This window comes from Lissotriton helveticus, chromosome 8 (assembly GCF_964261635.1).
Source record: "Lissotriton helveticus chromosome 8, aLisHel1.1, whole genome shotgun sequence".
In the NCBI taxonomy this organism is placed as follows: domain Eukaryota; kingdom Metazoa; phylum Chordata; class Amphibia; order Caudata; family Salamandridae; genus Lissotriton; species Lissotriton helveticus.
In genome coordinates this window covers 716,488,431-716,632,609 of record NC_136069.1, presented here as the reverse complement: position 1 = coordinate 716,632,609, position 144,179 = coordinate 716,488,431, and positions in this window count along the sequence as shown.

The following is a 144,179-nucleotide window of genomic DNA, read 5'->3' as shown; positions in this document are numbered from 1 at the left end:
CAGCATGTGGATGAGACTTTGTATGGGGTGCAGCTTGTCCTGCTTGTCCTGCTTGCTCGGTTTCAATTCCCCCCTCTTGGTACATCTGGGATGTAGCTGAATAGTCCCAGACTAGCTTCCTGGCTGTGCTGGCAGGGTTTACTTTATCCTTAACCTTAGATCGCCTTTTTTGTTGTGTATTCCCCTGGCCAGATAATGAGCCTAAGTCTGAGTCTGAGTCTGTGTCCTCCAGTGAGCCCTCTTCACTAGACATCAATGACTCTGAATCTTCGTTCAAGGAGTAAAAGCAGTCCCCTTCTGTTGAGCCTGCCCCCCCTTTCATACTCAGCCCGACCTGAGTCTAACTGCAACGTGCTCACAGTACCTTTTGCCATGTTCAGATCACTGCCCTCCACAAGCGTTGTAGAACCTCCATTACTCCTGGGCTGCTCTCCGCGCCTTTCAACCTGCTGCTCCGTCTCCCCGCTCACGAGACTCTTGGCAGCACTCTTGGCAGCGCTCCCAGTTGGCGTGATCTCACTGCTTTGCCCAGCAACTGAAACCTCAGCGTCCTCGCGATGAACTCCAGCGTCGCTCTCTTCCGCGTTCAACGTGTTCTCGGCTCCTGCTGAAGTTGGTGCCTGCCCTTTGCTAGAGAAAGCCTTGTTCAAGGTGGGTTGCCGGAGTGTCAGATCTCTGGGCTTGGCAACATCTTTACTTCCCTTCTGTGTGTGGGTTTTCTGAGCACGATCGCCCGTTCCTTTAATCGGATTGCTTAGCGCGCCTTTGCCGCCTGGATTTACGGTGCTACCGCCGGGGCCGTAACCTGCTTGTTGCTCGGCAAGTTTTTTTGATGATGTCGCTGGAGGCCTCCTTGCTCCCCCCGTGGACCGGAGAAGAGCGCTTGCCGGTTGTAAGGGCTTGCTATTGTCCATAACGCCCTCGGCAGGAGCCTTAGCATCTTTAGTGTCTTGACTGTCTTCAGCCGGTTTAGGTCCTCGAGGCACCATCCTCGCTTGTCTCGATGTCGGCTTTGCCAGCAGCGCCACAATCCTCGTGCAGCCAAATTTAATGAGTGCAAACAATGTCTCTACTGGGTGCAGGATCCACCACTCAGAGCCCAACTCCTGTTGCCTCTCGATCGCACTAAAATCCTGGTGCAATAGGGTCCCCCCGCATCCTTCTCAATGCATCTTGCTACATTGGGTCAGGAGGAGGGAAGCCTGCGACTAGGTGCTATGGACCACTCGCTACCATCTTGCCCTGATAGAACACGAGTGGGTTAGTCCGTGTTCATGTAAGACCTCTGGGTGCCGGGTCCTAGCAGTGCTCGTCTCGCCTCGGTGAGACCTGGCACCCAGAGGTCTTACATGAACACGGACTAACCCGCTCGTGTTCTATCAATTTGTATCGCAACCGTCCCCACCCGTGTTCTTCCCTTAACCCGTACACCGGGTCGGAATTTTCACCGGTTCTACGTTTACACACTCTCTCGTAACAGCCCTGAAGAGTCACAGGCTTTGACCTGGTGATGAAACACGTGTCGGCTGGCGTTGTTTTTTTCTTCTAAAGAATATCATCTACATAAACAACTGACTTTGAACTACCGGTGTCCACTTTTTTATGAGTACCTTCACTGTATCTATACTGTTTATTCTATACGTGTGCCCAGTTCCCATTGTATTTGTTGCAGTGTTAAGAGCCTCGCCCTTAACCCCTTCCATGCTCATGACGAGCTCAGCTCGTCATGCAGCACAGGGCTCGTGTGCTCATGACGAGCTGAGCTCGTCATGACCACACCCGTTTTTATTGCTGTCCAGCACAGCACGGGAAACTCTCTAGCAGCAATGCGGTTAACTCACACAGAGGTTCAGGGTCTTTCTCTGTACTGGCAGCACCGTTGACATATTTGTTTTCATAATTACTACCACTCATTTTCTTATTTACCTGCTTTAGCGCCATTGCCCTGCTCACCTCCAAAACTCCTCGCCGAAGCCTACATCTTTTAGTAAAGTTGGTTTTAATATTCTGTGTTTGAAAATACCACTTTTAGAAAGTAGGGGCCAGATGTAGGTAGGCCAATACCGGTCGGTAACGGCCGAAAATCTGTATTTTCGTCCGTTACCGGTATTGAGCAATTGGGATGTAGTACAGTGAAAATCGTCAGAATCGGTAAATTTACCGAATCGGTAAAGTTACCAAATCGGTAAAATACCGAATCGGAGTAATTATGAATCGGTAAATTTACCGAATCGCAACGGTTTGCGATTCGGCAAATTTACTGAATCGGTAAATTTACCGATTCGGTAAAGTTACCGATTCGGTAAAATACCGAATCGGTAAATAAGAATTGGTAAAAAGGAAGATTGAGATGTAGGGAAGCTCTTAAATACAGAATTTGCTTGAAATTCGGTATTTAAGAGTCGGTATTTACCATGGATTGAAATCAGGTGGTAACCAGGTGCAACCTATAAAAATGGACCCAAAATGCAATTCTACTTCCACAATGGCGGCATTTTATGTCATTGCAAGCCGGCTACGGCTACAGGAGGAAGGAGAGAGGGAATGGCAGAGAGAGGAGCAGGTCTACAGACAGAGGATCACCCTGTTCATGCTCACAGAGGCAGAGATACTCCAGAGGTACAGGTTGGCCCCAGACACCATCACGGAACTCATCAGGGACCTCCACCCACTGTTGGAGCATACTACCCCAAGGGCACACGCTATTCCACCCCACGTGCAGGTGCTGTGCAGCCTACACCTGCTAGCATCTGGGAGCTACCAGAGTGTGGTAGCTGCGGTAGGTGGGGTGACCCAGAGCAGCCTGTCAAGGTTTTTCCACAAATCCCTTGACGCCATGTTACAAAGGATGGAGCATTATATATCTTTTCCTGCAACCCATGCTGAACTGGTCCAAACAAAATCAGACTTTTACCAGATAGCACGATTCCCCAATATAATTGGCTGCATTGATGGCACGCACATTCCCATTTGTCCCCCTGCTGCCGCAGAATACATCTACAGGAATAGGAAGTCAATGCACACCATCAATGTGCAGGTGATTTGCAATGCAAAGTGCGCTATCACTGACCTTGTTGCAAAATTCCCTGGGAGTACGCACAACTCCTATATATTTCAAAACAGCAGCATCTATGCACGGCTGACTGCAGGGGAATTTGGAGAAGGATACCTCCTAGGTGAGACACAGTGTGCGACCCCCATAACACCTATTGCAGTAAGAAGTACAAGTATGCATGTGAGTAATGTATTCCCATTTCATTTCAGGCGACAGTGCATATGCCCTCCGCTCCTTCATACTCACCCCTTACCTCCACCCCTCAACACCCAGCCAAAGGAGATACAACCGGGCCCACAAGAGCACAAGGAATGTCGTTGAGCGTACCTTTGGTATCTAGAAAATCAGGTTCAGATGCTTGCACAAGAGCGGAGGTGCAAGGCAGTATACCCCATCACCTGCTGTAAGATCATTGCTGCGTGTGCAATGTTGCACAACCTTGCTGTGAAGAAGGGTACTGAGGTGGAGTTGTCAGACTATGAGGATCATGACGATGACATTGCTGTGCCAGAAACACAACCTGCTGGAGTGTCAACACCAAGTGATGGCAGATACAGACGTGAGGAGATTACACGCAACTATTTCTGAGTAAGTAATGAGACACAGACAGGTTGTGAATGAGAAGAACGTAATTTAATGTTGCCACAACGTTCATGCACTGAAGTGCAACAAAATAAACATTATAAACGTGGGGACTGTATGTCCCGGGGTACTTCACCAACACCGGCAATGTCACTTGTGCCCGCGCTTCCCTGAGCCACTGGGATGTTGGTCGCTGCTTTCCGCATGGCCTGCAGCCTCAGCTGGGCGCCGGCTCAACTACAGTGCTTGCCAAGCTGCTGCGGCTACTGCTGTTGTCTGCCTCTGCCACATCCAGGGCAGGATTCTGTGCAGTATGTGAAATGATCATAGCCTCTAGGGCACTAGTGATCCTGGCCATGCCCCTGGTGACCTCGGACGTGTTCTGTGTCAGGCTCTCCTGCATAATAATGCCTCTACGGCATAGCTGGGATGTGGCAGTGTCCAGACGATTAATGGCCGTATTGTGGACACAGGCATCCCTGCGCCTTGTGTGTTCCAGGCTGTCCAGTTTTGAGCAGAGCTGGGTGATGGAGTTGCTCATTTGCTGCATTCCTGCTGCAATGTCTGCATTTGTTTTTGCTACCTCCCTATTAGATTCAACAATGTCTCTGATGCCCTTCCCCATGTCTCCTATTTGTTCATTTAGGACTCGAAATTGGCGATGGCAGGCCTGAATGGATTTTCCCTGCATCCGTTGTATGCGTACCATGCTCCCCTCCAGCCCACGGAACACAGTGCCATCTCCAGTTCCACCTGCACTGCTGGGTCTGCGTTGCCTTCTGCGCGAGGTGAATGGCTCATTGGTGGACTGCTTGCAGCAGGACTCACATGTACAGTGGCTTGAGCCTCACCCTCTGCTGCCTCCATTACTGGCAGTGGGGCCACGACTCGCCTCCTGGCTGGTGAGGTTGCAGGTGCAGACAGGAACAGTGATGGGGAGGTTTCTGGTGAGAAAACCAATGGAGGGGATTGTGAAAGGTGTGGGGAGTGCGGAAACTCGGGGGTCTGTACTGTCTCATCTTCATGGGAGATGGCAGTCGTGGCTTTTTCCTCCTGCGAGGCTTGTACTTGGCTTGGCCCTGCCTCCTCACTCTCCTCCCTCGCTGGTGCAGTCCCTTCTGTTGCTGTGGGTCGACTGCCTGATGTTGCCCCTAGGTATAAATAAGCGTATGTCAACAGAGTGCTACTGTGTCACAGTCACTACAATAAATGCTTTACACATTTTACTTTCATTTTTCTGCATTACTTTTAGTGCCTTGCTGATGTCTGTGCAGTTACACATGGTCTTACATTAGCTGACTACATTTCCCATAATGCATTGCTCCTGTATAGTGCTAGCAGTACTGGACTGGGGTTGGCCTGTCCACAAAGGGTAAAGGGAAGCAGGTTGTTATGGGGTGTCATGCTGTGCATGCATCTTACCTTTTCTTGTAGCTCTGGCTGAGCTGTCCACATCTCCAAGTCCCACAACACTGTCTGGCTCGATGGTTGAGGCCACCAACTCCTCCAGGTCAGTCAGGAGCGGCGCTGGGTTCCTGCCTCCACCGGTGACACCAGCCTGCTTATGTATGTCTGACATCTTTTTGGTGAGGCTCCTGATGTCATAAAAGCGTTTCTTCAGATCCTCAATATTCCTGCTTGTGACTCCCACTGCATTGACTTTTTCTGCAATTGCAAGCCACATTTTACGTTTGGCAGACTCAGGTACAGTGAGGGAGTGCCTGCCAAATAGTTGCTTGTGGACTCTCACAACCTCCTCCACCAGTACCTGCAGCTCCATGCTGCTGAACTTAATTTTTCTTTTCCTCTCTGCCTTGTGACTCTCACTGCTGCTTGCCATTTTTCTTGTGGTAAACTCCCAACAAAACTCTCCCTGCTGCTCTGTGTCTCTGCTCAGCTCTGACTACCTCTCCAGAACCTTCTAATGAGTTGCAGCTGCCTGGGTAGCCACTTCCTGGTAGGGAGGGGGAGGGTGGTAGCACCTGATTGGCTGTTTTCATTAGTTTCACTTTTGCTTGCTTTCCGATTCGGAATTTACCGATTTGGTATTTACCGATTCGGTATTTCCAATGCATTCCTATGGGCCTTTTGGCCCATAGGGATGAATGGGAATTACCGATTCGGTAAATACCGATTCGGCAAATACCGATTCGGTAAATTCCGAAAGTCCGATACCGATTTTTACTGATTCGGTAAAAAATACCGATTTTTTCCCTACATCTCATTTACCGATTCTTGAATACCGAATCGGTAAAATTCGGTATTTAAGAATCGGTAAATGACATTTACCTACATCTGGCCCTAGGTATTTTCTTGCCTAACTATCCAGGCCTGCCTCTGCTGGGTTGTGTATTTCTTGTCTGGGTTTGTGAGCGACAGGGCTGGGGGATTCCAGGAGACAGGCTGGGGCAGCCCGGTGGTGAATAGAGAGATCTGCATCAAGATGGGAGGGAGGAATTGCACCTGGGACCTGAATAGGGCTGGGCCTTCCCTCTACAATGCTGGATCCACCCCCTGTGGCTTGTCTGATGTCCCTACCCTGCACTGTGAAAGGAGAGGAGGAATCATGTCAACAGAGTCCCCCAGAGCTGTATCTTCCTCCCCTGTGCTGGCTCCACCTCCTGTGGGGCGGCTGATGTCTCTGCCCTGCACAGTGAAAGGAAGAAGAGAGTCATGTAAACAAAGTGCTCAGCAACTGGTTTGTACTAGGCTGAGGCCTCTCTGCCTTCAGAGAACAAAGGATTTTGGGGTATAAATATTGGGATCCTGATCCCAAGAAATTAGATCACTTCTGGACAAGAAACCTTTCTGCCAAGGAGAAGAACCAAGGAAGCTGCAGGAGTTTGGACTGCCCCTCTGCCAGTGTGCTGGTTGCTGGTTTGGCCTGCAGTGGTTGCTTCATTGCCAAGGGAAAGGAGAAGGAACTTTGTAAGGACTTTCATCTACAGAATATTCTCCTTGGGCTTGAACTGTGCTTGCCTCTTGCTGAAGTCTCAGGGACAAAACACTTCACCTCCAGCTCCCTCCTGAATTTCCTTGCTGGGAATTCTGACTCCAGTCACTTGCGTGCCGCTGGGAGCTGGAAGCACGACGCATCGAGAAGAAGCGTGTCGCTGCCGCAGCTGAAAACCTCGCAACGCCAGAGAAGCGAGCCTTCGTCGCATCTCCCTGGAAGCATGTGTTCATCGCAGCAGCCCTGCTGTCGCATCACCGGAGAAGCGTGACGCCATCGTGAGAGTCGCCATCGCATCGCCGGAGAAGCGTGTCGCAGGGCCTGTCGCGGCTCCAAAGTACAGAGTCGTCGCAAGGCTTCCAGGGCGTCATCGCATCTTCATCGCATCGCCGCATCAAGGGCGCCATCTTCTCGCATCGCAACCGGATCATCACATCACATCGAGGCGCCATCTTGCGCACCGCAACGGGCCCGCAAGCCGAGAATCTATGCATCACCTTCACTCCGGTAAGGCTCACGACGAGTCCCCTACTCTGCGCAAGCATTGAGGAAGGACGCAACCGTTCCCCCGGATCACCGAACCGACGCATCTCACCTTTTGTGAACCTTTTGTTTACTTTGCGTTACGCATCCAGGTACTTTGCTGAGAAGTTTGTCGCATTTACCAACAACTTGAACTAAGCAACTTTAACCATCTTTTAAGTAACCTTAAGTGTAGTATTGTGGATTTTCGTCTTTTGTGGTCTTGTGTTTAAGTCTATATAAAGCATGCTTATTTTTTATAAAACCTATTTTGTGTCCATCTGTAGTGTTTTCACTGTATTCCTGTATATATTCACAAATGCTTAACACACTGCCTCTGAGATAAGCCTGTCTGCTCGTGCCAACCTACCAAGGGAGTAAGCAGGGGTTATTAAAGAGTGTAATCCCCTTATCCTGACTTAGAAGTAAGGGTCCCTATTTGGACAAAGGTGAATACCATTGCCAATTAGAGACCCCCAGATCTAACAATATCCATTTCTTATGAGGGTCCAAGGCAAGAAAGTTGAGGACTTCCTTCTCTGTTATTAAGTAAAACACGCCTCTGAGACTGGTAATTGCATTATTGGCAGGGACTAATACACTATTCCACCACAGTACCCAACATTGAATGAACTCCAGTGGTCGATGGCATCCCTATGAATTTATAATCTAACAACAATAGTGGGTGGTATGAGGATCCGCAATAGAGGTCTCCCCGAACCTTTGGGACCTTGGTGTTCTGATGCACAGATCCAGGGAATTTACCCACCAAGTGCATGCAGATTTAGAAACCTGACCAACAGGTCAATATATGCATCTTATAACGTGACCAGGAGCCAATTGGAGCCCAGAGTTTCGTTCCTGTCTAAATCGTACGGCCTAGAAAACTTCCCCTACATTGATTTGCACATCAAGGGATTCACTCTGTTTGCAAGCGGTTTAAACAATGATCTTGTAGCAGAAATGTGACTGTCTGGTATCACGGATACAGTGATGTACTAATAATAGTACTGCACCATGTTTCTTATTCAGGACCTGAATGCAACCTCCCTTCCCCCATGGCAGCTGTATGTAGGCATGAGGTGGCTATGTGAGCCAATGGTGCAGTGTAAATAGATAGGCGTGTATGCTGTGAGTATCCTACTAGGACATTCCACACTTGCAGCTAGGTCTGGTGTGTAGATCATAGAATAAGAGTGTTGCCTATCCTGCTGCTTTGAAACACGCCACACATCTCATACCATACATCACATCAGACATGTTTACAGAGCTGTTAAGGTTTTGGAGCCTACAGAAGGAGCAAAGGGAAGGAAATATCTATCAATATTATGGTAAGCAAACCACTTAAAATCACCACCCCATAGAGTAGCTCACTGCCTGATAATTACTAATCTATGGAGTAACTCAGCAGAGAGTAGATATTTGTCAGGAATAAAGGATCTCGATGCAGGTGCCCGTAATATGTATTCCTGTATCAAAACATTAGATTACTGCCATTCAAACAAAATTCCAGTTTGATTCAGATCAACATTCTCTTTGCTGAACAGATGTGTCCACAATCTTTTATCTAGCTTCTCAAGAAGTCAAACTCTGCTTTTTAATACTTGCAACATAAGAGAATCTTGAAGAATTCTAGTTGGTCAAGTCATGCCCTAACAATCCATATAATGAAATTAAATGAACATGTGACTATAATAGCATATGATTTGATATGTTAGATAATATGTGTTAGACCTGACACCTTTGGCGTGGTTTTTCTCCCACCTTTTTGCCTCTGACTCATGTATTTTTGATGCTGTGCTGGATTTCGTTTTTGCTGGTTTAGATGTTTTGGACACTCTGCCACTGCTGATCAGTGCCAGAGTGTAAGTGCTACCTCTGTAAATTGTCATATTGATTGAATCTACCTGATTGGCATATTTGTATCACCACAAAGTCCCTAGTAAAGTGCACTGTGTGTGCCAGGGATGGTGATGACAGATGCTACTAGTGGGCCTGCAGCGCAGATTGCGCCACCCACATGAGTAGCCCTAAAAAGGTGACTCAGGCCTGTCAGCGCAGGGCCTGCGTGCAGTCAGTGACTGCCATGTCTCCCTGGCCAGTGTCCCCACTGGCTGGGCCTAACCCTTCCCTGTCTGTGCACCTCAGTCACCCCTATGGAAGGCTCAAGGTAGCCCCTGGGCAGGGTGCAGTGTATGGATAAGGTAGAGCATGTACTAGTGCAGGTCACATGCTCTGGTAGTGGGCAGCAGCCATTTTGTGCGCTCACTGCTGTAAGGATATCTTGCTCCATAGAATAACATGAGGGAGGCTGGTCCCAATGGATACCAGCCTATCTCCCCATAGGAACAAGATGGGACATGAGTGAAAGATATCCCTGAACTCAGAATTTAATAACACATCTTTTAGTGAAGGTTGTTTTTGAATCCTGTGTTGGAGAATAGCACTTTTAGAAAGTGGCTGTTCTCTTGTCTAAACCTTTCTGTGTGCCTGGGTTTGTGGAATGCCTGTCTGGTCTGGGTGTGACAGGGGGGCTGCAGAGCCCCCGTAGGAGAGGGTCGGAGCCATCCCGGGGATGAAAGGGCACATCTGCTGCCAGGGAGGTGGGAGGAGATAGCGCCTGACCGTGCCGGGCTGTGCTTGCCTGCCCACCATGCTGGCTCTCCCTCCTGCCGGCCAACTGACACCTCTGACCCTGAAGCTGACAAGAAGAAGAAAACCAGAAACACCCCAGTGCTCCGCAACCCCCAGAAATGGTTTAGACCGGGCCCAGGGCCCCCTTGCACAAAGACTTCAAAGGACTTCAAAGACATTGAGGGGTATAAGGAAAGGACCCCTGACTACAGAAGTTTAGATTCTGAAATTCTGCAATCAAGGAGGAACCTCTGCTGGAAGCAGGACTGCTGGAGAACTAAAGGAAGATTTCCTTGCTGTGTGCTCTAAGGGCTGACCTGTTCTGCCGTGCAACTGAAAGCTGAGGAGGAGAAAGGGACTTTGCTGTGTGCTGTGACCCTACCTGCTTGAAACTGCCAAGACTTTGCTGTGTGCTGTGTCTATAAACTTGAATCTCCAAGGGCCTGAGAAGAGCTGGCCCCCTGTCTGCAACCCAGGGACATAAAGGTTGCCCAAGGACTGCAAGACTCTGCTGTGCCCCCTGAAGCTGCTGTGTGGTGAGGAAATCGTGAAACCCTGTGGTTTGCCTGCTGCTCTCTAATCTGCTTGAGAGCGCCGCGCTGACCCAGCCTGCTGCGTGGCCAAGATCGACGTGTTCATCGACACGTGTGTGGTGCAGACCGGAGACTTGTGGGCCTCCCCAGCGCAATGAGCGCTGAAAAACAATTGCTGGCCGTGTCACCGTCGCAGCCCGGGGTCAGTAACCCCCGTGGAAGTGCCCCGTATCTTTCCAGTGTTTGCGTTCTGAAGATCGAGCCCGCCGCGCTCTGATTGGGTGAGAGAGCCGAGCCCCCTCACCAGAGCCGCGACGGGATTGGTTGGTGGAGCAGAGCGTCATCAGCGAGGCCGCGCTGCCATTGGTTGGCGGCCTCGCGTTCAGAGGGGCTCGTCAGGAGAGCTGCGACGGGATTGGCTGCCTTGACTGAAGCCCCCGAGGAGCCGAGGAATCGCCGTGATCACCGCCGGGACCGGGGAAGACTGACCGGACCTCGCCGAGGGATTCTGCAGAGTGCTCCCGCCCCCGGCCTGCCGTCTCTGCTCCCCGCTGCTCCCTGGAGGACCGAGAGTGGGCGGAGAGCGTCCTGAGATCGGCCGGGCTGGAGCGCGAGTACGCATTGACCGGCGAGGCACGCCTGGGAGCCTGAAGCGATACCAAGCGAGGGGAAGGGAGTCCCCCTCCCCCCAGCATTCCGGTGAGGCGCGCTTGAAGCGCTTAGAGTCCCTGACGCCAGGGGCTGACTGTCGTGGCAATTTAAGACGCTGGCATTGTTTTCCTTGCTCGTTTTTGAGAGCACATTTTCTTGAAATAAGTCAGTCGTGATTATTTTGAACCCTGTTTCACAAGAGACCTGAGACTATTGTTTTAAATAACAAGAACTTCCTGAAACTATCTGCAACCATTAAGATTAAGTGCAACAGTTCTAAAAGAAGTGATTATCGTGCAACTGCTTTTATTTTACTTGCTGAAACTAGATAAAGATATATATTTTTATAAAATATACTTACCTGTGTGGTCTCAGTTTGTGGTGGATTGGGGATTATTGTTGTGTTAAGTGCAAATGTTATCCACATTGCCTCTGTTTAGCCTAGACTGCTCGTGCCAAGCTACCTAGAGGGTGAGCAGGGGTTATCTCAGAGGGTTATTCCTTCGCCCTGACTAGAAGCAAGGGTCCCTATTTGGTCTAAGGTACCTACCTCTGCCAACTAGAGACCCCCGGTTCTAACATTGTTGGACAGCGGTGCGGATTTTGAACTAATAATTGCACTTGACCTGCAGTGATTTCTTGTACATCACTAGTCTAGTTAGCAGCACAGGTTGCGCAAGATTTTTTTCTTTTTGGTGAAACCTTGTAGTTGAAAAGGTTAGGAAGCATCATGTCTCGGAAAGCGGCAAGCGTGAATGGAGAAGTGGAAGTGGAATTTGAAATCCAGGAGTTGTTCACCTATAACAAGGAGCAACTGGGAAAATTCTGCAAACGGCTTGAATGCCCAGTAAGGGGCAGCGCAAACAAGGAAGAGCTAAGGAAAGCTCTGAGGGCCTGGTGGGAGGCCAAACATGGTGATCCAGAAGCTACTACTGGAGAGGGAGGCACACAGGAGAATGCGTTTGTGTCCAGTGAATTGCCAGTGGGGAAGCCAGCGTCTAGGACCGGCAGCAACCACTCCGGTAGGATTATGTCTCCAGAGGAAGTGGAGGAGAATCAGAGAGCTAGGGCCCATGAGATTGAGCTTTTTAAGCTCAGAGCGCAAGCAGATGAGAAGAGACTGCGCCTTGAAGCTGAGAAAGAGGCGCAGGAGAGAGAGGCGCAGGAGAGAAGAAATATTCTCGCTTTGGAGGAGAAGAAACTCCAATTGGCTCATGAGTTGAGCATGAAGGAGCTGGACATTAAATTCAGAAAGGCGGAGTCCAGTTCTAATGGTGGCAGTGCACAACCAGTACAGGCGGGTAAGGTATACACAGCAAAGGATCTGGTACAGAATTATCAGAGGGGTGAGGATATATATGCGTGGTTCAGAGTGTATGAACTTGCCTTAAGGATGAATGAAGTGCCTGAGAAGAATTGGGGGGCAGGATTGTGGAAGCATTTTGAGGCCTCTGGGAGGGATGTTTTGGCACCCTTAGAAGCAGCCGATGCTTTATCCTACCCCGCTATGAAGGAGGCTTTGTGCCTCAGGTATGGGCTCACTTCAGAACAGTACCGCCAGAAGTTTAGGAACTTCAAGAAGCTTGATTCAAGTACGTGGGTGGAGTGTGTGAATATGTACACGCGTGCACTGGAAGGTTGGATAAAGGGCAGCAAAGTTACTGATTATGTGGGGTTGTGTCACTTGATTAGTTGGGAGCACTTAAGTAGTTTATGTGTTCCAGAGCTGCGCCAGCATCTTTTGGATAGTAAGTTAACTGACCCCAGTGAGCTTGCTAAAGAGGCGGACCGCTGGACTAGCACCAGGGTCCACAAGGGGGTGGTAAGTACCCCAGCCAAAGGTGGACAGGGTCCCCCGCAGAAGAGTGGGGGGGACCCGGGTAATCAAAAGGAGTCTTCTAAAGGGCCCCAAAATGGTTCCCAGGAGAAGGTGTCTCAACCCCCCAAGCCTAGGAAGTCCTGTCCCCATAAGGGCACGCAGGACAAAAGGACCCCACTTACTTGCTATTCATGTAGGGAGGTGGGGCACATTGCTCCCAAATGTCCAAAGAAGAAATCAGCACCCACTGGTGCTCCAGCTCCAGATCCGGCGTTAGCCAGTGTAGCTTTGGGAGGGGATTTGATTTCTAGTGAGGAGAAGGGGTTAGCATTGATGACCCTTGTCTCTCTAGGAGACCAGGAGATGGCCCAGGAAACTTTGCTGCCCCAAAACACTAAGAAATACGGGCAGAAGGTGACCATCAATGGACAGAAATAGAGGCTCTGAGAGACACAGGGGCCAGCGTAACATCTGTCAGGTGTCGGTGGATGTCTGAAGAGCAAATTGTTCCCAAGGTACTCCAGCCTGTGGTGGCATCTGACAGTTCAGTGCGCTACTGCAAGTTGGCAAATGTTCCATTTGAATGGGGAGGAGTCTCCGGTATTTTGGAAATTGTTGTAAGTGATGCCTTGCCTGTAGATTGTCTATTAGGTAATGACCTGGAGAGCTCCCCGTGGAAAGAGGTGGAGCACAGGACTCACTTGGAGATGTTGGGTTTGCCTGCGTGGATCTGTGTTTCCACTCGTGCAATGACAGCCAGAGAGGGCGGTCTAGCGGAACTGGAGCCTGGAACAATGCCCCAGGAACCTGCCAAGAGAGGAAGGGGTAGAGGGCGCGGGAAACCGGCCCCCACTGTTCCCACGGTCCAGGAGGAAGCAGACCCAGAGGGGGATGCCCTGGAACCTACAGGGGAGCAGGTGGCCGAACTGGGGAAATTGCCGGAGCTGTCCCAGTGGCAGCAAGAGGGTGGTCCCTCCAGGGAGGAATTCTGCCAGGCTCAGAAGGAGTGCCCTTCTCTCATTGGTGTGCGGCAGCAGGCTGCAGACAAGGCAGCAGGCCTGGGGTCCAAGGAGCATTTGATCTACTGGGAGGATGACTTACTTTATAGTGAGCCTAAGTTCGCTGAGCCCGGTGCAGCCCGAGTGCTGGTAGTACCGGAGCGCTTCAGGAACTTCCTACTGGGTCTGGCTCAGGACGTGCCTCTCGCAGGACATCTGGGGCAAGACAAGACCTATCACAGGCTTGTCACCCATTTCTACTGGCCCCAGATGAAGAAGCACGTCTCTGCCTTCTGTAAATCTTGCCAAACTTGTCAGGCCAGTGGCAAGAGCGGAGGGAAGTGCGTGGCACCCCTCCAACCCTTTCCTGTGGTGAGCACCCCTTTTGAGCGGGTGGGCATTGACATCGTGGGGCCCCTGGACCCCAAGACAGCCCTAGGCAACAGGTTTATCCTGGTCTTGGTGGACCATGCCACTCGGTACCCGGAAGCCATCCCGCTGAGGACAGTCACAGCCCCAGTGGTTGGCCGTGCCCTGATGGGAATCTTTTCCCGGGTGGGATTTTCCAGGGAGGTGGTCTCAGACAGAGGGACAAACTTCATTTCTAGGTATATGAAGTCCCTGTGGAGTGAGTGTGGGGTGACATACAAATTCACCACTCCTTACCACCCTCAAGGAAATGGGTTGGTTGAGAGATTCAACCGCACATTGAAGGGCATGATTATGGGCCTGGAAGAGCCCATGAGGCGGAAATGGGACGTCTTGTTACCATGCCTGTTGTTTGCCTACAGGGAGGTGCCTCAGAAATCACTAGGGTTCAGCCCCTTTGAGTTGCTGTATGGCCACCCTGTCAGAGGGCCTCTTACTCTGGTGAAGGAGGGGTGGGAGAAATCCCGTGGGAAAACCCCTCAGGATGTGTTCAGCTATGTGCTGGTCATTCGCAACCAGACCAAGCGCTTCAGGAAGCTCGCTCAAGAGAACCTGGAGGCTAGCCAGGAGGAAATGAAGAGGTGGTATGACCAGAACACTTCTCTGGTTGAGTTCCACCCTGGTCAGAAAGTGTGGGTGATGGCGCCAGTGGAGCCTTGTGCGCTCCGTGACAAGTGGTCTGGGCCATAAGAGGTGGTGGAGCGCAAGAGCGAGGTTACCTATTTGGTTAACCTGAAGACTCCCAGGCAGCCCCTGAGAGTGCTACATGTGAACCGCCTCAAGCCCCACTTTGAGAGGACTGAAGTGACTATGCTCATGGCTACAGATGCTGGAGGGGAGGAGGATAGTGATCCTCTCCCTCCCTAACCTCCTGGCAGTCAAGGAGCAAGATGGGTCAGTAGATGGTGTGGTCCTCTCCCCCACCCTGACCCCAGAGCAGCAGGAGGACTGTCGCCAAGTCTTGGGCCAGTTCGCCCCCTGTTCTCCCTGACCCCAGGTGTCACCAAATGGTGAGTCCACGATGTGGACACTGGGGACAGTCTGCCTGTGAAACAGAAGTTTTACAGAGTGGCTGACAAGGTCAGAGCTAGCATCAAGGAAGAAGTTTCCAAGATGTTGGCGCTAGGGGTTATTGAGCCCTCCAGCAGCCCCTGGGCTAGCCCAGTGGTCTTAGTGCCTAAGAAAGCTGCTACCCCCGGTGGCACCCCCAGAACTTCGGTTCTGCATGGACTACCGTGGGCTCAATGCGGTCACCAAGACTGACGCGCACCCCATCCCCAGAGCTGATGAGCTGGTGGATCGGTTGGGAGCTGCCCAGTACCTGAGCACTTTTGATTTGACTTCAGGGTACTGGCAGATTGCCTTAACCGAGGGGGCCAAGGAGAGGTCAGCATTTTCAACGCCAGAGGGGCACTTCCAATTCCGTGTCATGCCTTTCGGGTTGAAAAATGCCCCCGCCATATTTCAGAGAGTGGTCAACCAGGTACTGGCAGGGCTGGAGCAATTCAGCGCAGCCTACCTGGATGACATTGCTGTGTTCAGCTCCACTTGGGAGGAACACCTGCAACACCTCACTGAAGTGTTGAAGGCTCTGCAGAAGGCAGGCCTCACTATCAAGGCCAGTAAATGCCAGATAGGGCAGGGATCTGTGGTGTACTTGGGACACCAGGTGGGGAGCGGCCAGGTGGCGCCCCTACAGGCAAAGATTGATACCATTCTGGCTTGGGAGCCCCCCAAGACTCAGACTGAGGTGAGAGCCTTTTTAGGTCTCACCGGGTATTACAGACGGTTTGTCAAAGGTAATGGCATTGGCACTATTGTGGCCCCTTTGACAGAGCTGACATCTAGAAATCAGCCCAGGAAAGTGAATTGGACTGAGGCCTGTCAAACTGCTTTTGACACCCTCAAAACTGCCATGTGCACAGCACCGGTGCTTAAGGCACCTGACTTTTCCAGTGAGTTCATTGTGCAAACTGACGCTTCAGAGCAAGGCGTGGGAGCAGTACTCTCACAGATTAATGATGAGGGCGGAGACCAACCAGTGGCTTTCATTAGCCGGAGGCTAATCCCCAGGGAACAGAAATGGAGTGCCATTGAAAGAGAAGCTTTCGCTGTGGTCTGGGCTCTGAAGAAGCTGAGGCCCTACCTGTTTGGGACTCACTTCCGTGTTCAGACCGACCACAGGCCCCTCAGATGGCTAATGCAGATGAGGGGTGAGAATCCAAAGTTGCTGAGGTGGTCCATTTCCCTACAGGGGATGGACTTTACGGTGGAGCACCGCCCTGGTACAGAACACGCCAATGCTGACGGTCTGTCCAGATTCTTCCGCCTTAGTGATGAGGACTCCCAAGAGGTTGGGTAGCTCTCCCCACTTTCAGCTGGAGGGGACACGTGTTAGACCTGACACCTTTGGCGTGGTTTTTCCCCCATCTTTTTGCCTCTGACTCATGTATTTTTGATGCTGTGCTGGATTTCGTTATTGCTGGTTTAGATGTTTTGGACACTCTGCCACTGCTGATCAGTGCCAGAGTGTAAGTGCTACCTCTGTAAATTGTCATATTGATTGAATCTACCTGATTGGCATATTTGTATCACCACGAAGTCCCTAGTAAAGTGCACTGTGTGTGCCAGGGCTGGTGATGACAGATGCTACTAGTGGGCCTGCAGCGCAGATTGCGCCACCCACATGAGTAGCCCTAAAAAGGTGACTCAAGCCTGCCAGCGCAGGGTCTGCGTGCAGTCAGTGCCTGCCATGTCTCCCTAGCCAGTGTCCCCACTGGCTGGGCCTAACCCTTCCCTGTCTGTGCACCTCAGTCACCCCTATGGAAGGCTCAAGGTACCCCCCTGTACAGGGTGCAGTGTATGGATAAGGTAGAGCATGTACTAGTGCAGGTCACATGCTCTGGTAGTGGGCAGCAGCCATTTTGTGCGCTCACTGCTGTAAGGATATCTTGCTCCATAGAATAACATGGGGGAGGCTGGTCCCAATGGATACCAGCCTATCTCCCCATAGGAACAAGATGGGACATGAGTGAAAGATATCCCTGAACTCAGAATTTAATAACACATCTTTTAGTGAAGGTTGTTTTTGAATCCTGTGTTGGAGAATAGCACTTTTAGAAAGTGGCTGTTCTCTTGTCTAAACCTTTTTGTGTGCCTGGGTTTGTGGAATGCCTGTCTGGTCTGGGTGTGACAGGGGGGGGCTGCAGAGCCCCCGGAGGAGAGGGTCGGAGCCATCCCGGGGATGAAAGGGTACATCTGCTGCCAGGGAGGTGGGAGGAGATAGCGCCTGACCGTGCCGGGCTGTGCTTGCCTACCCACCATGCTGGCTCTCCCTCCTGCCTGCCAACTGACACCTCTGACCCTGAAGCTGACAAGAAGAAGAAAACCAGAAACACCTCAGTGCTCCGCAACCCCCAGAACTGGTTTAGACTGGGCCCAGGGCCCCCTTGCACAAAGACTTCAAAGGACTTCAAAGACATTGAGGGGTATAAGGAAAGGACCCCTGACTACAGAAGTTTAGATTCTGAAATTCTGCAATCAAGGAGGAACCTCTGCTGGAAGCAGGACTGCTGGAAAACTAAAGGAAGATTGCCTTGCTGTGTGCTCTAAGGGCTGACCTGTTCTGCCGTGCAACTGAAAGCTGAGGAGGAGAAAGGGACTTTGCTGTGTGCTGTGGCCGTACCTGCTTGAAACTGCCAAGACTTTGCTGTGTGCTGTGTCTATAAACTTGAATCTCCAAGGGCCTGAGAAGAGCTGGCCCCTGTCTGCTACCCAGGGACATAAAGGTTGCCCAAGGACTGCAAGACTGTGCTGTGCCCCCTGAAGCTGCTGTGTGGCGAGGAGATCGTGAAACCCTGTGGTTTGCCTGCTTAGCGCACGGGCTGCTCTCTAATCTGCTTGAGAGCGCCGCGCTGACCAAGCCTGCTGCGTGGCCAAGATCGACGTGTTCATCGACACGTGTGTGGTGCAGACCGGAGACTTGTGGGCCTCCCCAGCGCAAGGAGCGCTGAAAAACAATTGCTGGCCGTGTCACCGTCGCAGCCCGGGGTCAGTAACCCCCGTGGAAGTGCCCCGTATCTTTCCGGTGTTTGCGTTCTGAAGATCGAGCCCGCCGCGCTCTGATTGGGTGAGAGAGCCGAGCCTCCTCACCAGAGCCGCAACGGGATTGGTTGGTGGAGCGGAGCGTCATCAGCGAGGCCTCGCTGCCATTGGTTGGCGGCCTCGCGTTCAGAGGGGCTCGTCAGGAGAGCCGCGACGGGATTGGCTGCCTTGACTGAAGCCGCCGAGGAGCCAAGGAATCGCCGTGATCACCGCCGGGACCGGGGAAGACTGACCGGACCTCGCCGAGGGATTCTGCAGAGTGCTCCCGCCCCCGGCCTGCCGTCTCTGCTCCCCGCTGCTCCCTGGAGGACCGAGAGCGGGCGGAGAGCGTCCTGAGATCGGCCGGGCTGGAGCGCGAGTGCGCATTGACCGGCGAGGCACGCCTGGGAGCCTGAAGCGATACCAAGCGAGGGGAAGGGAGTCCCCCTCCCCCCAGCATTCCGGTGAGGCGCGCTTGAAGCGCTTAGAGTCCCTGACGCCAGGGGCTGACTGTCGTGGCAATTTAAGACGCTGGCATTGTTTTACTTGCTCGTTTTTGAGAGCACATTTTCTTGAAATAAGTCAGTCGTGATTATTTTGAACCCTGATTCACAAGAGACCTGAGACTATTGTTTTAAATAACAAGAACTTCCTGAAACTATCTGCAACCATTAAGATTAAGTGCAACAGTTCTAAAAGAAGTGATTATCGTGCAACTGCTTTTATTTTACTTGCTGAAACTAGATAAAGATATATATTTTTATAAAATATACTTACCTGTGTGGTCTCAGTTTGTGGTGGATTGGGGATTATTGTTGTGTTAAGTGCAAATGTTATCCACATTGCCTCTGTTTAGCCTAGACTGCTCGTGCCAAGCTACTTAGAGGGTGAGCAGGGGTTATCTCAGAGGGTTATTCCTTCACCCTGACTAGAAGCAAGGGTCCCTATTTGGTCTAAGGTACCTACCTCTGCCAACTAGAGACCCCCGGTTCTAACAATATGATATATGATTTAGCTAGTAACTAATTTTGCATATGGTCAGGTGGTTTTCTTACCAGGTTTAAGTTTTGATGTAGGAACAGTTTAATGACCAGCAAAATTAATTCTGTACATAAGATCCCACGGCTGCTACTTCCTATCTATGTGGCTACCAAATGAAGGAATTTGTTGGAAAGATTTTGCAGAGGCTTTTTACAGTTTTAGGCATCTCAATGGGAGATTGGTGCAGGCTTGACCAACCTTCTTCTCTTGGAGTGCTGGATGAGCAAATTCAAATCTAGATCATACTATAGGGAATGTTGAATTTTGTTTTACCGCTGCATTGATTATAGCATAGACATTATGAATAAACAAGATAACTGTCTTTGAATGGCTATCATACCTTCTGCCTCTGCCCAGCCACCAGAACGAAGCAATATTTTGCCACATCATCAGGAAATAAGATACTTGCCAAAGTTGCCTTAAACATCTCAGTAGGATTGTCAATAATGTACAGCTGTGCAAGTCATTTGTATGAATGCATCTATCCGAAATCAACTGTGTGTGCTATATTTGAGGGTTTTTGTTCAGAGCTGTGGTTGATAGCCCCGAGATGATCCCCTGCAGAACTAGATTGAAACAAGAGGCCCCATCGTTGGTGGTAGGATTTTGATGTCAGTAATTAGAGGAATGTTATCAAGTATTTGCTGCAACATATACAAATCTCCCAAAACTGGTTGCTGGTGGCTAGATGCCAGAAGACTATATGATTCAGCCTACACTTCAAATGCTCACCAACAAACTACATTGTGGCTCCTTTTGTCTTTGCATTTACATAACATGGTATATCACTGACAAGGAGATGAGGTGCATAAACAGACTGGTCACACACTACATCATGAGTGAGTGCTGAGGTGGAAGTGTTAACTTACAGTGTGACATTTGTAGAAATTGATGGGTCTGGTACGTTAGTGACCAGAATTGTGCTCTTACCTTTTTATATAGGACATTGCATCAAGGCATGTGAAGGTACCAAGAGGAGTGAGAGTTGGAATACTTGCAATTTATTGAATCCACCCATGAGTGATAGAGGAGCAGTCACAGCATGCACTGAATACAAGCAGTCATGGCAGATGCTCCTTATGTTTCTTCAGGAGTGACTGGTAAGTGGCCCACAAACATACATTGTATAGAGCAAGTCAGTATAAATGATCTGAGTTCATCCAGGATTTTGCACATTAGAAATGCAGTCGTAGCAAGGCTCTTGAGTTGCGACAAAGGAGTGACCTACAGGAGTGCCGTGGATTGAGGCAGCAAGGATAATGGGCCTGCAGTGTACCTCCAGGAGTGATAGAGGAGTGACTCATGGTAATACTCTGCTTACAGGCAGAGTGAATGCTGTAGCAGGCCCTTTGAGGAGTGATTGGAGAGCAAACCATGGGAATGCATTGGAGACAGTTAGCGATTGTAAATAAAGAGTCTGCCCAGGAGTGTTGAAGAGTGTCTCGCAAGCATGCTGTCATTATGATGCTTCTTGGTCCATCATGCGATTCTTAGATGGGCACTTTGGTTACAGGCATCCAACCCCCACGGGCACTGTCAGAACTGCAGACCCCCCGAGAATGATTCTATACACACAGAAAACCTAATGTAGCACATAAACAAATAAAAGAGACTGTGAATTTCTATCACACTGATGAAATTAGCATTCACCTCTTTGGATTCCATCAAGAATAGAGGGAGTGAAACCAAAGAAATACCAGTATTGAGTGTATGAAACCCACCCAGGGATAGAAGAGGTAGAGCAGAACCAGTACCACCCAAAAGTGGAGAAGTTAAAACCCAAGTCGATAGCCAGGTGCCTTGGTAGATTGTCTAACTTCTACTTCCCAGTAGGAAGGAAGCACAATCCAAGTAAAATATTAGAGACCTCTTTAGAGAGTCTATTCTGTACCAAATAGCAGTGGTAGAGGCACATCCTCAGTTTCTGCATAATAGGGCAGTTCAAACCAGTGCAAGGGACTAACTTTAGTGACTGAACCAAAGGTCCTTCAAGAGCAGCATGATTTGCTTGAGTAGCTTTTGATTGCTTTTTCTATGTTGAGAACCTGCCATATCAGCTTGTGTTTGTTGAATGTAACATCCTATTTAGCAGCTCAATGCAAAGAAGCTGTCAATTCTGTGAGGAAAAAAGTTTGAAGCCAGGAATAAACTTGAGTTTCCCATAAAACAGCAGCAGATACATCACTTCAGACTTCATAGCTACTTCTTTGCACTGTAGAATGATCTTCGTTGTTTTTGGTCCATGTGGGTGTAATGCGAGTACATCATCCATGCAACGTTCTCACGTTTCAGGAGACTGCCCAATATGGTCATTTGTAAAATATGGTCATGATATCTGGGATTCAGATGACGTGCTGTGATGGTGCAAGGTGGAGAGGTGGAGAGGTGGGACAGGGCTGTGAAAAGCTTAGGAAGGCCCTTCAGGGTGACTCCCCCAAAAAAGCAGTTTTCACAGAAGAGCTCCTTACGCAGCTCTTCTGCCAGTTGTGGATATCCCACTACTTTGATGTTGTTGCATCTAGAACGGCCTTTATTCTGGTGTAGAATGAATTTTCTTTGCCCAGCACTGGCAACTATTCTCCTCATTCAACACAGACACTTCCATGATTGCTATTTGTTGTGAGACCTTGCATGGGTGCAGTAGGTGTGATGAGTTTACCAAAGGATTTAGCTGATCTATTTTAGCTGATATAACTTATGTGATCGGGTGTTGAGATTGATTAGAGTCAAACTCAAAAGAGGCTAACTTGCTCCAGAGCCTATAGCTGGTTGATGTCAGTGTTGTGGTAGCAGTCTTTTTTTGAGGGAATGTTTAGTTTGAAAGGCATTATGTGGTGGCCACTCCATATGGTAGGTTCATACCTTGTGTTCAAGATAAGTGACTGAGGGCTGAGAAGCGGAGAGCTTCCAGGTATCCTGTAATTGTTCCGAGTGGTGGGAGCGAAGGTTTGTTGAGCCCGATGTTCAGGTCATTCCGAATACAGAAGTTTATATATCTTAGGAAGAGGTCTGAGATGGTGCCCAGGAAGACCTCTGTGGAAGCTCCATTGTTTGGCGGCAGGCAGTACATAAATAGGAAAGCAAAGAAAGTAGGGATGGGTGTCCATTGGACCAAGTGGGATTCACAATATTTCAAGAGTATATTTTCCATATTTGTAGTTTATAGTGATTGAAAAGTACTGCTAAACTTCTACCAACCTTCCCATGGATGTAGGATGAATGGGTTCAATATCCTAGTGTGATTACATGTGAGCTACTGGTGAGATGTCAACAAGGCAGATTTGGTTGTGAAGAGTAGGTCTGGCTTCAATTTCGATATTAGAACATGTTGTGGTCGTTCTTGTTGTTGAATGTGCATTGATCAGCAGGCAGTGCAGAGGTAAGAGGAGGTTGAGTTTGGTAAGGGAATGGGTTAGAAGGTGGTACAGCGGGTAGGGTGAGGGGGGTTGTATGGTAATAAAGAGATGGAGAGTTGGGTGCTAAGACAAAAAGAAGAGGCAATTGAACATTGAATGGGTTTGAGTAAGTGTTCTTCCACCTCCTCGAAGAGGTTAAGTCTTTAACCAGGTTAGTGGCTGCAGCCGAGGGTGTAGGTGGAGATGTTTATTTACCCTGCAAAGGGGTGTGAGGTGAGATAGCAGGTATAATAGGGATAGGCTGTTCGGAATAGGTTGTTTGAAGCCGTGTGGATCTGGAAGGGGGAATGTGCCTTGGGGACAGCTTCCCCTGCGTGAATCAAGGGTGATTAGGGGTGGGCCACTGATCCACGGTTTGTGACAGCAGTTATAGTCATAAACATTTGCTTTATCTATTGCTATTTGCAAAATGGATGACGCTCCTTTCACGCCCAGCCTAATTTGCAATTCAGAAAATTTTGCAAAACCCCTTTTGCGAGGCAAAATGACTGTTCCAACTCATAAGTGGGGCTTTTCCCAAAGCAACGCACGATGCTGCTGCTACAATGCCTGTGCTTTTTGTGATTCACATGTTCTTCTACCATAAAAGTGTTTTGTTCAGGAGGCCCGAATTTCCTAATTCACCATGACAGCCCCTGGAGCATTGTTGAATGTGAAGAAGAACTGATTTGGTCTGTATGAATTGTAATTTCATCCAATCGTATTCCTGCTTGTGCTTTTTTTAGCTACACAGGCACACATGTTCTTGTCTGCATTTCAAGGCTGCCAAATTCTCTATTCCAGAACTAATATCGAAAAGTAATGCAAACTGAATACACAGCACATGCGGTAAAGTAACCCGGAGAGGTGTGCCCTTCATGGCATCTTATGCTAGGCTCCCTGTACACATATAGACTTTATTCAATGGTTTTTATAATGACATTTATTCTTCGTCAGTCGCAAGAATTAACAATGTTGTGGAAACCGTGCACAGCAAAGCAATTGTGCCTTCGTGCAACACTGGCATGCCGAGCTTGACATGTCTGAGGAGTGTCGGCACCTTCAGTACTAACCGAGAGTTCATGGTGTTAAATTATATGTCATAATTTAAACTGTAGAAATAATTGAACTCCTAATTCAAAAACCTTAGAAGCCTCTTACTTTTCTTTGCACGCGGCTGCAGGAACCCAGCTGTATAGCATTTCTGGGTTCTACAATAAAACCGAGAGACATTATCTACTCTTTGAAGCAAATAAGTGCTACCCCAGAATGTTGATTACATTTCTGAAATAGCTATTTGTAGATCCGTTTTGGGTGAATAAACCATTGTCAGGCACTGGATAAGGAACAAAGAAGTGGGTGGATAATCAGCGTCAGGTGTTTAGCTGTCAAGAATTTTGCTGTCAAGAATTATTGCTGTGAGAATAGCAGCTGGTCGGACAAAATATACAGCTGTTTTTCTGCCTTATTTGTAATTTGAGACTTGAAGCAAATTTCCGCTCACGTGTAGTATTTATGATTCGTGCCACTGCTCTTCGTGATCTGTGTTGACTGGTACCAGCTGCGCGGTTCTTCTTCAACTGTCAAGGGTCTTCCGCCCACGTGCTGTACCAGGTCATAGAAATGTGAAAACAGATCAACCTGGGATTCCCGTGGCTGCACTCTTCTGTGTTCTGTTCTTTCTTTCTCGAGCCTCAGTCAGCCATACCTCCTGCCACCCCTATTTATAATTGGCAAGGCCAGAGTGGTGATGTGGTGCACGTGACAAAGCAAACTAGCAACTTTGGTTGAGCAAATGTTGTTCAGGATGAGGCAGGGAAATATTATTTTTTATTTTGGACCTATTAGGAGTTGTGATCTAAACATTTATTAATATTTCAGCACTGTCCGAAGATATGGAATGTTCCGGTGAGCAGTGGTGGCTGATGACCCAAAGTGGTTGTGAAAAATACGTTTCACATTCTAGTGAGCAAGTCTGGCTTCTCGAAGTTCGGTTGGGGGTGTAGGGATCTGCCTGTGAGAATATTTCGAAGAAATTGGGTCTAATAGTGCATTTTAAAGCACAATGTTGTCATACTTTTGTTCAAATCCATTGGCATCAGTCCTTAAATATTAAAGCCCTTTCATGATGCACAAAACCAATGAAACCTCATGCTACCAAGGAGTTGACTCCATTGTTTTCCATTGTGCTAGGGACAAAATGTAGTCATGGGTGCCCCCTATTTGCCATGGGTTCACACTTATGGCAACAATGTTATACAATATGCCTGTGTCAGAATTTTTCCATTGATGCCGTCCACAAATAGGACTGACCCTTATGTTAAAAAGAATCTCTAGTTTGTCATGGTCAGCATTTTGTCATGTTTGCCTTCCTCCCAGATCTAAGGGTTGTCCTATTTACCAAGAAGTACATATAATGTGAAAATGCCAGAATTTTACCATGATTGCCCCATAAACCAATAATTACCTCTAGTTTGCCAGAGTCAGCAGTTTGCCATGGAGATTCCATATGCAAAATATGACCTCCAGGCCCCAGTACCAAGTATTGCCTGTAGTCTGCTTACAGGTTCATGACAATTGTATCCCACACAGTGACTATCAATCCCTCCCCACCCTTTAGTTGGCCCTGCGTGATAACATCCAATTCTGCCTTGGCCCATTTCAGAATCTCCCCTAGCAGGATCTTCACAGCAGGGTCCACAGTAGACTTCCAGGACATCGCTATCTGTCATTTGAAAAGTACCAGTGCTAAGTCAATGAACCTATGCCTGAGGTTGTCCCCCTTGGTCCTTGAGCGCATACCCAACAGGTAGATCTCCTGTGTCGGCGGACCTATGTGGCCTATTATGCCATCTATGATTGTCGTGACCTCCAAACATGCCTGTGACAGCCCCACACAGTCCCACACCATGAGTATGAAGCCTGCATCTGGCACACAGCACCGCGGTGCATTAGGAGGATGGTCCCAGGAACATCCTTCAAATACAATGTGGTGTCAGGTAAGTCTGATGTAAATAATTTCATTGAGTATATCAGAATTGGGGGTGTTCCTGGACATTTAACCAAAAGCTTCCCCAGCATTTTATAATCTAATTTCAGCAACAAGAGGGATCAATACATTCGGACAGTAAGTGGTTGAAAACTGGCTGTGGAGTACCACTATAAGGGCCTTCCTTTAGAAATACATGGATCTAGCAGCAGAGGCGACCCCATGTGCCCTGCAAGGGGTGTGGTAATAGCCCTCAAATGTGACATTGACTTCAGTCTGGGAAGAAAGGATAGTTCGCTCATTGTTCTGAATGGCCCACATCGTGGAATGGAGTATTTCCACCTTTAACACCAGCAATCTACCGGCCCATTCCCCCTGCCCACGTTGGCAGGCTAGGTACTTCCTATAGACCAGGGCTGTCAGCCTCCCAGTCAGTTCTGTGTGCAACTGCCCAAGCTTGTGAAGTTGTTGCACCCTGTCTGGACTAGATTTGCAGCCTTGCGCAGGAATTCCTCAGCCTCTGAGAGCTCCCTGTGGAGCGTCTGCTTGACCCATCACTTTATGGCGATGCAATGTTCACTCATGACCACTGTGAAAGCTTCCCATTTTACAGCCTTTTTGTGGTGGATCCCTCTTAGTCAGAAAAGTACTGCATGATGTGATTGGCTATTACATCGTGATATGGCGTTTCCCGCAACACGTCCTTCCGGAGTCTCAAGTCAACATTGGGGCTTAGATCCACGGTCTGCCCTGCTGTATGTTGAGCCACAAGGGCACTGATCAGATATGGAACAGGGTAGGTATGTCGCTCTGAAGGTGCGGGCACACATCTCCAGCCTGAGGAATACATTCAGACAGGTGTGAACATCGTACACTGGTGAATAGAAAGAGTACTCCCTGTACTTTGGGTGGAGCAGTCTCCATATTTCATGCACTATCCCTCTCTCCATCCTCCTGTGAAAGCCTTTCGTAAGCCTGTCGCATGAGGCTCCTTCCGCTGGTGGAATGGATTTGTTCAGGTCTATAAGCTGTACACAATTATAATCACCACCCCCCAACAAGAGACAGATCTCCTGAAGGGGTTCTCATTATACATATAGGGTGATCTGAGCCAGGAAGTCCGAGTGCTGTACATTTGGGGCCCAAATTGTTACAAGTGATAGGGGGTCCTGATGCCCTTCCAATATTATATACAGGCCCTCTGGATCAACCCTGTGGGACCGCTTAATGTAGGGAACCGGTGGACTATCCATATCAACACTCCCTGGCCCTAGGGAGAGTACACCATACCCAGCACTCTTCCCCTCCATTTTTTCTGTAGCTAGTGCAGCTCTGTGGCCACTAGATGTGTTTCCTGCAAGCAAGCAATCTTTATGTGGTGATGTCTAAGAAAAGCATACAAAGCATGCCTACTCCTACATGTAGCCATGCTCCGAATCTTCCAGGTCAGAAAACTATATCCTGGAGATGTCATGTGTGTGAAGTCTTCCCTGTTCCTCACACACAACAATTCTCCACTCCTCGCTGTATTTGCATTATGAGTCCAGCGAGTGTGCCCTCCAGCGCTACTCCTGATACTTATCCCTGTGCAACAAGAAACTCAATCATGACTGAAACAAGAACGCCCCCAACAACCCCATCTCGGCTGGGTACCCACTAGCTATCCCAGCCAAAATGTCCCCCCAAGTCAAATGCAATTTTGTAAATGTAGAGTAATGGATATGTCCCATAAGGTTGATGTGGGAGCATGGATCTTTCTCCATTGTGAGCCAGCCCTGCTGGTTCCTACTTCGCAGTGGCCACCCACCTCCCCAAAGCCCCCCATCTCACCTCATGCCTGTATCAAGTCCAGCAACATAAATGGCTCACCAGCATCCAAATTGGGTCCACTATGCCACCTGAGTTAGGCAAAAGCATCTATCAATCAGGGGATGGATGGTAGATGGCCTCAACTCTCCTTACCAATGCAGCACTCAACCTTGCAGTGCCAGTCTCTGAATCTGAGCCATGGTCTGAAAACAGAACTGTAAATGGATTTTTGCAATGACGCAACACATCCGCCACCACCTGGGCCCTCTCCCTAGCAGCCTGCACAGGGGATGTGCCCCCACCCTACTTCCGGTTGTGCCTCTGTCTTGATGTTCCAAGTGTCCAGGTCACATCTTGGGGTGCCGTTTTTGGCAAGAGCTGCACACCCTTTCCTCACAGCCATATCCATGCCTCTTCTGGGGTTTGGAAGAAATGTGTTTTCTCCTCTTCCACCACACGAAGGGTAGCGGGAAAGAGGAGAGCATATTTCAGGTTCTTCTGGAGTAGGTGCTGCTTAACCACAGTATATGCGTTCCATCGCAGTTGAACCTCCAACGTGTAGCCAGGGTACACGGCACTGTGATGGCGGAGCCCTTGTGGGACCATGGTCCTTTCAAACTAAAGAGCTGCCATATAGGAGAAGGTCTCTGTAGTCCAGTATATGCACAATTTTTGGTCTCGGGCCACTCCTGGCAGTGGAGGTCTCCCCGGGACAGTGTGTGCCCACTTAAGAGAGAATAGTTTCAGCACCCTCCCCAGAAGGACTGTATGCAGCTGCCAGTGTTCTAGGAAAAATTCAATTTTTGGTCCCTTCACTTGCTCTGGGAATCCCATGAGTCTTTCTATGATAGACGCACAATTAGGATATCGCCAAGGATACGATACCGAACTTGGCCTCTAATGAGGACTAAGGGCATGACTTAGATATCAGCGGATGCGTTACTCTGGAGACGGATATCCTGTCTGTCGAAATATAAACCCCATAATATCCTGTGGGATTTAGATTTCATCGGACGGGATATCCATCACCGTTGTGACGAAGTAACCCATCCACAGATATCTAAATCAGGCCCTTAGTGTCATGAATGACGGACACAATTTTATTAGATTTCTCAGAGCGTTTCTCCAGGGTAGCCTCTAGTGAGGTCAGTGGGGTACCACCCTGTGATGATGTCCCTAGGTAGTCCATGATGCCTTTGCTCAGAATCCTTGGGTGGTTGGGCCCTCTGGCCTTTACAATCCTGTGCAACAAGGAGAAGCCTCCAGATGGGAGGCACAGCTCTCTAGACCCATAGAGGACATCCCCCAGTGCCCAACTGTGGAAGCCCAGTCGCAGCAGTGCCCCGTCATGTGCAACAGCACTGCCCTCTATGAAGCTGTGTAATAATGTCAATCACTCAAAGGCATCCAGTGATCCACGGCCTGATCAGGCCCACACCCCGGTAGCAACTCCAAGGGCCCCAGGCACAATGTCTCAGGTGGTGCAGGCTTTGCCCCAACAGAGTGGAAATTCCAATGGCAGTCCCTCCTCAGAAGTGTTACAGTGATCTGGTAGTGCATGGAAAGAAATGCTCCATGGTCTCCCACGGTCATGGTCTACCAGGCGTCCATCATACGACCTTCTGCAGTAGGGCAGGCTCGGCCACTGCTCAGGTGCCTTACAGTCACAGCAGAGCACATAGAGGGCCCTCTACCATCAACCCCAGCTCCAGAGTGTGGATGCCGTCAGTCATGGAGTGCCCTCACTCTGGCAGGTACGCGATCACACGCTGCAACGTATGGCGACCCAGCCACAGGGGAGCTAATCAGGCAAGGGCCACCTCCAACAGCTCCACTCTCTGCCCAGGAGGTGCTTCGAGACTGAAGGGGCTCCATGGCCCCACTGCCCCCAATCCAGGAAGGAGACACCGTCGGCCTTGGACCCCTTGTGTCTGTCTTTTCACCCAGGGGAAAGTGCATGCGTGTCCTGCAGTGGCCGGTGACCCCACCCTTTGTAGCCAAGCAAGGCCAGGTCACGGTCATGAGCTCTGCTCCAAGCCCAAAAGGCATTGGGTGAGCTGGAGGAAGGCGTGGGGCCTGGGAACTGGGAACTGAGGGAAAACTAGATGATCTGTGTAAGATGGTGCAGGATCAACGAGGGCATCAGGTTAGTGCACTAACCGGGCACTTCTAGTTTTGCTATTCCCTTTTTCTTCAAGGAAAACTAAACATTTGAGTTCAATAAGAAAGCCTTGGCTAAAGGAAATAGGACAAGGTGTGTGAAGTAACACAAGGTTAAGTACAGATTAAGATTTCAGAATCACCTGAGCAGAGGTTAAAAGCTACACAATCAGGTTTGAGTGCAGGGTTCTGTGCTCTAGGGCACTTTACATGGACTTGAATTCCTTATAGCAACTCTCATTTCGTATGTTTCATTGAGGACTGGCACTTTAGGCTGACTGTAAAGTATTCATGTATGGTTGTCTGAAATTCATGTGTTGTTGATGCTGAGTACTTATCCTGACTGAAGCCGTTTACCTTTCCACTAGAACTAGATGCATCCTGGTCAGAAGGATTAACACTCACCTGCCATTTGGTTCACCGGAGCTCCAAGGACACCCGAACCATCATGCTATTTCTGTCTCTCTCTCCACCCCCTTCACCAGTATCTCTTCTGAAACAAAGAATCAACCTCATGGGAAAGTGTTGAGGATCTTTGTTTCCACTGAAGTCCTGGGTAGTCATGTGAGTAGAGCTTGGAGCGACACTCACTTTTACACACACACACACACACGTACACGCATGCACACATACACACACACACACATACACACACACCCTCACACATGCACATACACACAAGCACACTCACACAGGCCCCAGCTTCCACTTACCTGAACTGGTCTTCTGACCAGTCTAAGGCCCTTTATGTCCTGGACTTGTGCCTGGAGGTCTCGCTTTATTTCTTGCGCTCCATCTCTCTCTCTCTCTTGCTCTCACTCTTTGTTGCTCCTTACTTTACCCCTCCTTCCTTTACTCTCTCATTTTTCATTGCCTGTTTGTTCGCTCTTTCTTTTACTCTCTCTCTCACTCTTTGTTGCCTGATTGCCTTTTGCCTGTTTTTCCTTTTACTCGAAGCCAGCAACCACACCACCATTAAAGGCACCCTCGCATACCAACCCCCAGACCACACACTCCGTTCAGCAAGCTCCTCACTGACTTCATCACCCCCAACACACAACAGCAGCTCAAATGACTTCATTCTACTCGAGGACCTCCACTTCCCCACTGAACCTAACCCTACTGCTGTACTCGAGAGCCTCAACAACCTCAGACTCACTCACTTGTCCAAGGCCCTACCCACAATGCAGGACATTGCCCGATCCCGCTCTTCACAGCCAACAACAAGGTTAAATTCAGCCACCTCTCCCCACTTACATGGACTGACCACTCCATCATTCAGTTCTACATCAATGCACCTCAACTTCCCACACTGAAGCCAACTAGAGACTCCAGGCACATCTGGAAGGAGATAGCAGAAGCAGACTGGACCAACACCCTCAGAGCTAACCAACCAGACCACATCAGAGACCTGCAGACCAACCTAAAATCCTTCAACAACTGGATCACAAGCTGCACAGACACCCTAGACCCTCTGTAGAACATCAGACAATCAAGAAACAACATACAAGCCAGTTGGTACACTGAAGACCTAAGAAACTCTGCTGGAGAAAAGATGGAAAAGTAGCTGGGACCCCAACTCAAGGAACACCTACAAATCCATGCTTAGAAAATGTCAACCCAAATCAAAGAGGCCAGGAATGCAGCCCTTTCAGTTAGACTAGAAAGCAACTCCAACAACTGCAAAGAGCCCTTCAACATCATCAAAGAGTTCTCCAACCCTTCAGCAGCCACCAGCTCCATCACTCCTTCACAGGACCTCTGCAAGAACCTCTCCAACTTCTTTCACAACAAAATTCTCAGGATCTACAACAACTTCAAACCCCAACACATGACACAAGACATCATCAACCAGCTGCCCACCCCAAGTTTGACCATCAGCTGACAAACTGCAGCCCCCTTACCCTAGTCAACAACGCCAAAATTATGAAAGCAATCCGCTCAGACGCCGCCACCTACCCATGCCACCACCACATCTCCAACCTAGGTGGAAGCCTGATCAGCTTCAGCTCAACACCATCATCAACACCTCCATTCATAGCAGAACTTTCCCAGACAACTGGAAAAATGCAGAGGTCATAGCTCTCCTGAATAAACCTTCAGCAGACTATTGTATGGTTCATACTATTTCAGAAAGACTGCACGTTTAGCCAACATAAGCATCAAAACTATATCAGAATATGTTAACCTAAATCCTGGCTAGCTCACAGTGCGCCATATGGACTTCTAAACCTTATTTGGTGTTGGATGGTGTCTACAACCTTAGAACATGACAACTCTAACTCCCCGTGGAAATCGTGGAAACAGATTCAACCCTTTCATTAATAACTCAGGCACGCCCAAAAGGGAAACACAGGAAATACTCAATATGGCATTTCAAACATTTTTTGAAGCAATAAGATTCTTGTTTAAAATAAGTATTCTGCAAAAATTTATAGAATGGAGCAAAACAATGTTATCAGCATAACAAGAATGTTGAACAGGATGAATAATTCAACCATCGTGCCTTTGCATTAGATTATATGCATACATATAAATGCACTTCTACCTAGCGCTGCCTATCCTATAAAGCATAGGGTGGGCGGATCTGTCAGAATGCCCTAGAGTGGTCTAACTTCCCATTTATAAGAGGGTATGTGTCATCTGGGAGCCAGTCTTTGGTGTAGAGAATGCCACCGTCCTTCTCAAGATGGCAATGTGATTCTGCTGGGCTGGAATTCTGGAATGGGGTGAACTCAACAGTGCCAGCGGAATGTTCCTCACACAAAACAGAGGACCAGGAGAGTTTATATATCGTAAACTTTACCCATACTCTATGCAGGAGTTCCAGTGTGGCTGTTATTGTTTATTGTACTCCTGCAGAGCTGTAGCTAAACAGACAACAACAAACAACAGCATTTTGCGCAGTGAACTTAGTCCTTATACAGAATGTTCAAGGGCCAGATAATATGCCTATAAAGAAGTGTAAGTGTAAGCAAAATCAGTTTTTGAGAACATTATCCCATACTTGTGCACAAACAAATGTGTGTTAAAATTTATTGTTTAAAAAAGATGTCAACTTTTATAGTGAATGTGTAAAATGGTGGTGTTTAGTGCCCGGGCCTATGTTACCACACAACAACCCTGATCAGCTCCATCCTCAACATCATCATCAGCGCCTATTTTCTTAGCAAAACCATCCCCGATAACTGGAAACACACAGAGGTCACAGGTCTCCTGAAGAAACCTTTGTCAACCCGGAAGAGCTCAGCAAATTCAGACCCATATCGCTCCGGCCCTTCCCATCCAAAGTCATTAAGAAATCAATAAACATGCAACTCCCCAACCACCTAGAACAGCTCCATCTCCTAGGCATCACTCCATCAGGGTTTCGCAGCAACCACAGCACAGAAACCACCCTCATCGCAGCAACTGATGACATCCGGACCATCATGAGCAAAGAGGAAACTCCAGCTCTCATCCTGCTCAACCTCTCAGTGGCCATTTACAACGTCTCCCATGGCACTCTTATCTCGATACTCCACAACTCTGCAACACAAGGTCCTGGCCTGATATGGCTTGCCTCCTTCCTGTCAGACAGAACCCAATGAGTCAGACTCCCACCGTACACCTCGTAACCCAAGAACCTCATCCGCGGAGTCCCTCAAGGGTCATTGCTGAGCCCTTCCCTGGTCAACGTCTACATGGCACCACTCGCTCATGTCATGAGATCCCATGGAATCAACATTGTCTCCTACACAAACTACACTCAATTATCCTCTTCCATCACAGACAACAGCCACACCACCAGGACCAACTTCACAACTACATGTAAGCATGGCAAACTGGATGAAACAGAACTTTCTAAAACTCAAAACTGATCAAACAGAAGTCCTGATTTTGAGGAAGAAGAGCTCTCCGTGGGACTACTCCTGGCTGCCAACTAAACTGAGACCCAGGCCAACACCACCAGACCATGCCATAAACCTCTGAATCACTTTGAATGACAAACTCATGATGTCCAACCAGGGGAACAACATCATCTTTTCCTTCTTCCTCATCCTTCGTATATTACAGAAGATATTTAAATGGCTCCCACCAAACACCAGATGCACGGTCACCCAGCCCTCATTACCAGCAGTCTGGAGAACAGCTACTCACTCTACACCACTATCATGAACCAAATCCTATAAAGACTCCAGGCTACCAAGAATAACTCCACCAGATTCATCCTTGACATCCCTCGCAAGGCACACATTGCGCCTCATCTCACAGAACCACACTGGTTACTCATCCAGAAGTGTTAAAATTCAAACTGCTCATGCACACCTAAAAATCCCTCCACAATGCCAGACCTGCCTACCTCAATCACCACCTTAACTTCCGCCAGCCAACAAGGCAACTTCACAAAGCCACACTCTGCTTTGCTAAGATACAACACATCCACAGAAGAAAACAGGAGGATGCTGTTTTTCCTACTTCACCACCAAAACCTGAACAACCGTTCCCATCACATCTGGACCTCCCCATCTCTACTCGGGTTCTACAAGAAACTGGCTGTTCAATTAGGAGCTCCAATCGGCCTACACATCTGCTGTAATGCCTGGATGCTTCCTCGGTTGATACGTGCACTATACAAATCCTCATAACAAAATAGAACCCCCTTTGTACATACACAGACACGCAGAAATGCTCAAATGTACACATGAGCCTCTCACAGACACATTGTCACCCACATGCATGCACACATTTATCAGCGAATGCTTTTACTAACATAGTTGCCCGTGCAGGTCATGTTTGGGCTCCTGCTGCTCTGTTTACCGTCAGGAAGCCACAAAGCCCCTTCCTCCTTCAACCCGCACTGACGCATGAACTTGAAACCTCTAATCTGTGCAGTCACAGGTCCAGAGTTCATTCTCTGATTTTTCATCCCACCCTTTCCCAACTCTTGACGAGTTAGAAAAGGATGAAGTGACAGGCTGATTGGTGAGTTGCCCCTGGCTCTGCAGGGCTTAAGCCTAAATCACCCTGAGCTATATTTATAAGTGACGCTTAAACACATCACAGATGGGAAGGCATTGATACATTCCAGGCACCTGAGGCCAGGGTTAGGTCTTCACCTGCCCTCGACAATCTCTCTGATGTCTAGTGCAGTGCCTTTATGCGCCAGCGTTAGCCATCAGATTGAGTCACTGGCCACATCAGGCTACTGCGGAATGGGAAATAGGCAACTTTTTATTATAATAATCATTAATATTCCGTTATTAATATTAATATATTGAACCCAGCCTATCTCTATTTAGAAAGTCCCCCCCCCATGCTTGGTCAATATCTAGGTCAGGGGTCTCCAATCTTTTCTGTAATAAGAGCTACTTAAGTTCAATGAAAAAGGAAAATCATCATGAGCTACTATTATAAGTGTTATAATAATGAACTTAGCAGACAAGATTACATTAGTTGCCATCATATACAACATGCAAAAACAATTGATGGACGGAATGTTGCACAATGGCAAAACATTCACCCCCAGTCACAGATCTGGGTTTAATCCATCGTTATTTTGCTCACCACACCACCCCAGTTCAGACATGGCCATATGCAAATCAGTCTTGACCCTGTGCCTCATGGGAACAGTCCAGACCGAACTGCCAAGCCATGTCTTCCCTGGACCGGAATCAAGCATCCTAGGACCGGTTTCTGGCTATCAGCCATCATCAGCCAGGATAGCTTGATTCCAGTGGCATGGAGAGCACGGGACTCACATCTGAGCATACCCATCCCACTCGGGGTGACAAATGCAAAAACAACAATTGATGAATGGAATGTTGCACAATGGCAAAACATTCACCCCCAGTCACAGATCTGGGTATAATCCATCGTTATTTTGCTCACCACACCACCCCAGTTCAGACATGGCCATATGCAAATCAGTCTTGACCCTGTGCCTCATGGGAACAGTCCAGCCCGAACTGCCAAGCCATGTCTTCCCTGGACCAGATGTATGACATGACAACGCGGGCTTTTACCCCGCGCTGCCATTACGAGGCTGCTTTTACAACGCAAGTCGTTACAACGACTTGCATTGTAGGTGCTGGATAGTGGAATAGTTTAATTTTCTATTCCAACTCCAGCCCACGTTACAGTAGGGAAGGTGAAGAAATAGAAAATTAAACTATTCCTTTTCCAACAGCGCCCTCCAGCGCAAGTCGTTGTACCGACTTGCGTTGTAAAAGCAGCGTCGTAATGGCAGCACGGGGTAATGCCCGTGTTGTGAGGGCTGCTTACCCCTGGACAGGAATCAAGCATCCTAGGACCGGTTTCTGGCAATCAGCCGTCATCAGCCAGGGTAGCTTGATTCCAGTGGCATGGAGAGCACAGGACTCACATCTGAGCATACCCGTCCCACTTGGGGTGGCTTGGTGAGCAAAATAACGGTGGATTAAACCCAGATCTGTGACTGGGGGTGAATGCTTTGCCATTGTGCAACATTCCTTCCATCATCTTGTGTGTTTTGCTGTTCACCCTATTTGGGAAGGGTATGCCCAGACGTGGGTCCCTTGCTCACTACGCCACTGGAGTCAAGCTATCCTGGCTGAAGACGGCTGATAGCCAGAAACCGGTCCTAGGTGCTTGATTCCGGTCCAGGGAAGACATGGCTTGGCAGTTCGGCCTGGACTGCTCCCATGAGGCACATGGTCAAGACTGATTTGCTTATAGCCATGTCTGAATTGGGGTAGCTTGGTGAGCAAAATAACGCAGGATTAAACCCAGATCTGTGACTGGGGGTGAATGTTTTGCCATTGTGCAACATTCCGTCCATAATCTTGTGTATTTTACTGTTCACCCTATTTGGGAAGGGTATGCCCAGACATGGGTCCCTTGCTCACTACGCCACTGGAGTCAAGCTATCCTGGCGGAAGACGGCTGATTGCCAGAAACCGGTCCTAGGATGCTTGATTCCGGGCCAGGGAAGGCATGGCTTGGGAGTTTGGTCTAGACTGTTCCCATGAGGCACAGGGTCAAGACTGATTTGCATATGGCCATGTCTGAACTTTGGTGGCTTGGTGAGCAAAATAACACGTGATTAAACCCAGATCTGTGACTGGGGGTGAATGTTTTGCCATTGTGCAACATTCCATCCATCATCTTGTGTGTTTTGCTGTTCACCCTATTTGGGAAGGGTATGCCCAGACATGGGTCCCTTGCTCACTACGCCACTGAAGTCAAGCTATCCTGGCTGAAGGCGGCTGATAGCCAGAAACTGGTCCTAGGATGCTTGATTCTGGTCCAGGGAAGACATGGCTTGGCTGGCAGTTCGGTCTGGACTGTTCCCATGAGGCCCAGGGTCAAGACTGATTTTCATATGGCCATGTCTGAACTGGGGTGGCTTGGTGAGCAAAATAACGATGGATTAAACCCAGATCTGTGAATGGGGGTGAATGTTTTGCCCATTGTGCAACATTCCATTCATCAATTGTTGTTTTTGCATTTGTCACCCCGAGTGGGATGGGTATGCTCAGACGTGAGTCCCGTGCTCTCCATGCCACTGGAATCAAGCTATCCTGGCTGATGATGGCTGATAGCCAGAAACCGGTCCTAGGATGCTTGATACCGGTCCAGGGAAGACAACGCTTGGCAGTTCGGTCTAGACTGTTCCCATGAGGCACAGGGTCAAGACTGATTTGCTTATGGCCATGTCTGAACTGGGGTAGCTTGGTGAGCAAAATAACGATGGATTAAACCCAGATCCGTGACTGGGGGTGAATATTTTGCCATTGTGCAACATTCCATCATCTTGTATGTTTTATCATATACAACATGACAGCAGCTATCTTCCCAGTGTATCAGGTACAGTTGCCAGCAGATATGTAAAAATGGTCCTGCAATTTGGAATGCCTCTACATGGGTAATACATAACAGCCATTGCCGCAATGCCCAAGGCACCAAGGTAATAATATTAGCTAAATATCTCCCCAAGGCTGCATACTTTATCATTAAATTTTAGCTTTATATATATTTTGGAAATTCAACAATTATTCTCCAAGCATCAGCTCATGAGTTTTTAAAATATGCACATTTACGTCTCAACTATATGCTTTTAAAACGTGGTATACATATAATAATGCAATCCAGCAAAACTTTCTGTTTCAGCAGGATGGTCGGCACAAAGGAGAGCTACTTATGGAGAGCTGGTGAGCCATCTGTAGCTCGGGAGTTACTCGTTGGAGAAGAATAATCTAGGTAATGTTTAGTCAATGTTATGATATGTCATGCTATGTTGTGGTCTCCCTAAGAATAGGTAATATCAGCATTAGAAGGGCCACAGAAAGGACTCATTGTGGTTAGCACCCCAACAAAAGTGAAAGCTGGGGAATATGTGTGAATGACAATTTGCTAATGGAATCTACATCCACATTGCCTTATTAGGTGTAAATCCCTATGTCCTTGACAACTCCCTGCCCATTGTCAATTCTTTCCAGTGAACACCCCTTACCCATATATGCTTAGAAATTAAGGAAACAGTATCTCTTCCTCCTATCATTACAACCTACTCCAGCTACTGACTACTGACATCAAGACCTGGAACTCCACTCTCACAGATCCCCTTGAGAAAAGAAGTGGAGGATGGTGCCTAAAAATCAATTTTGAGTGACAAGACACTTAGACATCTTGTCACCAACATTTATACTATCACATCATTAAATAATAAGGGGATGCATAAAAATGTGACAAGACAAAAATTCTATCCTTCCTCGCTGTCAAATATATAGGCCTCACATTATTAAAGGGAAATGTGCATGGTAAGTTCAGAATCAGGTAAGCTAAGAAGAGATGGGGTGGGGGAAATGGTTAATAGAAGTCAGTGACAAGGGGATAGAGACACACTCACAGGGAGTCATGCAAACAAAGTGAGGTGTTGATATATTGGTATGTAAACCATGCCCTCTTCACTCTTCAAACCATGGTCTGCCATGGAAGGGCAATATGTATTTGCCAAACATTACTTTCTCAAGACTTTACCCTTTTCCCAATTGGCCAAGATGCTTCCAACAGTTACAGAGGCGTCATTCTGGGGGGCCTAGGGAGACAAAATGCCAGCCCCCGGGAAAAGTAAAGTTGCAGAACAGTCTTCCTCCGGGGTGCTTCGTGCTGGCTGCAGTACAGGGTGGGGATAGGTTAGGATAGGGGGAAGGGGCGTGTTTTTGCGGGTGCTATATAGGGAGGGAGTTTGTTGAGGTTAGGGTTTCATAGGCCTACCTGTATTTTCACAGGCAAGGCAGTTGGCAGAGCAGGCAAGGTGTCTCCAGACAGTGAGGTGGTCTGGGCAATGTTGCTGTTGCTGGGGGAAGCAGGTAGAGCCGACTTGCTTAGGCCGGGTGTCCGCGACCAGGCCTGGGTAGGAATGTGATATCCGATGCATTCATCGTCAGGTAGAGTTGGTGTAGGTAGCGGCTTGCATGATAAAGTTGCTACCAGCCAGGAAGCCTGGGACAGACCGCAGAAGGAACACAAAGCCGTGAACAAGCACCGGGGCAGGAGGAGGAGCCTGCGGGCTCGCCTTTCCTCAGCAGAAGAGGGAGAGGTGGCTAGCGAGAGTGGGAGGGTGGGCCGGTTGTCTTGGAGGTCGCACAGAAGCACGCTCCTCCACCAGTTGCAGATCCTGTGAGTGTACACACAGGGTGGGGGGAGGCAGGGCCTTTGGATCTATCAGCAAGGGCCCCCCCCTGGAAATTCAGTGGACTTAGGGGCTGGGTCTTCGGGCTCCACTCTTCAGGAAGGAGTGGTGCATGCATCTGATGCGAATGGGGACAATGATAAATTGGTCCTTGACTATGGTGATGAGAGTGATGAATGGGAAGAGGGGTGTTGTGTGATGAGGAGGAAGTGCTAGTGGGGAGGCCAGGGGGAATAGAGAGGACAACAGGCGAAGTTAGTGTTTTGCAGGTGTCCAGTGCGGACAAAGGAAGCGTTAAGTTTAAAGGGCCCCGGATGGATAAGGCCTGGGGCGGAGCCGTATCAACAGGTAAAAGCAATTGGTGGGCAGCATGAGACATTGAGGACTCTAGGGGCAGGGGTAGGTCTTGCAGGTCGGTGGGTGTTGGGGATGGAGTTGTGAACGATTCAAGGGATGCGATGATGGATGCAGCTGTGGCCGGATGTGCTAACACGGGTGGGATGCAGTAAGCAGGTGGTAGCAGTAGGGGTCCAATCGGATGGTACGGATGTGCAGGGCAGGAATGAAAGTAAGGAGGGAGCTGAGGAATAAAAGAATAAAAATAAGCTTCTTTACATGGGGTTGGTAATGCCTTTGGGGTCCCATTTGTCGGAGAAAACCAAGAATAGGATTTAGAAACAATAATTTGTCGATGTTTTCAAGCTTCTCTACAGGGAAATTCCGGCAAAGGAAGGGTTCAAAGAAGAGTGGGAGCTGATTCGGAGGCAGAGGGTTCCAATAAATATGAGAACTGGACCTCAGCCTTTTTTGATTCATGCTAGGATATATTGTGAGCTTCATTTAGATAGGGTGATTGCACTTTTGAAGTACATGGACATTATTCGCAAGGCGTAGATGCATTTTGGGGGATATGCATGGCTGAGCTATAACGAGGAGTTTAGGGCAAGGGTCAGCATTAACCCGGATAAGCCATGGGGAGAGGTGTATTCGGAGCTGTGGATGTAGTGAATGTCCACTCAATTCTTGGCTACCACATATATGGCCAGCGGCCTTTCCGTGACCTACTAGTCCATACAGCCCTGTATATGTTCCGAAGCCAACAGGACCCACCACTGTGGCATGGTGGAACTTCAACAAGTGTTTCCGTTCCCAGTAGCCCTGTAAGTTTAAGCATGAATATTCCAAGTGCAGGGGACACCATCCTATCATGTAGTGTTTTAAGCTCGTCAGCCCCGCGAACCATAGAAGGCCTCTAGATGTCGGGCCAGTTTGGACCTAAGGGCTCCTACCCCAATTAAGGCGGAGGCTTTGTTACCTTTGCTAACCATGTACCCTGATAGGGAGGAGGCTCTGCTATTGGATTGGGGATTTATGGAAGGATTTCAGGTGGGGTATCAGGGTGCCAGGGGGTGTCGGTGGATGGACAATTTGAGGTCAGCTAAGGAACTCACTCGGGTGGCAGCTGCAAAACTGGAGCCGGAGGTGGCTGCGGGCAGAGTCGCAGGTCCATTTTTCAAGTGGCCCTGCCGGACTTGATTATCTCTCCACTAGGGGTGGTGCACAAGAAAGAGATGGGGGAATATAAGATGATTCACCATTTATGGCCTGAGGGTGGCTTTGTCAATGATGTCATTGCTGAGGAGGATACCAGAGTGCTGTATGCCTCTGTGGATGATGCTATTTGCTGGTCCAGAAATGCGGACGGGCTGAAATGGAAAAGTGCGGTGTCAAATCCGCCTTTTGTTTGCTGGACATTCATTCTACTGATTTCTCTTTACTTGGCATGCAATTTGGGTGCACCATCTATGTAGATAAATGACTGCCAATGGGTTGTGCCATTTCTTGTGCCCTGTTTGAACTTTTCAGCACCTTTTTGCAGTGGGTTTTCGGCAAGAGCAGTAGCCACGGGGAAGTGTCTCACTACCTAGATAATTTTCTGTTTGTTGGGACACAAGCCTCTGGGAGCTGTGTCTGGGCACTGTGGCTTTTTGAGTCTTTAGCACAGGATTTTGGAGTGCCATTAGCTCCTGAGAAGTGGTGTGGTGTTGACATTTCTGGGAATTGAGCTGGACTCAGTGTGTTGGGTGGCCCATTTGTAAAGGGACAAAGTGGTGGAGATTCAGGGCTTTCTGACATGTGATAGGGGAGAGGAAGATTGAATTAAGATCAATGCAGAATCTGCTAGGTTTTCGTAACTTTGCAAGCTGGGTGGTGCCAATGGGGAGAACTTTTTGAAGGCATCTCAGCATGGCCATATCGGAGCAGTTATGCTGCAACACAGGGTGTGGATTTCCTTGGCACTGCCTGTGTGTTTTGCAGACATTCCTGGATGATTTCAACTGAGTCATTGGATTTTTTGGAAGAGAACAATGTGTGGCAGGTCAAAATCTTCTCTGATGCAGCTCGGGCCCTGGGTTTTGGCCTTTTTTGGGATGGAAAATGGTGTGCAGAAGAGGGGCCACAACATTGGAGGACTCAAGGCTGGAGCATTGCTTTCTTGACATTTTCCCCACTGTTGGTGGCATTGGCAGTTTGGGGCAGTGAATTGAAGAACAGGACAGTCTTTTTCACATGGACCATATGAATGTGGTGGACCTAGTGAACCATCAGTGAGCGAGGGATTTGAGGGCATTGAGGCTGTTGAGGAGGTTCATGCTGGGGTGCTAATGGTTCAATGTGGTGTTCCGAGTGAAACAAGTGCTGTGGCCAGCAATGATATAGCTGATTCCTTGTCTCGTTCAGAAGGGCAATGTTTCCGTCATCTGGCACCAGGAGAGGAAGAGTTCAAGACACAATTACCGGCAGATTTCTGGGCCTGGGAGGAGTGAAAGTGGTGGGCCACTGAGCAGGGAGTGTTGAGTTTTGTTTTTTTGTATCAATAAGGTTTGTTTCTCACAACTATTGCAATCAAGTTGGCTGGAGTCTCGTTTTATGGCAAGCTGTGTTTGTGTTTTGACCCTGCAAAGGATGAGATTTTGGACCGGGTTCTGAAAGGGTGGAGAAGGGAGAAGGGGTGTTGGAGGGTGGTGTTGCGGGAAGCTGTTACATTTGAACTGTGTGGGATGTGTTGGCTATGTTGCCCATTTGTTTCTATGATAAGTGTGAGGTGGTGGTTTTTCAGCTTCTTATGATCTGGATGTTTTGTGGGCTTTCTGGGTTTCGGAGCTTTTGGATCCAGATTGTCGAGGGGGAGTGTTGTACAAAGAGGTTCGTTTGGAACAGGTGAGGTTGGGAATTTGGCTGAGGCAGTTTAAGACTGATCAAGCAGGCAGACGAAGATGGATGTGGCAGTGTGAGGGTGGCAGTAGTGAGGTGTGCCCTGCCCGAGAATGGCGTGGTTTCAAGTTGTTGCTTAATAGGTGTTTATCAGGAGACTTTAGCCATGCTAATGCCAATAGAGTTATTGCCTTTCAGTTGGTGGTAGTGTTGTGCATGGCCTTGCACCGGTTTGGTAGAGATCAGACCAGTTTTGGTACGCATTCTTTCTGATTTGAGGCTGCAGCATGCTTGGAGTGGTCATAGGGACATATTCATCAGATTGGCAGGTGGAGGTCTCGGTGCTGTGAGCGCTATGCGTGAAAATAGTGGTGAAGATTTTCCCTGGGGTAGGGGGAGGGGGAGGCGGAGGCGGAGGCGGGATGAGTTTCCTGAGCTAATTGTCTCTTATTTCTGCCATAGGATGCATGAGTGGTCCAGGGACCAAGGCAGTTCCCTGGTTTATTGGACACTCCTTTGTGCACTGGGCAGCGAAGTGTGTGGATTAATACGTTTATGGACTAAACCTGGGCTTAGGGAGCAGCCACCATGAGGTGCTTTCATGGGGTAAGGGGTAATGCGTTGGGGTGCCTTGTTACCTTGGCTGACAAAGTTGGTTCATTTAGGCGGAAATGACTTGGTGTGAGTGTCATGACTGTCCTTACTCCAATATATGCCAAAGGACTTGAAGGCAATCAAAAGTAACTTTTCAGGAACATGTATGGTCTGGACTGAGCTAGTGCTGTGCAGGATTTGGAGGGGGGCATTGACAAATGCTGCTATCAATAAGGCCAGTAGGAAATTGAACCAGACAATGAGGGTTTTCTATCAGGCTCATGACATCAAGGTGATTGCACATAATGGGTGCAAAGAGAAGGAGCCAGGTCTGTTCAGACATGATGGGGTGTACCTTTCGCACCTTGGAAATGCTTATTACATGATAGAAATGAGGGATGTGGTGAGCGCTCTATGGAATGAGTCGATTTGGTGCCGTAGATTATGATGCTGAGAGGCTAAAGGTACACGTGTTTCTGGTGGGGCAGAAAACCTCCCTACAAGGTTTTCCTAGTTGGCAGTATTTTGGGGGTGATGATTCACATGTGGGCATAGCCACCCCTCGGGGGATGAAGGGAGCACAGGTGACTGATGGAGGTGCGTGGGATGCGACAACCAAGGGAAGGATCTTCAAAGAAGGATGTTTGTAGGGCAAGAGAAGGAATGACTGGGTAAATGGAATGAGGTTAGTGATTAAAGGGGGGAATGAAGCAAAAACTATGGATTATCTGGGGAATTGAAAGCCAGTGAGTGTGAATGGTGCGGGGAGAATGGGACTGTCCGGTTATATGTCAAGATGCATAATGTTAAAATATTGTTGATATTAATAAAGTTTAATAGAATGTAAGCAACCCTGTCCTAATAAATTGCCTTTTTCCGCTAATAATGTGGAGTGTGGTTATTGCATGATGCCAGCCCTCGGGGAAGTGAAAGACGCAGAACAGTCTTCCCCCAGGGTGCATCGTGCTTGCCGCAGGACAGGGTGGGGATATGTCAGGATAGGGGAAAGGGGTGGGTTGTTAAGGGTGCTATATAGGTGTCGGAGGAGGCGTATCCGGCCTCTTCTGACACCAAGCACAACCAGTAGGGAGGGAGTTTGTTGAGGTCCTCCTGTCCACCATACAGTTTGTAAGAGGCTATTGGTGGTGGTTGATTTCCAGTGTTGCCAGTTTAGGACAAGTTGCAGGATTTAGGCATTGTTTTGGGGGGTGGTGAGTCACATGCGGACATATCCACCACTGGGAGGGGAGGTGGTGAGCACAGGTGACTGATGGAGGTGCAATGGATGCAATGACCAAGGGAAGGATCTTTAATGGAGGATGTTTGTAGGGCAAGTGAAGGAATGACAGAGTATATAGAGTATATAGAAAGAGGTCAGTGAGCAAAATGGAGAGGAATGAAGAAAAGGATCTGGACTATCTGGGGAATTGGAACTGTCTAGTTATATGTCAAGATGCACAATGTTGAAATATTGTTGATATTAATACATTTTTATAGAATGTTAGCAACCCTGTCCTAATATATGGCCTTTTAAGCTAATATAACAACATGGTGTGTGGTTATTGTAGGACACCAATGACATAAGGGGTGGTGAGGTGCACACCTTATTCTTTTTCTACTTTTTGTCCATATTTGAACTGATTACACTTTATCGGCGTGCAAACTTGTTTTGCGCTTCGCCTCTTTGCGCTGCATTCAAAACAAATCAATGGGGGAACCATCTCTGGTTCCACCAAGCTGCACAGCCCATCTGCAGTATGAATCCAATGAATTAAATTCAACTTATTTTAAACTCGCTTATCTCCATATTTTTCTCCAAATGTTTCTCATCCTTTTTAACTGTAATCTTCAATTCGTTTTATCCATACCATAGCGTCTACGAAGATATTAAACCAAACTCCACGGCACAGGTAGGTTCCACATGTCCTGATGTTTATTTAAACCACCCAATGCAATTCGGGATAACTAATCCCTTCGTCAGGGGCTTCTAAAACATAATATATACAACATGATTTTTAATCCATCATGATTTGCATTATCTATATTACCAATCACCATACGTTTTAATATTACTCCAAAAATGCATAGAAAAGTGAACATTGCAAACAACTATACGTGTTCCCATGATTAGTTATCAGAGAATACCCAATCATACTCCCAAATCCACCTCCTCATTTAAACTGTTGTTCAGTATGCAGTATCGCTTATTTTCCTCTTATATATCTTCCCCTCTATTCAGTTAAGCAATATTATTTATTTCTCAGTTTAACAGTAACCCTCATTACATTCACACTTACCATAACATGTGTTTTTGTCTCATTTCGAAAGTGCCAATTCCATTAAAAAATGATCCATCAGTTGTACCATGTTCCTGTTTTTCAAAGCGTGCCGCAGCGCAAGTAGTGCATTTAAATGTAAGCTACATCTTTCAGTGAAAGCCTGTTTTCTCATCTTCCCCACCCTTCCTTAATTGCCATCAGGTGATTCACTAACCTCTACCATAAACTGAACTGCGGGCTAATCCAATGGTGATGTCTTTCTCCTTAGTGTGTACCTGAACAACTACATATCCCAGCATTCATTCTGCTGCATCTTAAATGTGTGGTTAACAAAGCCTTGCATTCTCGCTGAAATGCTTCGTCAGAACTCGTATACACAAAAACAGTATCACCCAATACTCCGCGCAAATGAGTGCAATCTAATCATGTTGAATAAAAACAATAAATCTCCACAGCAGTTTTTGAATAGATGTTCCTTGTTTTCTCTTTCTATCTTATGTTTCTTGACTGTCCGTGGACTCCTGGAGAACTGGGCCTTAAGGACCCAGCGGCGCAGGGCACGCCTAAGATCTCCGGGTTCACATGCCTTGTCAAACAGAGACACGAGACACTCTGTTGGGTGTAGAAAATCAGGTTTATTAGCTGCAGCTAAGCATAGTGGTCCTAGAAGTTACAGAAGGTAGATTCTCAGGAGACTGCCACTTCAATCCGTGGCGTACAGTCTTATATAGTATATACATTTACAATACTCACTCCCAAAACATACAAAACTGACGAATAGAAATAGTTAGAAAACAAGCTATCGAATGTCCAAAACACACCTTTCTTTCAGACCCCGTGTGCTCTCCTCCCCTCAAGTTAATCAACACTAGTACCCGTAATTCAATTTCCAGGTGGTAGAACATGTTTGAATGCTTCAAAGGATAGTTTATGTAACAATAGAATACACAAAGAGAATAGTGAAGTCCAGTCAAATAAGATAAAGTCAGGAAGAATGGTGGGACCCAAACAGTGGAGTAAAGTAAGGATTAAAGAGTCTAGACATGGATTTAGCAAACTCGGCCAGGCCCTGACATCAGTTTCGTAATCAAGGACAGGGGTTACTCTTTAACAGAAGGGACATGTAGCAGCTGAAAAGGCAAAAAGACCGTGTTCGCCGTGCTGCCTGAGTGAGGCAACACAAAATGGCAGCTGGACACAAAATGGCGGTTAGATACGAAGCGGAGTCAAAAGCTACGTAACCTCAGACCCTCCTTTTGCCAAACTCAGGCAAAGCATAAAAGACTCATGCTAGTCTGAGTCGATGTCAATGGTGATGAGGTCATTGAGTTGTTGCTGCAACATCATTCTAATATTCTCTGTTTTCTGTGACACTGGTTTTGGAACGCATACAGTGGCACAAAGTCCACAGATGGCTGGGCCACACTGTAAACAGAGGCAACAAGAAAAGATGATCGCTAAAATCGCTCCAAGGAAAGTTAATACTTTCCATCCCCATGTGGACAGTAGTCCCCAAAACCATCCCATCACAGACCAATCTCCAGTATCCTGATGAATGGACTCGGAGATGACATGTAGTTTAGAAATGGCTTGGTATACTGTAGGGGCATTATCAGGCACGTAAACACAGCAACTAGACCCAATTAATTTACAGACTCCTCCTCTATCAGCAAGGACGATATCTAAAACCATCCATTTTTGTAAAGTCATAAGACGATCCGCCTGAAGTTCAACTGTCAGATTATTCAATGCTCCAGAAGTTACGTTTAAGGTAGCATCGACTACTCGGACTAGACGTCTGATTTTTCTGCTGTTAACTATTGGACCTCAAAAAGGAAGAAACCCTTTCAAGAAATCTCCTCCCTCTTGTCCAGCTGTGTCTTCAGAATCAATAACCCCTCTACCATATCTCTTTCTGTGGTGGTCTGCAGGAGCAGTATATGTTGGAGGAAGAAGGAAAGCTATATAGCATGTTCCTGAGAAATGTGTAGGAAGCCATGTATAAGCTCTATCATGGCAGATAAAGTATGTACCTTGAGATGGTACCAACGGTGAAGAAACTGAGGGTGTGTAGACATATGTATGGGAGCAATTACTCTTTTCCTGTTTGATTTTAGTGTTCTGACCATTTATTTGTAAACACAAATTACCTTTATGAGGTATAGTCCAGATCGGTGAAGATCTTTTCTGTTTAATCTTGTCAGTGAGGCTAGTGATATAGCGAGTCACATTCCATCCATCATATGCTTGCTTCTCATCCTTGGGAATTTGACTAATGTCAGCAATTTTTGCCATCGTTACTATTCCGTTTATCAAAGGATTGTGACTAAAATCCACTCCACCATTATAGGACCCACCCGGAGGATATCTAAGTTGATTCTGGTATGCATTAGAAAACATAGTCAGATAAGCCCAAGCAGAACCTTCATACGAAAATGGGAGAACTAAATGCGGCATCCCTCTCTCTGTATGGTGGGGCATGAGCCCACAAACCCAACAATCAGTAGTATTTACTACCAATTGATGTTGATGTAACAATTGGATAAATGAATTGTTGATGTATTCCGTTCTCCTCATCTGCTCATGGTCTGGAAGTGCATAGAATTTGTGCGGGGAAATAGTAGTAGAAGGAATCAAGGAGACAGGAGTAGGAGCGGGTGTTGGCTGTATAACGTGTACGATCCATCCTAGACATGCTAGCAGAGTACATAAACAAACTAAAATGCATAATGCTACGCAACAACGACTAAACATTAATTTCTTATAATGGTTTCTTTTCATCATTTTAACATCGCCCTCTTCCATTACTTTATCCATTACTCTAAAGGCGTTGCTCACGATAATCTTCCTTAATCACTTGGCTGTGATTGTTAGCCGTCCTATGACACTGCAAGTCCTGTTGACCTAGTCACTATTCAGGTCACAGCCTAAGACTCCTACCGTGACCCTGCAACTTGATGGATAATGGAAAAGGAAAACAAAGTTATAAAATGCCAAGTCGCAAGTGTCCTTGGTCAGCCTTGGTCGTAAGTTGTACCGCGTCTTGCCAGATATCGTTTGGTCCTTGAACAAAAGTTCTGGATCTGATGTATTTAGTCGCAAGCGTGAAGGTACAGCTTCCTGCAAAACGTCGTTGTCTTCTTTCTCGGAACTTGTCCAATCCAGGCGTGCACTACTGAATGGTACAAATCTGGGTACTCTCTCGCATTCACTGTCACCAACACCTTCTCGGACCCATTGGTCATAAGGTAAAGGTAATGGTACCCTTTTACAGTGCAGCCGCGGATCCAATTTTTCTTCTCAACGACCTTCACTGCTGTACGAGTAGTCAGCAAGACTTGTCTCGGCGGCTCCCAACGAGGTTCCAGGTTCTTTTTCCTCTGGAAGTTCTTCAGACACACCCAATTCCCAGGTTGGATGGAGTGTCCTGGATCTGAGGAGGCCTCCGGCAAAACGTTTTGGACCTGTTGACGAATAACACGTAATTTAGTGGTAAGGTCATGCAGATAGTCAACCAACAATGGATACGGAATGTCCGAGTATGTCTTGGGGCGAGGGACTCCCCAAACATTGGCTCGGCGTCCAAATACAATCTCATATGGGCTATTCTTGTGGAAAGAAGTGCCAAGGGCATGGCATCAGGCCAGGAAAGGCCTGTGCTGGCCTGTATCTTTGCCAGTTTAAGCTTGAGGGTGCCATTGTAGCACTCTACCAAACCTGCTGACTGAGGATGATTTGTCGCATGGAATTTCTGTCTAATACCAAGACCCACACACACCTTCTGCATAATTTGACCTACGAATCCACTCCCATTGTCACTCCAGACAATGCGCGGTAAACCAAACCTCGGGAAAAACTCCTTCAAAAGAACTATGGCAGTGGACAAAGCAGTATTGTCCTTTAGGGGGTAGGCCTCTATCCATCTGGAAAAGGCACAAACCACCACCAGAACATACTTAAGGTTGTTGAAACGTTCCATGTGGATGAAATCTATTTGCAGTACCTCAAAAGGATATGTAGGGGGAGCAAAATGATCTGCTGGAGTTGGTGTTCCCTTTCCTGGATTGTGCATCAAACAGACAATACAATGCTTCACCACATTTTCTGCACATTTGGGAATACCTTCATTCTGCCATACTGGAGCCAGAAGTTTACATATACCTCTTGCATTAATATGGGCTGGTCCATGTGCCATAGTAACTACAGGTAGTACATACGCGTCTGGTAACAACCATCGATGATGCTCAGACAATTCCGTCCAACATCCCATCGTGTCCAACATTCCCGTACTCTCTCCCCACTTACTCAATTCTTTCTCAGTCGCTTCTTTCTGAATCATCTTCACGCTTTCTATTGTGTCTTCACACATACCTCCTTCTGTGACCCATCTTGCGGGGCCCGCAACATACATATGACTTTCAATATCTTTGGCTGTTTCCCTCGCAACTTCATCCGTAAATGCATTTTCTCATCCCACATCATCAGTGATCTTTTTATGCGCACTGCACTTTACAATCGCTACTTGAGCAGGCAAAGCAAGTGATTCAAGGAGGTCAGTTATCAGCTGACCATGCTGTATTTGAGTGCCGTGGGAAGTAAAGAATCCTCTTTCCTTCCACAAATGGCCGAAACTATGAGCAACGCCAAAAGCATATTGGCTATCTGTGTAAACAGTCACTCTCTTCCCTTTCGCCAACACACATGCTCTCGTTAATGCAATTAATTCTGCAGCTTGCGCTGAATTCTGTGTAATGTGTGCAGTTTCTACTATGGTATGCAAGGTTGTAACAGCATAAGCTGCTGTCGTCTCGCCATTAGGAAGCTTAAAACAGAACCCGTCTACCCACAAAATTCCATCCGGATTCGTAAGTGGCGTGTCTTTTAAATCAATTCGGCCTTTAGTTTCTTCTTCTGTACGAAGAAAACAATCATGCTGGTCTTGTACATTGCTCTCGTCTAAAACAGGTAACAATGTTGCTGGATTCAGGACATTACATCTCTTGATGTGTATATGACTAGCTAGAAGCGTCAACTCATATCCAGACAACCGAGCACTCGTTAAATGTTGTGTCTTTGTCCTGTTCAAAAGGGTATCTTCTGCATGTGGCACCATAACATTAAGAGTATGATCTAACACTAAACTAGCAGATTGACAAATGGAAATCGCCGCTGCTGCTGTTGCTCTGCGACAACTAGGTAATGCCTTGGCTACTGGATCCAAAGTAGCCAAAAAATAGGCACATGGCCTCTGTTTGTCTCCGAACTGTTGTGTCAAGACTGACAACGTGCAACCTTCTCTCTCATGAACATAGAGTGTGAAAGGCTTACTATAGTCTGGAGTACCCAACACCGGAGCGGAACTCAAGGCAGTACGTAACTCAGAAAAACTCTTCTGACACTCATCAGTCCAAGGAAGAGGTTGGGGTGTATCTTTCAAAGTAAGTGCCAACAAAGGTTTGGCCAGCAAAGAAAAATTCGGGATCCATTGTCTACAATAAGAGGTAATGCCTAAGAAAGCGCGCACCTCTCTTTGTGTGGATGGCACAGACATTCGTGCAATTGCATGGATACGTTCTGGGGTCAATCGCCTTCCCTCCTTCGACAAGAGATGACCTAAGTAGGTAACCTCTTGACGACAATATTGTAACTTGGAAGGTGACACCTTATGATGTAAATCAGACAGATGTCGAAGAAGTAACAAAGTGGAAGCTTTACAGACATCTTCTGAATCGGCAGCCACTAACAAATCATCCACATATTGTATAAGAGTAGCACCTGGAGGCACAGAAAAAGTGTCAAGTTGGGATTTCAAACCCTGACTATAGATGGAGGGACTCTCAAAATAGCCTTGAGGTGCACGTTTAAATAGGAAGCTTTGGCCTCCGAGAGAGAAGCCAAAAAGATCCCTACTCTCCTCATCAATAGGAATGCTAAAGAAAGCATTTTTAAGATCAATAACCGAAAACCAAGCTGCCGAAGCAGGAATCATGGTGAGCAAAGCAGTAATATCCGGGACGACAGGAAACTGAGGGACAACAATTTTGTTGACCTCTCGGAGATCAATCACAAAACGATACACAGGTGGCTGAGAAGGATCAGTATGTTTAAGAACAGGCAGAACAGGGCTATTGAAAACATTTTCCCTAGTCTCTTCAACCACACCCGTCTGAACCAAGTCATAATCAATAGCCAACAAAGCTCTTTCACCATCATTAGAGATCTTGTATTGGGGAATGCGTGGCAACTTAACATCAGGCTCAACAGTAATCACACAAGGCGGAATTTGAAGCAAACCAACCTCATTCGGACCCGTAGCCCAAAGTGTGGCAGGGAGTGAACGCAATTCGGGTGGCAATTGGTCTTTAGATACATACATCGGAGCAATCAATTTATCACCCAAAGTAAGATGTACACCAGAGGGGGAACAATACAATGTAGCATGCAAGCGTTTTAAGAAGTCCAAACCCAATAAATTCTCTCCGCAACCTGTCGTCAAAAGAAGTGGAGCTTCTAAATCATACGGACCAATAGAAATAGGCAAAGGACTAGAAACAGGGTTACTAACTGGGGTGCCAGAGAATCCTACGGAGACATTTGTTAAGCCAGACAAAGGTGCCCCAGGGAGTTTGGAATGCATGATTGAACTTCTCATTGCACCAGTATCCAAAAGAAATGGTACTGTAACACCCAATGCTACAACATCAATATAGGGTCCATTCTGATCCACTGGAACTGATACGACTCCCTTACTTTGTCTACGGCTGTCCTAGCTAGTCTGGAAATCAGGACTTTCACTCTCTACATAATAATCGTCACTGTAATATTGCGCAGACTGACATTTTTGCTGATAAAAATAATTCATTGTATTCTGTGAAGGTAAGGAACGCTGTTCTTGAGACACCGCACCTCGCCCTCTACCTCTAGGTGCCTGCTGAAAACCACCACGACCTCGTGGCACAGATTGTCCACCAGTACGTTGTAGTAAAACCGGACAATTAATCTTAAAATGACCTTCCTTTTTACAATAGGCGCATTGATTAGGACCCAACTGAGATCGCGGAACAAAAGGTATAGGTTTCTGTAACAATCTCTGAAATTGTGGAGGCTGTTGTGATTGGGACTGACCAGAACGAGGGGGATAAGCCTGTTGCAAAAGAATCTTCGTTTTTAATTCTTTAGTCTTTTTCTCTGCTTTTTTCTTTTCTTCCTTATCCCTATTCTCATAATACTGAGCTGTAGCTAATATCTGGGCAGTTGACGAAACGGCCCATGAACTCTCTGATTGTTTCAATTTATGTGATAATTCTGGAAGTACATTAAATACAAATGCATCTACGAATAATCGCTGTCCGCCTTCAGTACGCATATCTTGACCACTATGGTCGATGAGAATTTCTTCGAAACGAGTAAAGAAATCAGAGACACTTTCATCCGTCTTCTGTTTGCACGCCGCTAACTTATCCCAGTTAACGCGTACAGCAGGCATCATTGTTTTCATAGGAGCTATTATTCTACCAGGTAATTCTGTGATCAAATCACCAGGTTTAGCACCACCTATCTGTCCTGCATCTGCGGCCGTAATAGCAGCCCAATTTCCACCTAAAGCTTGATCATGATCTTTTAGCCCATAGAGCTTGTGGGACTACATTTCCCATCAGTAGAGCAATATCTGCCAAATTCATGATACACGCATCAACAGTCTGAGACAACTCTTTATAATACCCATCAGGGTTCTTACGAGGGTCCGGTAAGGACTGTTTAAGTGCCAACACTTCCTACCTTTTCCAAGGATCATGTACCCATATACGCTGAAAATGAGCTGGAATAGGCGGATTAGCGTTTGCACCTCCATCTCTCCATATTGGAGGAACTTCTTGCATAGGATATTGTGCTGTTTTACGATTACCCGCAGGATCAGGTTCAAGAGCAGTTTGAGAAAAAAAGGAAGGACGGAAAGCAACAAGCTTTTGAACAGCATGCTCTACATCAGGACCCACAATAAGTCCCTTGTCAAATTGATCCTGTATTTCAAACAAACCCTGTGAAGGTAAATCTAAATCCATATCTCCCCACCCTTTGATAAGAGTGTGACACATAACATTAAAGACATACCTCTGTGTAGGCGCATTCCATTGTAGAAAAGTGTCTAAAATATCACGCGCGCTATACCATGGACCACTCATGATCCAATTACTAGCGAGAGAATCTAATTTAATCTGTTCTTCTTCATCTGGAATCTGACTACGAGATTGCCGTCGAGATGAAGCAGGAGAAAAATAAAGCGGCCCAAGGAAAGGCGACAAAAGACCGGAAACAGTATTAACTAACCGTTGTCGGGCTGTAGGGGAATCCGAAAGTAGAACAGGAGACAATGTAGTTTGTACAGCAGGAGAAGAACTGGTAGCAAAAGAAACTGATGGCAAAGAAGACTGAGGCATAGAAAACTGAGGGACAGAAGCCGGTGGCAAAGGAGGCGGAGGTGGAATCACTGGAAGAGGCAAAGGTACAGGAACCGGAAGAACTGGATTAGCAGCAAGTGGTAATAGGGGTGCATTAGCACCTAATACATAAGGTGGAGGTAGTGTAAGTAAATGGGAGATGAAAGGATCTTCGTCAAGACCCGTACTCTTTGAGGAAGTAGGCGACACAGGATAACATCTATCTATTGCCATACGATGCTGTCTTTCAGAAACTTCTATTATCTGATCAGTCTCATCATTTTAAACTGTTGGGCAGCCTGTAAAATTGTCATACTTTGCTCCTTCTTATCTTTCTTCATTTGCTTAATTTCTTTCTGTTTGGCTTCCTTACGCCATAGGCGAAAAGAGTCCAACATTGCCGGCCGGACTTTTTTTTTTAATAGAATCGCTTCCAAATTATTTAATATATCAGGTTCAAAACTACCATTTTGTGGCCACTGCAAAACACCATCTTTTTTCGTATATCGGATCCATGTTTCGTTAAAAATAATAGGACCAAGACCATGTTTCGAATAGAGCTCGTAAGTGGGAGTTCCAACCGGAGGAATCGGACAAGAATCCTCTAGCCGGGAATCCCTAGAACAACCAAAACAACAAAATTTCCTAAACTTACTAAATCCAGGCATTTCGTAACGAACTAGATTCTTCCAAACGTCAGGAGGTTTTAAGACAATATAGTCACAGCACAAACGTACTTATCCCTCGGCTTCGATTAGTGCACTGATCGAATAACAAAAACCAAAAACCAAAACAAAGAGTGGGTGCTACCCACGAATACTTAACAAAATGTTTTCGTACGCCAACAGATGTCCGTCTAACGTCTCGCGATACCAATCATCACCAAAGGACCAAGGCAGGGCGACAGTCAGGGCATCAGTCGTCAGCAGCCGTCGGAAAGGAGTAGCCGCGTTGTAAAAGACCTTCGGTCCACTTCGACATACAGGGGTCGCTCACGTGGCTCGCGAATCCTCCAGAATTTTCTTGCGAAGCTCCTCACGACCCTCGGGCTGAACCGCCAACGCTGAAGTCGCCCCACGTTGGGCGCCAATTGGAGAACCGGGCCTTATGGACCCAGCGGCGCAGGGCACGCCTAAGATCTCCGGGTTCACCTGCCTTGTCAAACAGAGACAAGAGACACTCTGTTGGGCGTAGAAAATCAGGTTTATTAGCTGCAGCTAAGCACAGTGGTCCTAGAAGTTACAGAAGGTAGATTCTCAGGAGACTGCCACTTCAATCCGTGGCGTACAGTCTTATATAGTATATACATTTACAATACTCACTCCCAAAACATACAAAACTGACAAATAGAAATAGTTAGAAAACAAGCTATCGAATGTCCAAAACACACCTTTCTTTCAGACCCCGTGTGCTCTCCTCCCCTCAAGTTAATCAACACTAGTGCCCGTAATTCAATTTGCAGGTGGTAGAACATGTTTGAATGCTTCAAAGGCTAGTTTATGTAACAAGAGAATACACGAAGAGAATAGTGAAGGCCAGTCAAATAAGATAAAGTCAGGAAGAATGGTGGGACCCAAACAGTGGAGTAAAGTAAGGATTAAAGAGTCTAGACATGGATTTAGCAAACTCGGCCAGGCCCTGACATCAGTTTTGTAATCAAGGACAGGGGTTACTCTTTAACAGAAGGGACACGTAGCAGCTGAAAAGGCAAAAAGACCGTGTTCGCCGTGCTGCCTGAGTGAGGCAACACAAAATGGCGGCTGGACACAAAATGGTGGTTAGATACGAAGCGGAGTCAAAAACTACGTAACCTCACTCCTTATGCCCGTAATATTGTCTAAACAGGGAACACATAACATATCCTGTGCCAATCACCATCAGTTGCTCTGTTTTATCTTCAGTTTGTCTCATTCTTTCACGTTTCAATGTCTTTAAACCATGTTCATCATGCTTATTACTCGTGGGTGCAAACTCAGCAATTGAGACAAAAAAATTCATGAAATGTCATTAGGGGTGGTGAGGTGCACACCTTCTTCTTTTTCTACTTTTTGTCCATATTTGAACTGATTACACTTTATCGGCGTGCAAACTTGTTTTGCGCTTCGCCTCTTTGCGCTGCATTAAAAACAAATCAATGGGGGAACCATCTCTGGTTCCACCAAGCTGCACAGCCCATCTGCAGTATGAATCCAATGAATTAAATTCAACTTATTTTAAACTCGCTTATCTCCATTTTTTTCTCCAAATGTTTCACATTATTTTTAACTGTAATCTTCAATTCGTTTTATCCATACCATAGCGTCTACGAAGATATAAAACCAAACTCCAAGGCACAGTTTGTTGAGGTCCTCCTGTCCACCATACAGTTTGTAAGAGGCTATTGGTGGTGGTTGATTTCCAGCGTTGCCAGTTTAGGACAGGTTGCAGGATTTAGGCAGTGTTTTGGGGGGTGGTGAGTCACATGTGGACATATCCACCATTGGTAGGGGAGGTGTCGAGCACAGGTGACTGATGGAGATGCAATGGATGCAATGACCAAGGGAAGGGTCTTCAATGGAGGATGTTTGTAGGGCAAGTGAAGGAATGACAGAGTATATAGAAAGAGGTCAGTGAGCAAAAGGGAGGAATGAAGCAAAGGATCTGGACTATCTGGGGAATTGAAAGCGGGTGAGTGTGAATGGTGCAGGGAGAATGGAACTGTCTGGTTATATGTCAAGATGCACAATGTTGAAATATTGTTGATATTAATACATTTTTATAGAATGTTAGCAACCCTGTCCTAATATATGGCCTTTGCAGCTAATATAACAACATGGTGTGTGGTTATTGTAAGACACCAGACATATGGAAGGCTTCTCTGGCATGACACAGTCATCTGGATTAACCAAAAATCCAATAGTATAAATCACCATGAGAATCTGAACACTAAGTCGCAAACATTGGAAACTAAACGCTGGGCTCCCCATACAAGCACCCTATCGCTGCCCTATATAAAGTGGGCATTATGGTGAGATGCATGACTGGGAGGAGGACAGGATACAAAGTGCCTATCAGCTGAGAGTGACTAATAGGCCAAGAACATTTAAAGGATCTCAAGAAGAAATGGGGCTCACGGTACACCTAAATGGAACTACCTACAAATGAACAAGTTTCTCTGTAGGGCACTGGGACCATGCCCCTGGAACAGTTACGATTTCCATTGTGCACTACTTGAGAACATGGGGACTCCTAAAGGTGCTCTGTTAGGTCTCTACCATATGATTGCACACTGACTTTGCTTGAAGCCCACCTGTGACTATCTAGAACTTAAATGACAATACAGACGGGGAGTGGACTGAAGTATTAGCCTCTCATGATACACTTCTTTGTTTGAAGTATAGCCACTTTAAGATTTTACAGGACTGTACTGGGCCCTCCCCTCACAAACGGAATAAGTCATACGTGACCATAGAGCTGAAATGCTGCAGATGCCAATAAACTGTTAGTGACTTGATACATATATTGTGGCATTGTCCTACTATACAAGCCTTTTGACGTGTAGTGGGTGACTCTAAGAATGTTATACTAGACAGTTCCATTAAGGGTGCATTACTTCACGCTTTATATTTTGCACGATGTGTAATGCGAAGTGCTTTGAATTGTAACTTTCTGCTAATTGGCAGCCAGTGTAGGGTAGTAAGGGTCGGGCGTGCTGGTGGGTTTTTGTGAATGCCCAATAGTATTTGAGATGCAGCTTTTTGGATGATTTGTAGTTTATTGATTAAAGAGAGTGGGCTACCTAGATAGAGGGAATTGCAATAGTTGAGGTGAGATAGAATAAGGCCTTGGACCACTGTCCTGCCTCAATGCTCTAAGGAGGCAGAAGCAAGTGGTTGTGACCCTTGTTGCCTTGGGGAACATGGTAAGATGTTTAATCAGTTTGGTCTCCAGACTTTTCACTTCTGCTTTGGGGGTTGGTGGTCACCTAGGGATGGGGGCCAGTTACGTTGGTCCCATAGTAATGGGTTGTTGCTGACCACCAGCACCTCCATTTTGTTCCCATTTACCTTCAGGCAGCTAACTGCCATCCAGTTGTAGACCTGCTTTAAACACAGGTTTAGTTTTTAAGAGGTGACGCCAGCCTTAGGGCAGAGAGAGTCGATGCTCTGTACATCATCTGCGTATAATACCATAGGGAAGCCTAATGAACACATTATATCAGATAGAGGGCAGATGTACAGATGAAAAAGTGTGGGGCTTAAGGAGGAGCCCTGCGGAACTCCTCATTTTAGCCAATGGTTTGTGGTGAGAAAGGGTCCATCGCTGACCAGAAAGCTCCTGTTGTTGAGAAAAGAATTAGAGCAATATTAAGGCGTTACCTGTAATACCTACTTCTTCCAATCTGCAGAGTAGGGTACGATAGGAGACTGTGCCAAAGGCTGTGCTTAGTTCGAGCACAATAAGCGCTGTCAATCCGCCCTGGTCTAGGACCTATTTGAGGTCCTCCGTAATCATCAGGACCACGGTACTCATGCTACAGAGTGATTGGAATACTGTTTCAGTAGGGTGGAGTATGTTGTTCAGTTCCAGAAATTCTGAGAGATTACTATTTATAATTTTTTCTAGGATTTTGCTGGCCCCTGCGAGTAGTGAGATCAGTCTATAGTTCGTAATCACTTCAGGGTCCAGTAAGGTTTCTTCAACAGGGGGCTTATGATGGCATGTTTCCATGCCTCTGGGATATTACCGCTGTCCAAGGAGAGGTTTGATATGTATGTCAGGGCTTAGATAATTTTTTCAAAAAAAGTTACCTGGCCACCAATTTCAGTACTGCTAATTAATACTGCAGATTCGAAATACAACGCAAACAATCATTGCACTTTACTTTCATATTTGTATTGATTCAACTTCATTTTAAACAACTATTCATCACTCTTGATGCATAGGAGGAATACACATTTCATTCAGTATATTGTGAGACTCAAAATTATATGAAAAACATTTTACAAAAACATATTAGAAAGTCAAACACAAAGACAAAACACTGTTGTATTTGCATCAATTAATTACACCAGTCCAAAATTTCAACAATTGCCTGTCAAAATTCAAATTCTATGTGGCACTATGACAGGCAGACTGCGGGGAAAATTATTTTTTATAAAACTTCGCTCTCGGGGTATATTTCAATTATGACACCCTCACTAGAGTCCCATTCAATGTTGGTCCCTCGCAGACAATTAAAGACGCGCAGATGCGTTTCCAATCCCCTTCTGCATTGGGGGATTATCATCAGGGCTTTAGACCACGGTGTAATCCTAGTATTAACAAAATAATATATAATGAGTAACGCCCTTCTTTACCTCTCCTTATCCAACTTTTAAATAAACCAATCCACTAAGCACATACCAAGGGTACCTTATAGCTTTTGATGGGGTTCTTTTGATGGTCCATGTTCTGTTCCTAAACACAACCAAATTGATTTTATGTAAATTGGAGTCTGACGTTATGGGACAATATTAACTATGATCGTTGTTTTTTATGACTTAGAGTTGGAAGAACTTACTGGAGTCTTCGTACATCTATTACGATGACTCCCCACTTGTGTTCGTGTTTCCAGACACAGTCAACTTAGGACGTTTTGAATTCACCCTACAAACAAATGAATTGCCATTGTTTAAACAGACCGAAGTTGCTCACTGTTTGTATCTTAGAAAGAGCTTTTTTTCTCTTACTTGTGTGAAAGGTTCCTCTTCTACCAGATGAATTGCATCCTCATCTAAATTTGGGGCAGCATCATTTCCTGTTGCAACCAAACAGAGGAATTTGTTTTTTTTTAAATCTGTGTAAACGGAAAGCTGTTTGTTTAAATGTGCGCTTTCATAGTCTTTGTTAGTCTATCTGCTGCAGCCCATTATGTTATTGCATAGCATGTTGTCGCGATGGAGTACTTATACCACTGTGACATTTTTGTTGTGTATGACAGTTTCACCACAGGTCTACTTCCATCCATGCACATTTCATAACAACGTTCGCGGCGGGTTTCACTTACTTTGCAGCTGTGTTCTTCTGGCATAGATACAGTATTCTTCCACCTTGATTCGGAAAGTGGCATCTCTCACCAAACATGCATCACTCGATGCTTGTGCTGTCTCTGCCTTTATACGTGTCATCATTGTGTTCCTTGTCCCTTTGGATTCTGGGACTTGTAGTTCCAATGTTCAAGTTAGTGCTTGATTCAACTTGCTTAGAACATTCAATCCTCTTGTTGTACAATGAAACTTTAGAATTAGATACGCTTCTTTTTTAGCCAGCATATTTTCTAAATTGCCTCCGCGTGGGGGCAATTTAATACCGGATAGTACAGTCCATTGAAAGTCTCTTTCTGAATGTTGTTGGTCAACAAAATGTTGCACCATCGGGCCGTCAGTATATGATTTTTGATGCGCGATCTATGTTGTACGATTCGCTGGTTCACCTGTTGTGTCGTTTTCCCAATGTATATTTGGGAACATGGCCATTTGATCGCATAAATGGTATTCCTAGTTTTACAGTTAGTGAACTCATTGTGTGTCCATTTGATACCGTCATGTATGAACTCATAGCCCTCATAGCCCTCAGTTGTCGTACTGCAGTTCCCACACTTTCTGTGACCTTGAACGGGAGGTAACTTCCACTGCGTGCGCAAATCACTAACTGGCGTTGATGTTCGTCCCAATCAGCTCTGATTATTTTTTGCCCAATGTTTTTATTTTTACGCATGGCGAATAGAGGTTTTTCCATCTGGAGGTCCAATCCGGTTAAGAGATGCCAATTTGATAGAATGATCTTCTTGTATTTATTGGTATGCGGACCAAACGTGGATACACACACCAGTTTCTCCATGGGTGGTTTCACTCTTTTGATTAGCAGGGTCACGTGGTGTATACCAAGCTCTTTTGACAGCGTGTTTCAGCAATTTTCGGGGATAATCTCGATCTCTTAATTGGTCAGTAAAGATGGATGCATTAACCATAAAGTCTTCTTTGCGCGCACAATCGCGCCTTATTCTTAGTAGCTGTCCGTATGGTAAATTGTTTTTCACATTTTTGGGATGGGAGCTCCGATAGTGTAAGATGGTATTTCTGTCAGTGGATTTCCGATGTAGTGTTGTAGTTAGTTTCTGATTCTCTTCAAATACTTCCACGTCAAGAAATGTCAATACTGATCGACTTTTTGTCATGGTAAATTTGATGTCTGGATGTCTTGTGTTTAACCATTCATGGAATTGTGTTAGTCGCTCTTCAGGGCCACTCCACACACACCAGACGTCGTCGATGTATCTGTACCACTGTGTGATACAGTCGCTAAAGGGATTATCGTTGTCAATGAATTTTTGTTCAAACAGGGCCATGAACAATATGGCCATTTCTGGTGCGAAAGGACACCCCATTGCTGAGCCCTTTACGTGCATATAGAACGTGTTCTCAAACCTGAAGTAATTACGCTTCAATGCAATTCGAGCCAGATCTAAGATGAAAGCTGTCGGGACTCGGTGTGGTCTTGTACATGTTTCAAGATAAAACTCCATTGCTTCTAGCGCTTCGTCCTGGGGGATTTGTGTATAAAGTGACGTTTCGTAGAAGGACACTAGCCACTGCAAATTACTGTTGAACGATTGACCTTCAATTTTATTCAAGAAGTCAGTAGTATCTCGTAAATATGAGGGTACTTGGTTGATGAACTGCTTCAAGAAGATGTCAACATATTTGGCCACTGGTTCTAAAATTGATTCACACCCAGAGACAATCGGTCTCCCGGGCGGGTCTGTCATGTTCTTATGGATTTTGGGTAAAAAGTAAATGACCGGGATACGCGGATTTGTTTTGTTCAGGTAGTCATACTCCTTCTGTCCCAGGATTCCTTCATCCAGACCCAATTTGGGTTTTTCTTTTATCTCTTCTTCGATAATGTGGGTGGGATCTTCACTCAGCGGTCTGTACCATTCTTTGTTCAAGATTTGTTTGTTCGCTTCTGCTATATACAGGTCTCTAGCCCACACAATGAGTGCTCCCCCTTTGTCAGCAGATTTTATAATCACCGATTCTTCATTCTGTAAGTTCTTAATCGCCACGTGCTGTTGTTTCGATATCTTCATTTGAACGTATTGTTTTTGTTTTTCAAGATGGTTAATTGAAGACATAACAGCTTGTTTGAACGCAATCACTTGTTTAGGCATCAGGTGTGGTGGAGGGGTAGACGTAGATTTTTTGGTTAGGCCCGAGGCTTCTTTGTTTCCTTGGTATTCTTTTCCTGCAAAAAACACCTTCAATCGTATCTTTCGAAAGAGATCCAATGTCTCTATGTTCAAATTCGCAAAGTCAGTCCGTATTGAGGGCACAAATTTTATTCCCAACTCAAGAACGGATTTTTCGGCTTGAATTAGTACTCTTGATGATAAATTAACTATAGACGTGGTATTCAACTCTTGTAATAGTTCTTGTGGGTTCTCATTTCCCATTGTGGTTGAGGTGGCTTGAAGCGTACTCTGTTTCTCGGGTCGCCTTGTTCTAAAAAAAGGACCCTGTGGCTTTGATGTCCTTTCTCGGGGATTTGTGTCACCAGATGAGTCCGAGGAGGATGACTCCGAAAAGGTTGTGAATCGGTTTTTTGATCTTCCTTGGTATTGAGTTAACACTCTGCGTGCTTCTACTTGTGTGTAATAATCTTCTTTAAGATAAGGATATACAGTTTCAATGTTGAAATGTTTGGTGTCCTTCTCAAATTTGTTGGTCTTAAAGTTAATTGTGTTATCCTTGAATGTCTGTACCTCCTTTTCGATTTTCTCTAGCAAGGAATGTTGTTATGAAATGTGCATGGATGGAAGTAGACCTGTGGTGAAACTGTCATACAGAACAAAAATGTCACAGTGGTATAAGTACTCCATCGCGACAACATGCTATGCAATAACATAATGGGCTGCAGCAGATAGACTAACAAAGGCGATGAAAGCGCACATTTAAACAAACAGCTTTCCGTTTACACTGCTTTTTAAAAAAAAAATTCCTCTGTTTGTTTGCGACAGGAAATGATGCTGCCCCAAATTTAGATGAGGATGCAATTCATCTGATAGAAGAGGAACCTTTCACACAAGTAAGAGAAATGCCGAAAGCTCTTTCTAGGATACAAACAGTGAGCAACTTCGGTCTGTTTAAACAATGGCAATTCATTTGTTTGTAGGGTGAATTCAAAACGTCCTAAGTTGACTGTGTCTGGAACCACGAACACTAGTGGGGAGTCATCGAAATAGATGTACGAAGACTCCAGTAAGTTCTTCCAACTCTAAGTCATAAAAAACAACGATCATAGTTAAGATTGTCCCATAACGTCAGACTCCAATTTACATAAAATCAATTTGGTTGTGTTTAGAGACAGAACGTGGACCATCAAAAGAACCCCATCAAAAGCTATAAGGTACCCTTGGTATGTGCTTAGTGGGTTGGTTTATTTAAAAGTTGGATAAGTAGAGGTAAAGAAGGGCGTTACTCATTATATATTATTTTGTTAATTACTAGGATTACACCGTGGTCTAAAGCCCTGATGATAATCCCCCAATGCAGAAGGGGATTGGAAACGCGTCGGCACGTCTTTAATCGTCTGTGAGGGACCAACATTGAATGGGACTCTAGTGAGGGTGTCTTATTGAAATATACCCCGAGAGCGAACTTTTATAAAAAATAATTTTCCCCGCAGTCTGCCTGTCATAGTGCCACATAGAATTTGAATTTTGACAGGCAATTTTTGAAATTTTGGACTGGTGTAATTAATTGATGCAAATACAACAGTGTTTTGTCTTTGTTTTTGACTTTCTAATATGTTTTTGTAAAATGTTTTTCATATAATTTTGAGTCGCACAATATACTGAATGAAATGTGTATTCCTCCTATGCATCAAGAGTGTTGAATAGTTCTTTAAAATGAAGTTGAATCAATACAAATATGAAAGTAAAGTACAATGATTGTTTGCGTTGTATTTCGAATCTGCAGTATTAATTATCAGTACTGAAATTGGTGGCCAGGTAACTTTTTTGAAAAATGTATTAGACGTCCTGCCAGGCTCCCAGAACGGACGAAAACCCTTTGGTTTAAACTAATTAGAACGGGCAACTGCCCGCTCTAATTTAATTTTCACCTAATTTCTGGAAAATGGAGAGCTCTGCCTTGATTTTACTGGCTATGAGCATTTCATCTATCTTATTGTTTTGGTCTGTTGATCCCAGTAAGGCATCATAAATTATCCAAACTGCCCCAAGAAAGTGATTAGAAAGTGGCTCACTGCGCGCTTTGGAGGTGGGTGGGCCTGCTTCTGATATGTCGGGTTTTTAAATGGAGTTGACAATGGTGTAGATTTCCTTTGAGGAGTTTGTGGACTGAATGGTCCTGTCACAAAATTGTCCATCCAAGTTCTCCGTATGGCGTGTTGATATTTTTTATGGGCTTTTCTATAGACCTGTTTACACAAGTCATAATAGTTGCCTTTCCACTTTCTTTCTCATCTTTTATAGTTTTTTTAGTTCTCTTAGGGCCAGATGTAGGTAATCTCAATTTACCTATTCTTAAATACCGAATTTTACCGATCTGGTATTTAAGAATAGGTAAATGGGATGTAGGTAATTTTTCGTTAAAAATTACCGAATCGGTAAGATTCGGTAATTATCGAAGCGGTATTTACCGATTTGGTAATTGCCATTCATTCCTATGGGCCTGGAGGCCCATAGGAATGAATGGCGATTACCGAATCGGTAAATACCGATTCAGTAAAAGGGGGAAAACATTGAAGGGTGGCAGGGTGTCACTTTGACACCCTGTTGCACCCCTCAATTGGGTATGGGTGCACATGTGGCACACATACATGCCTTAAGGGCATGTATGTCTGCCAGATCGCACTGTTGGAAAAGCAAGAAAAATGCTTTTTCAAAGGTTTTCATTATTTACCACCAACTTGTAGTTGGTGGTAAATTACGAATCCTTAACTGAGGAATGCTCCAACTTGAGTGCTCCCTACATCCTGGATTCGTTAATTTACCGAATCAGTATGTTAAGAATTCGGTATTTTAACGAATCCTTAAATTAACGATCTGGTAAAATACCGAATCCTAAAAAAATGCCACCTAGATCTAAAAAGCCCAATACCGGTCGATAACGGCCGAAATTCGGTAATTTCGGCCGTTACCGACCGGTATTCGGCGACCTACATCTGGCCCTTAGTTTTGATGAGAACCACTGGATTTTATCCCTAGACTGGGATTTCTTGGTGGTTTTTAAGGGGATTAGCCCATTCAAAGTGGTGTTAACCCAGACCTTAAAGCAGGGGCTTCTTAAGGATTTTGGGGGCCCTGTGCCAAACGTATTTTGGAGGCCCAATTCAGATCAGCTTTGAATTTATGACCCAATTTCAGCTCTTTCATGCCTTTTTTGGCCAGGTCACTGACAGTGCACAAACGCACTAAAATGTTTTTACATCCAATATTCAGGGACAGTGACGTATTTTCAATATTGTGACCCAGCAGCAGCTCACTAACATTACTGCAAATAATCTCTGTGACACCCTCCCATTTCTCATATGTGAGGTACTGTTTTTAACCAAAAGAAACTTTTTTTATAGATGTTACATGAAAAATACCACAACATTTCTTTGCAAAATGTCTGTAATAGACTCTCAAATATCACCCACATTAAAAATAAAATTAAAGGAAAATGGTATTTAAAAAATCTGTTTAAGAATCATTCAAGGTCATCAGGGCAAGACTCTCTGCAGAACAGATCTGGCTCTTTCAAGGGGGCCCCTAAAGGCTGGGGCCCTGGGCCAGAGCTCACTTTGTCCATATCTTAAAAAACGTTTCTGTCTTAAAGGTAACATAGGATGTGCAGACATCTCTCTCTAGTTCGGGAGCTGAATTGCATAAGGCCTTTTCCCAGCTGTTGATGTCCAATTTAGACCATTGCTGGGTAATCCTTAATTGCGGTGGCTTGGTTTTTGTCTCTCCTGGTTTTGAAATGGAGAACGGAATCAAAAAGTGATCCATCCAACAGACTGGCAGGGGGACCTCAGCTGCCATATTGGGTATGTTGGTGAAAATTGGATATAGTAAGTGGTCTGTGTTGCGTGTAAAGCGTGTAATCAACTGGGATAGGTAAATTGCCGACACGTCCTGCAGATAGTATACTGCCGGAGTGCATGCTATATTTTCAAGATGGATATTTAGGTCATCTAGTAGAGTAAAGTTGGCCATCTGGAGACTATGACTCTGCGGCCGTTCCTGATGGGTGGTAGACAAGCAGCCCTGAGAATGTGTAAGTGTGTGAGAGGTTAATTGAGAATGAGAGACTTTCACAGCCTCGAGTTGTAATTGGGACAAACTTGCAATCAAGGTCCTTTTTTTGAAGATTATAGCAACCCCTCCCCCAATCCTATGTGGCTGGTCGCATCTTGTGATAGAGTAGCTGGGAGGGGGAGTGTATCTGCTATTCCTGGCACGCAGTCATCTATAAACCAAGCTTCCAACAGTAAACATGCTTCTGGCTGATTACCTTCTAAAGAGATTAATAAATCTGATTTGTGTTTTGAGAGTGATCTGCAGTTGATTAGAGACATGTGCATCTATGACCTGACTGCCTATGCATAGTCTGAACCCTGTTCCTATGTGATATGGATAGGTCATGTACCGTCTTCGATTTGGAATTTCTTAGACTGATATTATAGGTAGAATAAATACTCTTCAGGAAAGCTAGAAGGGTCTAAGGAGTGACGTCAGGTTTCATTAGCCAACCTTTTGAGGCTTTTCATGGCATCTGAAGAGTAGCTTATCTTGTCTATTCTGTAAGGGGCAGATATCCTGGCACTGGTTGGACACGGACAGTTGCAGACGGGCTTGTCTATGGTGTGTTAGCAGCATGTCCGCACAGCCCTCATTAAATGCAGAAACTGAACACAGTCTCACAGTTATGAGAGTTTCAGCTACTGGCATTGTACATAACAATGCCTTTTATTTATGTTTTTAAAACAAAAATAAAAGGCATTATTATTTGCAATGTCAATAGCTCAAGTGGCAGGGCCTATTTTTGATGCCAATCCAACCCTGTGCAAACCTATGGCATGTCTTTTAGTGTGAGGCAGGAGCCTGGTCCCCAAGTAAGAAGGAAGGGTTATCCTCTTCATCAGCAGATGGGGCCAGTACTGCTATGAGAGGCTGGGAACTCTATAACTTGGCAGCTCCGGCTCTAGGGGCGGCGGGAGAACTGAGCTGTGATTGCAGCTGTGATTGCAGCAGGGAGGGGGAGGAAGGGCCGGGAACACGGTTGGGGCAGGGCTGGCTCAGGCTGCAGGCGCGGGTGTTGTTGTGCTGCCTGCAGTGTTTGCGGCTAATAGAACTGCTTCCTGGGTGAGCTTGGCTACCGGCAGAGATGTGGAAAACCATCTCCTAGTGCGATAAGAGATGTTAGATATCTTAGACGTGTCATGCAATATTACTTTGTGGAGAGAGGTTCAGAGATCTTAAAGTAAGTGTTCATCTCGCTCCAAATCATTTACCAACAATGTGTCAAAGCTGTGCAGACCCACAGGACATGCACTGTGTTGCAGTCATTTTGAGAAACCATCAGAAGGGGCATAAGCCTGCTGCTCACAAACGTGCTGGAGGCCAGCGCTGAGCATGCAGAAGGCTATGCCTTTCATAAACTAATAGAATCTGACCAATGATGACCATAACTATGAGGATATAGTGTTGTTAGGGTGTTTTTATTGTACTTTCAGTAACAAATACCTTTCCAGGATTGGTAGGGGACTTTACGTCTAATGCATTGTAAAGTTTTGTTAAATTCTTGCCAGATTGTGACTTCATTTTCTTAATTGCTGGAGCAAGCGCTCAGAAGTGCACCTTGGCCGCAGCTAGAGCTACAAACACAATAATCTAGAAAAGTTTACATAACAGCTTGAGGCATTTGCTTCCTCTGAACAGTGGGGAGCAAAGCGTGCGCACTTCTTCATGTTTACAGTTTAGAAGGAGGCACGACAGCGGTGCATTCATGCCGGAGTGTTTGGATACGTGGATCCCCCTGTGTGTGTGGTACTTGAGGGCAGGAGGGCAGTGTCAGTGCTGCTACTGCATGGAGCAGCTCAGAGGTCCCGGGCAGTGCAGGTAGCTTCATTGAACTGAAAGGGGGCTATGTGTCCCTGATTTCTTCCCTGTGAGCGGCGGGGTCCGTGGCTGCCTCACTGACTCCACTCCCTTATGAAAAAAATAAATCTCCTCAGATGTCTGGGCGTGCCACGAGCTCGAGGTGAGCCCTGCTCTATTTATACCTGTGTAAAATGTTCTCAGCATTAGGGGCCAAGGGGAGATTCTGCTCATCGGGGCAGTTTTCCAGCTTTCACTGCAGCTCGTCCACCGAGTCACTGGAAATAAGTTTCCTCCAGGAGCCAGTAGCCTCTGCCTGCCTGTTTCTGCACCTCTTCCCCTGAACGACAGCCGACATGCAGGACGACAAGGTAAGGGGGAATGTGCTCATATGCTTTCAAATGTAATATTCTAAAGGAAATGGGAAGGAAGCGTGTGGATTACTGTATCTGTGAAAAGATGTCTAGACCGCCCCCAAACTCTAACCCTCTTGTCTCCTCCACATAAACGTTTCAACTTGATACAGCTGCGCACTCCCTGGTTTTGGTCATTTATGGCAACTGAAAACAACCAGTGCGTGTCTGCCTTGTAGTGTGAGCACGCGGTGAGAGCGTGAGAGCCAGAAAGGAGACGCCATGCGGGCACGCACATGTACTGACAGCCAAAACGAAGCGCGCGCTGACAGCCTGCAGAACAGAGATGAGACGCCATGCGCGTGCATATTGCCTGTCCGTGCGCGCACATGGTTTGTCTCCCTTCGCTAGCAAAACCGACAACAATAGGCTCACCAAGGCGAATCAGGGCATGCGCTACGTTCGCTAGACGAGACCTAAAAAGTAGACCACCAACCCAAAATAGCAACAGACGAACATTATGAACGAGGTGTAGTTCATAACCAATGTTTGCCTTAAGATTTAATTTGATTTTATCGTATACTTGAGAGAAACAGAGGAGTTTTCTAAGAACAAGATGTCAAGAACAAGGCTTCAACTGTCCTATTATTTACTGTAGAAGTACTGTCTTTATCGAGCACCAGTATAGCCATCAAGGAACTAATGTTTAATACTGGAATTCATATAATTGCTGTTTATCATTTGTCATATGTACCTTGAAAATAATAAAGAATTACCATAATAAAAATAATGCTGTTTCTGCTGTGGTGCAGTTTGTGCTTTTGGCAGCTCCCAAGCAGTTCCCCACTTCTCACTGCGATGCCCTGGGCTCTCTAGGGCCACTACACAAGCCAGTGTGTACATTTTGTAGGCCCTTGCAGGGAAGTATGGGGCAAGCTTCCAGCCTCTGAGTGGGTCCTTTAATCTGGATGCCACAGGAGTGTTTTTTTAGTTGTGCTCCCTGTGCTACTTTTTAGAAGTTGGGTGTCAGTGTTTTAATGGGGTGATAGGAACCACCCAGGAGCTCCAGAGCCTATGCTTTCAAGGAAGCTCCTTCGCCCAACTGCTCAATGTGGCTTAGCTAATGATGGAGCTAACAGCCTCACTCTGCTTCCCTTGCGCAGGAAAGCCAGCTGTCGCCCTGTTCTGTCATTCACCCACATGAATGTGAGAATCAGCAGGAGCAGAAGTGTTCAGGGGCATAGCTAGCATTGGTGCAGCAGGTGCACTGAGCCAGGGCCCAGAGCCCTGAGGAGCACATATTTTTTCAAGGATTTTCTGCAGCTCCGGTGCCCAGTTGTCTCCTTCCAGCAGCAAGTGCTGAGTAGCTATCAAGGACCTGCTCCTTTGTCTTTGTACCTAGTAATCTTCGTCTGGGGTCTTCCCCAGAAACACCTTGTGAACCTTATGGCAGGTAACACTCCCTAACTGACTCTTCAGGTCCTAGAGTCTCTTGGACACTTGCAGGGTGCCTGTGTTTCTAGAAGGAGTAAAGTGGTCCCCCTATAGGGTACCATCCACAGGACCTGTCCATGGAAACTCCAGAGGAATCCTCTCCTCCCAGGTTCCCATCAAATCCATTCACTACTGTTCCGTAGAGGGAGTAGAGATACTTTTGTCACAGGCCCTGGAGTGACAGGTTCAGTATTGTCCCAGTCAGTATAAATCCAGAGGGTGCTGTCACTCCAGATAAGGATTTATCCATGCAGCATCTGCCCGTCCTTGTCTTCTGCAGATTCCAGTGCTTTTTAGAGTTCTTCCCTTGTGAAGCAGTTTAAAAGTGGAGGTGGGAAGTTCCACATGCTGGGTATCTCTGTCCAATCCAAAGATGCCCCATCAGACCCCTGCCCCAATCCATCTTCCCTGCATAGCATGAGAATTTTCACAATTTCAGATTCAACTCTTGGTCAGCTACAGCTCGTTTAGAGTCTGTACGTCCGCCCCTACTGACACAGCAAGCAAGTTCCTTACCTCTAAAACCTTAAGGGAGAGCCCTTCTTCTGAGTAATGCCAGAGGTCTGGCTGCCTCCCTTTGTTTCTCTGAGGAAGGGCATGCCAACGATTGTCAGTAAGGTGGGTTAGTTAATCCATGCAGATGTCTCCCCAGCCACTTCAACTTCCAACCATAGGCTAATCCTATGGTCTAGAATGGTAATTCACAGCCTGAAGTTCATTAGAGGCTGACTCAGGCAAATACTACACAACCATAAAACAGAAAGGAGTAGCAATAGGGCCAAATTAATAATATATTTGCACTCTAGACCATTATCTACAGAAATAGAAGTTAAGCCTTTCTATAGGTTGAGTCAATGTGAAGTTGATATTTTGGTGTAAGTTTCATCTAGTGTCAATATACTAAAGCAGCACAGACTTACAGTGAAGTGCTACAGACTCACACTATAATCAAAATGAAATTGGGATAGTTCTGTTTAGATGACATTTTAAATTATAAAGCTTTATAGTCTATAATCCATGTAATAAAGGTATTATTCTGAGAAAGTCTACCTGCCTCTCACTCACTCAGCTCCCTCTGTCCGCATATGGATGCATGATCATGTGTAACTAGTGCTGAGTATTTTACCCAAGGTGTGTGGCAGGTGGTTTTGTTTTAAAAGGTAGGCACTGAGTTAGCTCTCCCATCTATTTTGCTGGAGATTACAATGAGTGAGAGTCAGAGGCACTCACTCACAGCAGAGATACATACAATGGGTGGCCCAAACTCCAAATACCTGGGGAAGAGGGGACATCATGTCAAAAACCACTTCATCACAGTGGGCCTTCCAGCACTATTTGGGCTCACAGCATTGTGATACCTAGTCCTCTATGAATGTGTCCAACAGTGGAGCCATGAGATTGGACGTACAGCAGCTACTCCCCTTCAAAATGAGGCTCAGGTACTGAGATGTGGGAATATTGAACATTGCCCATTTTCGGCATATGTTTAGTTATTCGGTAATGTTTACTGTTCTTTTTTTCTCAGCTTTTTTCCACAACAAATAACCTCTTTGATTAGACTGTAAGTAATTAAAAATAAAAATATATTTCGGGGCGTGGTCTCACCGAGCAGCAAGATGGCCACTCTTTGAGTGTGCTCTGCCAGCCGAGACTTAATCCTAACATAATCCGTGCATAAAAGTAACCAGCAGCCCTCGGAATAGCGAAAAAACTGTTCCTGATGTGGTGGAGTGCATAATGGCACCTTCTTGCTGGGAAATCAGCCACTAAATATCGCGCTTCCAGAGCACTGCGACAGGCCCACCGCGATGATCTGAGGGCCGAGGAGCCACCACAATACCTGCATCAGGCCACTTTGCTGCCAATTCCTGTGGGTGGTGACCCATGGTTTGCTGGCTCCTGGGGACACGGAACCCCACAGAAGACTCCGTTAATACTTCCCTGAGCCCCATTTAGACTCCGGACAAGACGTTGCAAGTCCAATGCCTATGGTGGTGGAGGCACCATCTTGCAGTGGGGTGAAATGGTGCTTCAGCTTCAGAAGCAATGTGGCGGAGATCGGGTCTACTGAAGGTGGGGCAGTAATAGATTCTGACGGGACAACAACCTGCAGCAGCCAATGTGCCCCTGTCAGGGATTTAGGCATCGTGTTGAGAGAAGGTACAGGGGAAGGCCGGGAAATTCAGGAGATGCTTACTCTGCACTCTGTGGTGGACATAGGCCTCTCCCCTAAGCTGACTCCGGCAGCATACAATGCGGAAACTGCTGGTTGGGCATCCACAGTGCGCGCTTGGCTCCCCGTGTCCAGCACCAACTTGGGCCGCTGACGCAACAGGAGAAACGCTCACTGTCTTCACTAATACTCGAGCTGCATGTCGTCTGAATGAAGATCCTGCAACAGGATTTAGTGGATGCGGCTATATTTGCCACAGCCGCCATGCCCATCTTTTAACAGTGACAAGGTTCCCTGCACATCAGCCTGGTAGCTTCATCCACATTGCGTCTGCCAACCCACTTGTCTATGAACTGCTTTTATTGCCTTCGGCAATTGGTGCCACTGTTGAGCAGTTGTGGCCCTTAAGCTCGAGGTGGGGATTGCTGATACCATCTTTTGTCTCGCTGGGGCTGGTCGCTCCGTGTCTTACAAGTTGCGCTGTGCGGACCCTGGGTGATTCTATCCAGGGATTGATAAGAGTTACAATCACCCAGAGACATGAGTAAGACCGATGCTATACAGTCAAAATTATCATCTGAACAAGAGGCTAACAAGGCAAACAGACTCTGGCACTGAGGGGGAAGGTGAAAACCCCTCCACAGCACCTATGGATGATAGAGGAGAGGACGTCTGCGCACTCTTATTGGAAATAAGGTCCAGCCTAAAGACCATCGACAACAAACTAGATGCTCTTACCTCAAAACTTGACCAGGTCAGGAAAAGGGTAGATACACATGAAAAAAGGCTGGACCAACTTGAAAATCGCTCCTCAGACGTGCATGACTTCAAGGTAGAGGGCAAAGAGCAGCTATTGCAGATGGACAAAGTCTTAACCCTGATCAGAGCCAAAAAATATGATATGGAGGCCAGGTCACGGCGCAATAACATTTATATAATAGGTATTCCGGAAATGACGGCCATTTCCAAAATGGAGACGTACATGGAGGAACTTCTACGCGAATTGTTTGGGCCTGATCTATCGACAGTTTTTCTTGTTGAGCGGGCACATCATATATTAGGGCCTAAACCTCCAGTGGGATCCACTCCCCGACCAATCCTGGCCTGGTTACTGAACTACCGGGATCATGTTCTATGCCTGGCCAGGGAACGTGGGACTGTTCAGCACAAAGGTAACACCATATCATTATTTCCAGACTTCACACCCGCAGTACAAGCAGCGCGGTGAGAACTTGTACCAGTTAAACGCTTGCTCCTGTCAGTGGAGGTACCGTACGCTTTACTGTACCCTGCCAAATAGAAAGTCACTCACAAAGGCACCGCCCACTTTTTCACCGATGCTAAGTCAGCAATGAAGTTTGCCAGGCATGAGGGTGGTAGCAGACGATCTGCAAAATCCAAAGACAACAAGATCTCTGATAACAATCTTAGTGTTAATGACTGGTTGCTTGATGCCGTTGCTTAGCACTATGTACTCTAAAGCCGAATACCATTGATTCTGCATAGACCCAGAAACAAAATGTGTTTATATGTATGCCAAGGTTCTACACCTACTTATCTCATGTATTTCATGCGAACTGAAGCCTGATGTTACTTATTCCCGCTGGTACCCATGCCTCTCTCTCGGTCACCCCGCCTCCAGGCAGGGCTGTATGTCGGTAACCCCACACCTCCGGGGAGAGCTCCCAAATTCAGCTACCAGGTCTCAACCTGAGGCATGTTGCTGAGTTCATTTTGTAAGGGGGGTAGTTCTGTACAACCTAATTGGGGGTTTGGTGTGGGTGGGGAGAGGGGAGGGAATTACATAGTTGAGAAATTAGACAGGAGAACACTAGGCATCTATCCATGACTGATGGCATCTGTCCCGCACTAGTTGGCCTCAGTTGGGAGCTGCCAGGGAGGGCAATGCCCTGAAAACAACCACACATAGTACTTACTGCATTCTTGCAGTTACTTGAGCCGGTCCCATTCACCATGTTCACAGCCATCGGGTGGGTATGACCAACTTTAGATTTTTTACTTGGAACATCCGTAGGCTGAATGACTGTAGAAAGACCAAACCTGTCCACTCCTACCTAAGTAGGCATCATATTGACATCTGTTTGATTTAGGATACCCACTTAAATAGCACTTCTCATTCTAGATTGCATCACAAACGCTGGGGACACACCTTCCCCTCTATTTATTCCAATTATGCTAAAGGGGTAGCAATTTTGATCCAACAAGGTCTTGACTGGAAAATGTTAGACTAACAGTTAGACCCAGAAGGCAGATTTGTGCTACTTTTTGGCATGTTGGGAGGAGTGAAGGTGGTGATTGTGGCAGTCTACGACCGAACGTTGATTGTCCTGAATTTTTTCGAACTGTATGGGCTAAAATCCAAATGCTGGGTTGTGACACAATAATATGTGGGGAGACTTTAATGCGGTGTTAAACAATACCTTGGACAGAAAGGGAACCTCCCTTATTCTACATCCTAATTCTTGTTACGCTTTAAATGTGGTACTGCAGGATGGAGGGCTAGCTGACATCTGGAGGTAGGGGCATCCAGGGATACTGGAGGGTACTTGCATTTCAACACATCATGCAGCGTGGTCCCCCTTAGGTTACTGGCTAGTATCGCAGGACATTGTAGCTTGGACGGTACAACTGACAATTCCTGACACTCCTCTAAAGATGTTTAATTGGAAACTGGCCCTGAATGCTCTTCTGGACTCTGCTTTCAAAGAGGAGATACACAGGGACATAGAAGAATATGTTGAAACCAACACTGGTTTTGTATCCACAAATGCCTCACTTTGGGAAGCGTTCAAGGTGGTCATACAGGATAAATGTATATCTCGTCATGCTGGGGTGCTTAAAGCTATCAGAGGCATGCTGGCCTCTCTGGAAGCCTGCATCAAAGAGCTAGAAACAGATTATGTATTATACCACTGCAGATACTAAATATCTTTCTTTCATCAGGGAGTTAATCTCTGAATTTGAAGATGAAGCACAACGTAAGGGGCAATTTTTAGGTAAACACACTCAAGCCAGATGGTACGGGGAAGGAGACATTAGCGAATATGCTCAAGATGCCACATATATATCCGAAATTATGGGTGAAAATTCTACTCTCATCAGAGGTTTAGCTCTAAGCTTTACACAGCTTCTCATCGGGCAGGTCCAGAGGATTTTCAGCCCTTTCTAGAGTCTATCGAACTGCTGTGGCTAGGGAGAGCGCATAGGGAATACCTAGATGAACCCTTCACATCCAATTATATCATGCAGGTAAATAGCAGCCTGCCGGCTGACAAGGCCCCAGGCCCTGATGGGCAGACCACTACATTCTACAAGGCCTATGCCGACCTGCTAGCGTCCCGCCTACTGGCTGTTTTTGCAGAGTGTCAAACTACTGGCATACTCCCACCTTCGATGTCAGAGGCGATCGTTCAAACATTTATAAATCCTGGGAAACCAAGCCAGGAAATGGATTTGTATAGACCACTCTCATTAATAAATATAGATGCCAACATTTTTGACAAATTACTAGCCAATAAATTGCCGCCTCTACTCCCCCTGATAGCAAGTTCCCGACCCGTCTGGGTTTATCCCAGGTAGGTCTACTACTCATAATCATCCCACCTTCTTCACAATGCTACACAATCTGAAACCCAATGCAAGGGCGCTTGTAGCATTTTTAGATGCTACCAAGGCTTTCCATGCACTGGAATGGCCTTATTCGTTTGCCATACTGGGAGGCTTGGCCTTAGCCCGCAGTGTATTGCACTATTTAAACTGTTTTACAGCACCCGTGGCAAGAGTGAGCATGAATGGAATGATTTCGGACCCATTCTCTATATCCTGCGGTACCAGAGAAGGCTGTCCCCTTTCCCCCCTCTTATTTGCCATAGCAATAGAACCAATACCAGCTAGGATTCATCAACATCACTCGGCGAGGATGCACAGTAGCATTGGGCTCCTAATTTCATTGTATGCCGACGATATGACGTTGTATATCACTGATCCAGAGGTCAACTTAGGTCCACTATTTAGGGAGCTTTCAAAGTTCAGCGGTCTATCAGGATTATTTATAAACCGGTCTAAATATACCGTATTCCCACTTAATGAGGCCACTAAACGGTTCAACCTTGGGTTCCCGCTGAAGTGGGCAGAAGGACCGGTATAATGTTTGGACATTTGGTTAAGCCGTGACGAACAAGAGATATGGATTTTAAACTATGGTCGTACTGTTTATTGTCTCGCAGGGAAGAATAAGATCTGTATACAAAACAGGGGGAGAAGGGGGCTTTTTCCACTCACGAAGGAGTGGGAGGTCCTGCATAAAAGGGGAGCCCCAGTAACAGTATCCAAGAAGTGGAATTATGCTGTTCCTCAAAGGACAGAGTTACAGAGTCATGAAAAGACCGGAACCAGCTGTGCTCTCGTGGGTTTACAGTTGGGAATCCATTTGTTGGATTGTAATGTCCTCATACACCCTCTCCGGTGTCATGCTTCATCATATGGGCTGCTCCTCATTGGGTCGGTGTTGCAATACACAACGGGCTCCCTTTAAAAGGGGCACTTTATGGGAGATCTTTTATCCAACAGCCATATGGTGAAGTGCGGGTGTGGGGCCAGAGCTGTTTAGATGTAGTCAGGTGAGTTAAAATAGGATTGGGAGTACCTAGCAGGAAATATTTTATTCTCGGGGTCTCCTACCCTAAGTAGAAACAGTGAACAAGGCATTCATCCGAGTATAATGTCTCGCTTAGGAGTGTCCTTTGTTAGAGAGTGTGGGTCAACATGTTTCTCGCTTAACGTGAATTGTACTAGCGATTCTTCAGGACCGAAAAAAGGAATAACTATCTACACCTAAGATTTACTGATAATACAGTTATCCACAGCAGAAAGTGTCTACTGACAAATGTACCCGTTGTGACCTGGATCTACCTGTGGTGGGAGACAAAAGATATATAGATATCATTCAGGCACACATAGTATACAACAATTGTGGACGCGATCTTAGTGGTGACTCTGACTTCTGTTCTTTACTCATGTGGAGTGAATGCAAACGCGTTAGAGGACATCTAAAACTTTAAAAACAAGTGATGAATCCCCACAATGAGCTATGACTAATTGCCTTTGTGGAAATTCAGTGGTACGTGCAACGCTTGTGTTTTTACCTCTGTACACAAGACCATAACACTAAACAATACCTTCGTATGGGAAATGAGGTTTCACACAAATTGCAATACTGCGAATTGCATATATCTACTAACATGCCCCTGTGATCTCTATTACGTGGGGATGACGACCCGCCCCATAAAACTGCGGATTTTAGAACATCGTAGCAATTTCCATTGCCAGAAGAATAACACCAAAATGGGTGCCCACTATCCAGTAAAGAACCACTCTCCTGATTCTGTGAAATGGGTATTCCTAGAAGCCAACCCAAAAATAAGCAAGACAAGCCTTTTTTCAAAGGAGCAAAGATGGATACATCGCTTATCCACATATGAAAAGGGCCTCAATCAGGAGATACTGTGGAGCTCTATCAGAATTTGATACATACCTGTAGCCGACACCAGAATTTGTTAACTTGACCCATACATGCCAGTATTAACAACCATGAGGTGGGTGGATGCTCCCGTGAATCATGAGGGGACAACGAGGGGCTCCATCAATATTGAAAACAGACGTGAAGTTTACACTTGACTCTGTCTTCTTGACCCATATATGCAAGTATGGACAAACATGACGGTGAGTGGACGCCTCACTATATATAATACCCACAAAACTACTCAACCACTCAGTAATGGCCAAATTAGGAGACAATAGTAGAACTCCCAGGACAATGTGCCTATTAACCACCTCATATAATTTTATAACCGGCACTGTTGATTCCATATACCAGTGGAAGGATTACACACTACACATGCCTGACTACACACACAAGAGAACCATGCTTGGAATTTTGTTGTTTTACCTTGGGTTAATACGCCACTTACACCATTCTAAGATGGCCATCGGCCATGCTTTCTGAACAAGCCAAGTCTGCTGACCCGCCCCTGGTCACATGACTTGATCATGGGGATGAGTTCATGGCTGCCATGGACCTCGCCACCTCCCCGACCCGGTGGAGTGGGCAGGTCATATATGCAGCATAACGTAGCAAACCGCGAGTAACCTTTAAGCGCGAAATAGCATTCCAAACATTAATTTGTGTAGAGCTGTTGAGGCGACGCGAGCGGGGTGCCGCCATCACTAACTCACATACTCAATATCATTGCCAACTGAATAACTGCTAGTGGGGCTTTGCCCCATAGTCAGCAATATAAGTAGGCCGTAATTTATAATCACTGGGAGCGCACTGAGCGCTACACATACGATGGGTAAAAATTAGGCTTTTTTCTGTACGCGAAGCATTCACACGAGCGGGACGCCACCACCGCAATTCACTGCCCACACGTTCCAGTGTACATAATAACTTCCAATATCATTGTTAGCGGGGAGCTGCCACAAAGACACCCCCATATTGTAGGCGAGGCACTCACATGAGCGGGGCGCCGCCACCGTAATTATTCACTTATCAGGCTCCTGCAAATACCACGACTGACAAAATCGCTGTTAGTGTGGCGCTGCTTAAAAACACCGCCATATGCGGATTGATTGTCTTTCTCAATTACTCAAAGAGCGTAGTTTGCTACATCGACGAGATGTATAATAAATGCAAATGAGGCAGTAAAGTGCAGGTGAGGCATTCACAAGATAATGGTTCACCAGGTCTTTTTTTGGACCGGCAGCAAACTAAGCAGAATGTATGCTTAACTATGCACCTTAATAGATATACACCGTTTAGGCAGCTCAAGGAGCAAGCATAAATGAATGTTAATTTTCCCCATTATCAATATCTCAATGCCGTTAGAAGCACTGCGTATGCTTAACTATGCACCTCAATATATATATACACCGTTTAGGCAGCTCAAGAAGCAAATAAATGCTTATTTTCCCCATTTCAATATTTCAAATGCCAGTAGTAGTACTGAGTGGCAATCCCATCAGGCGCTCAAGGATTGGTTATACGCACCCTGGAATGCACATCTACTATTGCTACATACGGAGACATCATATTAAACATGCCACATTGGTCAACTGGTGGCATTTTGGCCACATGCATGAGGACACTAGGATGCCCGCACCACTACTTAGCACCATTAAACAGTGGCAGACCAACGAAGCATTACCTAATGTTTTGTTGTCTAGCCTTTAGATCAATGCAGTGCTCAAAGTATTCACAAACGTACCACACTTGAAATACGAGGATGACGCCTACATTACAAGGTCTGTGGGGCAGTGGAGTTGATGTTTTGTATTTTGTATTATGTTGAAATGGCGCCACTTAACTTTGTCTTTATTATTTTTCAAGAACCATCATTTTTAAATACCTTATCCCTTCCTGTACAGTCTTACACACATAGGAGCAAAGCCTTATGCGTGGTCCGCCGGGTACTGTTGATGCCTGGGTACTTAACTGAATTGGGTGAGTCCAGACCTTGCATTTCTGCTGTACCACTGGATTTGCACAGGGGCAATTAGTCACGATAGCTCACTGTGGGGTTTCATCACTTGTTTTTAAAGTTTTAGAAGTCCTCTAACGCATTTGTGTTCACTCCACATGAGTAAAGAACAGAAGTCAGAGTCACCACTAAGGTCGCGTCCACAATTGTTGTACACCATGTGTGCCCGAATGATATCTATACATCTTTTGTCTCCCACTACAGGTAGCTCCAGGTCACAACAGGTACATTTGTCAGTAGACACTTTCTGCTGAGGATCACTGTATTATCAGTAAATCTTAGGTGTAGATAGTTTATTCCTTTCTTAGGTCCTGAAGAATCGCTAGTACAATTCACGTTAAGCGAGAAACATGTTGACCCACACTCTCTAACAAAGGACACTCCTAAATGAGACATTATACTCGGATGAGTGCCTTGTTCACTGTTTTTACTTAGGGTGGGAGACCCCCAAAATAAAATATTTCCTGCTAGGTACTCCAAATCCTATTTTAACTCACCTGACTACATCTACACAGCTCTGGCCCCACACCCGCACTTCACCATACGACTGTTGGATAAAAGATCGCTGATTAACTGCCCCTTTTAAAGGGAGCCCGTTGGGTATTGCATCACCGACTCAATGAGGAGCAGCCCATATGATGAAGCATGACACCTGAGAGGGTGTGTGAGGGCATTACAATCCAACAAATGGATTCCCAACTGTAAACCCCACAAGGGCACAGCTGGTTCTGTTCTTTTCTTGACTCTGTAACTCTGTCATTTGAGGAACAGCATAATTCCACTTCTTGGATAAGATGAAGATCTGGGCTAGGCTGCCGATCTCTCTCGCTGGCAGAACCGCCATTGCTAAAATGATCATGATAGCCAAATTTGTATACTTATTTGTTAACATTTCGATTTATCTTACCCAAGCCTTCTTAAAAACTCTCCGATCTCTCATGATCTCCCTGGCCTGGGCAGAGAAGCAAGCATGTGCAACCTGGGAACTGCTCACACTTCCTCTCGCTCAGGGTGGGCTGGTCGCCCCGGACATGTCATTATATGCGTATTGCACACAAGCACAATTTTTACATTATTGGTTACATCCCACACCGTTCCAACCCCATGTGGCTGTAGAGACAGATATAGCAGCTTCTGTTCTGCTAGAAGTGGCCATTTATCAACAATATCAAAAACTAAGGGACGGGGTAGATACTGTTGAGACTCTCAGGAGAGCTTGGGACAGACTGCACACCAGAGCGCACCTGGAAATGTTATATGCCCCCTCCATCTCGAAACCCGCAGATACCAGCTATGGCTGATGGCGGGAATGGGAATCTGGTGAAAGCAATGGGAATGGAAACCTTCACAGATCTCTATCCGGAGGACACCTTCTGTGCCTTACCGGCGTCTATAGCAGCGGGCTCAAGACACTTCTGCAAACTATTTCTATATTTCAAGGTAAGAGCCCTGCTGACAACTGCACTTTAAATTTCCAAACCCCCTTCTCAATTACCAGCACTTTTGCAGATGATAACTACTGCTGCCCCGTAGATTAATAACTAGATTATACTGTTCTTTGCAACATGCAGCACCACTGACAACACCCAAGGCCCAGCACAGTGGGAATGCAGACTTTGATGGGCAGGTGACTGATGAAAAATGGACTTTCTGTTGTGGCCAGTTCCTGCTGCTCTCACCTAATTATAGATTGAGACTAATTCATTTTATATACTTGCATAGGTTTTACAGAACCCCCTCTCAACTACACCACATGGGGGAAGGCCTGACGAGAAATGCTGGAGGTGCGCCACTTTCTTGCACATGTTCTGGCTTTGTCCATCCATTGCTGCTTTTTGGGCTGCCATCTTTAGTAAAATCCATGACATGCTAGGGGTCCCTAATGAACATCAGCCACTTATAGGGTTACTGGGATATTTGAAGGACACCAAGGTCGAGAATCACAAACTACACGCATTGTCACTCTTGTTGGCTAAACTAAGAGTGTCCATTCATTGGGGTGATAGGAAGGCACCCACAACCAAGGCCTGGATCCAGGACATCACCTTCAGTCACACACACCTATCGACCTTTTGGGAATTGATGCCTACAGCCTCAAGACCTAAAGATATTTGGGGCCCCTTTATAGATTGGTTAAAAACAGTTCAGGGGGATAATTCAGTTTCCCCTCATCGTGCTGCTTCTCGCAATTCAGTAATCTGAAATATAACTAGTCACACACCCACCTTGGGTTGACCCCCTCTGGTGGTTGCTGAGATCAGACACCGGCCTGCCTCCCACGGCCGATCCACTGTTAATAGCCTGCAAGTGGTACTGCTGTGCTGCGGTTTACTGGTGGATTAGCCCAATGTCTTATGTGCTTAGTTGAGTAGTGTGAGATATATACGATGCCTCCTGTCTGTTTTGTCATGATTTCTTTTTCTTTGATTCACGTTTTGCCTGCTTCGTGTGCATATTCGATATGTAGATACTCTTTAAATATACAGTTGTATAATATGATGCTGAATGTGTACTATTGCAAACCTATCAATAAACAAATGTAAAAATATATATATATATTTGGTTGTATGTTTTTTTTCCATTAACGATTGTTGTTATTGCTTGATGCTTTTTTAAAAACAAACTGTGTTAATTCCATGTTTGCTAAATGTTGGCATTGAGTCATGGAGGGGTGGGAGGAACTGGGAGTCGACAAATGACTGAATGGGTCAAATTAAATAAATAAATGAAACCTATTCCGTTGTCTGCCGACTTCTCCGCCCCGCTCCACCATACTTACCTGCACTGGCCGGGACAGCCTGGGACGATCTCATTTTTAGAGTCTAGAGGCCTCCTTTAGAAATGGGTAGCGAAAGGCCGGTTGCCAAAAATTGGCAACCGCTCTTTGTGCAAAACTTGTGAGCCCTACCCTCATTTAGATGTGGCAGAACCTCCGTGTTTTTGAGGGCTTGAGCTGGCTCTTCAGTCAAAAGGCATTTGCATGTGAGAATGGGATTGGGGGAACATTCCTGTTTTCTTTTCATAAAGCACATATTTCCACTTTATCATGTATATGAAGTGATCACTACTTTTCCTCTATCAGCCACGTAATCAAAAAGCCACAAGCCCGGAGAAACGCAGCTGCAAATGACCAAGTGCTATGAGAAACAAGCATTAACAATGCAATGGTCTCTGCATTATTAAAGGTAGAGCTATTGGCATTGGTCATGACATTTTTTTTTAAAAATCATAAATAAATGGCATTGTTATTTACATTGCCAATAGCTTAATCGTTAAATAAATGGCATTGTCATTTACCATGCCAATAGCTTAATCGCTCGCATATGCATGACCTATTGCATTTACACCCACACAGAGCCACACACACAAAGCCACCCACACACAAATACAGAGCCACCCACAGTCAAACAGAGCCACCTACACAGAGCCACCCTCACACAGACAGAGCCACCCACAGATAGAGCCACCTACAAAAAAAGCTATCCACACAGAGCCACACACACACACAGACAGAGCCAGGCACACACACACACACAGACAGAGCCACACACACACACACACACACACACACACCCACACACACACACACACCCACACACACACAGACACACACACACACACACACACACACACACACACACACACACACACACACACACACACACACACACACACACACACACACACACACACACACAGAGCCCTCCACACACACACACAGACAGAGCCACTCTAAGAACTGGACATCAGTTAAAAATACAAGTCAAAGCTCTTTGGGATTTTAAAGTGTCTGTGGAATTTTATTTTCGAGACTAAAACCAAAAATAAAAATTGAATTGAAACACGCCTTTTAAAATGACTGTGCACATAAAAAAACACTTTGCTTCCATGCTAGTGCTGGCATAAGTTTGTTTATTGTGCCCCGAGTTAGCTGTCCTGTGCCTAGTTGGTGAGCAAAACATTGGAGGAAGGGAGAGATGAGCTAAGAGAGGTTCATTGACGAAGGAATTTAGGTAGAAATGTATCATCCCTGGTGCCAACAGAGTGTCATCCCTGGTGCCAACAGATTGTCATCCCTGGTGGCAACAGAGTGTCATTCCTGGTGCCAACAGAGTGGGAGCTTAAGGGTTACAAGACCTATACAAAGTAATGAAGCCGAAACCAGACAGGAGTAGGCAGATGGTGAGAAAAGAGGCATGTCTAACTATTTATAATAACCTAGTCTCTTTAAAAAGCAGCATATTAATCTGGCAAGCTCCCATCAACACTGCTTAAAATGACCCTTGCACGAAGAGCCCACTTTGACCCTGGGAAGAAGCGGTGCCGACGGGAGGGGTCCAGAGTCTTCCATGATGCTCACCTTTGGTTTCCATCCAGGTGAGAACCATGGGTGTCAGGACAGACAGGGGTGCACTGTGAAGATCCAGCCATTACTTTTTAAAGTCTACAAAGTGCAAAGGTCGGATGCTACTAGGGACTTTGGCATATCTGGGGGGGTCCCCTCAAAGGGCGTGGCCAATGTAATTAAAGGCGTGGCTTAAAATCACAAAAGCTAAAAATCTGTGCTAAGCATAGTGTGCCGTCCGACATGTATTTTGCTGTTTCTGTTATTGCATCCAGAGGGTGGGTGGGGGAGGTGGGGAGTCTCTCAAACGGCCGTGGCCAATTTAATTAAGGGTGTGGCTTAAAAACACAAAAGCTAAAAATCTGTGGTAAGCATAGTGTGCCGTCCGACATGTATTTTGCTGTTTCTGTCACTGCATCCAGAGGGTGGGTGGTGGGGGTCTCTCAAACGGCCGTGGCCAATTTAATTAAGGGTGTGGCTTAAACACACACAAGCTAAAATCTGTGCTAAGCATTGTGTGCCGTCCGACACGTATTTTGCTGTTTCGGTCATGACCTGAAGCATAACCCCGGCCTCTGTGCTTCGGAGCCCCGCCACCTGTACAAATGGGCAGAAGTCGCTTCATGCGGAGGGGGAACAAAACATAAAATCCAAGGCCGCAGCACTTCCACAACCCGACAACGCTTTTCAGTTCTAGGTCCTCAGATCTGGAACTCATTCCCAACTGCAATAAGACTAGCAGAAAACTACATGTGCTTCAGAAGAATGCTGAACACATGGCCATTTTCACATGCATACAGCTAAGTACCTGACGGTTCGGTAGGCCAGCACCAAGAGACCTATTGGTGAACGTGCGCCATACAAATTGCCTAGAACATAACATAAGACAGTAGTGAGCTAGAAAGCAAGAAGTATTCAAGGAGGCCAGTGCAAAAGAACCTGAAGAAAATACCTTCGTGCCCATGGAATCAATGTGCTCAGACTTCCTATCCAAACCAGTTAACCAATCGAATGAGTTTGGAGTAAGTTTCCAGGTGAAACCCTGCACCATGACACTCTCTGGTGTCTGCCTCTGTGTTAGGAGCTTGGGATTTCCTAGGGGCTGATCTAGGATGCCCAACAATGGGGCAGCTAACAGCTGGAGAATTAAAGGGTCTAAACCCCACCGCCAGAGCAGGGTCACTAGGGCCACTTGAGCCACATTAGGGGGTGAAAGAGGCTCTGAACCGGAGGGGTCAGGATGGAGCATTTCAGAAACATATCAGCATTTGTTTTCTTTGACGGAAAGGAATTCCAACACTTCCACGGCTCTGAAGAGGTATCTGAATAGCATCAGACCACAGATGGCCCAGAACCCGGCCTCTGGCGTCACAGAAGAGGGGCCACCGGTCAATCATCTTCCAAAAAGGATGGCACATGTGCTAAGGATACCGCGATGGAGGGTAGACTCTTGGGGAAAAGAGATCCAAATCTGCTGCTGGCACCGGTGGACTTGGAACCAGAGCCACTGACAGTAACTGGGACAACAAGTGACGAGATCTTTTGCAAAGGATGAGGGACACGTCTGTGCCGAAGGCATACTGGGCAGGCTCTGGGCGTAGGTGGATTCAGTCGCCATAGAGGATGAAAGCACCAGAGGAAGTGGGACTGGAGGCCCGGAGGACACATGAGAGGGAAGCCGCCTCATGTTGAAAATTTTAAGCAAGGCAACTCTGGAAGCAGCAAACAGGCCACCGATCTGAAGACGGCCTGGGGAACTCAAGCAGATCTTACTCAAGACTGGAACGGGCTCAGACGAAGGAGATGAAGCAAGTCGGATAACATGGATGCAAACGACATGACCTACCACGGGAACATCTAGAAGCCATATATGGTGTTTTCGTGGTTTTTCATTTGCAAAGTCGAGTCCTTTAGCTTCAACTCCAACGTACCTGAAGAGGATGGTGGGGAGCAGGAACGCCCTCGCTTCAGCTCCTTATTCATTTCCAAATGCATAAGGGAGCATTTATCGTATGACTTGGGGTAATGGTGAGGTCGCAGGTACCGTGTCACGTGGGCCTGTAGCCGTCTTCTGTTTGTGACACGTTCATAATAGTTTAAAACCTATAGTCTTTAGTAGTGACATCCCTCCTACACTGACATTGGGGACACAGTAAAAAAGGAACCAACGTAGAACACAGCATTGACGTCAAGCGGCACAATCAGGGGGCAGAAGGCACTCACCGGTGAGACTGCGGGGCAGCACGGGGCTCTCCCTCAATCCTGTGAGCCCCGTGGGAGATGCCAGCTGCGGGCTTCTTCTTTTCTCCTTCCCTCACTGGAGCGGGGGTGGGCTCCCGTCCGCTTCCAGTTTTGTACAGAAGCACTCCCGGGTTGTCGCAGGCAGCGCGCGACCCAGGGGGGGGAGGGGGAAGAGTGGAGCGCGCTTCGCTATAGGCCCTACTAGATCTGTGACTATAGAAAGAGGACAAAGCAAACTATAGCTACTGAATTGGATTTTGCACAACGCCACCCATTGAACGATCCTTCCTTACTATTGCATAAGCCACATTAAATCTAGCAGTAGAACCGTTCTCACACCGTTTAAAATCCTCAACGATACATCCTTTTCACGCCCAAAGGCAGACAAAGCCTGACTTCAGTCTTAAAAGCCGTACTACGATTTTTTTAAGATGTGTGCACATTATTGCAAACATTTACAATCCGGGATTTAAATAAATAAAACAGGCAGACAGAGCACACTGCAGTCTTCTGGCAGGCGACGGCGTGGATGCCAAAAACAATGGCGGCCGCAAACATCCGAAAAATTTGGATTCGGGGGCGTGTTTAGGCGTTCTGAGTGACGGGTGACGTCACAGGGCGAAAGAACGCCAAAAACACGCCCCCGAATCCGAAAGAGACGGGGCTTCATTGGAGTGACTCCTCTCTCCTCCAATGGCTGGCCTCCGTTTAGGAAGCCAGCCAATGGAAAAGAGGTGGAGGAGAGAGGCGGGTTCCAAGTACCGTCTAAAAATCATTAAATCTCCGACCAAAGACTGCGCAAGCGCAGCCTTTAGGTCCTCGACCGAAAAAAGGGTTAGAACCGAATTCCTTACTTACAGAACTACTATTATGAAAATACACAAAAGTTGCTTCACATTTGCTTAGGCAAAAAAAACAAAAAAAACGAATTTCGGTACCTGCGCTGCATCGCCAAATGTGATGCAGCGCGGGCAACAAAATTCGTTTTTTTTTTTCCGGTACTTACCTGTAATGGTCCATATCCCGCATTTTACAACCCCCCACCCTGACCCTCCCCCGCCTGACCTCACCGCCCCGGTATAACGCCCTGCACGGGCCGTGCCTGGTTTTAAGTAGAAAGTCCACAGAAGACCAGGTTGTGATTCCAAGAAGTAACTTTATTCAGGTTGAAGTTACAGAAGCTTTAGATTATAACCAATATGATAAGTAGGCCAAAATGTACACCCCACCAGGAGCAGCCTTCTAGCTGCTCAGCTGCTGACACCAACTGCCCCACATCAGACATCAACATTCCATGACCTCATCAACATTCCACACATACTAAGGCTGAACAGCAAGGGGAAAGAGGGAGCAAAGATACAACAGGAAAAGTCACCTTACTACATATTACATGCACATTTAGATTAATAAATGCATTGGAATTTTTTGTAAATGGCAACAAAGTTGAACTCTAGTGACTCAGGACTTTTTCAATGCATTCACACTGACTGACATATGTGGAGCATGAAGGTACCTGGTGGATTTTCTGCAGTTGTGAGTGCTATCTGCACCCACGAATATCTGCAAATTATAACAAGTGAAGGAAGACACATTTTGCTCACCTAGGTTTTGATTTCATTTTGATGGGCCATCTGTTTCGAGAGAATCGTTTATCTTGCTGTGGGATTTACTTTTCTATTGGTGTGGTTCTAGGCCATCATTTGCATTGCCTACTCTGGAAAACTCGTATAACACACCTGTGTTCTACCACTTACAACAAAGTTGTAATATCGAACTGCATTTAGATTGACATTCTGTCAAGGTAAGCAGATGTGGTCCCTATGGATGCCTGCCTTGATAATATATCGGTGGTTGATATTGTGGAGTCTGTATATTTGATGGTCAGTATTATTGACCTCAATATTGTGGCATACAACCTTTTGAAAATTGGTGACGCTGAGTCACTATTTTCTCAGTTCCATTTAAAAACATGCCACTACATAACACAAATATTCAAAGCTTTATTTATATACACATGATATTTTACATTTAGATTGACAATAATGAGTAAGATTCACATAAAATAATAACTGTGGTTAGAGTATATTCATGCCAAGTTAGCGTGAGTCGTGGTAGGCCTCAGAATGAACAACTCCATTTTTGAGGGTAGGGCTCACAAGTGCAAAACTTGTGAGCCCTACCCTCATTTCGATGTGGCAGAACCTCCGTGTTTTTGAGGGCTTGAGCTGGCTCTTCAGTCAAAAGGCATTTGCATGTGAGAATGGGATTGGGGGAACATTCCTGTTTTCTTTTCATAAAGCACATATTTCCACTTTATCATGTATATGAAGTGATCACTACTTTTCCTCTATCAGCCACGTAATCAAAAAGCCACAAGCCCGGAGAAATGCAGCTGCAAATGACCAAGTGCTATGAGAAACAAGCATTTACAATGCAATGGTCTCTGCATTATTAAAGGTAGAGCTATTGGCATTGGTCATGACATTTTTTTTTTAAATCATAAATAAATGGCATTGTTATTTACATTGCCAATAGCTTAATCGTTAAATAAATGGCATTGTCATTTACCATGCCAATAGCTTAATCGCTCGCATATGCATGACCTATTGCATTTACACCCACAGAGAGCCACACACACAAAGCCACCCACACACAAATACAGAGCCACCCACAGTCAAACAGAGCCACCTACACTGAGCCACCCTCACACAGACAGAGCCACCCACAGATAGAGCCACCTACAAAAAAAGCTATCCACACAGAGCCACACACACACACACAGACAGAGCCAGGCACACACACACACACAGACAGAGCCACACACACACACACACACACACACACACCCACACACACGCAGACACACGCACACACACACACACACACACACACATACACACACACACACACACACACACACGCACACACACACACACACACACACACACACAGAGCCCTCCACACACACACAGACAGAGCCACTCTAAGAACTGGACATCAGTTAAAAATACAAGTCAAAGCTCTTTGGGATTTTAAAGTGTCTGTGGAATTTTATTTTCGAGACTAAAACCAAAAATAAAAATTGAATTGAAACACGCCTTTTAAAATGACTGTGCACATAAAAAAACACTTTGCTTCCATGCTAGTGCTGGCATAAGTTTGTTTATTGTGCCCCGAGTTAGCTGTCCTGTGCCTAGTTGGTGAGCAAAACATTGGAGGAAGGGAGAGATGAGCTAAGAGAGGTTCATTGACGAAGGAATTTAGGTAGAAATGTATCATCCCTGGTGCCAACAGAGTGTCATCCCTGGTGCCAACAGATTGTCATCCCTGGTGCCAACATAGTGTCATCCCTGGTGCCAACAGAGTGGGAGCTTAAGGGAACAAGACCTATACAAAGTAATGAAGCCGAAACCAGACCGGAGTAGGCAGATGGTGAGAAAAGAGGCATGTCTAACTATTTATAATAACCTAGTCTCTTTAAAAAGCAGCATATTAATCTGGCAAGCTCCCTTCAACACTGCTTAAAATGACCCTTGCACGAAGAGCCCACTTTGACCCTGGGAAGAAGCGGTGCCGACGGGAGGGGTCCAGAGTCTTCCATGATGCTCACCTTTGGTTTCCATCCAGGTGAGAACCATGGGTGTCAGGACAGACAGGGGTGCACTGTGAAGATCCAGCCATTACTTTTTAAAGTCTACAAAGTGCAAAGGTCGGATGCTACTAGGGACTTTGGCATATCTGGGGGGGTCCCCTCAAAGGGCGTGGCCAATGTAATTAAAGGCGTGGCTTAAAATCACATAAGCTAAAAATCTGTGCTAAGCATAGTGTGCCGTCCGACATGTATTTTGCTGTTTCTGTTATTGCATCCAGAGGGTGGGTGGGGGATGTGGGGAGTCTCTCAAACGGCCGTGGCCAATTTAATTAAGGGTGTGGCTTAAAAACACAAAAGCTAAAAATCTGTGGTAAGCATAGTGTGCCGTCCGACATGTATTTTGCTGTTTCTGTCACTGCATCCAGAGGGTGGGTGGTGGGGGTCTCTCAAACGGCCGTGGCCAATTTAATTAAGGGTGTGGCTTAAACACACACAAGCTAAAAATCTGTGCTAAGCATTGTGTGCCGTCCGACACGTATTTTGCTGTTTCGGTCATGACCTGAAGCATAACCCCGGCCTCTGTGCTTCGGAGCCCCGCCACCTGTACAAATGGGCAGAAGTCGCTTCATGCGGAGGGGGAACAAAACATACAATCCAAGGCCACAGCACTTCCACAACCCGACAACGCTTTTCAGTTCTAGGTCCTCAGATCTGGAACTCATTCCCAACTGCAATCAGACTAGCAGAAAACTACATGTGCTTCAGAAGAATGCTGAACACATGGCCATTTTCACATGCATACAGCTAAGTACCTGACGATTCGGTAGGCAAGCACCAAGAGACCTATTGGTGAACGTGCGCCATACAAATTGCCTAGAACATAACATAAGACAGTAGTGAGCTAGAAAGCAAGAAGTATTCAAGGAGGCCAGTGCAAAAGAACCTGAAGAAAATACCTTCGTGCCCATGGAATCAATGTGCTCAGACTTCCTATCCAAACCAGTTAACCAATCGAATGAGTTTGGAGTAAGTTTCCAGGTGAAACCCTGCACCATGACACTCTCTGGTGTCTGCCTCTGTGTTAGGAGCTTGGGATTTCCTAGGGGCTGATCTAGGATGCCCAACAATGGGGCAGCTAACAGCTGGAGAATTAAAGGGTCTAAACCCCACCGCCAGAGCAGGGTCACTAGGGCCACTTGAGCCACATTAGGGGGTGAAAGAGGCTCTGAACCGGAGGGGTCAGGATGGAGCATTTCAGAAAACATATCAGCATTTGTTTTCTTTGACGGAAAGGAATTCCAACACCTCCACGGCTCTGAAGAGGTATCTGAATAGCATCAGACCACAGATGGCCCAGAACCCGGCCTCTGGCGTCACAGAAGAGGGGCCACCGGTCAATCATCTTCCAAAAAGGATGGCACATGTGCTAAGGATACCGCGATGGAGGGTAGACTCTTGGGGAAAAGAGATCAAACTCTGCTGCTGGCACCGGTGGACTTGGAACCAGAGCCACTGACAGTAACTGGGACAACAAGTGACGAGATCTTTTGCAAAGGATGAGGGACACGTCTGTGCCGAAGGCATACTGGGCAGGCTCTGGGCGTAGGTGGATTCAGTCGCCATAGAGGATGAAAGCACCAGAGGAAGTGGGACTGGAGGCACGGAGGACACATGAGAGGGAAGCCGCCTCATGTTGAAAATTTTAAGCAAGGCAACTCTGGAAGCAGCAAACAGGCCACCGATCTGAAGACGGCCTGGGGAACTCAAGCAGATCTTACTCAAGACTGGAACGGGCTCAGACGAAGGAGATGAAGCAAGTCGGATAACGTGGATGCAAACGACATGACCTACCACGGGAACATCTAGAAGCCATATATGGTGTTTTCGTAGGTTCTTCATTTGCAAAGTCGAGTCCTTTAGCTTCAACTCCAACGTACCTGAAGAGGATGGTGGGGAGCAGGAACGCCCTCGCTTCAGCTCCTTATTCATTTCCAAATGCATAAGGGAGCATTTATCGTATGACTTGGGGTAATGGTGAGGTCGCAGGTACCATGTCACGTGGGCCTGTAGCCGTCTTCTGTTTGTGACACGTTCATAATAGTTTAAAACCTATAGTCTTTAGTAGTGACATCCCTCCTACACTGACATTGGGGACACAGTAAAAAAGGAACCAACGTTAGAACACAGCATTGACGTCAAGCGGCACAATCAGGGGGCAGAAGGCACTCACCGGTGAGACTGCGGGGCAGCACGGGGCTCTCCCTCAATCCTGTGAGCCCCGTGGGAGATACCAGCTGCGGGCTTCTTCTTTTCTCCTTCCCTCACTGGAGCGGGGGTGGGCTCCCGTCCGCTTCCAGTTTTGTACAGAAACACTCCCGGGTCGTCGCATGCAGCGCGCGACCCAGGGGGAGGGGGGGAAGAGTGGAGCGCGCTTCTCTATAGGCCCTACTAGATCTGTGACTATAGAAAGAGGACAAAGCAAACTATAGCTACTGAATTGGATTTTGCACAACGCCACCCATTGAACGATCCTTCCTTACTATTGCATAAGCCACATTAAATCTAGCAGTAGAACCATTCTCACACCGTTTAAAATCCTCAACGATACATCCTTTTCACGCCCAAAGGCAGACAAAGCCTGACTTCAGTCTTAAAAGCCGTACTACGATTTCTTTTAAGATGTGTGCACATTATTGCAAAGATTTACAATCCGGGATTTAAATAAATAAAACAGGCAGACAGAGCACACTGCTGTCTTCTGGCAGGCGGCGGCGTGGATGCAAGAAACAATGGCGGCCGCAAACATCCGAAAAATTTGGATTCGGGGGCGTGTTTAGGCGTTTTGAGTGACGGGTGACGTCACAGGGCGAAAGAACGCCCAAAACACGCCCCTGAATCCGAAAGAGACGGGGCTTCATTGGAGTGACTCCTCTCTCCTCCAATGGCTGGCCTCCGTTTAGGAAGCCAGCCAATGGAAAAGAGGTGGAGGAGAGAGGCGGGTTCCAAGTACCGTCTAAAAATCATTAAATCTCCGACCAAAGACTGCGCAAGCGCAGCCTTTAGGTCCTCGACCGAAAAAAGGGTTAGAACCGAATTCCTTACTTACAGAACTACTATTATGAAAATACACAAAAGTTGCTTCACATTTGCTTAGGCAAAAAAAACAAAAAAAACGAATTTCGGTACCTGCGCTGCATCGCCAAATGTGATGCAGCGCGGGCAACAAAATTCGTTTTTTTTTTTGTTCGGTACTTACCTGTAATGGTCCATATCCCGCATTTTACAACCCCCCAACCTGACCCTCCCCCGCCTGACGTCACTGCCCCGGTATAACGCCCTGCACGGGCCGTGCCTGGTTTTAAGTAGAAAGTCCACAGAAGACCAGGTTGTGATTCCAAGAAGTAACTTTATTCAGGTTGAAGTTACAGAAGCTTTAGATTATAACCAATATGATAAATAGGCCAAAATGTACACCCCACCAGGAGCAGCCTTCTAGCTGCTCAGCTGCTGACACCAACTGCCCCACATCAGACATCAACATTCCATGACCTCATCAACATTCCACACATACTAAGGCTGAACAGCAAGGGGAAAGAGGGAGCAAAGATACAACAGGAAAAGTCACCTTACTACATATTACATGCACATTTAGATTAATAAATGCATTGGAATTTTTTGTAAATGGCAACAAAGTTGAACTCTAGTGACTCAGGACTTTTTCAATGCATTCACACTGACTGACATATGTGGAGCATGAAGGTACCTGGTGGATTTTCTGCAGTTGTGAGTGCTATCTGCACCCACGAATATCTGCAAATTATAACAAGTGAAGGAAGACACATTTTGCTCACCTAAGTTTTGATTTCATTTTGATGGGCCATCTGTTTCGAGAGAATCGTTTATCTTGCTGTGGGATTTACTTTTCTATTGGTGTGGTTCTAGGCCATCATTTGCATTGCCTACTCTGAAAAACTCGTATAACACACCTGTGTTCTACCACTTACAACAAAGTTGTAATATCGAACTGCATTTAGATTGACATTCTGTCAAGGTAAGCAGATGTGGTCCCTATGGATGCCTGCCTTGATAATATATCGGTGGTTGATATTGTGGAGTCTGTATATTTGATGGTCAGTATTATTGACCTCAATATTGTGGCATACAACCTTTTGAAAATTGGTGACGCTGAGTCACTATTTTCTCGGTTGCATTTAAAAACATGCCACTACATAACACAAATATTCAAAGCTTTATTTATATACACATGATATTTTACATTTAGATTGACAATAATGAGTAAGATTCACATAAACTAATAACTGTGGTTAGAGTATATTCATGCCAAGTTAGCGTGAGTCGTGGTAGGCCTCAGAATGAACAACTCCATTTTAATTAAATGTTGTGCTCTAATTTACTGGTCATAATCTTTCTCTCATTCCACACAACCAGAGCTGCCGCAATCTCGTTAGTTTCAGATGCTGCTTTTGGAACATTATGTGAAGGCTAGTTTTGCTGTTTAATTAGTTGAATGTTAGTTTTCTGCACCTGGGAAGGAAAGGAGTCAGATGAGAAGGACTCCCTATGTCTGATATCTCCTCATCCAGTAAATATTGACTCTTACATGTGCAGTATTTCCCTGGTGCAGTAGACACCTGTGATTCCAAATTTTCCTATGTAACCAAAATGTCTGATTCAAAACTGAAATAGGTATTCATGGACCGTGATTTTTTTTTTACCTTGGCACTAGTGGATAAGGTAAGCAGCCAGTTGCCACTTGTCATGTCAAGTGTTTGAGAAAGCTCCAGCTTGTCAGTGTCAGATCTGAGGATACAGTGTATATCGTCTTGTAGATAAAGGTGAGTTCTCTGTAATCTACATCTGAAAATGAGGTGTTGTGACTACTACTTTAACACACACGCTGATAGGCTAGCAAAGGGGCTGTGTACAGACTTCATACATTTTAGACCTAGCCTTTTGGTGATTTCTATCTACATGTTGCTTCAGACTGACCCTTTCTGACAGTTTTGAAGGTTGTATAGTGTGTTCACACCAGCATAATTTAGGAGCCAGAGAAATGATTTCAGAAAGTTGCCTAATCAGAGACTTACTGCCTCATTTTTGCTTGGATGTCAATGTAGGCTAGAGTGAACTCCCTTTACCTAGCCATCTTCCTGAACGCCTTGCTGCAGGCAACGGAGGGGTTGCCCTTCTTATACATTTTTGCAGCCACATGACTGTCTCCATCTCTACATACTTGTGGTGCCGACTAAGCCTATTGACTTTACAGATTCTGTGTGGCTTTCTAATAGACCAGATACCAATCAAGTCATTTACATCACTGATCTTCTTGAGGACCACTTTAGGGCTAGTCTATTTATTCTGTAAAGCCTGAGGCTTAATGGGCTGCATAATGAAAAACCCAAGATCAAGAGTGCCATTTTCATTGTACCACTTCTTTATGAATTCCACTCATTTATGAGTTCCTTGTTAGCCTCAAGGTTATCTTTTGCTGTGTCCATGAGCTAGCCCGTCTTCTTCCAAAGGCCCAACAAATAGTCTGCAACATCTTTTTGTAGGTGACTTTGGCTTCCTTTACCATCATTATTTAACAGGCAAGAGTGGCACTGAACAAGGGTCCTTCAGTTGCACCACTCTGTGTACCAAAAGCAAACAAGATAGAAGGATGGTATACCTCTTCCTCATCAAAACCTCAGCAACACCTATTATGCTTTTAAGCATCTTGGATTTCTTTTTATTTCTTTAGTTTACGGTTTTCCAAATACAAACAAAAACACAACTACAAATGCTGTATTTTGACAAAACATTGGTGAATTAACGTAGTCTCCTAACCCGCTTCTCTGTCATATTTTGTAATACATGGTTTTTCTTTATAAGGCCCTTCTGTTAGTGGTGGGTGATTGCTTCAGCACACAGGGCTAGGCATATAACAAGTGTACCTCTGTATACTTACTTAGTGGTAGCCCTATTGTGTATTGTGTGTGTAGGAAAAGGGGTTACCACTTAAGCGTGGGTGAAACCCTACTCAAGCAGTGATCACAATCTCTGTCAGGGTGAACCACAAGCAAACCCCAAATTAACCTGTACTTAACCCTCTAGTAGCTTGGCATAAAGCAGTCAGGCTTAACTTATAGGGAAAGTGGTAATGAATTATGCAGCACGTCAAACAGTAATAAAGTAGAAACACAACACAAGAAAAACTCCCCACCAATTTAGAAAAATAGAGTAAGATTTAATAAACTATTTGAGACCAAAATGACCAAATCTAATCAGTAGAACTGATAGGCAATTTAAAACAAACTTTTAATTAAAAATAGTGCTTAGAAGCATAAAGCACCAACTGTGGTTATGTGGTTTTCACTTAAAGATGAACTATGGATGCTGTGATTCATAAGTATGAGCAATGTATAGTACAAATATGGCATCTGAATAATGAAAATAGACGTAAGCCCCTGACACACGGTAATATTTTACCAAGTAACAGCTGGATGAAATGCCATCTGCTTTATGTCCATAACATGTTGTTTTTATATGTCTATACTCATAAACCATTTTATTTTTGTTGTTGTGATAATAATTGCAGAGTGGGGATTATCTGACCAAAATGTTTTGTTTAAATGTACATTTCGGAAATTTACAATGATAAATGAGGAATTGTTTTGAAATATTGTCTCATTATTCTCAAGATTTCTGGCATTGGTTCCAATGTGATTTTTCGGTCTCTACAGCAGATGTCACCCCTTCACTGCCACTTCACACCATTCCAACATGGAGCTGAGTAAATAATGACGAGTGATGATCTTGAAGGCGCTTTGGCATGCGCCTTGATGCTGCATCCTACTTAATCTCTCTCGTCCTGACCACTTGCGTCATGGGTAAGCGGGTTCGATTCTGCTACCGTGCTGTTTCTTTTCCCTGAATGATATTGAGTAGCTGAGGTTACCATATATATCGGTAACATTCTATATTGTTTTTGCAGGGCAGTTTTGATGATTGAGTCACATGGCTCCTCTACCTTGATTTGCACAGATTAAGTCTGTGATTTTGTTGAATATTTTTACTTTAACTGTATTTTATTAATTCAGAACAGTACAGGGAAAATTTAGTGATATATCCCTTTTTGCGCTTGCTTTCTTTCTCAGTGGGTACCTGGATTTGAAATTGCCCTTTTTTATTTTACTCTGTGTTGTCACATTGAAGATGAGCATTTTTGGTATATTGAAAGTAGAGGTAGTGCTACTCCTTTTTGGTTTGTAGAGTGCAATGTTTCAAATTTTTGTAGGGAGGTTACCCCAATAGATGAGGAGCCGGCTGTCGTTCATTGTTTTAAATTGTTTGTAATTTATCCATCATTTCCTTCACTGATCAGTGCTGAAACCCAGATGGATTCAGCATCAGAGGGACAGAGTTTGTAAATATAACACAAACACTACTGTGAGCATGTTTCTTAATGGGAAAAAATCCCCTTTTGTGCTATTGGTTGCTTCCAACACAATTTTTACCCTGTCCTGATGAAGACCTGCGTATAAGGTTCAAACTGCCCTCCTGCTTTTTGTTCGGGTCGAAACGTCGAAAAAAAATTCTACAGTCAGGATCGAAGAAACTATCCACAGAAAAGAAATATTAATTTAAGAGGTCACTTCTAAATAGTGGAATGGATCTGTAGTGTTTTAAAATGTTGCATGAACAGGCTTGATTTTTAAATTGAATCGATTATGCTTTGTTGCTTTCTTCTTTTTCATTTATAAAACCTATGCACAAGACCTTTCTCTGGGCACCCTGTTGCACTTATTGTAGCAAACACTGTATTTAAATTGCTACATGTTTATTGATGTTTCTTAATACAATGTATTCTTGTTTTGCGTTCGAGTACATTGTTTTGTGTGGTATAGTCTTTTTATGTGCTCTTCCCTCTACCAATACAATATTTATCCCTCTCCGTTTGATTTGAGGTTTTAATTATATTGCCTCGGGATAGGTTTATTAATTAGGCTTCTTCTTAACACCCGTTTGGACCTTCTGTTGTATGCATCACCCAAATGAAAGTTAGTACGTATTAAATGTAACAATGTAACGCAATGTTATCTTAAGGGAGATACATGGCTTCCAGTAGTGAAAAACAAATTTCAGATTTTGTTTATTACCAGGACATGTAAAACTTAAAAGTACATGTCCAACATTTTAAATGCACTGTATCCTGCCCTATGGGCTGTTGAGGGCCTACCCTAGAGGAGTTTTAAAATGAAAGTTTAAGCATGGCAAAAGGTTTGTTTTGAAAAAGCAGTAGAATGCACACCACATTCTATATTCAAGGTATCAGTGGGAATCATTCTGATGGCATATACATGTCTAGCAATCGTATTGTGTTCCATTTGATAAATTGTAAAAGATTTAGCAAATGTTTACACATGTTTCACATTGATGCTTGATATGCATAACCCCTATTATGTTTTATTTATATTCCCAATTGAAAACTTCGAGTAGGAACTTCTGTGAATCAGTAATTATTAACACTTGAGTGTTTCATTTTGCTTTCTGTTTTTCCAGTTTTAATTTTCCTTTCAAATCTATTCACTTTTTGAGGTGTATTTTATTATCATCACATGTCTGTAGAAGCTCAATACACATGGCAGGATTTACGTATTTTGTTTATTTTATCTGTTGAGTTCTGGGTCTCCTGATATACGGCACTTTCAGAAAGTGTTTGTTTTACCTGTTTCTTTTTATGCAGAATTGTTTGATGGGCTGCCCATTCCGGTGGCTCCGTTTCATAAAGGATTGCATTTTTTTTACAGATATTGCACAGGTTGGTTAAGCGGTAAGTTTAGATTATGGTTTATACTGGTTGTTTAGAGTTGATTAACATTGGCAATTTTTTTATTGGTTTTCTTAGATGAATTTGTTTCAAGCACATTATTGTCCAGCATGTGTCAGAATCATAGTCATGTATAAATACGGTTATATATTGATTTATTCATTTGTTTTTCAGCGTTTTATATTTAGTGTGAGTTTTTTGTTAAGGTGATGGTTTAAGGAGACGGCACCCATTTAGCAGTATGTCACTCATAAGGTTTCAGTACAATTGAGGGTGTCACAACTAAAGTATATTTGGTTATTGATGCAACATTTTCTACATTATAGCTTCCTCTATACGAAGGGCAAAGCCCGAAATGCATTTGGTTTAAAACATCATGTTACTTAAGACTAATTGTGAATTCCGAAATTTTGCAGAAAAATATTTCTCATACATTTTAAAACTGTAATCATGATGCCTCTGCGTGAGTATTGGTATATTGAAGTAAGTGAAGAACTGATTAAAAAGGATTAATCACATTAAATTGGATTCATGACTGTTGACTTCAGTGACCTTGACTTTGTTGGTAGTGCATTCCGAGTCCGAAGCACTCTGGTGCATCGGCTTGTTGGAAAAGGTTTGTTTGTCAGGCTGGCATGACAGTTTAAGCTGCACATACAGGCTTCATTCAATTGGCAGCCCTGAGGCATGTTTATAAAGGCTTCTTTCAATTAGTACGGCAGGTCCACTAGTACCATTTAATTTATAGGCAATGGGTACAAATAGTAGCACTTTACTGGGGTCTTACAGCAAAGAAAATGCTCCAATTGTGTGTAAATCAATTTTATTTTACCATGTTTAAAGGAGAGAGCACAAGTACTTTAGCATTGATCCGCAGTGGCAAAGTGTGCACAGTCCTAAAGTCAATAAACATGCAGTCAGATAAAACAGGGGTCCAACAGTGTAGTATTGATGGAGCAAGGATTCGAGGAAAAGAAACTTGCTCGAATCAATCTCTCATTAACAGATACTAACAAATAGAAATAGAAGAGAAAAGAAAATTAATATACAAACGACATTCATACATGGGGAAAAAGGCTTTATTATTGCTTAAATAGCAAAGAATAATTTGCTATTTAACTGAAATCCCGCTTGAAATCGAAAATCGTCCTGCGCATGTGCATATTAGTATCGTGCAAGTAACCATGTGATTAACCCGTGTGAGAGGGAAAACTCTCATGCATGCGCAAGGAGTCACTAAAGGTAGGTCTTGAGGCATCGCGTTCCTGGCATATGCTTGGCTGAATTTAGAAAGAGCTGTCGTTGCTAATGCTTTTGCTTCACAAAGAGGAAAATAACATGGGATAGAGAAGAAGTTGGTGGTGAACAGTGGTAATAACATATTTGAGAAAATTACATCTGTTTATGATTCTTTTATTAATAGTGTGCATTTTGGCCTGATGTGCTAAGCCCAAAAAGAAAGATGGCGGTTGAGACGTAATACAAGTCAAGTCTGCGCACTGAAAGTTTGGAGTGACCTGGTGACCGGATCATTGACCAGCTGCCAAGAACCAAGGACGAGATGCCTGAGAACATTTCTTAACTGAAGAATTATATAAATTTGTATCTAATCTGTTTTATGAACGTATGAGAAAATACGTTTTTTCCTGAAATATGTATACATTAAATGGGAAGGATTTACTAAACAAAGAATTAGTTAAGAGATAAAGCATGACAGCATGAGGTGATGACAACTCCCCTGCCCTTGCCCAATCGCAGTTCAGGATTTGCAAATATTTGCAACTTTGAGGGTGGGATATGCAGAAGTAAAGGATAGATCTGGAGTAAATTCAGAAAAAGAGTGAGAGACTTGCTGGTTTTGAGATTGATGCAGACATCGATGCTGATTGAAGAGGGGGCGAGGGTTGCTGCTGGAGAGGAACAGACTGGGAAGATTCAGTACTGAAAGAGAGCCTGAATAGATTGATGAATTGCAGAAGAATATCGAGGAGGGAGAGAGTGTGAAAGAGGGATGCGCTCTGGTGTGTCGGGTTCTAGAGACGTGTTGTAAGTATAATCCTATCCTGCTCTTGCTCTATAGTCTTTGTCTCCTGACTCTTTATCAGGTGACCTCCACCAATCCTTTTGGCCAGGGGTTGGGTTTCTCATTTCACCATTCGGTAATTAGACTTCTGACTTAAATGTGCATAATTATTTGCAAATGTATGATATATTATGTCTTTTGTCTCTTTAGCTATCCACTCCTAATATATTGAATTGTTGAATAGATTTGTGAATTGAATGTAATTGATACATGATTCTCTCCCTTAAAAGTTGATGGAGTTTGCACTGTGAATCTGTATAAATGAGCGTTCATTTTTCATATTTTTTAATTAGATATTAGATAAAATCCATTGATTCTCACCCGGAGTCTGTGAATCTTTTATTAAAGGTTACAAGTTAAACTAGTTACAATTGTTAATATCACCATCAACTTCTCGACTAATGGTCCATTGACCAAAGGAAGAGTGTTGATCTGTGAAGAGGAGTTAGGTATTAACTGATCAAGATCAAAGAAATAAAACTTGACCTCCAGCGGAACAGCCAGGCAACTTGAATGTGCTTATGGGCCCGGTGTGAAATTATTGTTGATTGCGAAAATTATTTCCCTGGCCTACCACTGGTTCAGTTTTTCTGGTAGCAGAGTGATGGTTATTATTGATTAGTTTGGTGATTATTGATTTTTAACTATTGTTCCGACTAATTGACTATTGTTTAACACTAAGAGTTAGTGTCGCGTTTTATGTTGTCTGGAAGCACAGGTACAGAGATACCTGCGAATCCTGGGAATGGAATTTAGAAGTGAGTGGTAAATGGAAATCACACTGCAGAAAGTTACTCATCTGCTGTCGTAATACTGAGAAGCTACGAGGGCTGGCAGTATTACATTAGGGACTATATCGTATAAAAGTAGAGTGTGAATGGGGCGTGGCTTGCGCGCCGCTGCGACATGGCGACTTGCGCTTGAGCTCCAGGGGGACTGAGGGCCGTTGGAGGTTTTCACCCGCTTCCAGGTGCCCCTCTTCAGCACAACAGCTCTCCTGGCCATCGGAACATGCCGAGAGCCGTTTGCGAGCATTTCCGACGGAATTTCGTCACGGAGGTGTGATTTCTGACAGGCGGTGGTGGAGCTCGTTATCTCTTCGGGCCGCCGCCATTTTAGCTGATTGTGACGGATGGCGGCATATCTCCTCAGAAGCGACGTAATGGATACTTTCTTGCCAGTTCAGCGGAATACCAGGTGCTTGTGACTACATTTGGATACTTTTTTCATTTTTTTTTTCCCTCACTTTTTCCTTCGCGCTGCTTGGCTGATTATTTTGTGGCTCTTTATGATTACATACGTTTTGGCTTGCCTTGGTACAGCAGTTTGAGCACTGAGCTGCGCTCTAACTTCTCTTTGGGTCTCTGCTTTAGCCTACTAGTCTCTGCAAGGTGCTTCTACTAATTTCTGCAAGACTTGTCATATAAGTCCGCCCTTTTTGCTTATTCTGACTTCTCTGCTTTCAGTGCGCTCTATTCTTTTATTTTTTGGTGGGGAAGACACTTCCTTTGACCTTTTTTGCCTGCCTCTACTATTCCTCAAGTGGTTTTATATATTTTTTTTTCTCTGTCTGTTGTTCCATGGCCGCCAATATGGGCCGTTCATCAACTGTTAAAGACTCAAAAGACTCAGGTGCCTCGCTTAAAAGACTCAAGCAAGTGTCTCCTACGCCTGAGTCTTCTCAATCAGACACCAATACCACTCTTGACGCAATTTTAACGCGACTCAATGAGGTGCATGACATTGCGCAGTCAACAAAGACTAACACAGACTTACTGCAAGTGGAGATGTCCGCTATCAGGAATGATTTCAAAGCCCTCTCTATTCGTGTTTTGACTACGGAGACACGTATTAGTGGGGAGGAGGACCATATGCAGAAGCAATCTCGGTCTCTTACCCACTTAGAGCGCTCAATGGCGGCATTGCGCAGAGATCTCACTGAACAGGAGGATCGTAATCGCAGATCTAATCTACGCATTTTTGGTCTGCCGGAAGATGCAGAGAAGGCATCCCCTTCCATGATTGATTTTTTATACCAATGGCTGCCTTCTACTCTACAAATCTCTTTCCAGAGAGACTTTGAGCTAGAAAGAGCACACCGGGTGCCCACCTTCCGGTCTAAATCTGCCACACAGCCAAGAGCGGTAATTTTTAAGCCATTGCGCCATCAACACACGGAGCAGATTCTTTCTCATATGCGGAAAATTAAAGTGCTTTCCTGGGAAGGTCATCGTATTTCAATCTCTCAAGACTTTGCCAGAGATACAGTGATAAGGCGGAAGGGCTTTCTTAATCTTCGGAAACGTCTTTCTGAGATGAACATTCCCTTTTCCTTTTCTGGTCCATCGAAATTTCGTATTACCTTCAAAGGTCGTTCCAGAATTTTTGATGAACCTGCAGATCTAGCTTCTTTCTTGGACAACCAGATGGAACTACAAATGGAGCTTCAAATGGCGGCTTCACTTGATCCTGGTGCTTTGGGCACATGAAGTGTTTATCTGTGCCTCCTTTGTTCTCTCTTTTTTCAGATTGATTGACTTAGTTGTCTTTTACGATCTGCTTGGTGGTTTTTTGCTTCTCTATAAGTAGTATTGTGGTGCTGTCTGTTTGTGGCTCTGCACGTGGTTGCTTAGTTTTGTTCCCTGGGTATTCTCTTTTTCTTTTTTGCTTTCTTTGGAGTGGCTAGTTTGTCAGGTTCTTCTTTTTCCTCTCTCGTTTTACAGTGTGTTTCTTCATCCTTCATATTTTTCTCTCTGTGCCTCTAGATACTATTCTTATTCTTTTATTGTTTATGCTAGCCTTCACTGTGGGCTTTTTTTTCTGTCTGTTCTTTCCTTATGTATAATGCTTTTGTACTCTCTTTTCATGACTTTCTAGACTTTATTGTATGTATTCTTATCTCAGTCTGTAATACTTTTCCTATTGCTCCTAATCCACTGCTAAAGGTTTTCATGGTTGTTTGTTTCTCTCCCGTGCTTAATTATCTTTGTTTCCATTCCTGGTTTTTGCCTTTTTTAGCAGATGTTTCTCCTCTCTTATCTCTCTTATCGTTAGATTTATGTACCCATATGTAGTTGGTTAGGTACTGGTTTAGGTTGCTTCTCCTTATTGCTTTCTTAATTTTTATAGAATATTTGTTTCATTGCAATAGATGTTCTTTTCTGTTCTACCATTATCTCTTTTTCTCGCTCATCACCCTTACACATTAGTTTTAGTTTCTACATTTTGAAGGTGCTATACTTACGTATAGCTTTGTTCTGACTTACACTGTTTTTTCATGAGGTTCTTTCTTTTTCTACTTAATGATAGTAACTTTTGCATGCTATGGTTTTTTCATGTTGTATGGATTTCTACTAGCTATTGCCTATTTCTTGTGTTCTCACTTACTATTTTTATTATCAATTACGATTTACTGTCTGTTCATTCGCCTGCTTAGCACGTATTTTTTCTACCAGATGCCTAATTTTTTTTGTTATATTGCTATTGTATTTTTTCATTTTTCTTTAATGCTTCTTTAATATATTTACTCTCTCTTCACTTATTTGATAGTTTATTGTTATACTTTGCTTGACTATGTTGTTATATTTGATGCTTCTTCACAATATTTTTTTGTAACTTGGCTGTTCCAAACCTTAATTTTTATTGGGGCTGATATTGCTGACTCTACCTCTCCTCATAACGGCTTCCTTTATCCCCCTTTTCACGGTCCCCTAGTATGAATTTGGTCTTTTTCAGACCTCACTTCGTTACTCCTCTTCCCCTTTTTCTTTCCTTTCTCTTTCTTTCCTTGTTTCCTCTATCTTCTCCTCTCTTTTTCTCCTTTCTCTTCTTTTTTCTCTTCTCTTGGGCTTCTTTCCTAAACTTCCCCTTTTTAACGTATCTGCTTGGTGTTTGGAGGATTACTTCTATTCTGTTTGTTCATACATTATCTTCTAGGCCTTCTCTGTCTTCTCTCCTACATGTTCCATGCCTGGCTTAAATGTATTATCCCTGAATGTTAAGGGTCTAACTCACCCAGTCAAAAGGTCGAAAATTTTGGACTACTGCAAATCTCTTTCTTCGGATCTTGTACTGTTGCAGGAAACAAAGGTTTCGACCAAGGAAGCTCTTTTCCTGAAAAAGGAGTGGGTATCTGATGTTGCTTGCTCAGATGCGTGTGGCAAGAGGAATGGGGTCATTACGTTGGTTTCTAAAAAGTCTGGTTTGTCTATTGTCTCTTCTGAACAGGATACGGAGGGTCGTTGGTTGTTATCTAAATTGTCTGATGGCAATATTGATCTTTTTGTCATGAATATTTATGCTCCGAATAAGGATGATCCGTTATTTTGGACAACAGTGACCAAGAAATTGCATGACACTCCTCATTCTGGTAATTTGCTGGTGGGTGGAGATTTTAATTTGCCAATGGATCCCATCCTAGATAGAAATTCTGCCTTTCATTTTCGTCCTCCGAAGTCACATAAACAAATGACTAATATGTGTTCTCTGCTTCATCTTCAGGATGTATGGCGTCTCTTTAATCCCACTGGTAGTGATTTTTCCTTTTTCTCCTCGCCTCACTCTACTTTCTCGCGTATTGACTACTTGTTGGTACACTCCTCCCTTCTTCAATCTTCCTCCTCTCCTCTTATTCATCCTATTTTGATTTCGGATCATGCTGCAATTTCTTTTACGCTGCTGTCCTTTGCTCCCACGGCAAAATCTCGGACATGGAGACTAAATACAGAAATTTTGCATGATGACTCCCAGGTTTCTGAATTTTCTAAGGAGATTGAAACTTTTTTCCTTGAAAATGAAGGCTCAGTTGATTCTCCAGTGGTGCTTTGGGATTCCTTTAAATGTACTTTCCGGGGTCAGGTCATTAAATGTATGTCAAGGAGGAATGCTGCTCTTAGAAAGGAACTAACTGATTTAGCTGAGGAGATTAAAAGACAAGAATCTCTTTTTCGTCAATCTAAGGATAAATCCTGTCTACAATCCATTAAACAGTTAAAATACACATTCAATACTATTGTTACCAGAAGGGCTAGGCTCAGAAATCTAAGACACTATTATTAAAAAATCGAGCTGGCAAGATTCTTGCAGCAACATTAAAATTTCAGGAATCTTCTTGTAAATCTTCCAGGATCTCTTCTATTAATGACCACTTGGGTAATAAGAAATTTCAGACGGAGGAGATTCTTGGGGTGTTTCGTGATTTTTATGACAACTTGTATACTCCCTCTAATCAGGCATCTTTTGAACAGTGTCAAGACTTTTTAAAAACAATTCCATTAAAATCAATCTCAGTGGCAGATAGTTCCTCTTTGAATCGCCCTATTTCTTCTAATGAAATTATTGCCGCAATTAAAGATACTCGTTCGGGGAAAGCCCCAGGTCCTGATGGCTACCCTATTCTTTTTTACAAAACCTTTCTTCCTGTAATTGTTCCCAAATTACAATCAGTCTTTGAGGCTTTTATTAAGGATGGCTCTGTCTCTGGCTCTGCCGCTGACGCTACAATTGTAGTGATTCCAAAAGAAGGTAAGGATCATTCCGACCCCAACATTTTTCGTCCCATATCTCTTCTTAACATGGAAGCTAACATTTTTGCGAAAATTTTAGCTAAACGGTTAGAATCTTTTATTCCTCATCTGATCCATCCCTCGCAAACAGGATTTGTTAAAGGTCGGTTGGCACGTGACAATATTCGAACATTCTGTCACATTCTTGGATCAGCTAAACGTTCTCAACTTCCAGCTGCTGCCTTGGCACTCGATGCTGAGAAGGCCTTTGATAAGGTCTCCTGGCCCTTCCTGCGTGCGATTTTATGTGCCCATAATCTTGGGGACTCCTTTATTCAGATGGTTATGTCTCTTTATTCTCGCCCTAGAGCTAACATCAGAGTTAATGGTGCTACATCATCCTTTTTTAACCTTCGCCAAGGTACTCGACAGGGCTGCCCTTTATCCCCTCTTTTGTTCTTATTATCCATTGACCCTCTTCTCCGATTGATTGACCTCCACCCTGATATTAAAGGCTTTTCTTTTGGTCCTCATTGTTTCAAAACGGCTGCTTATGCAGATGATGTCCTTATTTTCTCTGATGATATTGCATTGGCCATTCCTGCTATTTCTAACACGATATCTCTCTTTTCAAAGGTTTCTGGATACACCTTGAATAGGGATAAAACTGAGATGTTCCCTTTGAATGCGTACTGTTTTCCTCACCATATGGGTTCTGCTGGCTTTAAGTGGCAAACTAAACATTTGAAATATTTGGGTATTTATTTTTGTTCTTCCTTGACTGCTACAGTCTCATAATGAATCCCAGACCATTCTTAAAGTGCGGCGTCTTTTGGAAACTTGGTCTCCGAAGCACATTTCTTGGTGGGGTCGACTGCAAACGCTTAAGATGATGATTACCCCTATTATTAATTTTGTTTCCTCTATGCTTCCAGTTAAACTTTCTGCTTCTTTCTTTCATGAAATCGATGTTCTCACCTCTAAATTCTTATGGAATGATAAACGGGCTAGGATTGCCTATAAATCGTTACGTCAACCCTGTGACATGCGTGGATGTAATCTTCCTCATTGGGAGAAGTACCAAGTCGCCTTCTTGGCGTCTCAAGGTGCTTTATGGTTTTCTTCCCCCTCTATTCATATTCCATCTTGGCTGTTGATAGAACAAACTCTTGCCTCTCCATTACCGCTCGCTTCTTTTATGACTACGAACACCCTCTCTATCCTTTTCTCCCGTTCCATTATTTTAGATACTATTGCTGCGGTCCGTAAGATTGATAGACGGGTTGCGGTTCCATTGCATAAATCCAGATGGTCGTCTATTTGGCGAAATTCTAAAATTAAAATCAGTATTGATCCTTCTCTGGTGTCCTATTGGGCTAACAAAGGGATTTCTCTTGTTAAACATCTTTATGATGCTGATGACCAACCGTTACCTTTTTCTTCCTTGGCAAGTCAATTTTCTTTAACGAACTTGGATTTTTATACCTTCCTTAAGATTAAAGTGGCACTGGCCAAGGTGCGCCTTCATCCTTCTTCCCCCATGATCACCCTTTTTAATTTATGGGTACGGTCTGGACATGTAGCATCCAGAATCTATAAATTCTTATCATCTTCTTTATTACCTACCCCAACTGTTACACAACGGAAATGGTTGCATCATTTTGATCGTGGCGTTACGGATCATATCTCTACCGACACCTGGCAACTTATTAGTAAGCTATCTCTTCGGAATAAAATCGCACCTTCACTGTTGCAATCTAAATATTTCTCGATGAATCTCCTTCATTGGACTCCTACTCGCTTGCATTCGCTCAATCTTAAAGACGATAACTTGTGTTGGAGTTGTGGTTTGTTACCCGGTGATTTCCAACATATGTTCTTTGGATGCTCCCTCCTCCAACCCTTTTGGGATCTAATACATAAACATCTTATGCTTATTTTTGGTATTAAATTCCAACTTTCTTTTCCATTAATTTTATTAGGCCCATTAGCTGCCCCGGTTCCTCTTCCATTGGATTCCTTGGAATTGCAATTGTTGGACCTGTTGTTAACTGTTGCAGTGAAAATCATTCTCATGGAATGGAAATCTTTTTCTTCAATTTCCTATCATACCTGGTGGGCTTGGGTTTCCTTTTTACAGAGTGCTCATACGTCAGTTGATCATGCTCATCTTTCTCCTTCCATATCTGCTGGTGTTTGGTCTGCATTAGATTCCTACATGGATTCAGCTTCGAAAGGGTTGGTTGCTCAATTTCCCTTTATTTTGCCTGATTAAATGCTGTTCTCCTTTTTAGGAAGTTTCTTTGGAAGTCCACTTTTTCTCGTTCTCATTTCTTTCTTCCTTTCCTCTATCCTCTTTTTTTCGTTGCTTTCCTGCTCCCTCTTCCTTTCTCTTTTTCTTCTTTCCTCTCTTCTATTCTTTCTTCTCCCTTCCTTCTTTTCCTACTATATTATCTGATAGTGTTACTTTTGAAAGTTACGTCTACTGATTATTAATTTTTCTCCCTTTCTTGATTTATCGATCTGATTTCAGTTGACTTATTGAATTAGGCATATGCATCGAGCTCATTATTTTTAGCTTCATATGTGGTTTGTAATTATCTGATTTCAATGGTATCACTACTGTTTGTATCTTATTTCCTTATGCTCCTTTAAAATAATAAAATCTTTTGAAATCAAAAAAAAAAGTAGAGTGTGAATGACAGCAAAGGGCCGCCTATGAAACTTTGGCCTTACACAAAGAAAGAATATCCCTAGAGGAGTAGCAGGTCCTCCACAAGCTTAAGTGAAGGGTAAACCGTGTTTTTTACTCGCAGTGACAAGAAGGAATTTTCTCTTTGTAACACGTGGAGTAACTATCTTTGGTTTAGTGGAGCAGACAGAGTTGCGCTATTTTTATGTTGTTACTAACAAGAATTTTATAACGAAAGATGGAAACAGACATTGTTGTATTACCTTGTGAAGGGAGAGTCAGTAACAGGAGCCGTACTGACGTCACAAAGAGCCGCTCTGGTATTGGTTGAAGCAGCCAGTGTGAGAAGAGCTACAGATTGTAAAGGGAGGGTCAGTCGCAGCAGTAATACTGACGTCAAAAGAGCCATGCTGGCATTGGATAGACAAGGGGGTGTGTTGTATGCCCTGATTGGTTATTAGCCTGGTAGTGTGCTGTTATTGGGTGAAGAAAGAAATACGTAGTAAACATTGATTGCAGTTTTGGTGTGAGTCGTACAAGTATTGGATGCGGGTTGAATAATGGGTTTAGTGAAAATACGGAAGAGTTTTGGGATTTTGTTGAGTGAATTAAATAAGAGAACGAAAAAATGAAGATGATTATTAAGATCAAGAATTTCTTTAAGAAGGACAAGCGTATATTAACTAGGTAGGGCATTCTTATGCCACCTCCTAACACACCAGCTTCCTATATGATGATGGAAAGCAGATATCATACGTGTGTATGGTTGGAAAATTGGGTAGAAAATACAAAATATGATGGTGTTTTAGCTTTTCCTGAACATGGTACATTTAATGTAAGAGTTCTTCAGAATTTGAGAAATAAGATGATTTCCTTGGAACAAAATCCAAGGTTAACACAGTTTGAGGCTCTGGAAAAATAGGAGGTTGAGGCATTTGAGCGTGAGAAATACAGAGGAGGTATGAGAATCAATAGAGGATGTTTACCCAGATACCCATTTGCACACGAGGAGATCAAATGAAAAGATGGAGAAGGGCTGTAGTAACAGAAGGTTTGTATCCAGTATTGGTGACTAATGATCAAGAAGGGTGCAAATGTAAGAAGAAAACGAAACACATAGGTACGACAGGGATAGGATGTGATTAATCGGATGATGAGTTATTAGAGGATATTTTAACAAAGAGACCTCCGCCTTATCAGGAGAGTGCCAGAAATACAACTCCAAGTGCCCCCATGATGGGAACTCCATTGGTTCCACAAGTCCTATATGATCCAACATTCGCGCATCATTAAATAAATAAATAAAGCTAAAGAAGAAATAATTCAGAAATGTAATCAGTTAGGCTTAAATGCGGAAGCACTAACAGTACCAGTAACGATTGGTCCTGTTATCCTATTGTATGGTGATAAACGAAATACACCTAAATCACAAAATATAGTAGTCACACAGAGTAGTGCTAGAAAAGAAATAGACATGTTAGAAGATCAGAATAGTGAGAGTAGGTCAAATGTTTAATTGTTAGATATCCCAAACATTGAAGCTGAGACTGAAACTCCGAAAAGAATGTCACCCATTGATGCAAGAAGGAAAGTACCAACTGTCGCTCCAGTGGCAGGAAATTCTACTGGATTATCTCCTGAAGATTTGGAGGAATTGGCAAAAGGATTAGAAAAGAAGAAACCCAATACTATAGATGTAAGCAAGTTAAGGGTGGATTTGGAAGAAATGATCATTGGTACAATAAGTCTAGATAGGCAAGGTTCATATGAAGATGAAAAGTTGTTAATTTAATGCAAACATTTTAACTGTAGGACAAAGAATTTGCATGAGAGAATAGCAGAAGTAGCATTAGAATTCATAATAGATATAGAAAAATCAAAAGTACTACACAAATATTATAGAGAAAAATGTACTGAAAAGGACTGGAAGAAGATTGCAGATAATGGAATTTATACATCTTTTGAAGAAATGGGGAGATGTAGATTGATGGAGAAATAGATGGACAAAGAAATGAGAGGAAGCAGTTGTGAAAGAGGTGTCTATATTTCCATTGAGAGAAGTAGAAAAGGTTGAAACCATGTGTCCATGAGGGAAGTTCTAGGTGGTGGATATGTTCATGTTCCATGGAGCAGACAGGATATTTTGTCTTTCATAAAGGATTTCCCTAGGTAGAGACAGAAACCTATTGAATGGTACAAGCAGGTAGAGAGGTTTGTTAAAGTTTCAAAGGTTCTGTTGAAACATTTGGATGATCTGTTTGACATAGTGGTAGAAATCCCAAACCTACCCCTCTCTGGAGAAACTATCCAAGCTGTAGGAGTCTCAAATAAACAGATCAGGACCCCAATCACAAAACCAATAGAAGTTAATATTGGAAATTTCAAAGACATGCATCGATATGTGGTATGCGACTCAAGTCCAGTAAACCTATTAGGTAGGGACTTGTTGTGCAAGGTGGATTGCACCATCTTTTGTTCACCGGATGGTGTGGCTTTCCAAATGCCGGATGAAGATGTAGTTTTTAAGAGGATGCTAGCTAAACAGGGAACAGAAGTGGATGAGATGTTTTCACTTCTTACTGATAGTGATTTACCTGATGAGTTAAGGGAAGCAGTGAGGTCAGATGTGTGGTATTTTACAGGAAAGGAAATTGGTCTAATGGCAAAGGTAGACCCAATCAAAGTTATGGTAAAGGAAGGTGCCATATACCCAAACACACCACAATACAGAATGAGCCCTGAAGTAAAAGCAGGAGTTGCCCTAGTAATTGACCAAGGGCCAGATGTAGGTAATCAGATTTTACCGATTCTTAAATACTGAATTTTACCGATTCGGTATTCAAAAATCGGTAAATGAGATGTAGGTAAATAATCTGTATTTTTTACCGATTCGGTAAAAGTGGGTATCGGACTTTCGGAATTTACCGAATCGGTATTTACCGAATCGGTATTTCCCGATTCGGTATTTCCCATTCATCCCTATGGGCCCAAAGGCCCATAGGAATGCATTGAAAATACCGAATCGGTAAATACCGAATCGGTAAATACCGAATAGTTAAATTCCGAATCGGGAAGCAAGCAAAAGTGAAACTAATAAAAACAGCCAATCAGGTGCTACCACCCTCCCCCTCCCAACCAGGAAGTGGCTACCCAGGCAGCTGCAACTCATTAGAAGGTTCTGGAGAGGCAGTCAGAGCTGAGCAGAGAGAAAGAGCAGCAGGGAGAGATTTGTTTGCAGTGAAAGAGAGTAATAATGGCAAGCAGCACAGAGAGCCAGAAGGCTGAAAGAAAACGAAAATTAAAGTTCAGCAGCATGGAGCTGCAGGTACTGGTGGAGGAAGTGGTGAGGGTCCACAAACAGCTTTTTGGCAGGCTGTCCCTCACAGTACCAGAGTCAGCCAAAAGAAAACTGTGGCTTGCCATAGGGGAGAAGGTGAATGCTGTGGGTGTGACCAGCAGGAGCCAAGAGGACCTGAAGAAAAGATTTTACGACCTCAGGAGCCTCACCAAAAAAAAAATGGCAGAGATCCACAAGCAGGCTGGTGTGACCGGTGGAGGCAGGAACCCAGCGCCCCCCCCCTGACTGACCTTGAGGAACTGGTGACCTCAACCATCGAGCCTGACAGTGTTGTGGGAGTAGGAGATGTGGACAGCTCAGCCAGAGCTACTAGAAAAGGTAAGAGGTGTGCGCAGCATGACACCCCAAAGCAAACTGCTTCCATTTAGCCTTTGTGTACAGGCCAACCCCAGTCCAATACTGCTAGCACTATACATGAGCAATGCATTATGGGAAATGTAGTCAGCAAATGTAGGACCACATGTAAGTGCACAGAAAACAGCAAGGCATTGAAAGCCAATCAGAGTAATGAAAGTGAAATGTGCAATGCATTTATTGTAGTGACTGTAAGACAATAGCACTCAGTGTACATACGCTTCTTTACACCTGGGGCCAACATCAGGCAGTGGAACATTTGCATCACAAGGAACTGCACCAGCGAGGGAGGAGAGTGTTGAGGCAGGGCCAAGCACCGCAGAAGCCTCGCAGGAGGACGAGGACGCCACTGCCATGTGGAAAAGTAAATTTTGCCATGTTCTGTGTCCCTACGTGTCCCCCATCTTATGTTATGTGTGCATGATTAATATGCATATGTATTCCCCATGTTTGATTAAAGACGCAATTACAGTTGTGTCCATCTCTAGTATGCCAGTTTCCAGTTCTCGTGAAAGCTACGAGTATTAGGCCTATGTAAAGTTGCGTTGCCACGTTTCTCAGTGTGCACGTTATTTCATTGAAAAGTCCCCGTTTCTAGGCCTCAGAAGGGCCCGGACACCAGATTCAGCTCCTGTCTCCTGAGCCCTCGCTGAGGAGCGATACAGCCCCCACCTGTATCCTCGACCCTTCACTTACTTCCTGCCTCGCAGTGCCCGGCACGGCCTGGCTCTGCCTACGAGTCTGCCAAGAGTATGTTATGATTCTAGTTATCAGTCCAGCCCTCCTTCTCTGCATTCCTAAGCTACTGAATCGCATCAATAGTTTCCGTCATTTTCTAGCCTTTACGTCTCCATGTAAGAGAAATACTGCATTTACTGGTCATTTAATATTCCTCAACACGCACTACATGTAGAATAATGCATGCTCCAGTCTTAGAGTCTGTTAGCCTTTCCCCTCCTGACTTTTAGTTTATATCAACATGTTCTCTAAACATTAGATACTAGATAGGGTTTAGGTACATGTCGCCCTGACTCTCCAGACTTCAGTCTCTGCTCCTAGCACAGAGTTCATAGCCCCCAGCTTCTCCTAGTAACACGTCATTGTCAGTTTGCGCGCACCATTAGGTTAGAGGTCCCGGCTCCTTAGGTAGCCCCCTCCATGTTTCCGCCCCATTTCTGACATACTCTGTTACGTTTACATCACATGTCTATGTATACGCCTCTTGTTACACCCACTTACACCCTTATCTTTCGCGACTGCTATTGACCACACCCACTGCTCCGCCTACTGTAATTCACTGTAATGCAATTGTTTTAGTATATATACTTGTGCACTGTTATTAAATGTTACGCCGATTCCTTTTCCCTGGCACGCCGATGCCGATCCTGCCCCGTGCTAGCTAGCCATCCCAGATCTTGTCCGTGCAGGTTGTCCTGTTCCTGTCCTTTATGCTGTATTAAACCTGCAAACTCCTACTACCTCGAATCTTGACTCTTATTTATTGAGCTATCTGTTATTCATATATTCATTCAAAAATAGAGGTATTATTTATTTATTTACCACATAATGGCGCCCGAATAGGGACTTGCCCTTTCCCCACGCGCCGGTGAAGCCACGCCGGCCCCCTGACCCTCTGCAGCCGCGACGGAACCATACCGTGCACGTGCAGATATTTCTGCTTCAAGTATCCCTCAGGCCCACGGAGGAGACGGAGGTGGCGGTCCAGCATCCAGACGAGGCGGTGGAGGAACGCGGCGAGTCCCGACCAGAGCCCAAGCCGAGAGTCCAAGGTCCGAGGTATCCGGAGGCCCACCCGTAACTGAAGTCCGAAGTTCGTCCGTCCGGCGTCGAAGCAGTCCAGTCCAGTCCGAGGCCTTCCGTTCTTGCTGCCCGGTGAGTACCGTTGCTGGGGTAGTATCTAGACAGGGTCAATCTAATTGACTCTGGTCCGTGGGTTTTGGTGGTACACAGACCCAAAACGAAGTGTCCACTTCGGTGGATGCGGGTCCTGACGTGTCTCTTTATGAGACCGGTAAGTTTCGTACTGTTTTAGCAGTGCATCTAGTTTCTGTTCTAGTCAGTTCTGTTCTCGAGAAGATTCATGTATTCTGTTTTCAGTATTCCAGGTAGTATTCTGTTCGAACTGTTATTTTAAATGTTCTTCATGTATTTTTAATGTTGTGGTATGAAAGTGGTGTAGTTATCGTGTACATTGTATATTGTATTGTGTCTAGATTACAGTTCAGTCATGCCTTTATTCTCGAAATTACGTCAGTTAAAAACCAGAAAAGGTCTGCTAGAAGCAGCAGTTCCTGTCCCGCCTAGGGACAGTCCAGGTCATTTTATGTATCAGAAGCATGGCATAAGTGCCATATTATATCTAGATTTATGGGTAGAGTACACCAAAGAGTTAGAAGAAAAGTATAGATGGCCCGTATCAGGTACGTGGGATGCCGAGTGCATCATGAGAGTAGAAGAAGCATTATGGAAAAAGAAAGCCAGACAGTCACAGAAAGATGCCATCGAGTTATGGCGTAAAGAATCTCATAGAAGAACCGAAAAAGAAATCAGAAAGTCAGAATTAAGTAGAGAATCCTTAGAACGAGCCCAAGAAAGGGAATTAATCGAGATAGGTGAACGAGTTAAAACAGAACAGTCAGACAGACAGAGGAATGCCCTTATTAAGGGTATGTACCCTCTTCTTGCCGAGGGCTTGCCAAGAGCGACCCCGGAGGCATCCAGTAATTTTCCGCCACCATTAGTTCCGATCAAGCTACGTCACAAACCGACCGCAGCTGATATTTTTATTTCGTCCTATTTGGACGACACAGTCCCAGAATATGCAAATCCTGTTCCGCCAGCTCCTGTAAATAATGTAAATCCTGCTCCTCCAGTCACCGGAGTACCTGCTACGGTACCCCCGGTTCAGCCCGTAATACAACTTCCCGCCACATCAGCCACTCTGCCAGCACGAAGAGTATCAGTCGACGATTCTAGTATAGGGGCCGCAGGAGGAGGTCCTCCTGGTACCCCGCCACCACACCAACGTAGAACGTTGGTCGAGTTACATGAATGTGCGTTATAGCGTACGCCCAAATATAAGTCCGTTGCAGATATCCGACGAGCTCTTACTGAATGCCACTATGATCCAGTCGCAGGTGATGATAGTACAGTTATATATTCCATCCGTGTAAGACGGGTGACCGGGTATTTGGACACCCTACCGGATATGAAAGAAGATCTAGACAGAATATATCATTTCATCCGTACAGGGGATGATCCAGAAAGTATTGGCGAAGCCATGTCTCAAAGGAAAGCTGAGATCCAGCTCATGTTATTAAAGTTTCTGATTAATTGTCTAATAAGAGAACAAGATTCTCCGACTAAAGATCCGGCCGAAATGAGAATCCTGACAAGGTGGAGTGATAACATAGCCGAGGGTAAGCACAGAACCATCAGTAGTATAGAGAGTATGTACAAGAAAATTCGTAAAGAAATAATAAGGTTACACGAGAAACGCAAAGAAGCACTAGTAAACGAGAAAGAAAATGACTCTTCTACTGAAGAGGTAGACGACGAGAATCCCACTAGAATAGCGTATGTAGGAAAATCTAGATTTCCAGACCGCCATTTACGCCTAGAGCACAAGAAAACTGTTCCTCATTCAGCACCAGAACAAGGTTCTCTAGAACAAGTATTTCAAGTTACCGATCATATTCTGAAATCACGAATCGGTTACAGTGAGTTAAGTACTATGCATGAACAAGAACTAGCCCGATCAGCAGTCCGATGGACTACTGATTCTACCACTTTCCAGACGAAATAGTGGCACAAATGTTTCTGAAACTGCCTCCAGCCGAGCAACGACTGGTGGGTATGTATATGATCCAGCACCTCATTACTCTGTATGAGGGTCAACATTCTGATCCAGGTCCGTTACACGATGTCCTGAACGAGTTACTCCAGTATAGATGGAAAGGTCTAGGTACCGATTTAATTAGTGTCATCCTAGAACAGCGTCACAAATATAGAACGTTCTTGAACCCGCATTTTGTTCATGTCTCACCCCCAGAAAGTAAACCCTTTTACATAGACAGACAGAATCCGTTACGTGAAGTACACCCAGTCAGGACAGCAGATGGTGAAATGCAACGAGTGTTTGTTTACACTCCGATTACAAAGATGGAACTCTTAGAGATGAAGAAATTAATTCCCTGTCATGACAAAGATCCAGCAGGGTTCCACCGAGAATTAAAAGACATGCTCCGTATGGGAGAATACACGTATCCAGATATAATTAAAATGTTAAAAGTCCTGTTGCCCGCAGGGGTATATGAAAAACTCAAGGAAAAAGAATGGGAGGTGGGAGAGAAAAAGATCGATTGGGCAGTTCTAGAAGCTGAAGATAAGATACGAGTACCAGGTACCGGTCTTGGAGAGAAATGTAAAGAATTACCTGAACTATTGATACAAGTTTTGCCAAGATTATTAGCCACTAAAAAGGAAGACTGGGATGCAATCTCAGCCTGTAAACAGAAACAAGACGAAGACACTAGTGATTTTTATTCTAGATTTGAGAAATGCTTTATTATAAACAGTGGCCTCAAGACAAGTAGCGAGTCATACCCTCATCTTTTTGTTACTAAATTAGTCGAGAATTCAAGTCCACAAGTTAAGAACCGAGTTTTGAAAGTCGAAAGTACCTGGCAAGCTAATACCCCGTCCCAAATGTTACAGATGCTTCAATATCACCAGAATAGAATCAGAGAAGAGCAAGATCATGAAAGAAAACGTATGAAAGACACGAAAATGAAAGTACTAGTTGCACAATCTGTTCCTCAAGACAGTCAGAAGAGGGGTCCGAATCAAGTCAGTCATCCTGCAGTTCCCGTTAAAGGGACCTGCAATTATTGTAAACAGCCAGGTCACTATATAAACGAGTGTGCAGTTCTGAAACACAACATAGCCACCGGTAAGACTAAAGAAAGACCACGTCCGTCTAGACAAGAACAAGTTTCACAGACTTCTCAGCCACAGAATGCACAACAGACAGTTCCAGCACCGCAGCCTATTGCTGCAACACAGCATGTTACACAGCAGATGTACCAGTATGCACAGTCCGAGTATCCAGAGTATCAGCCATATTCATGAAACAGCCTAGAGAGGGAGGTAGGCTTGCCTCTCATCGAGATACCTGTAGATCAAGAAGGTCCCTATGTTCACAGTCAAGTATTAGGGAAAGACAGAAAGTTTCTGATTGATACAGGGGCAAGTAGGACGACCATCAGTCATGCCGAAGTTCCAGGGGCTCCGCTCTCAGGCTCTAGAAATGTTTCCCTTGGATTTTCAGGAAAGCCTATTGTAAACGAAATATCTAAGCCAGTTACTCTAGAAGTAGGTCCATTGTCCCGCACTACTGATCTGTTACTTACGAAGTCATGCCCAGAAAATCTGTTGGGTATTAAAACACTGAAAGAATTAGGTGCAGTTATTTGCTGCTCCCCAGAGGGAATACGATTGTTCTTACGTGACTTCAAGGGTCACTATGTATTACGAGATTTTGATCCGAGATTGTCTAATGTTCCGCAGCATCTATGGGCACAAGGTCCAACTGATGTAGGTTATATGCAAATCACACCCCATCGTGTGACTCTCAAACCAGGTGTAGTGTTACCACGAATCAGACAGTACAGATTGCCACCTGAGGCTGTAACAGCCTTATCCAAAATTATTGACGAGCTCATCGCTCAAGGAGTAGTTGTAGAAACTGACTCCAATGTATGTAATTCTCCGATCATTCCAGTCATGAAACGTACTGATCCAAATGCACCCCCAGTATATCGATTAGTGATTGACCTTCGAGAACTCAACAAATGTATTATTCCCCAGTACCCAGTTGTCCCAGATATCTCTTCCCTATTGACAGCCATTGATTCTGAAGCCACATTTTTTACAGTCATAGACCTCAAGAACGCATTTTTCAGTGTCCCCATTCATCCAGACAGCCAGTTTCTTTTCGGATTTTGTTTAAATGGAAGGAGCTATATGTTCACACGGGCTCCTCAAGGTTTCACAGAAAGTCCTAGTATTTACAGTCAAGCACTTAAGAGACAACTAGACAACATTCACATGCCAACTGACACTGCCCTGCTCCAGTATGTCGATGATCTACTGATCACAGCCCGTTCTGAACGTGCTTGCGAGCGAGCATCCCTTACAGTCTTGTATTTCCTTGCCGAGATGGGGCACAAGGTGTCCCCTTCGAAGCTTCAATTCTGTGTCCAGCAAGTGATCTATTTAGGCCACTTGCTGTCCAAGAGGGGTAGGCAGTTGACACCAGACCGTATCCAGTTAATAGCGAGTCTTCCTCAGCCCAAGACCCAGAAGGAGGTACGTGCTTTTATCGGCCTCACTTCTTATTGCAGACAATGGATTCCTCAGTATGCATTTCTAGCCAAGCCACTGATACAGTTAACGACACAGGAGGCAGCCGTATCGACTGTCCTCCCTTGGACATCTGAACATACACTTAGTTTCAATGAGTTAAAGAAAGCCTTATGCCAAGCTCCAGTTCTAGCTACACCGAACTACAGTAAGCCTTTTACACTTTTCGTCACTGAACGTGAAGGTACAGCATTATCTGTTCTTACACAAGATCAAGCAGGACAATACAAGCCCTGTGCTTATTTTTCGAGCACACTAGATCCTGTAGCCCAGGCGCTGCCTGCGTGCCTCAAGTCAGTTGCAGCCACAGCACTAGCTATCAGACAGAGTGATTCCATAGTATTAGGACATTCCTTGACAGTACAAGTTCCACACTCCGTGGAAGTTCTTTTAAACCGAACACAGACTCAGCACTTGACAATTGCACGTTTGACAGGTTATGAACTGACACTGTTCCAGCCACACATAGAAATCAGACACTGCAATGTTCTAAATCCTGCTACACTGTTACCATCAGTTACTTTAAATCCTGCCACACATGACTGTGTGGAAGTAGTTAATACTATGACTAAGCCAAGACAAGATCTGACAGATATTCCATTACCAGATCCTGACCTGACACTTTATGTGGATGGTTCATGTATGAGAACAAGTACAGGAGAACTAGTAGCCGCGTATGCAGTGACTACTGACACTGAAGTTATAGAGACACATCGTATTGACACCCTGTCTGCTCAAGCAGCAGAGCTAGTTGCTCTGACCCAAGCCTGCATACACGCTAAGAACCTGAAAGTCAATGTTTACACGGATTCACGTTACGCATTTGGAGTCGTACACGACTTTGGAGTGCTCTGGCAGGAGAGAGGTTTCATGACTTCTCATGGAACCAAGATTCAGCATGGTCTCCTTATTCAAGCTCTGTTAGATGCCATACACTTACCGACATCTATCGCTATTATGAAATGCAAAGCACATACGAAAGTTACAGACATTATTTCTCAAGGTAATGATCTAGCAGATCGCACAGCCAAGCTTACAGCTCAGACACCAGACATTCCAGTTAATAAGACACCGACACACACTCCAGATCTGACTACCTGTATGACAGTTAAGGACCCTACTCAAGATGTCATAGATATCCAGTTACATGCTACTCCCGATGAAATCAAGAAATGGTCCGAACAAGGAGGGGTCCAGACAGATTAAGGTCTAGTAAAATAAGTCAGCCAGTTTGATTGTCTAAGTCCTCCCCTAGGTGAAACGGTTAGACCGGTTTCTGACATGTATATAATAGACCCCCACAGAGAGAGAGTTAGTGAGAACTCTAAAAGTTGCACTATTATTTTATGTTTTCTGCTATATTTTAGCATTATGATTTCCTGCACATGTTATGCATTTTATTTGTGTTTTCCAGTTTCTCATGTAAATAAGTCTGCTAATGTTACAGTAGAGCACACGTTTAGTGATCTACCTCCTCATGAACTCTCATATCGTCTTGCTATGCGTAATAATTCCTTTATCCGCATGTTACATTATTCACACCAGACCAGCAATGCCACTAATTGTTGGGTGTGTGGTCGACTCCCCCCTTTCCAGACACCGAAGGGAGTTCTGCCACTCTTTCCTTATCCATTTTCACATAATGGTTCGTGTGGAGCATGGTCCACGTTAACGTCATCCTCAACAGATATGTCTTTTCTTAATAGTACATGTTTCCCAGGCAAGCAAGGTCTTCCCCACAGAACAGGGTTAGATCTAGAAAATGAAGTTTATAATTTGGGTAATTATTCTTCGAATTTTATGGTCCTGAATGTTCAGTCTGATTCTACTCCAGACTTACCTGCTATGTCAGTATTACCAGTCAAAGGTGAATTATGTGTCCGAAATAATGGTTCCGTACATGTAGGCCATAGTGATTGTACTACTATTGTCAAGTATAGTGACAGTAGGAAATCTATTTTCAAAGCTTCACGTCATTCTTATTTTGTTTGTGGTCAGAGCGCATATGTTCGTCTGCCCCTCGATTGGGAGGGAACCTGTTACATTGCCTTCCTACTGCCACCAGTTTTTCTAGCCCCACCTGACTATCATAGGAATTCCCACCTAGTACATACTAGACACAAGAGAGACCTCCCGATTGTCGATTATACTGAAACTGCTCTAGAACAATACATAGATATCAATAAAGGTGTCTTCCCCTATTTAGGTACTGTCGTGAATAGTAAACTGATACGTAGATTAACCAGAACACTTGAAGCAGTAGTGATTGAGACTACCTCTGCTCTAGGTAACTTAACTGAAGAACAATCCTTTATGAGAATTGTCGTGCTCCAGAATCGTCTCGTCCTTGACGTCATACTGGCCGATAGGGGCGGGGCATGTAGAGTCATCGGATCTAGTTGCTGCATTTTCATTCCTAATAACGCACCGTCTGTTTATTCAGCTATTACCAGACTCCATAAAATTGCCCATATGTTACACCAAGATCCAGGCACCTGGACATGGTCCGGTTGGTTCTGGAATATAATTTCCGCCTGGGGATGGAAAGTATTGTCATTTCTGGGTATTGCAGTAGCGATCATATTCAGTTGCTGCCTCTGTTTACAATGTGGCCCTGCGATTTGCGGCATTTGTGCTACATCCTGTATTCCTAGTCCCAAGTCCCGTTCTAAATCCCGTTCCAAGACAATTCGAGACGAGCAAATGATACTGTATGAAATGATAGATGGTATCATGAATATTGATGTTTCCTGATGGAAACGTAGTGACAAGGAGGGAATGTGGAAAAGTAAATTTTGCCATGTTCTGTGTCCCTACGTGTCCCCCATCTTATGTTATGTGTGCATGATTAATATGCATATGTATTCCCCATGTTTGATTAAAGACGCAATTACAGTTGTGTCCATCTCTAGTATGCCAGTTTCCAGTTCTCGTGAAAGCTACGAGTATTAGGCCTATGTAAAGTTGCGTTGCCACGTTTCTCAGTGTGCACGTTATTTCATTGAAAAGTCCCCGTTTCTAGGCCTCAGAAGGGCCCGGACACCAGATTCAGCTCCTGTCTCCTGAGCCCTCGCTGAGGAGCGATACAGCCCCCACCTGTATCCTCGACCCTTCACTTACTTCCTGCCTCGCAGTGCCCGGCACGGCCTGGCTCTGCCTACGAGTCTGCCAAGAGTATGTTATGATTCTAGTTATCAGTCCAGCCCTCCTTCTCTGCATTCCTAAGCTACTGAATCGCATCAATAGTTTCCGTCATTTTCTAGCCTTTACGTCTCCATGTAAGAGAAATACTGCATTTACTGGTCATTTAATATTCCTCAACACGCACTACATGTAGAATAATGCATGCTCCAGTCTTAGAGTCTGTTAGCCTTTCCCCTCCTGACTTTTAGTTTATATCAACATGTTCTCTAAACATTAGATACTAGATAGGGTTTAGGTACATGTCGCCCTGACTCTCCAGATTTCAGTCTCTGCTCCTAGCACAGAGTTCATAGCCCCCAGCTTCTCCTAGTAACACGTCATTGTCAGTTTGCGCGCACCATTAGGTTAGAGGTCCCGGCTCCTTAGGTAGCCCCCTCCATGTTTCCGCCCCATTTCTGACATACTCTGTTACGTTTACATCACATGTCTATGTATACGCCTCTTGTTACACCCACTTACACCCTTATCTTTCGCGACTGCTATTGACCACACCCACTGCTCCGCCTACTGTAATTCACTGTAATGCAATTGTTTTAGTATATATACTTGTGCACTGTTATTAAATGTTACGCCGATTCCTTTTCCCTGGCACGCCGATGCCGATCCTGCCCCGTGCTAGCTAGCCATCCCAGATCTTGTCCGTGCAGGTTGTCCTGTTCCTGTCCTTTATGCTGTATTAAACCTGCAAACTCCTACTACCTCGAATCTTGACTCTTATTTATTGAGCTATCTGTTATTCATATATTCATTCAAAAATAGAGGTATTATTTATTTATTTACCACAGCCATCTCCCATGAGGATGACACTGTTCGTCCCCTTGTGTTTGCCCACTCCCCACACCTTTCCCAATCCCCCCATTGCTGTTCTCACCTGAGAACTCCCCATCACGGTCCCTGACAACACCTGCTACCTCACCAGCCAGGAGGAGAAATGTGGCCCCACTGAGAGTCATGGCGGGAGGTGAGGGTGAGGCTCCAGCAACCATACTAGTCACTCCTACTGCACAGGTGTGCACCCATCAGTCCAGCAGCACTCGCAGCCGCCAACGCACTCCCAGCAGTGCAGGTCCACCTGGAGAGGGCACTGTGTTCCGTGGCCTTGAGGGGAGCATGGTGCGCATCCAGCACATGCAGGGGAAAGCGATTCAGGCCTGCCACCGCCAATTTCGAATCCTAAATCAGCAAATGGGAGACATGGCCAAGGGCATCAGTGATTTAGTGGAAACCAACAGGGAGGTTGCAAAGACCAACAGTGACATTGCATCTGGAATGCTTCACATGACCACCGCCATCAACCAGCTGTGCGCAAAAATGGATACCCAGGAGCACACAAGGCGCAGGGATGCGCGTGTGCACAACAGGGCTATGAACCGGCTGGCCACGGCATCATCCCAGCAATGCCGTAGGGGCGCCAACATGCAGGAAAGCCTCATGTAGAATACCGCGGAGGTAACCAGGGGCATGGGCAGGATCACCAGTGCCCTGGAGGCCATGATCATCTCCCATAGTGCTGTGAATCCTGCCCTGGACATGGCTGAGGCAGACGACAGCAGCAGCCGCAGCAGCCTGGCTAGTGCAGTTGTTGAACCACGCCGGAGCTCCAGGCGCTCAGCCTGCAGGCCATGCTGAAGGAAGTGAGCAACACCCCAGTGGCTCTGCGAAGCGCGGCCGCAAATGACATTGACAGTGTGGGTGAGGCAACCTGGGACATTAGCAGTCCCCACGTTCCAATACCTATTTTTTGTTCCACATCAGTGCATGAACGTTGTGGCAACATTAAAAATCGTTTTTCACATTCACAACCTGTCTGTGCCTCTTTACTCACTCAGAAATAGTTGTCTGTAATCTCCTCACGTCTGTATCTGCCATCACTTGGTGTTGACACTCCAGCAGGTTGAGTTTCTGGCACAGCATTGTCGTCATCATGATCCTCGAAGTCTGACAACTCCACCTCAGTGCCCTTCTTCACAGCAAGGTTGTGCAACATGGCACAGGCAGCAATTATCTTACAGCAGGTGATGGGGGTATACTGCCTTGCACCTCCACTCTAGTGCAAGCATCTGAATCTGCTTTTCCATATGCCAAAGGTCCGTTCTACTACATTCCTTGTGCTTTTGTGGGCCCGGTTATACCTCCTCTGCCTGGGTGTTGAGGGGTTGAGGTAGGGGGTCAGTATGAATGAGCAGAGGGCATATGTACTGTCTCCTGGAATGAAAAGGGAATACATTACTCACATGCATACATGTACTTCTTACTGCAATTGGTATGATGGGGGTCTGACACTGTGACTCACCTAGGAGGTATCCTTCACCAAATTCCCCTGCAGCCAGCCGTGCATAGATGCCGCTGTTTCAAAATATGTAGGAGTCGTGGGTACTCCCAGGGTATTTTGCCACTAGGTCAGTGATGGCGCACTTTGCATTGCAAATCACCTGCACATTGATGGTGTGCGTTGACTTCCTATTCCTGTAGATGTATTCCGTGGCAGCAGGGGGACAAATGGGGATATGCGTGCCATCAATGCAGCCGATGATATGGGGAAATCTAGCCGTCTGGTAGAAGTCAGATTTGGTTTGAACCAGTTCAGCATGGGTGGCAGGAAAAGAAATGTAATGCTCCATCCTCTGCAACATGGCGTCAAGGAAATTGTGAAAAAACCTTGAGAGGCTGCTCTGGGTCACCCCACCCGCCACAGCAACCACGCTCTGGTAGCTCCCAGACGCAAGCAGGTGGAGGCTGCACAGCACCTGCACACGGGGTGGAATTGCATGTGCCCTAGGGGTAGTGTGCTACAACAGTGGTTGGTGGTCCCTGATTAGTTCCAAGATGGTGTCTGGATCCAACCTGTACCTCTGCCTCTGTGAGCATGAACAGGGTCACCCTCTGCCTGTAGACCTGCTCCTGTCTCAGCCATTCCCTCTCTCCTTCCTCCTGTAGCCGTAGCCGTCCTGCGATGACATAAAATGCCGCCATTGTGCAAACAGCATTGCATTTTGGGTCCATTTTTATAGGCTGCACCTGGTTACCACCTGATTTGAATCCATGGTAAATACCAACTCTTAAATACCGAATTTGAAGCAAATTCGGTATTTCAGAGCTTACCTACATCTCATTCTTCGATTTTTCGTATTTTATTTACGATTCGGTATTTTACCGATTCGGTACTTTTACCGAATCGGTAAATTTTCAAAATCGGTAAATTTTCCGATTCGTTTTTTTACCGATTCGGTAATTTTTCGAAATCGGTACATTTTCCGAATCGGTACTTTTACCGAATCGGTAAGTTTTCAGATTCGGTAAATTTTCCGATTCGTTTTTTTGCCGATTCGGTTAATTTTCCAATTCAGTAAATTTACCGATTTGGCCCAATTTCTATCACCTTTCTATCATCGCTCAATACTGCTCGGTAACGGCCGAAAATACCGATTTTCGGCCGTTACCGACCGACATACATCTGGCCCCAAATGATTAAACAAGGAATATTAAAGGAATTATTGGGCAGCCCTTGTAACTCGCCAATCATAGGACTCAAAAAGCCTAGTGGAAAATATAGAATAGTGCAAGATTTGAGGAAAAATCAATAAAATAGTAATGCCCTGCTGTCCTGTAGTGCCAAAACCTGCAGTGATTCTTTATCAGATACCATGGGATGCTCATTGGTATACTGTGATTGACTTGTGCCAATATCTTTTTGCTTTCTGGTTTGGAGAACGTGGACACAAGGTGGCCGCAGAAAAATTACAATTTTGTAAACAAGAAGTTCAATATCTTGAACATAAGATAGAGAAAGGAGTCAGAAAGGTGACACCAGAGAGAATAAAAGTGATTCGACAAATGAGTAAACCTAAAACCAAAAAGAAAGTGCAAATGTTTTTGGGAGTGGTTGGATATTGTCGTCAATGGATACGTGGATTTTCACTGCTGGCAAAGCTTTTAATAAGGTTGACACGAAAAGAGATGACAAACCCGATTGAGCGGTATGATGAAAGTGAAGAAGCACACATAAAATTGAAAATTTGTTTGTGTCAGGCCCCAGCATTAGGAATGCCAGACTATACAAAAGACTTTGTATTGTTCTGTTGTGAAAGAGAAGGGTGTGCACTTTCGGTGCTAACCCAGAGACATTGGATTGTCTCGACGTCCTGTAGCATACTTCTTTGCTACCCTCAATCCAGTGACTGCAGCATTTCCTGGCTGTTTAAAAGCAGTAGCTGCTACTTGTATGAGTCTGGAGCAGAGTGAATTGATTGTGATGGGACATCCTTTCAAAGTTTATGTGCCACATTGAGTTGAGATTCTCTTAACAAGAACTCATACTCAGCATTTGACCCCCTAGTCGGCTGATTAAGTATGAAAGAGTAATCTTCGGTGCTAAAAATGTAAGTGTGACAGGAGGCACCATGGTGAATCCAGCAACCTTGTTGTCTGATTTCTATTGTGACAAAGTGAAAGAAGAAGTTGATCATGACTGTCTGGATGTTACAGAGATGTGTACAAAACCAAGGCTTGATCTCTTTGATGTTCCACCGCAAGAGTGAGATTCTGTACTGTTTGTTGATGGGTCATGTTTGAGAAGGAGAATGGAGAACTGATGTCAGGCCATGCTGTATGTACTGTGTCAGGTATCATAGAAGCTTCGTGTTTAAAAGGAATCAAATCTGCTCAAATAGCTGAGTTGTTTGCATTAACGAGGGCTTGTAAATTCGGACTTCTTCAGGATCTCCCATAAGAAATGGTAAAGATATTAAATAATTATTGGAAGCATTACAAGTGCCAAAAGAAATTGCAGTGGTCAAATGTGCCACACATAAGTCAGGAAATGATTATGTAACATTGGGTAATCGGTACACAGACCAAGTGGCACCAATTTGTGCAAGAACTACAATGTCTTTGAACAGAGGGATGGAAAAAGAAGTTACCAATTGCCAACAAATGTTTTTCTCTGCTTCTGAAACATGGGATTAAGTTAGGCAATTACAAGTTGGGGCAGACATGAAAGAAAAAGAATGATGGATCAAAACAGGTTGTACCAGAAGGGCTGACAATGAAATGTGGGTGTGTCCAGATGGTAGACCAATAATGCCAGACAGCTTGTTGTCCCAAATGGCTCGGGTATATCATGGAATTGCACACGTCGGGAGGGATGCCATGATCAGACAATTCAGACAAATGTGGTTTAATCTCAAGTTCAGGATTGTTGCAGAGAGCCTCTGCCAAAGATGCTTGACCTGCCAACTACAAAACCCGGGAAGGAAAAGAGTAGTTAGTTGGGGAAAAATTGGAAAGGCAGAGGAACAGTTCACAAGATTGCAACTAGACTTCATAGAGTTGCCACCGTGCAATGGCTTCAAGTATGCCCATGTCATTGTCTGTCTGTTTTCTCTGTGGGTAGAACCCTATCCCACATGAAGAAATGATAGTCTCACTGATGCTAAACTATGGTTAAGAGAGCTTATACCAAGATTTGGATTTCCAGTCACTTTGGAATCAGATAGAGGACCTCATTTTAATAATGCGATAATTAACTTGATTTGTGAAGCTTTTAAAATTGAACAGAAATTACATTGTGCCTTCCGACCAGAAGCATCTGGAGTGGTTGAGCTGCTCAATGGCACAATAAAATCCGGGTTGGGAAAAGTGTGTGCATCCCCTTCACTGAAATGGCCTGATGCTTTGCCTATTGTACTGATGAGCCTAAGAAGCATTCCTGATCGAAGAACAGGATTAAGTCTTCATGAAATCCTCATGGGGAGAGCAATGAGACAATCATTCATACCTGGAAACAAATTGATGAATATAACTGATGATTTAATATTGGACTATTGCAATGGACTGACTGATCTGGTACATTCTGTGTCTCACCAGGTTGGAGAAGATCCAAACACAGTACAGCCAAATCAAGCTCATGATTTGTGTCCTGGAGACTGGGTCATGATAAAGAAGCATACGAGGAAGTCGTGCTTGGAACCCATATGGAAAGGACCTCATCAAGTCATATTGGTCTTGAAAACAGAAGTGAAGTGTGCTGGGTTTCCAAATTGGATCCACACCAGTCATACTAAAAAATTCCCAAGTCCACCTGAGCGAGCAAAGCAGAAACTGGTAAAACAAACAAAAGAACCAGAAGCTGGGAGTTGTGAAGTCGAAGAAATCAGAGAACCAGACTCTGAAGAACACATTGACAAAGAACAACCAAGTACAAGACAAGCAGTGTGGGCACTAGTTACTGGGACTGAAGAGACTTCTGTAAATACCAGAGGAGAGCTTGAATTTGAAAGACATCAACAAAGTAAGCAAGATCCTGAAGAATCAATTTTTGAAATCCCATTTACAGCCCAGTCAGGAAAAGAAGAAGAGCTCATTGCAGAAAACTCAGATCAAAATCAGTTGCAAGAAGAAGAAGGGAAATCCACTGCTAAAGGTTCAAATCAAGATCAGTTAGGGAAAGAGAAAGAATCAGCTGAAGAAGATTTAGATCAGAGGCAGTCGGAAGAAGAAAAGAGAAGAGTGGAAAGTCAAGAGCAAAAACAAACAACAGAAGAAGAAAAAGTAGGGAATTCAGAAGAAGCCCAACAAAAGGAAAAATAAAATAAAAGGACACTTGAAATAGGTGAAGAAGGTAAAAAGGCAATACAGACAAAAAGAGTTAGAAAGGGAGAACACTGGCCAAGTGGAGTGAAAAGACTGAGATACATTTTAAGAAGGAAAACAGGGAAAGAGCTAGAACAAGTAAACGAGGTATCAATTCAGGCTCAACAAGAACAAACAAAAAGAAGATCATTAAGATTGTCAAAAAGAACAAGGGGATCAAATAAAAAATAATGAGCTCCAGAGTGGGCTTACATAATATTGGAAGATTTTGAAAATCTTGACCTAACAGATGGACCAAAGAATAGAGACCACCTTAAAGAAAATACTTTTGTACAAAGGGTCAATTTATTGAAAAGTTATCAAAAGGAGAAAAAGATCAAGAGGGAAAAGGACTGACCAGAAGCTGAAAGCCTTTAAAGTGTGGAATCACACAAAGATTTTACATATTTTTTTAGAACAAAACAAAATTTAGAATTAATTTCAGAACTTAAAAATGGCAGAAGTAAAGGTGACTGAACATCCGAAATCTAACTTAAAACAGAGATGTATTAAATGTTGTCTATATAGTATTACAATATTAATATGGATGTGGTTGTTATTAACACTTGTGATACCCGTCCTAATGATAACAAATAATCAGAATGACACAAATGTAAGTGAAAGGGTAAGTATGGTTACTAAGAGAACTACTAATAATGAATTAAAACAAGTGGATAAAAGCATGTATTATCATGATAAATCAAATAGTGATGCATCATTAAATGTATTCACCAAACTTCTTTATCATTATGTTGAGACTATGGATGTGAGTGATTGTTATATTTGCATGAAACTACCAACATCTCTCTCGGAGGGTGTGACATATCATCACCTTCCATTAACTTATGGTGTGTCCTGTAGTGTTATAACTAGTTTGTTCTATGTTACTGGTAAGTTGCAATATTTCTATTGTAACCTAGATTTAGTATTTTCAGAAGTTCCTATTAAAACAAATATGAATCCAGTACTTAGTGCTAGAAATGCAGATTTTATGGGAGAAAATTTATTTCTAACTACGAATCTCATAGATATAACCCATGTACATAGAAATAATCTAACATGCCTTTTGCATGATGAAGAAAAGTTTTTCTAAATTTAGTAGAAGAAAGAAGGCAGGATTTGCAAAAGAAGGCACTTGAACAAAAGTCCCATATAGCTCCATGGGCTGCTTTAGAAGGGGTTTATTAGAAAGGCGAGGCTCATGCTGCAATGTCTCTGGACTTATTGAAACTGGGGAAATTCTGTCTACATAGATTAAAGACTAAAAATAACAATATTTTCATCGGTACAAGCGAATGTGAACATACCTTCCTAATAATGGGGGGATGGGAACTAAAAGGAGAAATTGATCCCGTATTTCCAGGAATCCATTATGTGTGCTGTAAAAATGCCAATTATAGATTACCTGCACGATGGTATGGCAGTTGTTACATTGCCATTGTATTTCCGAAGGTATATCACATTACTAAGAGCAATGAAATGAATGATAAAAGTAAAGAACTAACAAGAAATAGAAGGGCACGTTTTTCTGAAACAGTAGGTGATATATTTGGTGCATTGATACCGTCAGTTGGAGTCACACTAAATTCTCATAAAATACGTCTATTACCCACTGTAGTAGACCGTTTGTCAACAGATACTGTTGGAGGATTCTTAATTATCAATACTGAAATGGTTGTGACCAGATCTATGGTTTTGCAAAATAGACTTGCCCTTGATTTTCTTTTGGCAAAGGAGGGTGGAGTCTGTGGAATGTTGACAATTCAATATTGCTGAACATATATCCCGGATAAAAGGAATACATCAAGAATATTATGAAGATTCATAATGATTTGACCCAACTGGAAGTTGACGGTGTATGAGAAAAATTTAGTAAAGGTCTTTTAAAAATAGGCAAATGGTTTTCCGTTTTTGGGAATACTTTATTAGGAAAGATATTAATACCTATGATTTCAATAGCACTTGTGATAATAATGGTAATTATGACATATAGATGTTGTAAAGGAAAAATGAAAACGAGGTTAATGATTGAAACGAAGAACAAAAGAATTGGAAAAAAGAGAAAATGGGAAGAAATAGAGTTAGAACAAACAAAAGACAAACTGTATGGAAAAATGAAAGAAATTAACAAAAAAGAGAAAAATAAAGAGTGAGTAAAGACTAACGTAGACACAAAGATGTCATATTATTCTTGGCAGTTGGTAATGATGGGAATTTTATGATGGCTCTAAAATGCCTTCAGAGGGGGGATTGATGGACCAAGGATTCGAGGGAAATAAAGTTGCTCGAATAAACCTCTCATTAACAGATACCAACAAATAGAAATAGAATAGAAAAGAAAATTAACATACACACAACATTTATACATAGGGAAAAAGACTTTATGCGTGCTTAAATAACAAAGAATAACTTGCTGCGTAACAGATATCCTGCTTGAAATTGAAAATCGTCTTTCGCATGTGCGTATTAGTATCGTGCAAGTAATCATGTGATTAACCCATGTGAGAGGGGAAACTCTCACGCATGCACAAGGAGTCACTAACCGTAGGTCTTGAGGGACCCCGTGCCTGGCATATGCTAGACTGGATTTAGAAAGAGTTGTTGCAGCTAATGCTTTTGCTTAACAAAGAGGAAAATAACATGGGATAGAGAAGAAGCGGTTGGTGAACAGTGGTAATAACATATTTGAGAAAATAACATCTGTTTACGATTCTTTTATTAATAGTGTGCATTTGGGCCTGATGTGCTAAGCCAAAAAAGAAAGATGGCAGTTGAGACGTAATACAAGTCGAGTCTGCTCACTGAAAGTTTGGAGTGACCTGATGACCGGATCATTGACCGGCTGCCAAGAACTATGGACGAGATGCCTGAGAACATTTCTTAACTGAAGAATTATATACATTTGTATCTAATATGTTTGATGAATGTATGAGAAAAGAAGTTTTTCCTGAAATATGAATAAAGTAAATGGGAAGGATTAACCAAACAAAGAATTAGTTAAGAAATAAAGCACGACAGCATGAGGTGATGACAACTCCCCTGCCCTTGCCCAATCGCTGTTTGGGATTCGCGAATATTTGCAACTTTGAGGGTGGGATATGCAGAAGTAAAGGGTATACCTAGAGTAACTTGAGAAAAAGAGTGAGAGACTTGCTGGTTTTTAGATTGATGCAGACGTCGATGCTGAGTGAAGAGGGGGCGAGAGCTGCTCCAGGAGAGGAACAGGCTGGGAAGATTCAATACTGAAAGACAGCCTGAATAGGTTGATGAATTGCAGAAGAATATCGAGGAGGGAGAGAGTGTGAGAGAGGGATTCACTCCGGTGCGTCGGTTTCTAGAAAAGTGTAGTAAGTATAATCCTATCCTGCTCTTGCTCTATAGTCTTAGTCTCCTGACTCTTTACCAGGTGACCTCCACCAGCCCTATTGGCCAGAGGTTGGGTTTCTCATTTCACCACTCAGTAATTACATTTCTGTCTTAAATTTGCATAATTATTTCCAAATGTATGATATATTATGCCTTTTGCCTATTCATCTAACCACTCTTAATGTATTGAATTGTTAAATAGATTTGTGAATTGAATGTAATTGATAAATGATTCTCTCCCTTGAAAGTTGATGGAGTTTGCACTGTGAATCTGTATAAATGAGCTTTCATTTTTAATATTTTTTATTTCGATATTAGATAAAATCCATTGACTCTTACTCGGAGTCTGTGATTATTTTAGTAAAGGTTACAAGTTAAACTAGTTATAATTGTTAATATCACCATCAACTTCTCGACTAATGGTCCATTTCCAAATGAAGAGTGTTGATCTGTGAAGAGTAGTTAGGTATTGACTGCTCAAGATCAAAGAAATAAAACCTAACGCCCAGCGGAACAGCCAGGAAACTTGAATGTGCTTATGGGCCCGGTGTGAAATTATTGTTGATTATGAAAATTATTTCCTGGCCTACCGCTGGATCAGTATCATTTCAGAGACCTCTACCATTACATCTGCCCATATCGTCATCTCTTCCACCACCTTTTCGTCCCTCCAGGACTTTTTAATTTGTATTTCCTCTTCTAGTGTCACTGTATTGTGTCCCTTGCTCACAAATTACTGCTACCATTCTATTTACCCATCCAACCAATATCAACGTCTCTTCACCACCAATAAAGTCAACTTTAGAAACTTATATTACATCTTCTTCTGTTTTGATTGTATAATTATAATTAATAAGCAGTGTTGTGGAGAAAGGGCTACTTTATCCCTATCTAACTAGGTTACCTTGTGGCCATCCCCGTACAAGAATCTGTTACCCATGGAATGGTCTAGGATAATTGTAGAACTGATAACCATCATATTCTTGCAACGGCTTCAGAATGGCTACAGATCCCAGGTATTTACTACTTTAACAAAGGGTGGTTGTTTAAAAACCATGGTAGCTATCTTTCCCAAATACATTTTTCTCAGTCTGACACACCACATTAAGGTATGCGCTATCCAACCTGCACACTCTTGCCTTCACAGCTTTTATTGCTTCCCATTCATTTAGTTTAGTAATCATGCATCCCCAGTTGTCCCCAATGTATACAGTGAGTGTAGTATTAAAGTGTCCACACACATATATTCTGTTAACACATCAGGTGACATTCTCCAGGAGAAGATTGATCCCACCTCCGTCCCCCACCTGCATTCCATTAATAACAGGGAGTTGTCTGATAAAAATGTACCCATGTATTTAGCAGCGTACAACCAACATCTCACTTATAAGTGTGCAACGTAGAGTAACGAACTTACGATCCATGTCTTTGAGCTTTACTTAATTTCAACGAATGACATTCTCCTTTCGGTTTACACCATTTGAGAGTAAATGGGATAAACAGCAATTTTGTGGTTCTCATAGTGGAAGATTCCGGTCTCTGTAGCTGGCATTAAAATACAATTCCTGTCTCTATAGTTAAATACGAGGGTCCTGGAAGACACCCATAGGAGGCTTAGCAGCCAGAGCTCTGTGCTTCCATCCCACAGAGAAATCTTTCACGATCCAGTCCTCCAGGAAGTGTTCAGTAGTCGTCCCTTTGATCGCTCAGGTATTCCCAGCACGTGCAACGTTTTGCAGGGTGAATGCCCTTCAGCATCCTTCGCTCTATTCTCCAGTGCCGTAGTCATTGTTACCATTCAATTGTTGCCTGAATGTGGTGACTTCAGTGCAGAGCTCCGCAAATAACTTCTCAGCTGCAAACAATGTGTCTACAACTTTATTGAGATCCATTCTCAGAAGGTTAACCTCTATTGAAACGGTCTTGGTTTTTTCCTTCCAGCACCATTCTAGATGGCTTCCCTTGACAGTTCCTCCATTGGAGCCTGCTTGTCCACTGACGGAAGAGGTCTGGCCTCTCTTGTGGTTCTCTGCAGGCCTGCAACAGGGTGTATTGAGTGAAGGTGTTGCCCTGCTGAGGTTTAAGTTCTTATTCTTGACATGGGGCCCATGTGGGCACACTTTCACAATGTCTATGTGACCCCCTCAGGAACACACACCAGAGGGCCGGATGCTCACACCAAGACTCAGTGTGCAAGCTCAATAGTGCATCAACATGCCTCTCTAAACCCATGTGTCTTCACAGGGCCAATCCACTCCTCGCAGTTCTCCATGTCCTCCTCCACAGTTCCCAATGCCTAAAATGGTGAATAAGATTATGACCCAGCTAGACTTAGGATGCAGCATCTCCTCCCGCACATCCGTACTTTCAGGGCCCACTTGTACCAAGAAAGGATACTTCGGTGGGTGGGAGAAGGACTTAATCAATCAATCAAGCACATTTATATAGCGCACTACTCACCCGGAGGGTCTCAAGGCGCTTGGGGGGGGGGAGTCCGCTACTGCTCGAACAGCCAGGTCTTGAGCTGCTTCCTGAAGGTGAGGTGGTCTTGGGTCAGGCGGAGGTGGGTCGGGAGGGTGTTCCAAGTCTTGGCGGCCAGGTAGGAGAAGGCCCTTCCTCCTGGGGTGGCTCTTCGGATGCGGGGGACGGCGGCGAGGGCGTTGCTGGTTGATCGGAGCTGACGAGTGGGAGTGTAGAAGTTGGGGCGGCTGTTGAGGTATCTTGGGCCTTGGTTGTGTAGGGCTTTGTGTGCGTGGGTGAGGAGGCGGAAGGTGATTCTCTTGTTGACCGGGAGCCAGTGCAGGTCTCTCAGGTGTCCGGAGATGTGGCTGTGTCGGGGGACGTCGAGGATGAGTCTTGCTGAGGCGTTCTGGATCCGCTGGAGTCTCTTCTGGAGCTTGGCGGTGGTTCTGGAGTAGAGGGCGTTGCCGTAGTCCAGTCGGCTGGTGATGAGGGCCTGGGTGACCGTCTTCCTGGTCTCGGTGGGGATCCAGCGGAAGATCTTGCGTAGCATGCGCAGGATGTTGAAGCATGATGAGAAGACGGCGATGACTTGTCTGGTCATGGAGAGGGAGGAGTCCAAGATGAAGCCCAGGTTGCGTGCGTGGTCCGTTGGTTTGGGTGCGCTGCCCAGGGCGGGGGGTCACCAGGAGTCGTCCCAGGCGGAGGGCGAGGATCCCAGGATGAGGACTTCCGTCTTATCTGAGTTCAGTTTCAGGCGGCTGTTCATCATCCACTCGGCTACGTCTTTCATCCCTTCGTGTAGGTTGGTTCTGGCGGTGGCAGGGTCGTTGGTGAGGGAGAGGATCAGCTGGGTGTCGTCGGCGTAGGAGATGATGTTGAGGTTGTGTTGGCGTGCGATGGCCGCAAGGGGGCTCATGTAGACATTGAAGAGGGTGGGGCTGAGCGAGGAGCCCTGAGGAACGCCGCAGATGACTTCGGTGGCTTCTGATCTGAATGGTGGTAGGCGGACTCTCTGTGTTCTTCCGGCGAGGAAGGAGATGATCCATTCTAGTGCCTTCTCCTGGATTCCGACGTTGCTGAGACGCTGCACTAGGGTGCGGTGGCAGACAGTGTCGAACGCCGCGGAGAGGTCCAGGAGGATGAGGGCCGCTGTTTCTCCGTTGTCGAGCAGGGCTCGGATGTCGTCAGTGGCTGCGATGAGGGCGGTCTCGGTGCTGTGGTTGGCCCGGAAGCCAGAATGCGAGGGGTCGAGGGATCCGTTCGTCTCGAGGAAGGTGGCCAGCTGCTTGTTGATGGTCTTCTCGATGACTTTGGCCGGAAACGGGAGGAGCGAGATGGGGCGGTAGTTTTTGAGTTCGGAGGAGTCCGCTGATGGTTTCTTCAGTAGAGCGCTGAGTTCGGCGTGCTTCCAGCTTTCCGGGAAGGTGGCTGTGTCAAAGGAGGTGTTGATGATGTCTCGCAGATGGGGTGCGATGACAGCGTTGGCTTTGTTGAAGATGTGGTGAGGGCAGGGGTCGGTTGGGGATCCGGAGTGGATGGAGTTCATCGTCCGGATGGTGTCTTCGGTGGTGATCGGGGTCCAGGTGCGGATGGTGGTGGAGGGGGGCATCTGTGCGGTCGTGGGGTGCGTCGGTTGTGTGCTGAAGCTGTTGTGTATGTCTGCGATCTTGTTGTGGAAGTAGGAGGCGAGGGAGTTGCAGAGGTCTTGCGATGGGGTGATGTCGTTGTTTCCGGCGCTGGGGTTGGAGAGCTCTTTGACGATGGTGAAGAGTTCCTTGCTGTTGTGTGCGTTGTTGTCCAGTCGTACTTTGAAAGCAGTATTCTTGGTGGCGTGGATCAGTTGGTGGTGTTTTCGGGTGGCGAGCTTGAGGGCGGTCATGTTGTCTGGTGTCGGGTCTCTGCGCCATGCTTTCTCGAGGGCTCTGCAGTTCTTCTTGGAGCTCCTGAGTTCCTCGGTGAACCAGGGTGCTCTCTTGCTGCCGGGTCTGCTAGGCGGGGTCCTCAGTGGGGCGAGGTCGTTTACGCAGTTGCTGATCCACTTCGTGAGGTTGTTGGCGGCCTGGCTGGGGTTCGCTGAGCTGGTGGGTGGGTCCTGGCTCAGGGATGCGGTGAGCTGGTCGGCTGTGATCTTGTTCCAGCTTCTGCATGCAACCTGTTGCTGGTGGTGGTGGATCGTGTTCTTTTTGAAGCTGAAGTGGACGCAGCTGTGGTCCGTCCAGTGGAGTCCGGTGGCGTGGCTGAAGGTGATGTCTTTGCTGGAGGAGAAGACGGGGTCGAGCGTGTGTCCGGCGTAGTGGGTGGGGGTGGTCACCAGCTGCTTGAGACCGAGGTTGGCGAGGTTTTCCAGTAAGGTGGTGGTGTTGCGGCCGTTGTTATTCTCCAGGTGGAAGTTGAGGTCCCCGAGGAGGATGTAGTCAACGGAGGGGAGGGCGTGTGGGCTGATGAAGTCGGCGATGTCTTCGCTAAATTGTGTGCGTGGTCCCGGGGGTCTGTAGATGAGGGTGCCTCTGAGGGTGGTCTTGGGATCGGTGTGGATCTGGAAGTGCAGGTGTTCGGCGGCTCTGAAGGCGTCGTCGATGCTGGTCGTGACGCGGATGGTGTTCCTGTGGATGATGGCGATGCCTCCTCCGGTCTGATTGATGCGGTCCCTCCGGGTGATCTTGTATCCGTCTGGGACGGCGATGGCGATGTCTGGTGCTGAGGTGGCGTTCATCCATGTTTCCGTGAGGAAGGCGACGTCTGGTGATGATGTATCGAGCAGGTTCCAGAGTTCCACGGCGTGTCTGTGGACGGAGCGGGTGTTGAGGAGGATGCACTTGAGGTGGTTGCTGCTGGTTTTCGGGTTGGCGGGTGCGGGTGCCGTGCAGGTTCGGATGCAGGAGAACTTGCAGGAGTGGCAGCTGAAGGGTCCGTGTGTGCGTCTCGGGGTGGCTCGGTAGCATCCTTGGATCCGGCCGGTGTTGAGTGCGTTGAGGGCGGCGGTGTTGTAGGTCTGTCGGGGCGTCTTGCATCGGCGGGGGCCAGGGGTTCTGGCCCTGGGCGCGGTCCAGGCGCGGACGGGCGCAGACGGGCTTACCTTTGGCGCGCCTTCGGCGCACAAGCGGCGCACCCGCTGCGCGTCAACGCTGCGCATGCGCGCCGTCGCCATTTATGGCGAAGTGGGAGGGAGGGAGGATCAGCTGGGAAGCGGGTGCGGGTACAGAAGAGAAGGGGGGCGTGGCCAAAGCACGGCGGCGGGAAGCGGGGAGCGGGGCGGGTGGTCACAGGGGCAGAGGGTGACGGCACAGGCACAGGGGAAACAGCGAGGATAAAAAATACAATTACAATCCAATCCAATACAAAACAATGGCACAAGGGATACAAAGATAGGTTAAGCGTCGGAGGGGGAGAGAAAAAAACAGCGAGTTAGCACAACAGCGCCCGCTCGGGCAGCGGGGGCGGGGACGACGAGGCAGGCTCAGCGAGGCTGAGTGCAGCAGCGGGGCGGGGTGGCACACGCTACAGCTGGTGGCCGTGCGGCGCGGGGGTGTCCTGGGAACAGGTCACACTCACCTGCGCCGTGCGGTCGCCATTTATGGCCAAGTGGGAGGGAGGGAGGATCAGCTGGGAGGCGGGTGCGGGGAGGGTACAGAAGAGAAAGGGGGGCATGACCGAAGCACGGCGGCGGGAAGCGGGGAGCGGGGCGGGTGGTCACAGGGGCAGAGGGGTGATGGCACAGGCACAGGGGAAACAGCGAGGATAAAAAATACAATTACAATCCAATACAATACAAAACAATGGCACAAGGGATACAAAGATAGGTTAAGCGTCGGAAGGGGAGAGAAAGAAACAGCGAGTTAGCACAACAGCGCCCGCTCGGGCAGCGGGGGCGGGGACGACGAGGCAGGCTCAGCGAGGCTGAGTGCAGCAGCGGGGCGGGGTGGCACATGCTACAGCTGGTGGCTGTGCGGCGCGGGGGTGTCCTGGGGTCCACAGGTCACTTACAGCCGATTCGCGCAAGATGGAGAGCTCACTGTGTTCCCAAGAAGCCATCCAATACAGAAATGTACCCTGCAGTATGTCTCTTCTGTTATCTGCACTATTCAAATACCATCACGGCTAGGATTTGTGAGGGGTACCCCATCAGGTCACGCCCATCACCATCCACCTTCAATATCAGGAAATACTGGACCTAGCGGTCCCCCCCACCTGAGAAAAGGATGGGTGACAGCAGCAATCTCTTTTAGTGTCCCCGATCTGAAGTCAGAGATGTATGACGGTACAACGCGTACCGTCACAACGCGTGCTGTTACAACGCGTCCCTTACAACGCAAGTCGTTACCACGACTTGCGTTGGGGGCGCGGATGTCGAATAGTATAATTTACTATTCTAACACCAGTCCCCGTGGACACTAGGGAAGGTGTTGGAATAGTAAATTTACTATTTTTAATCTTCTAGCGCCCTCCAGCGCAAGTCGTGGTAACGACTTGCATTGTTACGGATGCGTCGTAACAACACCGCGGGGAAACATCCGCGTTGTAACGGATGTTTCCCGAAGTCAGGGAGGAACCCCCACAGCCCTTCTGGAGTCAGGCCACAAATCCCGTCAGGGCAAGCTGTTCATGCCCTCCAGAGCAGCAGTCATGCATGATAGCAAGTGTGGGGGCCAGAGCCTCTAAACGGGGACCAGAAGGTGGAAGACCCTCCACTCCAAAGTTGGGGAACCACAGCAAGAAGGTAGCACCACAGGAGACAACTGGAGACCAATCATAAAGGAGATGGTGCTCCACAACTACTAGCCCCCAGGCAAGAGACCTCCAAGATAAGCTGGGCACCTCCCTCACATCAAAAACCACTGTTGACCTTTGACATCCCCGGGGGACTGAGCGTGGCATCTCCCCCACTCCACAGGAGCAGCAGGGCTAGGGGGTCGGCAAGTTCATTTGTGTCCTGACCACTGCGGGTCCTCTAATTGCATGCTGCCCTGTCCAGGGACCAGGTGTAGTGGTGTATCGCAACTTTTTGCTGGTCTCCTATGCAGACAGGGTCTCCAATCTCTGCAGCAGGTGAAGAGGCAGCCAGGTCAGCCCAGACAGGGGCTGCCAAAGAGAATGTAGGGTAGGATAAGGAAGGATAATGACAGGGGGTTATGGAGTGCCTAAGTAGTGTGTCCTGTTGGCATTCTTGCTTAGCCATGCCACTTTTCAACACCATGTTGAAAAACTCAACCAGACCATTTGTTTGGGAGTGATAAAAGATGAAGAATTAATAAACTAACCTTACACTTCTTCCACATGATCATCACATAAATTAGCTGAAATTAATTCTCGAATGGCATATTCAGTTGTTACAGAAATTGATCATGATAAATATTCCCAACTATGTTTGTGGCTGTCGCAAAGGCCACTGGCATCGAAATTTGCCTAGCTTAGTAACGGTAAGTTTCAATTCTATTAAGGACACGGAGGCGAGGATTATGCTTTTTCCCTTCTTCGCTGTTTATTAACAAAAACAATCAGCAGCCAAAAAGCATCATTGTAAGCCTTATACCTCAGAACAAAGGATAAAAAGGCTATCATAAAGTAGAAAAAATCCTGAATAAACTACAAATCCCATGGTCATCATTATAACAGTCTGTAACATTGTCCTTCGTTAGTGTCCATGACATGTAGATAGGACGTCCCTCGAATGACCACTTCCTCTTTCTCCGCGCGAGTCACGCTTCAACTTCACTGGTCCTGTTTTGCACCGTCGTTACCTAACAAGAAGTATACCACAGCATCAGTGGTCTGTAAAGTCAACAATGCAGTACAGGCAGAAAAGCACTAGTATGAACACAACACATCTCATCAAATACCACTGGAAAACCTGCGTACTTACTGCAGTACGGGGGGGATCGCCTCCACCGGTGGCTGGGAGGGATAATCCTCGCCTCCGTGTCCTTAATAGAATTGAAACTTACCGTTACTAAGCTAGGCAAATTTCGATTCTAAAACAGGACCGGAGGCTTCAGATCATGCTAGTTTAAAGCTTACTTACCACCAAATGCGCTATATCCACCACTGGTTTGAAATAAAACAGCTTAAAAGTGGAATCCGAGGACCAATCCGCTGCACGCATCAGGTCCTCTAGACGGGCTCCCAAAGAGAAAGCCTTAGAAGCCATGGCCCCTCTAGCTGAATGGGCACCAAACTGCTTCGTATCGATACCTGCTTCCTGCATGACCCACCGAACCCATCTGGCGATGGTGGGAGAAGAGACAGCCTTGTGTGGCTTCCGCAGTGCAATCAACAGCTGTCGTTCGCCCGGAGGACGAAGGTCCAGGGTTAAATCTTCATAAGCCTTCAGGCATTGTACCACACAGAGTTTGGGGACGTCCACGAAACACGGGTAAGAAATTGACCTTGACCCACATTTCGTGCGGCGCCCCAACCTGAAGACCACCCCATCTGGTGAAAAAACCCTCGCCGAGATGTCCAAGGCGCGCACGTCAGATACCCTTCGGCATGAAACCAGACACAAGAGCATCGCTAGTTTAGCCGACAGCTCTTTCAATGAAAGATACCCGTTCGCCTGCCAGGACAAGAAGAGATTCAGAACAAGGTTGACGTCCCAAAGAACCGAGTAACGTGGTTCTGGCGGTAAGGAGAGGCGAATCCCTCTCAGGAGTCTACAAACAAAAGGGTGTACTCCTATTGGAGCGCCTGCCACCGGGTTGTGGCCTGCTGAGATCGCAGAGCGCATTGCGTTGATCATGCGGTAGGCCAGTCCTTTTGAGGCCGATTCCGCCGAAAAGTTCAAAACTGGAACGACGCCTGCGACCAGGGGATCCAGGTCTCGTCGAAGACACCAGCAGGACCATTTATTCCAGGCCGAGCGATACCGCTTCGCCGTGCTACCTGCCCAGGCTTTGGAGAGGAAGTTTTCAGCCGGTCCCGAAAGGCCTGGGAGCGACCAGCGTCGCCTGAAAGCCTCCATGCCATGAGGCGGAGAGAACTCTGCATGATCAGATGGTGAGGATTCCCGTCCGCGTCGAGAAGAAGACGCGGAAACCGGGGGAGTAGGATTGGCGAATCCCAAGAAAGTTCCAGTAGAACCGGAAACCATACTTGAGATCTCCACCAGGGAGTCACCATCACCACATCCGCCCGCTGGCGGCGAAGATGGGCCGCCGCCCCCCTTAGTATCATCTAAAACGGCAGAAAGGCGAATGACTGTTCCTGACTCCAATCTTGGAGAAAGGCATCCGTGGCCTCCACGAGAGGGTCCGGTCTCCAGCTGTAGAAACGCGGGAGCTGGTGATCCAGACGGGAGGCAAAGAGGTCCACTGAAAATGGGCCCCACATCTCGTTCAGCCACTTGAAAATCTGCGAGTCCAGCTTCCACTGACTCGAATCCCGCAAGTGCCGGGAGTGCCAATCCGCTACTTGGTTGTGCTGGCCCGGCAAATACTCCGCTGTGACCGAGATCTGACGAGTCAGGCAGTAGTCCCAAAAGACCTTCGCCAAGTCCGCCAGGGATTTGGAACGAGGGCCGCCCAGGTGGTTGACATAGCGGACCGCGGATATGTTGTCCATTCGAAGCAGGACGCAGGAGCGTGCCGAATCTTTCATCCAGCAACGCACCGCGAAGGACCCCGCCAACAATTCTAAGCAGTTGATGTGCAACTCCTGCTCCTCGGACGACCAGGCGCCGCCTGTGGAGAATTCTCCACAGCGGGCGCCCGAGCCGGCCCTGCTGGCATCTGACTCTATAACTAAGTCCGGCACCGGTCCGAAGATCGCTCGGCCGTTCCAAGCTTCCATATGAGTCAACCACCAGGTCATTTCCTCCTTCACCTCGACTGAGAGGGGAACCACCTGATGGTACGTCAGTCCCCGACGAAGGTGATGCGCCTTGAGGCGCTGAAGGGCTCTGTAGTGAAGGGGCCCCGGAAACATTGCCTGGACGGATGAGGAAAGCAGTCCTACCACCCGGGCAATCTGACGGAGCGACGTGTGGGATTTCGAGATCGTCTGACGCAGAAGGTGGCGAATCTTTCCCAACTTCCTGGAAGGAAGGCTCAGGGTACACTGCACCGAGTCCACCGTAAAGCCGAGGAACACTACTGTCTGAGTAGGGGAGAGAACGGACTTGACGCCGTTTATTACAAACCCCAGCCCTTGTAGTAAGGAGACAGTCTGCTGGAGTTGAAGGTTCAACTGTTTGGGGCACTGCGCCATCAACAGAATGTCGTCTAAATAGACAATCATCCGGATTCCTTGGCTCCGCAAGTGCTCTACAGCCGGATGGAGAAGCTTGGTGAAGCACCAAGGGGCCAACGAAAGACCGAATGGAAGGGCGGTAAACTCGAAAATTTGACCCATCCACTGGAATTGAAGGAAACGATGATGCGGATGGTGGATGGGAACCACCAGGTACGCATCCTTGAGGTCCAGACGGACCAACCAGTCGTTCGGGAGGAGTACATCCCGCAAAAGATGGATCCCTTCCATCTTGAAGTGCCGATAAACCAACCACCCGGTGAACTCTTTGAGTTTGATAACCGGGCGCTTTCCCCCATCCACTTTGTCCACCAGGAACAAGTTGCTCAAAAACCCGGCCGGATGTCGAGCTGAACGACAAATGGCCCCTTTGCGCAACAGGTCGGCGACCTCTTCGTCGACCAGGTGCGCATCCGCTTGGGAGAAAACGATAGGGTATGGGGGTCTGTCTTGATATGGTCGATCGTAGAACTCTATGTGAAAGCCAAGGACGGTCTGTAAGACCCAAGCGTCCGATGTTATTCCGGCCCATGCCTCCGGGAACCGGGCCAACCTCCCCCCAATGCGGACACTGTCCGCCGAGAGTACACTCACCGTTTGGGTTGTTTCCACCGGCGTTCTTGAAACCACCGCGCCCTCTGAAGCGCTGACCTCTGGTTGGGTAGAAGGTATTGTAGTTTGATGAGGCATTAAACTGCCCTCTTCCGGAGCCTTGGTTCCTGTTGGCGGGTTGATGACCACCACGGCCGGTCGCGCGGCCCCCACCGCGACCGCCCCCCCTGGAGAAACGCTGCTGGAAAACTCTCTTTATACTTGATTGTGCCTTATCTAGGGAAGTGAAAGTAGAAACAAACTTCCCTAACTCTTTGATAAAAGGGTCCCCGAAGAGGCCCCCTTGAGCTACCGCCCCCGCTTCCGAGGAAGCCAAATCTCCTAGATTTGGGTCAAGTTTGATTAGGAGGGACCTCCGGCGCTCGGTGGAAAGGGCGCAGTTGGCGTTCCCCAGGAAAACCACCACTCGCTGTGCCCAGTTTGACAGGACCTCTGGGGAAATGGGCGCACCTGACACCTTCGCTTCCTCCGCCATGTCCAGGATCTTAGTTATAGGACCTATGGCGTCCAGAAGCTTGTCCTGACAGGAGCGCCAGGAGCGATCGATCCCCTTGCGAGGATCTTTAACAAATTTCGCTAAGAAAGTGGCCATTTTAGGGTCTAGCTCGGGGGTAAGGGCCACTTTGCCCTCCAATGTCGGCCTTGGACACTCCCCGCGCAGACAGCTCC